This window comes from Corapipo altera, unplaced genomic scaffold (genome assembly GCF_003945725.1).
Source record: "Corapipo altera isolate COAL_440 unplaced genomic scaffold, ASM394572v1 44, whole genome shotgun sequence".
NCBI classification, from domain to species: domain Eukaryota; kingdom Metazoa; phylum Chordata; class Aves; order Passeriformes; family Pipridae; genus Corapipo; species Corapipo altera.
In genome coordinates this window covers 10,163,361-10,307,539 of record NW_020884880.1, presented here as the reverse complement: position 1 = coordinate 10,307,539, position 144,179 = coordinate 10,163,361, and the positions used below count along the sequence as shown (strand labels likewise).

General features: G+C 37.8%; 2 protein-coding genes across 3 annotated transcripts in view; one reads left to right on the top strand and one right to left on the bottom strand.

Moving 5' to 3' along the window:
• Window positions 1-13,532, top strand: part of CDCA7L (cell division cycle associated 7 like) — a 17,665-nt gene extending 4,133 nt beyond the window's left edge. The window contains exons 2-10 of one of the 2 annotated variants that reach the window (XM_027639328.1): window positions 1,695-1,841; window positions 5,027-5,158; window positions 5,621-5,965; window positions 7,043-7,117; window positions 8,581-8,763; window positions 9,892-10,023; window positions 10,841-10,990; window positions 12,079-12,215; window positions 12,569-13,532. In XM_027639328.1, coding sequence (XP_027495129.1) covers window positions 1,695-1,841; window positions 5,027-5,158; window positions 5,621-5,965; window positions 7,043-7,117; window positions 8,581-8,763; window positions 9,892-10,023; window positions 10,841-10,990; window positions 12,079-12,215; window positions 12,569-12,599 — 1,332 coding nt within the window. In that variant the 3' untranslated portion in view covers window positions 12,600-13,532. Of the gene's footprint in view, window positions 1-1,694; window positions 1,842-5,026; window positions 5,159-5,620; window positions 5,966-7,042; window positions 7,118-8,580; window positions 8,764-9,888; window positions 10,024-10,840; window positions 10,991-12,078; window positions 12,216-12,568 lie in introns of both variants that reach the window. The other variant, XM_027639327.1, reaches the window with a different exon arrangement.
• A 14,601-nt stretch (window positions 13,533-28,133) lies between these two features.
• DNAH11 (dynein axonemal heavy chain 11) lies at window positions 28,134-121,392 on the bottom strand (the record flags this gene model as incomplete). The annotated part of the gene is given in 46 exon segments (XM_027639470.1): window positions 28,134-28,242; window positions 29,318-29,399; window positions 29,402-29,468; window positions 30,362-30,386; window positions 30,389-30,557; window positions 31,107-31,162; window positions 31,165-31,230; window positions 31,664-31,814; window positions 34,466-34,652; window positions 35,404-35,413; window positions 42,284-42,414; window positions 42,594-42,610; window positions 43,647-43,868; window positions 45,314-45,316; window positions 46,118-46,195; window positions 46,198-46,264; window positions 48,815-48,834; window positions 50,403-50,513; window positions 58,435-58,545; window positions 59,321-59,472; window positions 69,168-69,272; window positions 71,913-72,101; window positions 73,039-73,222; window positions 73,601-73,620; window positions 79,654-79,718; window positions 79,720-79,774; window positions 80,584-80,707; window positions 82,236-82,392; window positions 84,892-84,951; window positions 85,170-85,213; window positions 86,343-86,399; window positions 86,849-86,951; window positions 89,238-89,352; window positions 98,643-98,760; window positions 99,427-99,504; window positions 100,816-101,010; window positions 101,142-101,234; window positions 104,117-104,255; window positions 108,399-108,426; window positions 116,844-116,931; window positions 120,254-120,462; window positions 120,778-120,793; window positions 120,874-120,909; window positions 120,912-120,997; window positions 121,000-121,045; window positions 121,129-121,392. Coding segments are annotated over 46 exon segments (4,437 nt in total), but the record flags the coding sequence as incomplete, so codon positions are not given.
• Window positions 121,393-144,179: the final 22,787 nt, after the last annotated feature.

Here is a 144,179-nt window from a genome sequence, read left to right as displayed (position 1 = left end):
GAAATGCCCATCACCTCTTTGCCTTCCTGCCTTTTTAAGGGATTTAATGGCAAAAATGTTCTGTGTCATCCAGGTGTTTAGAATAAATAAATATTTTGACATTTGTGTTTAGGCATATATGTATTTACTTTCTTTGTATATACTAATTTGTTGACAAAGTTAAAATCCTAGGCTCTGATGCTGATTGAAAAACAGTTTCAGAATGTAGTTGAAAAGTTATTTGTATACTGAAAGTTAAAAATGAAAATACCAGTGGCTTCCAGGACTACACAGTTAATGACAGCAAACAAACCCATCATGGCAGAGATGTTTGGTGCATGCTTGTCTTTGATGTCTGTCTGCTGATGGCAGTGGACTTCTGCTGGGAATAAACTTTACTTGTGATTTTGGGTGCAGAAATACAGGATTTCAGCTGTGGAAATAGTGTTGATGAGCAAGCTTCATGGTGAGGATGCTCTTTTTAGACTTCTGAAGTGTGCCCACCTTGTATGCATCGGGTTTGTCTATTATTACCTTAAACCCTTTTGGTAAAATGGGGACTCATCAATAGCTGAATGAGATTCTTTGTAGGCAGGCTATGGGGAGCAAGTCACAAACTAAAACTTTGAAGTTCTGCAGTAAGTTACTTAAATCAATACTAGTACCTTAGTACTTGGGAATGCATTAAAGATTAAAAAATAGTCTTCTACAGGGAAAGAGTTTTTTTTTTTTTGCATCAAAATCAGTAATTACACCCCCATAATGACTCCTCTGGTGCAGATGCAGAAGCAATAGATGAAGAAGAAGAAATTAGGTATACAGTAATCACAGCAGTGGCTAACTCACTCAGCTGTACATTAGCACAAGAACTAATGCAGTGGCTCCTGGAAGCAATTTATTCATAGCAGCGAGGCGCATAGCTCCTAGTATGTTTTTCCATTAAAATGCATAATGCTTCATTTTTAACACTTCTCTGTTCTGAGTGAATTCCATCACAGCAGCGGATTCTGGCTGTTGGCTGTAGGAGGCCGGGTTGAGGGAGTATCCAAAGGGGTTAAAGTATGGACAGCATGACTTCAGCAGAATAAAATTGGGCCCATGTTCCCACGTTACTGTAGCTTATTTCAGAGAGTGATACTTTGGTCAAGTTACTGCTTGTTCTTGTAATGGAGGTGGAACTTATTTCAGCAACATTATTTTTGGAGAATGAGCCTCCTTTGGGTCCTTCATCTTGGCACAACTAAATTTTAAAAAAGATAAGAGAATAATAAAAAATAATCATTATATGGGAGCCTGTATGAGCAACCTTCGTTGTCTGTGAGAGTGGAAAAGGGCAGACTGCTCTTGATTCTGAACTTCATCTCAGTGATGTTCTGTTGAACATTCAGGGCTGGAGAACAACTCCTTTAGATGAGGAACTGTCCTCTCACCATGTATTTTTATGTCTGAGAAGTACTTTCCCATGGAGTTAAACACCCTACCTATCACATCCCCTTTCTCACCCCAGATCTTGAGTTTCTACTTAGGGATTAAAACAGTCTATACAGAATTTTCCTGGAGTTTGGCTAAATGAGGTACAATTTACACATAGCATATTTTGTGATACAGATTTGTACTTGCACGGGAGTACAAAAATAAGTTGTACTTTTGCCAGTTTGAGTCTTCCTGTTAAGCTGGCACATCTGACTCTTATCTTCTGTCTTGTTTTGAATCAGAAACAGATACCCAAGGATGTGGCCAACATTTTTAATGTCCCCAGTGGCAATGAAGATTTTCCAGGGCTCCAAGATGATGCTTCCAGACAAAACTTGTTGTCAGAGAACAGCTATGCTAGTTTTGATTCCCTGGAGTCTGGAAAAAAGGTAGGAATGGATTGCCATGGTCCAGTTATGCCCTTTGGGTGCAGTAGTACTCTGAGCCTGTATCAAAACTGTGTGAACCCTAACTCACACAACAACTCAAAATTTGCAGTTCTCATATTAAAAATAAATGTAAACAAACTTACTGTCCTTTTTAGGATTTAATGATGGTTTTTGAAAACGTCATAATATGAAAAAGAAAATGGCTTTCATTAGAAGGTGAGTTTAAGTGAAATAGCTAAGTGTAGCAAACAGGAAAGATACTGTTGTGGGCTGGTGTACTCTGGATACCTAAGGCAGTGGAAATGCATGATACTGAATGGCCATTTGTGAGTATGCAGACTTCAAGGTATTTCTTCCAGAAATTTATCTCAGTGCTGTTTCTGTACTAAATCATGTTTTAATTGTGGTGACTGACAGAAACCATCAGCTTCTGCTGTGATAGTGTGATTTGCTGGTTCTCTGCTCTCTTGATGGTGAAGGAGCTTGGATCAGTGCAATGATTTGATATTTTTCCTTCTCTGATTTCGTAGCTGGATGTAGGAGCTGAATTCACAAGAAAGGAGTACAACTGATGTGCTGTCTTGGCTGCACAAAAATTTAGTTTTTAGGCTTTTAGGAGCCTATATTTCATAGACATGGGATTAATGTATTACAAGATAACCTTTGTCATTTGTACTCTCAGAGGAGCCTTTTCCTATTCCATCAGGTCAGTACTTGGTTAAGAGGTGCTGATGGCAAGGAAGATGATTAGTGTTAGCAAATGAAACAGACAGAACAGCTTGTGCTGTTTCTGGGCCTTTATAGGCAAATGATGTAAGGAGAGTGCAGAAACCTTTTGGGGGTAGAACCAGTGTCTTTGCGTACGGAGAAAGATGATGGCTAAAATGTAGTGCAATATACTGGGTCTAAATTGGTTTGTAATCTTGTTGCTAGACAGCAGTACTGATAACTTCATAAAACCAGGAGGTAGCTTACTCTTGTATTTGTGGCTTTGTGTGGAGCATCAAAAAGGATCACTGGGGAGAGGTGGTGGTGGAGGGGAAGCCTTCTGTGGGAGCCTGAGCTTCTGCTTCTGTTGCTTGCTTGGGGACTGCAGACAGCTTACTTTACTTCTCTCTCCTTTGGTTTCCCAACTTGTGAAATGAAGATTATGATAATGGTCTTTGCTGAAAAAGCATTTTAAAATCCTCTGATGAAAAATGCTACTGCTACTTTAGCATGTGTTACTGAGAATCCCACTGAGACTTGTTCCAAATTTCCAGCTGGCACTGCAACCTCCTTCTTCACCATGCCTGTGTTTCCCTTGGGCTGAGAATTACTTTAAATGTCCATCAGTGTTGAGTTTAACTCCTTTACCTCTAAATGCTATAATAAAAATATCCTGAGTTCCATCCAATTGCAACATAATCTGCAGTCCTTGTGCATCACGGCCCTTCATCAGGATGAGCATCATCTGGAGTTTATGATGCTAAACACCACTGTTGCTGCAAAAGACTATAGGTACCTGTGCAGGAAACGAAAAGCTTTTGGTGTGAGGGGCAAAATGATGGGAAGTTCAGAAAAATTCTGCCATTATTGGGAGAGGAGGCTGCCCTGCTGAGGTGATGAATGGAATGTCAGTGCATCAGGTGTTCTCTTGGATCTGATGCATAAATGAGTTAACAAGTAATGACCTCTGTGTGCCTGCTTTTCCTCAGAGCTTTCTGAAGTCCTACTCCCATAATCTCTGCATTTCTGCTGAGCTTCCACCATTTCTTCTATAGGTATCCCTGATAGGTGTATTTTACCTTGTTTAGACAGGTCTTCATAGATGCGACAGCATAGCTCTACATGTGTTATTTTTAGTTACTTTAGCTAACAGCATATTCCCCCCCCTGAAACTTCATTGTGGAATTTCATGAAAACACAGAATGCATAAAAACATCAGTTTCCCTTCAAGAAATGTAATTCAACTTTTAAGTAACTTCCCTATTGTGTTTGTTCCTTTCTCAAGCAGCTGCACTGCAGCTATCAACATCAAAAGAATGAAGTAATTTTGCTCAGAGAAAACTCATTCCAATTACCCATAATAATTTGTAGATGTTTTAAGTGTAAAGAAAGAGCATATGCAGTAGCACCCCACCCCCCTCCTGCCCAGTCCCCTTTAAGTTTTTCACTAGATATTAATGTAAAGAAGTGTGTAATTAAAGTCTGGGAAGGGAGGGAATTGAAAGGAAGAATAAACATATTTATTGAGTGCATTGTATTAAAGGTAATTTTTGTTTTTCATGTGGGAGGAAGAAATAGCAGAGGAAAATTGGGGAAACAAACTTATATGTTTCTGACTTTCAAGGGGCAGGTGTGGTGTGAACATGTGAACAGATCTTTTGGGAGACTAACAGAGAAGTTGACAAGATGGTCTTCTACTAGTTCTGACTGGAAGTATGGAAATACATTTCTGATTTAGTAAAAGTATTGTGTCTAACTGGTAAGAGTGTTTTAATGAGATCTTTTTACTTCCTGGTCTGTAGGCAGAAATTTAGGATCTATCTGCCCTAGAACATGTGTGAATAATAAAGTGCACCAAAACCAGAGAGTTGAGCAGTTGAAAGGTGGAGGGATGTTAGTCAGGCTGTTTGAAGCTCTGTGGATTTGTGTTGGTATCTGGCAGTTCAGTGATGGTGTAACAGTGTGAGGAGGAGCAGACTCCCATCTCCAGGAGCCTGTACTGCTGCAGCAAGCCTAGAGGAGGTAGTTGTTTTACTGAAATGTCAAAAAAGGAGGGCTCTTTCTTACTGTAATTGTGGTTTGTATCTTCTTTTATTCAAGGCCTGGTTTTTTACATGCAGAAGAAAACATGCCAAACAACATGATAATTTCCTCCTAAGACAACTGATAGTTTATTTTTTTTTGGGTAGTAACGAAGGGGAGGAAGAGATGAAGAAGAAAGTTTCCCCCACAAGAAGCAGCTCAGTTAAAACCCTGGGCTCAAAATGAGGGGAAAAAAAAATCTTTCTGGGTTAAAATAACTCAATGCAGAAACTGAATGTTGTCTTCTTTTTTAGTTTTGAGAGGCTTAGCCTGCTAAGTGCTTTCTCGGTATATGCCATTGAATTGGTACCGGCTTGAACCTCAGAACTGGTTTACTGTGGCTGTGTGACTACTCTGTATCTGTCTCTCACAGCTACTGGCTGGTATTTTTGCAGGGAGGCCGATTTCAGTCCAGATACCTCACTGAAGAACTGCGGAGGATTTTCACTGAAGACACAGACTCTGAAACAGAAGCATTTGAAGGCTTTGCTTCAAATGAGGTGCATGTGAACAAGAAAGAAGTTCTGGTAAAGGCAGTCACACCTACATGTCAATGTATACGTTGACTTCTTTGTTCCTGTCTCTTCTGTGTAAACCTCCTGTTCTAGTAGGAATTTTTCTGCTAACACTGTGATGTTCTTTCTTCATCCTGAATTTAAATGTGTTACCTTAAAAGAGATTTATTTAATGTAGCATCACATATTAGAAATGAGAACTTCTTCCCCTGCTTGCAGACTGACTGTGCTGGGCAAGATTCTTCCTCTGGAGACAGCCATGTCTGTGTCCCAGACTATATTAATATGTAGATTTTGTATTGATTTCTGCACAGGAAAAAGTCGTGTACGGTGAACTTTTAAAAATTTGTTGATTTAGGTGAATTTATGATGCTGTCTTTGGGTGCTGAGACTGCTGTCTAGAACTAGTAATTTAAAAATTACTTTTATTGTGTCACAGCTAGTAATATAACATGGGTTTCTTCCTGCCTCTAGACGGTGGAGTCAGACCTGAGTGATGAAGAATGCCCCAATTTATTGGGTAATGAGGAAGAAAAGGAGGAAGTTTCTCCCAAGAGAAGAAGCTTTGGCCTTCGTGTTGCTTTGCAGTTTCCCACCAGAAAGTCATCTGAGAAGAAAGTGCCTGAACAGTCTTTGTCTGACTTACCTGTAAAGGACAGTGAATCCCTCACACCTCTTTCAAGAGAAATAAACTGCAAGCGGTCAGACAAACTAGAGGGCTCCACTTCAGAGTCTGAAGAAGACATTAAAGAAACACAGGAGGAAAGTTCCAGTGCAATGATTAAGAGAGCCATAAATATAAAAGAAAATAAAGCCATGGTAAGACTTATGAGTGCTGTTTTGTTCTCTGGCGTTTACATGCAATTACTTAGCTTCAGCATATTTGATTTTTGGGGTCCCTGTTGGTGCTATGCTGGGAAAATCTTACAGTGAATTTTTCTACCTGGGAAAACCCTACACGTCTTTCAGCACTCAGACATTTACCTCTAAAATAGCCTCAAGTATGACTAGGCTGGTCAAGTTTAAAACCAGAGCTGAACCAAGCATTTTTAATGAGGATGTGAACAAAGTTACAGATGCCCAAGTTTTGTGGCCTTATATTCAGAACATGTCAGAAAAACAACTGATCCCCTCAAGTGTTTAATGGTGTCACTTGCACAATAGATTCTCTGCTTTTTGTTAGTGCATGACAGATCTGCTGCAGTTATTGATTGGAAAGGCAGGTAGAAACTGCTAAGGATCATAAATGTAATTTTCGCACTGCTTCTGTGGTAATGTACCTCCAGGACATCTACATAGTGCAAAAGATCATCCTGCTGAAGTGCTTCTGATGCTGCATGTGCTGTGGTTACAGCCCCAGTGGGGCTCGGTTGCTTTATGACAGAGAGTGTACCCATGTCTCTGGTTGTATCTGCACTGCTTAAGAGGACACTGAATTCTCTGACAAAAAGCACAGGTCTTTCAGCAGTTATTCAGTAAAACAGTCCACAGGGAACATCTTACTGTCTTCTGCCAAGGGCACCCTGTCTTTCTTCCCTCTCTCCTCTCATATGAACTGAATTTCTTGTTATTGGTCATGAGTGTCATTACCATGTTGTATTGTGCTCCCTTAATGCTATTTCAACAAGATTTTATGTAATTCTGTCTAATTCTAGTTCCTAGTAACAATTAGTGGGAGCTGTGAAGTTAGCACTGCTAGATTGCAGAATTTTGCTCATTCAGGAGTAAATGAACCCCTTTTGTGAGCTCCATTTAAATAAAGTGCCTCCACAAAGTTTCATGCACTGAAAGTTCATATGTTTAGATATAATTTGAAGTGCATGTGAAGAGTGGATGGTAGGTGTTGCTTGTTTGCAAGTTGCAGAGAGCTTTTAATGTGACATGACTTGATTTCAGCTTGCCCAGCTGCTGGCAGAATTGAATTCCATACCAGATCTGTTCCCAGTGAAAACGCCCACCTCAACTCCTTCGGTAAGTTTTCGGTACTGACTAGTGGTGACAATCGTTTTTGTTAGACTTGGGATTAAAGTGTTTAATCACAAACTTTGACCAAGTGTGTTCTGGTTTTCTTTAAGTTTGGGTACTTTATTCGTATAGATTTGCTATTGATCAGGAAGTACTAGAGATTATGTGAGGAAATGGAATTTTATAAGTTAATTTGTGAAGAAATAAGAAAACTGAGATGAGATGCTACTTTATATTTTTTGCCCTAGAAATACTATTGAGATGGTAGACATATGTCTGTGTATGTGGGAACAAAGAAAAATAGTTGCTTTCCTTTGGATTTAGATTCTGTTCATTTCCCTCTTGCAGGCTTTTCTTCTAAAATCCACACTTCCCAGTAGAGCAATGCTTATGAAATTGAAACATGTCAACACAAACTGGAACGATACTGCAGTTGTATTAACTGCCTTTTCTCGACTTTAAGCAGAGGATTGTCAATCCCTCCTAGCTCTCTTTAGTGTTTTTTCCACATGTATTATAAACAGAAGAGATGTGAGGAAAAACTGAAGAGCCATGTCTTTGGAAAACCCATTTAGAAATGCTGGTATGGTGGTTATTAAGTGAAAAGATGAAGCCAAGTTAAACAGAATTTAAAAGGCTGGATCACCTTGCTAGCTTTAGTTAAATGTTGTAGAGACTTAAACATACTTTAAATACATACATAAACCTGCTACTTTTATTTAGTACCTTTAATGGAGGAAAGGAGAGGGCACAAGAAGTATTCTAGTTACCTCATCTGCTTGATTTTTGACTTCCAGCCTGCCTCCTTGTAATGTGTCTTTCACTTCTTTGAAAGAAAATGTAAGTGTATGGTAGCAAGCAGACTTGCTTTCTATGTCTTCTTTATACAGTCAGATTTAGTAGTTGCCTTATGGTAGGTGCCCAGGCAGGACTTATGGTACGTGAATTCAGTCACGCAATAATTGGCAGGTGTGACAATATCAAGAGGATGTTTTTCACCTCTAAAGAATTTCCAAGTTTTAGGAATCATGAACCATGAGAAGCAGCTTAATAATGCCCTTTCAATTTAAAAAGTTTAAAAGAAAATAAACTAGAATTTGGATTGTTCCTCAAGGGTGTATTCAGATTGTGGGAAAATCTGAGCATTTAGCTATCAAAGAACAGTAAGAACTAGCTTCTACCTTAATATGACAATATGTTAAATTTTGGTGTAGTTCTATGACGTTAATTGGAATAGAATTTGACCTGAAAGTGTGGTGTTTTAAAAGGAGCAGAAGGTTATAGTCTGTAGGGAGAATACTTAAGAATGCTAGAAATTGGTGAGGTTTGGCTTAACGATTAAAGAGTAGGAGAACAACAGATTAATTTATGATACTGCAAGTGTGGGACAGACATTTTCAGATCGTTTCTAGTGTTTAATGCTACGAATAACTGAAAGGACAGTTACTGGAATTTTCTTCTCCTTATAGAAACAGAAGAAAACCCCAAGGAGGACATTTTCTGAAGGCCAGATAGCACGTCGAATGAACCCAACCAGAAATGCTCGTCCACCAGAAAAATTTGCCTTGGAAAAATTTACTGTGTCGGCTGTCAAATTTGCAGAACATATCCGTAGCTATAGGCAACAAAACCTCTTGAAGAGACTCAGTGTGGTATTTGCCAGACTTTGATATCTCCAGTAGTCAGGAATTAGGAAACATTTAAATTGTTGACCAGGACTTAGACCAGACATCACATCTTACAAAAAGTTATTGAGAATCTTTGGTTGGGATTAGCTACAGAAAAAGTTATCTCCAGGCCTTTCTGCCTCATCTGTCACCTGTTAAGTGGGCTCTACTTGTGACCTGTGTTGTCCAAGCGTAACAAAGCAGTTTACTTACAGTCTGTTATTTATTCATTATCTGAAAATTCCTAGCCCTTATGAGGAAGACTCTTTAAGTGTGCATCCACACAGACTGGATACCAGTTCTGCTTGTAGGAAGGAGTGCTGGGCATAGCTGAATCATTCTAGAGGGAACTTGGCTATTAGAAAAAGTGGAGTAGCAGGAATGAGAACCTGAGCAGGCAAATGACTGTTTTGGACAGAACAGAGCCAATCTTAGAGTGAAGGACAAATGAGATCTTAAGAGACAGGTATGGGGAAGGCTAAGAATCAGATAAGATTTATCCATGAATACGGGTCAAAGAGAAGGATATTTGGAATGAAAAAAGAGCACTTAATAGTGAGTAGAGTACTCTCTTCCAAATAACAAAGAGGATAGTAAGAAAGGGAGGCCTGGGTATGCAGGGCTAACCTAAAACTTCAGTAGAGGGTTTTTTGCAGGGCATTAGACATTGTCATTGGAGAAAGCAATCAGAGAGTATGCAAGGAGATCGAAGGAGGAAAGCACGGGAAGGCATATGATTATAGTTTCTTATTTTGAGAGGGAAGAAATGGAGTATGAAGGGTTACAGTGGAAGAGTGCAGGGAATGCAAAGAAAAAAAGTTAGCAGAAGTCATGTCAGGGATTTATGGAAGTAGAAGTAGTAATGATGGAAAGGAAGAACATTGAAACAGAATTAATAAAAAAATGTAGTAGAGAAAAAGTTAGGGAGGAGAGGGAGAGAAAGAGGCAGTGATAATTTGAAAACTATTACCTGTTCTTCCAGTGGTGCATGAGCCTGTAGTCTGCCCACTCTGGACTGCATACACATTGAAAATGAAAGAATTTGTTACCAAGTTTGGTGACAGAGTCTTCGTGACATCAGACAAAAGGTATTGAGATGAGTTTGTTTAGCAGGGGGATTGTGGAGTGCGCAAAAGAAGGAGATCATCAAAGTACTCGTCTCATCGTCCAGTAGAAGATATTACTGAAGAGGACTTGGACAACATTGCAGTCACTGTTAGAGACAAAATCTATGACAAAGTTCTAGTAAGTGGCTGCTGTATTCTTCAGTTTGTCTGTCTGCTTGAAATTAAAAGTCTCTCAGTAGTTCACTGGAGTTTGCTGAAAGGTGTGCTTTCCTGAGGTTCTGGAGAGAGTGCAGCTCATCATTATTATGTTATGCAAGCACAACCTTGAAAGCTTTGTCAGGCTTGACTGTGCTGGTTGATACACCCCACTAGCTTTTTGCCTCTGGAGAGAAGTGCTTTCTTGCCACAGAGCTATTAAATAATAGCTGTTGCTATAGCTATGACTCACCACTGATAAGAGCTGGCATCCTTTTTATCTCTCATTCTCAATATAAATGTTGTGTTGGTTGTACCATTAAATAATAGTGATCCCTGATGTTCCTTCTACCCCCTGGAAATTACATTTCTGTACAGGTTAGGTAGTTTCCAAAGTTCTTGATGGAACTTCTCCTTACCTTCTTTCACTGGATTTGGCTATTGATTGTCATAAAGATCAGCTTACTATGTATTTCATTGTATTGGCAGAGATGAGTCACAATGTCGTTTTCTGAATAGTTCTAGCTTTTTCTTAGGTAGAAGAAAGGATCAGAACTGCAACATGAGGTTCATGTAATTTGAGATTTCCAACGCAACTAAGTGAAGCTGGATGCTGTCTCTGTAAAATTCCTCCCATTGCTATATGATTTCTCATAATAATAGAACTTACTAAGATTTTCATTGCTGAATTTGACTTCAGTTTGAAATTTGTGCTTATTAAGATGTGCATTAAGCATTATTATTGTGCTTATTAAGCATTTAAGATGTCCTAGGATGTTTCTCCTCCTTTCCACTTTTAGGGTACTACTTGCCACCAGTGTCGACAAAAGACAACAGATACAAAGACAATCTGTCGCAACCAGGGCTGTGGAGGAGTAAGAGGGCAGTTTTGTGGACCGTGTCTTCGAAATCGATATGGTGAAGATGTGAAATCAGCTCTGCTTGATCCAGTAAGTATAATTTTTTGGGCCTGGAACAAAAGTATAATGAACAATATATGCGCATGGTAACATGATGTGTTTAAACTTCTTTGCCATGAGAAGATCTGTAGTACTGTTATGACTGATGCTGATTTTGTTTAGAACTCAAGTGGAAAGTGCTGGACCTGTGTTACCATCCACCTGTCTTTGTGCTTTGAAGCTCCACTTGCTTATCAGATGGTGGAGGGCAAGTGTGAGAGCTTTTAAGAAAAGGAATCTGTCCACTTTCAGAAAAATGCCAAAACAGACACATTTTTTAACGCTCTCAGTAACGTGGCATGCAAAGCAGGCTCCTTGTTTTAGATTCCAGTGTTTAAATATGAGAAAAAAAAGAGAGGGACCCTAAAAGTCTTAGGGTTGATTCCCTTTTCTGTGCTGTCCCCAAGACACTGAGCAAGGAGAGAGCACAGCCTGCTGCCAGAGAATGAGGCACATGGATACACAAAGAACCTCTTAGCAGAACAGAGTGCTTGGCTTGTTCTGAGACCTCCTCTCCTCCACCTCTGTTTTAGAGATGAGCTTCTGGGCTGTTCTGAAGGTCAGCAGAAAACTAATGGCTCTGAGGTGCTGGCAGTGGCTGCTGTATTAGCACGTGCGCTTCTGTGTGCAGTTGCTGAGCAGCTTGGAGATGCCTGACTCATGTAAGAGCTGGGTATTCAATTCCAGGGATCGAGCTATACCAGCAGGCAGAGCCAAAGAAACTTGTCACAATTGGGTACCCATCTTCTAGGGAGTTGACTACAGTCAGCCTAGCATAGAATGAATTATCATTAGGCATTACAGATGACTTCAGTCTATCTGAAAATCAATACTGAGCACATTAGAGAACCTGAGGCTTCAGAGTAAGCATTAAAGCATTTAATGATTTCTTTAATCATGCAGAATTTGGAAATTGTTAACAAGGTTGACTGCCTGGCTGATAGAGGCTTTTAAAACCTTGCCCTGAGCGGTCACATGGTAGGGAAGCCATACTTATGTTTGTCTGAGCAACGGGAAGGCCAACATAACCTTGCTCGTAACTTGCTTTTACCACCTGTCCCACATTCATGCCCTTGCAGGCCTGGATCTGTCCTCCTTGTCGTGGGGTGTGCAACTGCAGCTACTGCCGCCGGCGGGACGGGCGCTGTGCCACCGGCATGCTCATCCACCTGGCCAAGTTCTACGGTTACAACAATGTCAAGGAGTACCTGGAAAGGTGAGGGTCATGCTCCATAGTCATTCCTTATTAAGCTGTTGTAGCCCCTTAAATAACACTTGACTTCTTGCGCCCTGAGGCGGATCCCGCACCTATGCAAATGAAGTCTCTTAGACTTCAGAATATTTCCTAGGCTGAAATTGGCTTCTTTGAAGTGAGTCATACTGTCTGTGTAAACAACTGTTTTGCTTAAGAAATGGAAATGCTTTTGCCTATTTTGAAATCCCTACTGGTTCCTTGAAGCGTATAGAAATGCTGTTTTGGAAGTTGTCATCTTCAGTAATAGAAACTGTTGTTTATGGGGAACCTGAGTTTCCTAAAAAGCACTAACATAGTTTTCTCATGTCTTCTAGTTTACAAAAACAACTGGCGGATGACAATTGACAACACTGAGCTCAAGCTGTGCCTGCAACTGGTTAATATGTTGAAAAATTTTGACTTCAAAAGTTTATTACTCTGTTTTATATAAGATAGAATTGTTGTGTATAGTACATTCATTTCTGTGTTGGGAACTTTTTGATTGATATGGTCTTATGCAAAAGATCTCTCAGGAAAATGTTTTGGTAGAGAAATCTACATGCACAGACCTATAGGTTAAGTGAAATGGCACTCTTGAACCTTGAGTGGTTAATTTTTAATAGAGCCACCCAAGCACGTGATAGAGAACTTGATCAATTTGAGCAATATTTTTATTTATATAATTGTGCAAGTTTGCAGAAAGGATGTTTAACAACTACCTTCAAAGCATCCGTATCTTTAAAGAAACAAAACACCCTTGTCTACCAGCTTGACCTTAAAGATTCAGTTTTCCAACCCTTGCTTTCTGAACCTGTTAATCCACCTGTAGTTTATGGAACTTGTCCTTGCAAAGAAGGAAAGTGTACTTTCATTTGGTGCCATTATATTCCAACCAAAGCTGATGCAATCGATCAGTGGGAGGATGATTGTTTTTTTTATTTTATTTCAAAGTGCAATTATTCACCGAAACATGAAACTAGAAGAGTATTTCTTTAAAAATATAAAATAAACTTTTAAAAATTTTAAAAATCATCCCAGTAAAAACAGCAGTTTTTGTGTAGTGCATCTGCTGCCTGAACCATCTACCCAGTGGTTATAACTGGTCTAAATCAGAGTTCAGGATTAATTTTTTTTTGCTTACAGTTCATACTTAGAGGTTTTTTTCATTTGTACAACCAGGCTTTTGAACAACATTGTTTAAATGCAACATGCTTGTATTGCATGTTAAAATATGTTAAAATTCTTGTAAGATACATGTTTCATTTTATGTAGAGAGAATAAAGACTAATCTAAAGAGGAGTATTTTGTGAGTCAAACTACACCCAGATGCTAATGTTTCCCATTTACTTTCCTGTATCTGGTGTAATGGTGCTTGTAGATCAATAATCATTATGTGAAGAAACACATGAACGCAACACTGATGGATGAGGAAATAACAACATAGAGCACATAAGTGTTACACTAAGGATTGTGTTTTTGTGAGGCAAATCTCCTGCTCCAGCTGACTTTGAAAAATGTTTATCTTCTTTTACTTTTACTACAAGGCAGATTGAGAAAGCAGCATGTATTATTTAAAGGTTAGTACTAAACTGCCAAGAGTAAAGCTATTCCTGCCAGAACCCATTTACCTGACTTCTTGATTTTCAGATTGAAAGTCCAAACAAAAGCTGGCCCTCTGCTTTTGGTTTTATAAACTGAACATTCATAAACATTATCAGTTTCCCTTTGATCCACTGGAATTGCCCTTAAAAAAATGATTGGCATTGCTAAGTCAATTCCTTGAGCTGCACTTCAGGAATCGGCCCCAGCTGGATGTCCAGCCTGGTGCCTGCAGTAAACAGCACACGGTTTACAAGGTGTTCTGTAGTGCAAGACTGGAATAATTTGGGTTTTAACAGTGGCTAAACAGATAAACCTGCATTTGAACATGCAGATTTAGTGCGGACTGTTGTTGTCCAGTTGTGCATCGTCTCTTTGTATGAATGCAGAGATCAGTACGTAGCATCTGCCTGGACTGGACTTGTGGTTTCATCAACATGCCCTCTTATTGAAAGCAGGGACTGGAAACTATTTACAGTTGGGACTTAAAATATGAATATTCCTGCCAAAGTCAAATTCTCAGATTTTCCCCTAATCCTCCACTAGTTTATGGTGAATTCTCCACCAAAGGATGGAGAACTATGCTGGAGCACTTAGCATGTATTTGTACTGTGAGATATCAAACAGGTACTTTGGTGTAGTTAAAACAGATGAGTTCTGTGCTGCTGAAGGGCTGTGCACTTTCTGAAAGCTGCTGGATTTAAGTTTGTTGTGTGTTCTTCTAACATAAACTAGCATATGAAATGTTGCATATGCTTGTTGTGGATTTTAGGAGGATTTATGTGACAGGAAACTATATATGCAAATACCTTCACAAACACAAACTTCAGTCACAAGGTTCCATGATACTTCCCTCATATCTAGAGGAGGAATATACAGTATTACCCTTGGATTGACAAATGCTTTAAAAAAAATCCTCTGAAAAATTCATGTCACCATTTCAAAAAGCAACAGTCATGACATCTTTGTCATTGCTCCACTCTCCCACCCTGGCTTGCCCCTTGGGGCTTCTGTAGTAGGAACTCTCTTCCAAAAGTATTGCTTTCCTTTTATTATATGTGGGTCTGGTGAAGAGTACAAGTAACAATGATGTTTCTTTAATTGCCTCTGGGAGTCATTCACCTTTCCTCTAATGAGCTGTAACTTAGTTTACAGCTTTTCAAATTTAAAACTAAAATCTCATTTTGATGACGGGCCTGAATTGGCATTCCTAAATGAGATGCTTTAGTCTCAGGAAAACACAGATTCAAAAAAACAAGGTATGATGTTTATCCTCTGAAACTTGTTAAAAGAGGGGTTGCAGCTCAAAAGATGAACAGGATTTCCATTCAGGGACAGCCTACAACCATATTACACCTACTGCAATAACTGACTGCTTGAAAATCCAGATGAAAAAAAATTTCTTTTAATTCTTACACTTTGCCCACCTAGTTGTGTCATTATATGTCATGCTAATACAGGGATTTTCAAGTACTTCTTTGCTTCATGGTATGTCTCCCCAAAGGCTTATAAGTATTATGGCATAGCAAATAAAAAAATCAGAGTTCTTTAGATCTGTTTATTTACAATTACCAACTGTTTGCCAAGGTGGAAGAAAAAAACAGGAGAAAGACAATTTTTGTGGGTGGTTTTTTTTTTTAAATTATTATTTGTTTGGGGTCTTTATTTGTTTGGCTTTTTTGTTTGAGTAACGGCATACTCCAGCATACATTGCCATGAGGTATCAGAGGAATTTCCAAAAACACTGCCTGTTTTATCCATGTCTAGCACCTGCAAGCGGCTATTGCTGGTGGCAGGCTAGGGGAAAAGGAATCCTGCAAGATGCTGAACACCCCTACTACTTGGGACAAAGGGTGGTAATGGAGCCTTCAGCAAAGTGCTTGGCATTTCTACAAAACCCACTTAAAAGGAAAACTGACTTTCATTAGGAAAAATTTTGAAAAAAAAAGAACAAAGCTGCTGGAATAGCTGTGTGCTTAGTAGCTAAACCCTGTCACTGTAGGGTACTTACCAGTGGGTAAGGCATTATGTGGATGGAATATGCTAGTTTAGTCCATGTGTTTGGCAAAACATCACAGAAGAGTGTGGATTGCAGCACTTCCATGTGAGGAGAAAATACCAGCTCCCCCTTTGTCTGCAGAAAAATAAAAAGCATAGTGACACCATAAAGAATAGCTATTCTTTCATTTCCAAAAAAAGCCCCAAAATGCACAGAAGAGCAACAGTACTGTTAATAAAAAAGTCATTCGCCTTCATATTGAGGTCCAGCTACAGATCTCTGAAAGGACAAGGTTTCTTCCTCCTGTATTCTTGAAGGCAAACAAGGGCACAGGGGCTCCAGGCAGTAGTCTTCTGCATGACATTACTGAAGAAGTATCTCCAGAATATCATCAAAGACATTCTTTAACCTGTCCAGGACAATACGACAGTGCCATTAGAAATCCCAGCAGTCAACTCTTTTTGTCTCTTCTTCAACTCTGACTTCTTTTCCAGGAGAGTGTAAACATCTCATTTTCTTAGATAAAAACCAGTGGTGCTCCCTCCCTCACCTTTGCTGTCTTTTTGGCAACAGTACTGAGATAAATGACTGCGAAACAATTAACACTTAGCAGCTTCTATTTAGCTTTACATTTTCAAGTAATATTGACTCCTGAAGCCCACTAACACATTGTTCCCAGACTTGGGATGACTGCTGTTAGTAGGATGTACCCTGAAATCACACTTGATTTTCATCTGAGTGTGATTGGAAGTTTGTACTTCTCTAGTACCTAATAGCTTCCTTCACCGTCTCCACCACCCACAGTCCTTCCTGTCCCAGGCATTAGGCAAAATACAGTGCAGGCACAGGCACACATGTCTCAACTCCCAAAAGAGCCTCTCTCCCTCCCTGCAGGCCTGCTCTGTAACTGAGACAGAACATAAATGAAGAACAATTCATAACAGTACTAATGAGCAGGAATTGAAATCACAGCATTAATGCAGCTCAGCCTCTGTTTCAGTCCTAGCTTTGGCAGAATTAATGAATGCCATATATAATAGTCCAGACTCCCTAAAGTGGATGGGAACTGAATGTGAAAAGCACAAACTTCCCTCAGCAGATGAAGCACTGTTTGGCCGCTTGCAAGAAGAGCTGTCACACTCCCTTCTGCAAAACCTCCATGATCTGATACTGATAAGAGAAAAAAAAAGGAATGCCTAGAGGAAAAGAAGGGAGTAAAGAAAGGGACTGAGAAATGCAGAAGAGTGGGAGTCACAGGAGACTTTAATTAGCTCTGGTAAGGATGAGGAGCTCAAGGCACAGTCTCATCATATGGCAGGTTTTGAGGCTTCTGGACATAGTTTCTCAGACCTACACTCAGAAAGGAAGGTGCAGAAGACAGCAAGGTCTGAAACAGAACTAGCTGAGATTTCTGATTACATTTTCCTTCCCTGCTCATGTGTTATTCATTTAATCTCTTAAGTACAGCACCAGTGATGTTCCATGAACAGAACTACAGTGCCCCAGTTAACTCCATTTTAAGTGACAAAGCTTATCCTTTTATTAGGGTTGGTCCCTTTAACATAGCATCTGATAGCTTATAGATGTTAATGATATTGTTCTGCTAAACTCCAGGTTCTGTACAAGAGAGGTGCTAAGGCTAAGAGATGGTCAAACAGCCTCCTTAGCCAGATTTCACCTCTTCAGACTACCAGTAAACTAAAACTCCCTGAAAACCTCCTCGGCTACTGCTTACAAGGGAAGTCTCTTGGAGCAGCCACATGGCTCCTAATCAGATCAAGGGCCCAGAAAGGGAAGTGGTGGAAGAGCACTGACAGCACAGCCAAGCGGCGATGTGCACGGTCTCCATGTCAGGAAGGGCAGCCCAAGCACAATGTGGCAGAAGGAATCCAGGACTGCAGGCTGGGAGGGACTTCCTATGCTTGGTACAAGTGGGAAGGAGCAGGAAAGCTACTCAAAGGGGATTTATCATGCAGGAGATGAGAACAAAGGACAGAGGTGAAGACTAGACCCACCAATTCAACAAACCGTGCCTTTTTTTTAGTAAGTTATTGTTGCTGTACTTGTTTATAAAAGCATACAAAAAAAAAGTAAGATAGATCCATACCTTGTTTCCCACCCCACAATTAATTCAAAGTGAAAAAGAAATGAACTGCATAACAGGTTAGATGTTCCTCTAGTCCAAATATCTTTGGTCCAAATTTCCTTCCTAGTGCAGTACCTTGGCCAGGCTGGTGCATTATCATCACTAGTATTAACACTCATCTTTTCTAATTTGATGCATCATTTTTCCCCCAGAAATTAGGTCTCTTGCTGAAATTACAGTCAGATGTGTGTTCCACATGTCATTAAAGCACTGACATCACACCAGATTAAGAACTTCACATCTTTCTCTGCAGACTAGCCTGATCTCTCTCCTACAAATGTATCCATAGGTTGCATTTTTGAAAGAGTTTTGAAGAAATTATATGATATTGTTGTCAAGAATCTCATCTCAGCATTGGAGTGCAGTCCATATAGTACAGGACTTTCAGATGCAAGAATTTTATGTATTTATGGTATCCATCATAACCCAGATTTGGTGGGGCCAAGAAACCTAGTGCCGGTTCCCCTTCAAGCTGCAGAAAAGAATCAATAATGTTATTGATAATTCTGAGACCAGTTCTTGAAATATTGTGTATCTGCAAAATTTCTGAGATTTGCTTGGAGTCTGTGGACATGATGCCTGTATGTTCTGATACAATGGAACAGGGTTACCAAAGTATTTTTAGCATAGTTACTATTTGCATAATTTCCTGACAGTCCCATTTTCTGCAGTGTTAAAATACTGTTGCTTCTTCCTTCATGAGGATGCTCTGAGTTTATTTTAAGGACTGTCAATACACTAGTGAGGTGAGTGTATTTTAAGTACTGAATGTCTGCATCCCTGCAGCAGACAAGGAAGGATTATTGTGCCATTTTGCAGAGTCTGAGGTAGGAGAAAGTCACACAGGACACCTGTCGGAGAGGCAGGACTGGAGTCGCAACTCACCTCAACCCTGTTGTTTATTAACATGAGCCACAACATTAGTTCTGTTTAGTCTGTCATTAATTAGGGGCTTTGCACAAACACACTGCACTCATAATAACCTTAAAGTGGTCAAAGGGACAGACGGGTAGATGAGACACGTAAGTGGAGTGTGGAACTGGGATGGCACATGTCAGTATATGGGCAATCTTAACTTATCAGAAACAGTGATCCCATTCCACTTTCCACAGAAATGGCTGCCAGTCAGGACAGTGTTTATGTCCCTTCAATTCTCTTCTGCCTGGCTGAAGAGAATGTCCCTAGCAGCCAGGAGCTGGAACAGAAAATAAAATCTAGCTACACCATTGCATCTCTCCAAAGGCAGGAGTCTTACTTGGGGTTTTGTAATGCTGCTTTCGCCTCAGTGAGAAAGACAGTGGTGATGATTTTTGCAGGAGAAAAAAATTAAGGTCTCAATCAGCTCAATATTGAACTGAACACTATTAACTGCACTGTTCCTACAGAGCACTTAGGCCCTAACTCTGTCAGGATATTTAAGATAAGACTTGGGACTTTAGAGCAGATCAAGATTTAAGTAGGTAGGCAGGGCTTTGGTGAGATGTACTCTGGGTGTATAAAAGTACTCCTACAGATGACAGGACAGAATAAAAGCTGTAGCAATCACATTTCTTTTCCAGACTCCCCCAGCTCCCGTGCTGTAAGAACTTCACTGGATTCAAAGCATTTATCTGAACTTATTGTCATAGGGCTGTCTGGGATTTAAACTAGACTTGAAGTTGTTTTTGCTGAAAAATATTTCTAGCTTTAAGTGGTACTTTTCACAAGAGCTATTTCTTCCTAATGCAGGGTCCACTCCACAAAATCACAATAACATTTAACGGCTTTTGGCATTTAGAACAGTCAACAACAAGCTGTTGCTCAAAATAACATCACTAAGCACTTATTTCTGAAGTCATTTGGTTCTGCAACCAGCCATTTACCTGCACCTGAACTTGCACCACTAACCTCACCCACAATAGGCTATATCTTAAGACCACTTTGAAGTAGTGCTGAGGTTTTGAAAAAAGCCCTGTTATTTACCTTGAGTAGAAGATCAATTCTGTCAGACAGTTTGTACTTACCAGTCTCTCTGCTGGCACTTAAATCAGGTTTTACTGTATCCGTGGGAGTCATGTGCACAGAGGGAGGCTGTGGGTTACTGGGGTTCATAGCAGGAACTCGCCACCCTTCTGTCGTTATGGCAGATCCCAGGTGAGGTATATCAAAGCTCATGCATAGTGGCTTATTCTAATGCACCCTGTGAAATGAATTTATATCTAAAAGAACTCATCAGTAAGGCAAACAGGTAAAAAGAGAAGGTAATTGCCCCAGTGAACACAAAGCCCCACCAGTGATGAAAGGCCATCCTGTTTACATTCATTTGGTTGCCGATCAATAAATGATTTTCTGCTTTTGCTGGTAATTCTGAACTTTAGTATTTTCCAATTACAGCAAAAATCTTGGAAAGATCCACACCAGTGGATCCAAGCTCAGGGTTGGGTCCCTAAACTTTCCAAAGGCCATACAAATGGCAGTGATTCTGTTCAGGTTTCACCACCTATACTTATTTTGCAATTATTTGAATGAAAGTTCAGGCTTGTGAAGGTTAATGGACTACCTAAACTGGAAGCAGTAATTCTTCACTTATCCATAGGCTACAGGAAGACCTTGAACTGGCAGGATGAGCTTCCCAGCATGCCCCTGCGACCTCAGCTGTCATGTGGAGAAATCCGCCTCCTGCGAGGTCAGGAGTACAGTGGTGTTTAGCCTTTCCATCTCCATGGCAACTTACTCTTGGGCATCTTCTTCTGAGCAGTTACTTCCAATTACCTTCATCTGAGCGTGGCTCTTTGACATATGAAAACCTGCTTGTTAGGGACCGAGGAGATATCAGCCCGCTCATCTTGCTTGCAACTGCAAGGCAGGTTCAGCCCATTGCCAGGGCTGAAAGGTGCACTTCCCCCAAGTTAGCCAGGCTCCACAAATGGCCTGCTCACATGTAACATGCTAATTTCCATATTTTATTCTTCTCAAATAAGATTTTACCTTCGGAAAGTGAAAAATGAGAAGCCTGCAAAGGATACTTGAAAAATCTCTTGGCTGTTTCTAGAAAATTGTGTACAATCAGTTCTCTGAAGTAACTACTTCAGCAAACCCAGAAACTGACTGGGTTTTTTTAATATTTTTATCTATCTATCTATCTATCTATCTTATACACACACCCTCTGTATATACATCCACATAAATACATATAAATATATGTATATGGAAATAGCTTAAAGTAATTTCCAAGCAAGACTTCTTAGAACTAAAGTTAGAGCAACATTTTCTTTTTGTAGCCTCAAAAATTCTAACATTTGTTGCTGATTAGAAGCAACTCTGCCTACCTGGCACCTTGGACTCATGGATGCTCTACATACACTGCTGTCCAGGACAAAAACTCAACAGTGAAATTTGAATATTCAGTATATGTCAGCTGGTGATAACCTGACAAAACTGTAGGTGTGTGAGAGGGTAGTAGAAAATTAAAAACAGTCTTACAAACTATTTTCCCTATTTTGGAAATGGGAAAATGCAAGGAAATGTATAACATTTCCATTCTACTATTTTTCTGGAGAAGAAAATGTGCAAACAGTAAGTGCAAGTTTTGAGGATAGTGCCATTCTGGACTGCTGGAACTGGTGAATCTATCAGTTATGTTGGTTAAAGTAACCAGTTCCGTAAGAGATACTTTCCCATGCCAATCCAGACCTTTCTAAATTGAAGCACCTTAAAACAGTATTACTAGGAAAATGAAAACCTAAGTGTACCCAATGTCATTAAGATCACTATACAAGCAGTGTTACGAAACACTGAATTCACATTACCAAGTAAGGGTACTTGAAAAAGTAAACAAGCAGTATGCCAAGTTACAAACACTTTCAGATGAAATCTGCTCATGATGAACCATTGTAAAATTTATTCATCCACAGTCAGACAAGACCTAACTACAGGTGGAGCTGCATAGACGAGAAAGTTTGTGGTCTTCCATTTCCCTTAGGTTGAATATACTATATACACGTTCAGGAGCTTTAGGCATGTGTGAAAGTTCTTACCACAAGTGGTCTGATGAGTTCTTGCAGGTATACAGAGCAGAGCCTGTGGTCCCAGGCATTGGTGGCCACTCTGTATGATCTCACCAAAGAGGTAATGAAAGTTTTCCCAAAGGACCTACGTGGGGAATAGAATGCATCACTGAATAAAACAAGTCAGCTTTCTAAAGGAGAAACCAAAGCTGTTCAGAATAAATGCTGCTTGGAGAAACATAAGAAATTAAAGTGCCTCCTTTCAGAAAGCTTCATGGTTATATGTTTGCATTGCTGGGTTTGGTTTGTTCATCAGACTACACTGAGAAACATATTTCTTTTATTTCAATCCAGAGAGAGGTATCTGAGTAAAAAGAGCAAGTTTGTGACTAAAATCAATAACAGTGTAAAATGAATTATCTGAGACTTACATCATGTTTTCTACCTTATCCTTTATAAAAAACTTATAAGTGAAAAGCACATTTTCAAGACTCCACATGATATAAGAGAACATAACTTCATGAACAAGTGCATGTATTTTCTCATACAGATCTTTAAAAACATAATCTTCATGAGTGACAGGAAGGTAACCTACTGTGCCTTTCTTAAAGGAGAAATAAAAAACTCATATCTGATTGCAGTGTTTTATATCCTCTCACTAGGAAACACTTAGTAACTGAAATTCTACATTATTCGAATTTGGGAAGTATTCAAGAACTTCAGTGAAAATTGAACTAATATTAACCCCATGACTGCCGCATTACATAAGCATTAAGTTTATTGTAGAATTCTAGTCATAATGCCATTGTTATAGCATCTGATTAAGAGTGGAAAACCATTTTATTCAAGAAACTACTGTCTTTCTCTTTAATTTGGCTTCACAACATTTGAAGCTTCTTTTTGCTCCCCTTTGGTTTGCAAAATATGCCAGTTTGTGAGGAAACCTTTGCAGACAGGAACTGTTATTCCCTTAGGGGCAGTATTTGTCTCCCAACAGGTTCAAGTAAAAACTTAATTATAGGCTTAACATATTGCGTGATGTAACAGAACAGAACAAGTAAAATAGCTGCAGCTATTCCAGCCTGCTTACTACATAAACTTGTATGTAGCAGTTTGGATTATGTGAAACTCTAACCCATCTTTATTTTAAACTGGTTTAAAGAGAATGAAAAAAAAAAAAAAAAAAGCCACTGGAATATAACATGTAACGCTGCATGCTTGTGATGAGAAGACTGATCAGAGAATCCCTGTGAAAAATGTGAACAACTTGTATTTAGAACAAAGCATTCTTGGAGTTAGAACCTACTTTTCTCTTTGTTGGCAACAAAACTTTATTTAATGTTTTTCTAATTTCATGTATATTTATCTCAAGAAATTGCTCCTTCCTTTGTCTTTTACAAGAGTATATCAATATTCTAACTCAGTATGAGCTTATTCAGCTGCACATTTCTGGGGCATTGATTATACTGGGGTAATCAAAGCTGCTGATACAAAAGGGGAATTTTTGGTAGTGTAAGAAAACTGAAGAGTTTGAATTAGAAATATTTTGGGCTGTCAGATTCACATAATTGCCATTGTACTTAATAGAAAACTAGTCTGTTGTACCCCAAAAAACACAGAGCCATTGCTCAGTGGATGGATAACGGTGAAGACAGAATCCACATCCCCCTTACAACACTGAATGACAACTCCACAAGCACATGTGTAGGAATCAGAAGGTGGAGGGGAAGAGTGGGACAATGAGGCAGGATCAAGCATTCTGTACTTCACATAAGGAGGCCTTAATTATCAGATTTCGCATGTTGGAGTTTGTCTTAGCAGCAGGAAAATGGATTAAGTCAAACGGAATATCCAAACGGGATTGGATATTTACAGGAAAACACTATAAAACTGGTACAAGTGATGATCAAGTTATGGCAATTTCCACTAGCTGATGGGCTAGCTCAAGTTGCCTAGCTTATGCTTTCTGCTTTCTGATCAATCCATAATTGTCTTAAGAACGTTTTCCCCAAAAGATAATAAGTTGGGAGAGTTTATATAGATATATACACATATATATACATGTATACAAAGTTACATTTAAAAAAACCTATTATCTTATTTCTCTCTCCAAAATCTGTGTTAAAAAAATCCTTATAAATCCACAGGGTAATGAATCACTAACCAATACAATGAGAAGGGCCAATAAGCAATATTACCAAGAGAAGAAATAATTCTTGACCTTACAGTTCTTTCTAGTGCTCTCTGAGATCAGAACCCTCCCTCTCATTAATTAGCAAAATTAATGATCCAGCTTATGAATTGTGGTTTGAAAAGAACAGAGATTAAAGCAGCAATACTTATTAGCAAAGAAAACTAAGAGTTGGAATAAGCTGATTTTATAGACTTGTTTTCTAAATGGGAAACATTATTAAATCATCACTATAAAATTAACCAATTCACTATTATGACACCAAGTACCACAAAAAGGAAAAACAGTTTGATGTCCTATTAGCTAAATAAAGGTCAGTAGGGGTATGAAGACAAAAAGAAAATCAATTTGTAAGAGCAAATACAAGTTGGAAGATAAGGAGAAAACCATATAATCAAGGGGTTACACTTAACTTAAAGAAATTTCAGAGATAATCATAAAGAAAAAATATATTAAAATTGGAGGATCTATTTAGTAATATCCTATAACATTCAGTAATAAATAATTACTGCTTTTATTTAGGCATTTCACATTTTCACATACAGAATTTAGACAAGTGACCTCAACTTGGTATTTAAACTATACAAGTCTGAAATATGCTGTAGCTCAGAAATAAAATCACTCATCTACCCTTAACTTTGACTCAAGGGGAACATTACTGAGAAAGTCACAACAAGGTGGCATCCTTAATATATAATAATGACACATTCAGGAAATGCACCATTATTTATATATGTGACGTGCTGTAAATTGCTTCCATCATCAAAACTAATTGTAGTGATTATTAATGCAGTGTTATGAACTGTCAGAATTGCTGTTTGTAATTACATTTGTGCAAATGCTTCATTACCTGCCTAATGAATTTGGCATATATGCACATGTAAACCCCTGTTTTTGTTAACATAATGAAGGGCATTTTTTTCCCCTTTAGCTACTGATGTGGAACTGGTTTGACCTATATTACAAAGTTCAAGCATTCACTGCCAGAAAAAATCCCACGGCCCCCACCCCCTTTGATCTGGTTTATTTTCATACTCAACAAGAGCATCATATAATGCCAGCTATTTAAATAACAGTTCCAGAGAAAGGATTATGTCCCCTTTATTCAGTATAAACAGCTGATTGAGTTGAAATGACCTTGGCGTGTGGTTACCTGACCACTACTTCTTACCTTCACATGGGCCTCCAAATAGTTGTAGAGGACAGTGACACAGACGTGGAGATCTCTGGTGCTGAACTGCTACCTTCCATTCCAGCCCTGAGGGCCAAACTTCAGTCTCCCAACAACGCAACTGTGAAAATTGCACAGAAGATAAAGGATGCTTTTAAATTTCAGTTTTCTGGTACACAGCTCAAGGGTATCCTGTCAAAGAAAAAAGGAATAACATGCAGTAACAACTGGCAGTGTTATCGACAGCTGTGCCTGCCTCAGCAGCTGAAAGGGAGCACTCACAAGCCTGGGGTTGGAAGGAGAGTAAGAAACAGGTTTCTTAATGATCAGAGACTATTGGGCAGTATTTTTTGCAGTAATTTCCAGATGCACAAGTGTTGATAGTGACATTTTTATTTCCAAATCTCCCCTAGGAAAGAACTGTTGTGCTACTGAAACCAACAAAAATAGAGTCTTAACTAGAACTCTATAAATATTACTCAGACAACCACTAACTACAGTTTCATAGCATAAATCATCCATAGACTTTATCCCAAGCAGAAGATGTACCAGTTTAACACTTACTAAAAAAGCCTTCAAAGTCCTTCAAATTTTAGTTTCCCAAAAATCATGTTTGAAATTGAAGTTTAATATATTTTTTTTGCCTCCACTGCTTGTAGTGTTAGTAGAGAATTTTGGCAAGATAAGATTCAGCACAGGGTTTCAGCTGGTTTTTAAAATATTTGGCATTGCCTATAAAAACTGCAGAAAATAATCCTTAATTCTCTGACATATATTCTGTCTTTTACTTTAAGAAGTAATGGACATAAAATTACTTTTGATACCCGTGAAAACACAGATGTGTGGAATAAACTTCAGAAGGATAAACTCTTGGCTTTCAAAAGGAAATAAACAACTGAACTAAACAACAGGCAGCAGAGTCTGGGGAAAGGTGAAGGATTTTATGTCTGACAAAAAAAACCTCCTTAAGTCAGAATGCTGAGTTTAACCATGAAAAATGCAACACAAGTTTCTACCCTGAATAAAACCAGGAACCTTGATATAACAACAAAATAAACATTCAATATATCAGGTGTCTGAATTTGAGAAATTAAGACTGACAGAAGAGTTAAATACGATACCAAAAAAATTTAAGTCAGTCTCTATTCTGCTAGTTTACCAACCACTGTGCCAACTGCTTTTGCAGGACCTGAAGCCAAAGTAATTTTTAAAGTATTTCCCAGATCAGTCAGAATAGCAGATTGGTTTGGGTTTTTTGTTTGGTTTGGGTTTTGTTATTGTTGTTGGGTTTTGGTTTGATTTGGTTTTTTTTGTGTTTTGTTTTGGTTTTTTTTTTAATATCTAATTATACACTCCCTAGTCTACAATAAAATCCGTAGTAAAATATGTCATCTTTTGGTCCAGGATTTTTTTTGAAACATAAACTTACAGGGTTTCTGGGCCAAAACCCAGAAGACTAAAGATTGAGAAGCACTGAGTACACCCAAATCTCACTTCTCACTAGCTCTGGCTAGATTAGCACCATTTGAGATTTGGTCCAACATCTTTATGGAATGTCCTTTCAGACTTTCCCCAATCCTTCACTATCAAAAGTCTTTACAGCAAAATCCTTGCCCCTCTCCTCCCTCAGAAGCCAGGAATAATGGGCTGGAAAATGGAGCAGGTCTGTAACATCAGAAGCTTCTCAGATGTTCCCCATTAATTCCTGTGGCTTCAAACACACAACACTGCTTCTATCATTCTCCCATTTTCTTATCCTGTCCCCGTAGTGGTTGAGAACTCTGAAACTCCCCTGAAAACCAACTTGGCTCTTCTCTTCACAACAACATTTCTATGCTCACTAGCAGTAAAATAGGGTTATTTTTAGACTAGCATGATTAGCTTACTCACGTGAAATCTGGTTAAAGAGTTCTGGTTTCACTGATGCTAAAGAGGGCAGTTTGTGCATGCCCCCACAGTGCCTAGCATATCAGGGCCCCTCATTAATCCCATGGAGATTTCATCTAGCAGACAACACTGAGTCTAGTCCATCTCTTCCTTTGTTGCAGGCAACTTGGTTGACAGACAAACCAGGATGCTGAGGTTAAAACCAGAAGAGGAGGGAATCAGTCCATTCTCATGACCACCTTAATATCAAAGCCTGGAACATGCATTTTTTGTTTGGCTTGAGGGCAGAGGGGTTGTCACACATATACATTGGCTGTTTAGCATAAAAACGTTTGAAGGCAGCATCTTTTTTTTAGTAGCATTTACAGCTGCAGTGCTCCTGTTCGCTCTTTTACTGTGTTGGGAAACCATTGCTCACCAAGGGATTGCACGGATCTCTTTGTCCACTGCAGAGTGGGTTCTTGGTCCATACAACGCTGGCCAAAGCCGGGGCTGCTATCTCTGAAAAGCAGCACTCCAGGGCTAATTATACAGCTTCCCCAGGGGCAGTCAGACCCATTTCATTAAAGTCTCCATTATGGCCCACTGAATGGAACAGGAGCTCTTAATTAGGGGGGGGGGGAAGTGTGTGCCTGAGGGCAATCCTAGCTACCCACCAGGGGCCTTTTGCTTTATCTCTGCCATTCCTCCCGGGATGGTGACACTGTTCAGCAAAACATGACACACACCCTATTAATATGATGTTTATCCTGTTACAACCAAAAGCAAAAGCAAATGGAACAAGATTATTAGCTGTTTAAAACTTTTGCTGTAATCCATTGCATATTTTGTGTTCTGGAAATATCCCTCCAGCTGAGGAGGCATTCCCTTGTCAGAGGGACTGTTTGACACTCACTTGGGAAAGAACCCCATGGCCATGGCAGGCAGCCTTCTTGAGTGCCTCATTTGCAACCATCTCCTGCCTTTGTCCGAAAGAGATGTTATGAAATCTTCTAGAGTCTACAGTCTATAATGAACCCAAGCTTTTTGCCTGCAATAGAAATAATTGGGGAAGGGTGAGTGACAGAGGGGGAGGAGATAGGAAAATTAGCAGAGCAGAAAGGAAAAAGAATGATAGTGCCCCCATTAATTTCACTATCACTTGTGCAATGCATATTACTTCCTCTGAAGCACTTCACTAAACCCTTACAATTTCAACAAGCAAAATTGCGAGCTCTCAACAGTGGCCTTATTGCTGGTATTAGAAAAAGCCTGCAGAAATCTGTTCCCTTGGTTTTAAAATAATGAACCTTTTGACATTTTGATAGATGCTCGGCATTGTTACTGAGCTTTAGAAACTCTTACAGGGGGTACAGAGCAATTCCCTTATGAAAAAAGGAGCAACATGTGGTAGATATCACATCAGTTTTTTAACTGATTGGTTCAGTGGGTAAATGCACAAGCCTCTCACCTTGTGAGGCCTGAGCTTAAATTGAGCACAGTGAGGTCACAGATGTATTAACCTGGTATTCTCACTATTGTCTGTGGGGAATAGTAATCCTAAGTATAGAGCCACAGAGCCCTATACAATTGAATATAGTTTGTATAATGACCATTATTTAGTCACAGGGGGCACAAGATTACATGAGCATGGAGAAAATTGCCCTCTGGCCCTCATCTAGTCAAAAGGTAGAAAACAGCACAAAGGAAACCTGCATTATGCCAAGCAGAGGAATGCTCAATCTAGAAATTTCTTCATACTGTAGTGGTTATGGCCTTACACTTTTCATCCACCCCATTGCCATGCATCTGGTGGGGGTGGAAGAAACTTTAGAACTTGAATCTGCTACCAAAAATAAACTGCGCTCAACTTTCCCATAGTAGTGCATACTCCATTGTAGTGACAGATGACTCCAGAAGGCTTTGTTCTGTTTAGTAGAAAAAAAATACACCCCTACATGCTTGTGTGTATGAGAACATACACACAAGCATATAACCATACATCTATTTATCTTCATTTCTAGCCCTGCATGCTCCATTTCACTTTTGAGCTCAATTTTCCTTTCTTTGATGGGAGGACAGTTGCAAGTTGCTTCTGTTGCGAGTGAAGCAAGTAAGAGGCTTACCTAATGTCTCGGTATCTTCAGGTGGGTCTACTCTGGAAGTCAGAATGAAAAACACAGGACTGGTCGAGCTGGACTGCTCACTTAGCATTTTGCTAAATCCATCCTTGCGCTTTCCACATACCTTCAGCCAAGCTTTTCTTCCACAAAGTTCCTACGCATATGACAAAACATCCACTAAACATGTTCCTTGATGTTCCTTGATAAAAAATGTTCCTTGATAAATGCTTCAAGTCTGCACCATTGCAGACTTGAGCATCTGACAGTGATGGTCATTTCATCAGAGAAATCATGAGAAGACAGGAAGGGAAGCAGGTAATGAAACAAGAGAGAAGACAATCATTCCCATTTCCCTGTGGGATAGGGACCACATGACAGAAAACAGCAACTTCTGAATGAAAAAGGTCTGAATCGATGAAGTCATTATATGCAGGCAATACTGGCACATAAAGCCAGGGCAGCTGGGCAAAGTAAACACCCAGGACAAAAATTGCATTCTCAGAAGTCATATAAAAATGGGCAAAAACTGTGATGGTGTGGTGTGGAGGATTAGGTCTGTAAAACCATCACTTGGGATCAAAAATTAAAACAGTACAACTGGAAAACAACTGGGAGGAGATTGGTTGGTATCCACAGCTGAATCTTTCTTTGTATCACAGAATTTTCAAAAGGGAGAGCTGAAAAATCATCATCCTGTGGGGTTACTTACCTAATACTGCCCTAATACCATAATGAAAACTAACACTGAGAAATACACTTCTAGATATTAACAGGATAGCTTACTGCATGTCTATTTATGAGTAAGTACTCTCCTCTGGTACCTCTATGCAAAATAAAAGAAATCCAAATATGCTGTGACTTATGTCTCAACACACTACCTCTTCACAAACTCTGCACCAGCAGACCAGGCTAGGAAGGACCACAGCCATCGATCTCAAATTCTGTTTGACCACCCAGTTTTCTTTCCTCTTAAGATCTGAGTTTTGTCAGACAAGCCACCACCCTTACACACACTTATCCTGAAAGATGTACCCTCAGATTTCATACCTCAGAGTGTATGTCATTCTGTCCTAATGGACAACATTAATTGTTTCTCAAAAGAGGTTTGTTTTTTTTTTTTTTGTCTATTCCTGGGGAACTTTTCCTTTTCTGGACATTCTGAGTCCACCCACTTCTTCCATTTCTTGGTGGATCTTTCAATATCTTTATCTACCCCACTGAACACATCCATCACTGCCATGGCCTGGAAGTATGCCAAAGACATAAATACAGATGATGTACTTTCTGCATGATGACTGAAAAAGGATGACACTGATACTTTTTTAGGTATGTAAAAAACCCTAGTTTAACCAATTATAAGGGACTCAGGACTTGCCTTAAAATACTAAATTACATATCTATACCCAAAGCACAGATACATAAAAATAATATTATTTATAAAAGTTTACTGTGGTTGGTATTGCCATACTGTCTGCTTACTGTTAAACATCAAGACACAATGAACTGGAAACCCTGTATGGGACATTTACTACAGTAAGGAGTGGCATGAAATAAAATTGTATTTTTAGGGGCTGGAAAATTATGGTAAAATAGAATTTCCTCACAAAGTACAGTATGAGACGTCTAAGGAAAAATGCAGCCAAATAGCAAAGAAAACTCCTTTTTGAAAGCATCACTGGTTTTACTAAAAAAAACACAGTAGAATGTATGACTTTATTTGAAATTGTCTAGTTGAGGCATGTGTCCAGAAATAACACCAAAAAAGAACTGAAAAGCAATTTTCCCAAACTACTCTAATGACACTCCATCACTGAGTACTTAGGAAGTCAACAGGACTCACATGTGTTCAATTCTGAATCGAAGAAGGAAATCCAATTCCACAAATTCTATCTCTTTACTTCTTAGAAGAATCTTAACAGCACACAAAATTTAAAAAAGTCATCAGACTTGCTTCAGAGCCTTCCAGTACAACTGAGCCCTGATTTTTCCCAGGGCATACAGATACTAAAATTAAAAGGAAAAATAACAGCCTGAATGTAATATGGATATGTATTATTTACTTCTTACTTTACATACCAGATCAACCCTAATTATCCAAACATAAGCAGCTAAGTCATGGTATTTATCCTCAACATAGCTTCATGAAATCATTGCAGCATTTTAAATGAAAAGAATTACATGAAAGCATCTTTGGAATTTCTGCAATTATTGATACTGAAGCAGCAGTCACCCTGTGCCAGAAACTGCACAGCCACAGAGTTTGAGCACAGAGGCATCACTTTATAGTGAAGAAGGTGCAAACCAAATAAATGTCAGCATCACCAATCAGAGATTTTTCCTCATCTGAAAAGCTGTTTGGGTGAGAAAAAATGAGGTTATCTTTTTCAAAAAGTCCTTGGCTTGTGAAAAGAAAGGTTGAATATGTGGCAACTTTTCTCTCATTGAATATCCCCTGATATTTCAGCCTATTAAATTGCTTTGTGGAAAACACATTGAAGGCCTGAAAGTTAACACGATTATTTTTATTTATTTGAATTTTGCTTTTTTGATTTTCTACTCATAAGATAATTGGTTTCTTACAGTAGACTTCTAGGAAGAGGTGACCTGAGAAGTCTAAAATGCAAGGCACTTCTGCCAAGAGGCTTTTGAGGAAACTTTCAGCAAACCAGGGGTGAGGGTTGCAAACAGCAATACTCTTCTGCTTCCTTATTTAACTCAGCAAACAAAATTTCTCACTTAAGCAAGCTGGTAATTTTGTAGTGGGTGATCACAGCATTAGATCATTTGGTAGATTTATTGCAGTGATTTGTTTATACAGAATTTCTCCAAACTCTTCGTTCCTGACCCTGTGGGATGGCTTAACACAAGGGAAGGCGAACTTTGCAAGCCCAGTCAGAAAACACTGTCAGAATGGAAACAGCCAACAAAGAGACCCGTGGGAATGTACCGTGTTATGGACCAGCCGGAGACCACATCGTGGTCTTTCCTCAAACACACAGCTCTGAAAATGTAAACATCTGGTACAAGTAGTAACTAATGTATCAGGCATTGCTGGTTTTGTTCCTTGCATGAAATAAATTTGAAACCAATTATGCATAACTGGTAGATGGGGTTGATGCTGCCCAGGCTGATACGGACAGAGTAAGGAATGGATGCTCTTATTGCTGTTGGTCTGTAGTTCCCTCTTGTCATGTTAATCTGAGCTTCATTTTCTTTGGCTTCAGCTATTTATAGGATGACTGTTGTCTCATTTATTTTTTAGTGTGCTATAATTATCCCACACAATTACCATAACATTCCTATCCATACAGGAAAGAGTATGGATATACCCTAGAAAACTGACTTTATTTCAGACAGCAGTAAATACTTTAGGTAACCAAGCTTCTTATCTTAGACAAATATTAGGGAATGACTATTCTCTGCAGCAATATGCCTGTTTAACTCTGAAAACATGGAAATCATATATTAATACATTTGTTCAAATTTCATGCTATTTATTAATTTTATGATTACTAATTCAAGCACCTAAAAACCTCAAATATGTGACAACTACATACAGTAGATATGAAACCATGAATATGTGGGAGGATAGCCCTTTCTGGATAAACAGGAATTTGACTATTCCTTATTCTAGCTCATAGAAATGTTACAGTAAAAATTATTAATAATACACATTTTACAGTGACCTTAAGCTGTTAAAAATAGTTCAGTTATTACCTTGTGTTGTATTTCTGCTGAAGTTGACTTTGTTGATTTGATTTTCTTTACAAGTGCACTGTCATCTAAGAGATTGCCTCAGGCAGCTGACAGCCTGAGCAGCATGTTATCCTCCAGCTGCTGGAGCTCATTCGTGAAACCATTCTGCTGCTTGGCCAGAACTGATTAGCAGAGGGAATGAAAACACTGTATTTGAACAACCACAGCAAGAAATACTGTTTTATAGCATTTGTGAGCTACATTTTCAGTTTAATTACATCAGTTGATTTAATTTAATTTTTGAAAGAGACAGTTTATCTTCTGTCCCAGTATACTAGATCTAAGGTTCTGGACACTCATAGAGAGAAGGACAAGGTTGTCATGGACCAGAACTTTATCTCTCTGCTAGGGTCCTTCCTCCTGAGACTGCACAAAAGGACCAGAGATGGCAAGTGGTAATCTGTGTGGCGGCTGAGGAAACCATAGAATAGCACAAGGCTGGAGAACCTCACTTTGGCAGCAAACATAGTGGAAAACTTTTCTGCTGGATTGACCTTCTGACATTGAAAGAGCTTGACTAGTCTTATGGAGAACTCTCAATCAGATTCTGACCCTCACACCAAAATCCCAAGGTGATACAGATGTAAGCAAACAGTCCCAGATGCAGAGGAAAATGGACAGCTGTTTTCAGATTGTGTTCCCAAGTATACGGCTTTCATTCTTCTAGGGGTAATTAAACTCTCTGAGTTTGCCCTTGCATGAAGCAACAGTACCTCAAACAGGTGTAACAAATCTTTGCAGATGAAGTTAGTAAATTACATGAGATAACTGGAAAGACACAGTAGAGAAACAGGAAGTATTCTTGCTATTAATTTCACAGCTCTAAGTATTTTTTATTTCTTTTTTTATCTCATAGATGACAATCTGCCCGAAGTCCTTTCTATAAGCACCTATAAAAGCATTTCTCCTCATAGGTTACTTACATTGGTACGACTGCAGCAGCCACAGAACTGCATTCTTGCAGGGATAAATTGTGATCTATTAACCAAATATCTCAGGTCCTAACAGTGCCATCATATCCTCTTACAGACTGGCATGAAATTTTATTTACATTTATTGGCTTAAGATCACTGAAGCAGAAAGCACTGCAGAAGGCTTTAATCCTGCATTGTAAATTAAATGCAATGTACAGAGCAAACCAAGCAGTAGAGAGAAGTGTGGGAATAATATCACAATAAATTTTAATTTCTAGGAGAGCTTTAGGTCAAGATGAGCCCTCTGGGAGCATAAATTTGAGCAAATCAGTAGAAGTACTTTTTACACTTTGCAGAATCTGACCCTTAAATTTTTCTGATATATGGGCTACTAACAATTACTGTACAGCCAATTCAAACAGGCATATTAATTCTTTAAATCTTGGAACAGGCAACAGACAAATCAAAAGATAGCCTTTACCTTATGTTTTTCTAAGTCTTGCCTTTCAGGACTAACAACCTCAGCCAACAGGTGCTCTTCCAGCCTGTCCTCAATGACAGAGAAATTAATGAGGGTGGCCTGAGCCTGCAGTTCTCGCTTGTAGTGAGGGTTAGCCAGCTTAGTGTGAAGGATGAGACAGAAGTTCTTGTTGAATTCACATTTTTTTCTCTTGATATATCTGGGAAGGAATAAAATGCACAAGAATGGGCATCTCACTGAATTAAAACCCCGTAAGTATCTCAGATTGAAAAAGATGGGTACTGCATGATCTTGGCAGCATAGAAAATGGATACAAACCAAACTTTATGTGCCTGCAACTTAAGAAACAAAATGAGGATGATTGAACACACCAAAATTCTATGAAGAATACACAGAGTATTTCTTAACTGGCATAGTTTAGTTTGCATATACAGCAGACACAGGGAGATTATTCACTGCTGTCCTGAAGAGTCCATGGCTTAGGGATGTCTATCGTCATTACTTACCACAAACTTAGTTTAGTTTTCAAACAAACCCTAATGAGATAGTTGTTAGTTTTTACTACAATTTCCTTAAATATAGCTCACTTCTCCATGTTCTGAAATAGCTCAGCAGTAAATCCTAAGGAACTAAGCAGATACATATTTATAGCAAACTCATAGTGACCAGAGGAGAGAGAATGGCTGGTGACTGAAACAACAAAAATAATTTTTTTAAGGTAGTCTACTAAATGTTTTGTTCCAAATCAATTCTTTGCTGGGTGAAAGAATGAGTTATACTAAACTCATTTTTTACTCACTGAATAAAATCCCTTACCCAAGAGATGTCATTTCGTGATTCCTCGTCTTGAATGAAAGGTGCCAGTCTGTCCTATACAGCAACACTGTTACTGCTGAAGTACCATTTGGAGCCCAGCAGTCAGGCAACATAAAGTTCACCTTCCTACGTCTGTGGCACAGTACCAAAAAAAAAAATTGAAAGACTGCTTATAGACTGCAGTGTGTGCTCTGTGTCTGGTCTGGTGTGGGCCACTGACACAGCTTTTTATCATCTACTTGCACAGCGAGCAGTATGTCAATTTTTAGGATTCACCTGCCACACACGAGCACAAAACCAGTGTTTCTGTACAGCAATGGCTTTGAATGTTCTCTGACAAGAAAGAAGATTCAAATATTAGTAACAAAACTGTTAAATAAAAGATCAATAGAACTTCTATACCACGGAACATAGGTAGCCACAAACTTCACAGAATTCAAACATGCATTTGGTAACTCAATTTTCAAAGTGATTGCAATAGTATAGATACTAAACACTTTAAACACAACTCAGGAAAGTCATATCAGAACATGAATAAAATAAATACTTTCTGTAAAAATTTTAACACTGCGTTCTTTCAAGTCTATCACAGGGCATTGCTGGAGTCAGGGACATACATTTTAGCTCTTAACATCCTTGCCTGCTTCTGACATGCCCTTATCCAGAAGACAGTCTAAATGAACTGGTGTGCTGAGATCCTTCTGCATTTCACCAAGGATCAGGAAGAAATGACAGTTACTTATTATATACTGCAAGAGAATTCCTAAAAAAACCCCTAATATGTCTAGTGCTAGGAAACCCATGACTCTACAATACTCAATTTCAGACATGTGTATGGTGTAATACTGCCATGCCAACTGATGAAGATGGGTTTTCCAGGCTTATGTGTGTATAATAGTGAAATAATTTAGCCATACAGTCATGTCCTTCAGATTATACAACCTTTGTCAGGTGGACATGAATTCACTGTCCAGTTCTGCAACATGGTCTCCACAGCTTTCAAAACTGGCTACAGCTGGATGGAACACAAGAGTAGAGCTTGACACGGAGAAAGCAATTTTCCTTTGCTTTCATTACACACACATAGGGATGAGACAAGAAGAGATCTGACAAAAGACAAGTTCTTCAGTTTGTTTTGTCAGGAGAAAAACCTTTGCTAAGGGAGTCACACCACGTTTCAGAAGGTCTATACTAAGCTTTGGAGTTCTGGATTCAAATATGTCCTCTATGGGTTCTCAATTCACAGAAGCACTAAATTTCTAATTTCTGCGATTATCACCTATGAAAGGCAAAAACTACATAACGACTCAGTGGGTTTTATTACTGCAGCTGTTCTAGGATTTCTGTTAACTACAGATTTGGGAAAAAGAAATATTTTGTTATTGCTCTTGCATGGTTCAAGGAGTATATGCAACAATGACAAAGACAGAGGTAGGGTAACCCAGTAGGACGACTTCATTTTATTCAATTAAATGTTTCTGTTTAGAGGTTAATTCTGGATTATGAAGAAATGTAGCAATACAGGCACTAATAGTGGAAATCCATGATAGAAGGAATATTAAAATAGATGGTCACCAAAGAAATTTCTAAAAACAAATTCTACTTTAGGCAATGTTTTCTTCATAATCTCCTATTCCATCAGCAAAGGCAGATAGAATGGATGGAATTAATGCACCACTCTACCCAGGAATAGACAGAGAATCTTTCACATGAGTTCAATCTCCCTCTTATTTAAGAACATGTAAAGTAAATTAAAGAGAGATTGCTCTCCATTTTTTTTTTCTTGTAGATTTTGAAATAAAGTAGATTAAGGGATTCAAAAGGGATTCACAAAGCACTTTGAAAATTCTGTATACACCTTGAAGAATAAATTGTTTTTAGCAAAAGCAAATATAAAGCCAAATAAATTCCAGAATGTAACATGAGTACTACATTCTCAGCTATAAGAAGACTAGGAATAGTGCCACATCTGTTCTGATCTGTCAAAATTTGATTTATTGACACAAAGACATGCTATTCCCTTCCGCATGTCCTGCCTAAGGTAAAAATGCCTAGGTCTTTCAAAGAGAGGATCTCATGAAGGCGAAAAAATTTTGAGTATAAGAACCTGACTTCATATCATGAAACAGCTTAAGAGTACCTTCCAGGGCAGATGTTCTCCGAAACAAGCCATGACTGTAAATGGCAGAATGGTGTGATAGCTTCCTTTAGCGAGATGTTTTGGATCAGCTCAGTAAGAATAAAAAGAAGTGGTAAATTCTTGGACAGCAAAGGAAAGGGAAACAATATTTTTCAGTGGGAAGAAAGAGGTATAAACACATTTTCTGAAGGAGCCTTCTTTCAGTTCCTGCTGCTTAAAATTAAAAGCTTCTGGAACCAACTTGCAAACTCCAACAAGTAATTTAAAGAATGAAGTTGAATAAGTCAGGTGAAAAAAGTGCAGAACGGAGCTTTTACTAGGCAATCTCAGCAGGCAAACTGTGCAAGTTGGTCAAGCTAGTTCAGTGGGAAAAGCACTGCCTTGAAGTTGCACAGCCAGTGAGACATTCAAGGCAAGGAAAGCTTCTCCCTGTGGAGAAAGCGAGTGAATTGTCTTGCTGTTTCATGAATAATAGTCATGCCACATAAGAAGGGAAACTTGTTCATACAAGCTACATTTGCACATAAATCAAATTTCAAGACATCTTAAAGAGTTTTGTAATAACCTAATCTTGCAACCAAAGAGACATGACTACCTCTTCGTGACTGTGCAAAGGATTTGAGCAGGTGTAACAGCTCATGCTACAGCAAAAAGGAGCCTTAAGAACAATAAATTTATTCCTCTGTCTTCGCTCCTATGAGTCAAAATGACATTGATCTATTATAGTTAATAATCATATCCAGTGATCTCCAAAACAGTGGTGCTGCGGAGACAGGATAGGAAACCCATAGGTAAAATTCAAATATTAAAGGCCATCCATACCAAACCAATTTAATGGCATCATTCCTCTTATAGGAGGTGAGGGCTAAAATCATACACCATTGTAGAATTGGTACCTGATTACTTTTATGCCTTAACTTATCTGCTTCAAAAAATCTCTGTATTTGCATTTTGAATCATTGTTGCATATATTGCTAATACATCGGACCCAAATTTTACTTACTTTTTTCTTGTGCCCTTCATGCTTATATACAGCTATGTATTAAAACTGATTTTTTTTGAAATTATTTTATTTTTTTCCTTTTCTCCTGCTTCTTAAAGCAAACATCCTGAAATATCATTAAAATGATAATCTTATCATTTTAAAGCCATTTCAAACATAAGGCCCCAGTCTAAAGTGCATTGTTGCCTTTAAGAATTGCTTGGGAGCCAAAAAATTACTCACCAGGCACCAGCAGAGATAAGGTAGAGAGCAGTTTTAACAGAAGGTCTTCAAACCATGGGGGTACAGACACACGTGCACGCCATGTGTCCTGGGGGTTCCACAATTTAAGGTACAGTCCATCCAATCTATCCACCCCCCAGTTCTACCCCCGGCACGCTCCTCTGGAAATTGAGTCATGCTCCTCTGGAAATTGAGTCAGGGGCTGTGACAAATCTTCCTCTTTGTCACAGCACGTCCAGTCCTTGGAGCCCCTCCGAGGTTCCGGGTTTTGAAGGTTGCTTTGTCTGTTGGTGTATCTTGTTGTTCAAGTCAGGGTGCAAATGTTCTTCAACAGAATGAAGGCCTACCTTGAGGAAAGTCTAAACAAGCTATAGGAATTTAGAAAGATCAATATGAAATGGGGAAAAGGCTTTGGGTAAGTGGAAACTACTGTGCTAAAGTGTAAGGGATTATACAGTTACATTAAAATCTACACTTACTACACAACTACTTCTAAAATCTACAAAAAGCTAAAAATCAAAAAAATCCATAGGCATCACATTAAGAACAACGGAGCATCTTTGCAGCTCCAAAATTAAAATTAAAAATGTATTCAAATTTGAATACCTTTAACTTGTTAGGCTTTTAAATATATACTAAGGTGCTTAAGCATGAAGTCTGTTTTTCAGAGATAACAAGTACCTGCAGTTCACCCTGCAGTCACGTGGTTTCGAGGAAAATATAAATTATATCCATGTGAAGTTCTTCAAGGCTGAGAATTTCTTTTGCAGGCTTCATTCAGAAACAATACCAGGAGCTGATGTTACAGAATATCCAAGAGTCCAACATAAGAACCATCTTGGCAAACAAGAAAGGGGAAAAGTACTTTCATGAAGCTGCTTCACAGATCAGCAATAATAAGAAGGCTAGTAAATGTGCTTTGGAAGGAGTACAAGTTGATAAATCTCCCTTGCTATGCTTTCTGTCGATTAATATGATAAGATATATTTTACTTAAAATTAGGATTGTCTGAAGCTCAGTGGATTTAATTATTTGTAATTATCCAGTTGTTGTCAGTATGTGGCCATTTTATGACAGTGGTATCTACTGTGTGGGTCAGGTTCAACTGTACATCTTTTCAAACACAGAATTAATGTACTATTGATGAAACCATTACTAGAACCAAATTAAAGTCTGGGCTGATGTATTGGTCCATGGGGTGCTGTCAGACATGAAAGGAATAATTAGTATTCATTACTTCATACTCTGCAACATTCCAATTATTAATGAACTTCAACTGCTGGACTGCACCATATCTATCACAAATACCTTTCTAGTCTTTCTTTATTAGGAAAAAAAATTCAAAGTACCTGACACAACTACTAAAACAAACAAATGACAGAAATGAATCCAGAATGAGGAAAACTCTGCATATTTGGTAATAAAGGGGTATATATATTACTAGTATCCTGCAAAGGAGACCTGTGCATCTTCAGTGAGGCACAGAATGCTAGGTCATGTAATGCTGCCTAAAATATTCAGCAGAAGGACCTATTTTTAATGGCTTCATATATTTGCATTTGTATCTATGTGCACAGCTCTCTTGTGCTACACGGAAGGCTTTGCTAAGGCAAAACTATATTGCTGTGACCCTTGTCCTTTTCAATCCAATTTATTTCTATTTCTATTCCCTCTCTCTTGCCTTAAAGATCTTTTAGCCTGTGGAATTTCTGATCTCTCTTTTAGACCAGTATAATTCTAATTTTTGGTAGAGTTTCTTCGCTATGGATTATAAAGCAAGCTGTATGCTCTTACTCTGAAATATTTCAAATACCACTATAGAAAAATATAACAAAGAGGGATCATTTCAAGGTTTCACAGTGCAGAGCAAGAGTGCATCTTCCAGGAGTTTCATGTATGCAAGGAGATTTGAACTGTTTCATAATGCCTAGATTTTCTCTGCAGTCACCAATGCCTGAAATATGGGAGAAAGAAGGGAGAGAAAGCTTGGGCAGTTTGTCCAAAACTAGATACTGTTTTTATTTATCCTTTTTTACATATTTTCTCTTTTGACAATCTGAAACTATGCAAGCAGTCTAAAGACTCTGAGTAGCATTCGAGACCCATTCAGAAATGCTTCAGGAGTATCTTTGACTTTATATTAGAATAAACACCACATTTTTCAACACAAAAAATCTAGCTTGTTGATGTGTTGTTTGCAAACAAGACTAGAAGAGTCTTTCAGAAAAAAAATAAATTCATAAACAATAGCATAGCATTTCAGTTCATCAGATGAAACATTTGATGAGGTTTACCAAGTGTACTCTCATGCAACCACAAAGCAACATTATCATTTAGGTTGACAGCTGCATAGAAGACTCAAAAATCACATTGGAAGTTTTTGTGAAAAGTGACGGAAGACATTACAGACTGAAATTCTCTTGCACCAAGTACAAGCTTCTTTATTTTTCCTATTATCATCCTGAAAATGTGTATCTACAAGTATCTAAATTAGATCTTAGGAAATATTTTTGATGCGATTTTCTAAGTTTGACAATAATTTTTCAAAATCTAGGGGAAGAAAGGGGCATGTGAATGAAAAATGAGACTACAGACACTCCAAAAGGGTCAGAACACAAGGTTACCCTCCCTTGTACCATCTACCACTCCTGCCATGGCTATGTCAGACCAGAGAAAACAAACTAACTCAGCTTTGAATTTGAATTTCCTACTTGAATGCCCACCTACAAACCTCTGGGGTGGAGCTCACAAGGCTGGCAGAGCTGTAGCCCTTTCATTGGGAGGGGGAGATCAGAACAGTCCCTGAACTGGGGTATTTGGAGCACTCACATGAGAAAGGGGTATGTGAGTTTTGTTGCTAACAGCCTATGTTTCTAGGTAAAACTGAGGAGACATTAGCACCACCATGACATCTGCCTCAATGGATTTGTGAGCATGATCAACTGGACTGGTTTGATGCATGGAAGATTGGCAGTACCAACATAAACCATCTTTGGCTTATTCATTTCTGCCCTTCTGCCCTAGGTTCTACCATATTAGTTTTTCCTCAGTAGCTTTACTCGTTTGTTTTGGTTTGGGGTTTTTGTTTGTTTTTGGGTTTTTTTTCTTATTTTTTCATTTTAAACCAGTTCATTGATTTACTTCATGGGGTGGCCCAAAAAGCAGTTACGGCAATTCACTGCAAAGTAGAGGCATAGCTTTCTTAAGCTGATTTTGCAGCTGGAAACCCCTATATTGTTAAATCCAAATCTAGCCTGTAATTTCCAATATTTTCCCTTTTGCTACAGATGCCTAAGAAGAAAATTAAATACTTTCTTTTCTTTTGAGCCAAACTATAATATTTGCTTGTCCTTGTTTTAATCCTTTTTTGAAGTAAAAAAAAAGTAAAGATTTCCACTTCAGTTTGAGAAACACACATGCCTGTACTGTATTTTGAGTTCAATTTGCAAACTGAGAATTTTGCTATCTAATCTTATGCAGATATAAACATTTTAATATCCACTCATCACCAGTTTTTAGTCATTGCATTTTAAAAAGAAATAATTTATTTCATGAAGTGTTATGAAGCAGTAAGCAAAATGTGGCAATCAAAGCAATATAGATCCAGTTGCCATAGAAAAATTATGATTACTCAAACATACGTACCTTCCCTTTTTAACTATATGTCTTCCAAGCAGGGGATCAAGTATGGGATCAATAGATTCACCCATGTTTTCAATTAGTACAGTCTCACCAAAAGCCAAAGCTCTTTCAATGGTCTTCAGAAAACTTTACCTGAAAAATAAAATAAATAAAACTCTCAAATATTAGATAAATGCTGATTATCAAAAGATTTCATTTATATAATAAAAATGTAGAAGTTTTTCTAAAAGAGCATTATTAACCCATGCAAAACTGCTCACAAAGAATTTCCTAGTGGTTGAGAGTTTGGCAGTCTTAAGTTCAACATTTTTCTACCTATGCTCTTGCTAGTCCTCATATTAAACAAAAAATATATTGCCGAGGCTTTTCTTATAAGCACATATGAGGGTACAGCCCCACACTGAAGATACTGGAATTAACACAGAGATGTTGGGGGAGCACATATATATTTCATCTTTTGTTATTATTTTTACATTTTATGTTTTTGTGTTACAGCTTTTGGTATATCCTCATCTAAACAATAAATACTTTCTCGAAGGGTTAGAATCTGAATAGCTTGGGAGAACTCTGTTTCCACAGGCATGGAAAAAGGAGTAGATAAAAATGTAAGGATAAGTAAGCAGACAATACAGCTTCACATAGCAGGGTATTACAGGGTATAAATGGAAAAACCACAATTATTTGTATGGGTTGGAAAAGAATGAAAAACAAATCAAGGCAGGTGAGGGAAAAGAGTACATTCAAAGCAGATGGGTTAGATGATTAAGATGTATTTAAAAAATCAGGCATAACTATGAACATTTACTGTGTTGTGTAATTGTGTGTTATATCTGGAATTTAGTACAATAAACTTTGAAATGGAGCATTATCTCCCTAAATCTAAGTAAAGATAAGAAAATATATGAACAGATCAATTACATGCTAGTGTTATCAACTTGCATATAATTCAGTAATATTTTACCTTGGATGCTGCACAGTGGGTTGACTCTTTCCCCCTGTGAGGTGCACACGCTGTGTTCTGCTGACTAAAGTGTACAGGATAAGTAAGGTCATATCATCCGGCTTTACACCTTCAAAAAGCAATTTACTCTTCAAAAGAAGTGCACCTCAACTTCCACTTTCTTTCCAACCTCCACTTTATATCCTCCTTAACACTTGAAAATAGCAAGTTTCCTTTCAAGCAACTTTTTAAATGGAAAATGATGCTATGGATAAATAAGCAGAGTGTTGCAATATTTCAAGTCTTTAGGTAAGTGCATTCCAACAAACACTAATCCCTTACAAAAATTAGGGGAACTTGAGGGCAGTAAACATGAAAGCCAATTCTTCAGCATGCACATACTCTTTCTGTCCTAGACGTATGACTTAAGGTCAGCTCCGCATGTATTCTTTATCCATTTAATTCCCTGATGTTGGGGATCTATCATCAGAGGTCAGCACTTGCAGTTTCTTAGAGAAGTGGCATTTTCTGTTGGCATCCTATCACCAGGCAGTCTCTCGTTACTCCATGCTGCAATCATAGCATCGTCCGTCAATGTGGCAACTGGATCCAGGCCCTCCATCACAGGAAAAGGAACCTTCTTGAATCAGAGTGGAATATAATCATCCAGCAAGGTTACCAAGTAGTAAGATGTGACTCAGTGCAATGCACAAAAAAACTGGGCTGATATAAACTAAAGTAAGGCAGAAAAGTAAGGAGGATCCCTGTGGAGTTTCAAATGCAAAAGAATATTCTAGGAAATGTGATGAGAAGTAGTTTATCATATTTATAACAGATTCAAAAAAACGTGTTTTCTCTTAAGATATTTACTTCATAAAAATATTTATAGTTCAATAATATTAAAAAACCACTGTATATTATAAATTTCAGTGTATTCTGATAGTTAAAATTCAATACTTATGTATGCTCTCAAGCAGCTATTTCTGGAACATAAATCAGTATTTATCCACACAAAAATTATAAAAACAGGATTCCCAAGACATTTTATTAATATAGTTCAGCTATGCTCAAAAGCCAGAGAATGGGATGATCTCTGAGGGCAGAGGCAGCCCTGGAGCTCCCTGTGGGGTACCAGGTACAGCAATGCTCTTGTGTGAGTGCCTGTTCACTAAGAAGGAAGCTGTGATAGAGCAGCCATCAGACAGCTATGCTTGTTGGATGCTACACTGTCATAGGCATTTACAAGGAGATGAAATCAAAAAGAAATGGACCATCTGAAATCAGTGCTTACAGAACAGGTATGGGTGGGAAGGGAAATGCCTAATGCAGAATAAGAGAGAGTGAATAACTAAGTTGGAAAAAACAAAAGTGGCTGGTGAAAGCATAATAGAAGCTCTATACCAGGTGCCTGGAATTGATCTTTTACTTGCTGAAGCAAAGGGCAAACCACCACCAATTCCTTCATGGTGTTACCCTAGACTTCCTTATTTGTGGGTTTTGGATTGAATTCAAAACCTATAACTAAAGGAAAACATCATCAGTATTAAGCCTGAACAATCTTCTATCCCATTCAGAAGTGTCTTAAAAACTCTTCCATCAAAATTTTCCTCCTCCCTGGACACGCCTAGTCCTCAGACTAGAGCTCCAGACTAGATTGGAGCATCTTTTAAAAGTACACACTGAAACAAAATGACCCATGTATATGTGTGGTCATTTAAATTAAAAGCATTACATATATTTAATTTGAGCCAAAATTACATGATTATTAGTAATAAGAATGGCACCACACCTCTAGTGTAGTTTCTGTGGCACAATGTCATATTATTACAAAATGCATACCACCTTAAATTGCCTAATCCTTGATTCTATTCCCTGAGCCCAAAATAAACCTAACTTTTGATGAATTTACTGAAAATATAGGAACAAAAGTCCCAACAGGCATACACTGCCCTCTGCAAGCATGCAACGTATCTATCTTCCATGTGTAATACATTCATCTAAATATACCAAAAGACTGAAAACATGATTTGTTTTATCTGTGGACTGTAAGGCAAGTAATACAATAATTTCTATGAGCTGAAATACTTGCTTGTGAAAAACACTAGCACTGGGGTGTTATCAGGGTTTCTAATACTAATTTTCACACAGTGCAAGGAAAATATTTTAACATATAGATAAATCTATTGTCACTGTATCTGCACAAAGCTGATAGGTACTTCATGGCATAGAACAACTTGATGTTCCTTCTATACATGACTATTAATAAACAGTATGGAAATATAGGGAACACAGTGAATATAGGAAACAAGTAGGAAGAGGTAATGAGCATTTGCAGCAGCAAGGAAGAAAGGAATAGTCCAAAGCTTCACAAGTAAGGAGAAAGAAAGCTTTGCAAAGACAACTCTAAGGATTAGAACATCTATGCATTTACTGAGTACTATTAGTTTCCCCTGTGTACAGAAAAATGGGAATTATCATAACTACATGCTCCTTCTAGACCTGAAAAGTTAAGCAGAATAGGTCTCTCTGTACAGGTCTATCACTTTTTATAGCTTTCACTGTTACAAAGCTGTCATAAAGAACAGACTTCAGCATTGAGAATTGGAAAGGAAAGGGATTTTTTTTTGCCCAAGAGAACCTCTCTCTCTCTCATGCCCCTCAGAATATACTTGTAATCTAAAGAAAGCATGTGTGTGTGCATGCATATATATATGTATATATATACATATATACACACACACACACATATATATATATATTAGTGCATATATATACATATACTGGAAAACAAATACCAGATCTGTACTTCAAATTTTTGAAAGATATCAACTTTAACAAAGCAGGCTCCTGAGAGTCCCATTTTGTCCAGTAAATTTTACTTTTTTCTGCCTTTAGAAAAGGAATACAGAAATGCCCCATCAGTTCCTGATGATACTCTTTTGAGAAGGGTCCAAAATAAAAACACAAGTGCGGCTGGTAAGTAAGATACCACGACATAAAGTTTTCTTTTTTGCTTTGAGGTTTCCAACGGACAAGCTCAAATACATGTTCTTCAGACTTCAAAGTAAAATTAGAAAATATTATCTCCTGAGCAACATGGAAATGACAGAATGTTTAATGTTAATATCTCCACATTAAAAAGTAGAAGCACACAAAATACAGCAGGAGAAGTACTCTGTCAGCAAGAGATACACTTCCAAAGATTGTAAATGCTGGAAGCAATACATACTTTCTCGTGGTGATTTGAAACTTTTGAAGCTGAAAATAATAGGATAGAACTCTTCATCAAACATTCTATCAACAGACTTTTTTCAGTAATCAGTTTTGTCTAGATCAGATACAGCATGGTGGGCACACTGCAATATAGGCAGCATCTGGTATACTACTGCCAGTGCAAGCATTTCCAGCAACATTCAGAAAAGTCAAAAGAAAAAAAAAAAAAAAAAAAAGCTGTTTTGACCTCAATAAAGATGTAAATTCCACCTTTTTTTTCTCACACTTTTTTTTCCAAGGGAAGGAACAAGGCAGAAGAGTTGGCATCCCTGCCCATGGCAGGGGGGATGTAACTTAGATAATCTTTAGGATCCCTTCAAACCCAAATCATTCTATGAAGACTTGCAGGATTTTTTACTCTTATTTATCTGCCTTCTTTTACCTAATAGCTTCAGATGTTTTACTCAGTTAAGGCTGCAATGATTTGAAATTATAACAGGAGGACAGATGGGGTTGGCCAAACACACAGGTCGCCCAGAGAGGTTGTAGAATTTCCATGGTCCTGGACAACCTGGTTTAACAAATCCAGTTTGGGCAGTGGGAGTGGATTATCTCAGAAGGTTCCTTCCAGTTGCAATGATAGTTTTTTCCCTACAGAGAAACCCAATTTCCCTTGTGCACTCTGCAGAGGTTATCTTAACCACGCTTACCCTGGAATATTTTGTATGAATAGTCAGGAATGGTCTCAAATATTGATGATTTCTTATAAGTAGCTATGTGGAAAGCTGTTATTTTATTCCAGTTATGTTATAAAGACAGCCCGCCATCTATTTAAAATGTCAAAATGGTGGCTAAAGGATTTCAGAAAAATGAATGTATCTTCTTTAAAGAAAGTTAATGTTTAAGACATGAATCATCTCTTTTTCAACTGGGATGTGTGCCATGACATAAAACCCAAACTAGCAGTATTTGGCACATTAACCTTTGATTGTTCTGTGTATGCAATTCCCAGCAAAGGAATGAATGTATGCATGAATGCATGTTCAAATAGCTTCAGCATGGACAGGAAGGTAAAAATTGATCATCCATTAGAGTCATCTTCAAACTGATAAAATTCTAGATGTAAAATTTGAATAGACTGCCATAACATCTCTTCTTTGTTTGTCTTGTTTGAAATACTTCAAATAAAATAGTTTCATAATTTACTCACTTGCATCAGGGAAACCTCAGGAAATCATCCTCCAGTGAGTAGAGGAACTGAAGCAAAGCAAGGGCCAGGATGAAAGAAGGAAACCACTTTATAAGGACTGTTCTTTACCCATAAAGACATTTGTCTGTATGTCCATACAGATATTTGTTTTTCAGAGCAACAACAGTAATCAAATAATATTTTTCCAGTCCTTTATATGGTGCAATAAAATATCGATGAAAATCTCTGAATAGAATGTATCCTCCATGCTTCATATAGTTTTGTTTTAAATTCTTGCTTTTTGTTGGTGTCAGCTGCCTAAGAGCTTATAAAATCAAATAATAACTCTCTCATTTAAAATATAATTTTCTATGTGTATGCAAACAAAGTAACAAACTAATTGTTAAATTTTTTATTCACTATTTTCCATTTATATTTTTCAGAAAAATCAGAAATATTTACTGAAATGGTTAAACATCCTACCTTGTGAAGACAGACACAGAATTCTATGATCACAGAAGACTCAGACTCTTTTGTTATAAAAGAGGAATATAAAGTAGCCACTAAGAAAAAAGAAGTATCTTTAATCAAAGTATGTGGTTAAAAGAGCTATCATGTAAATGTTTCACAGTGTAAACATAGGAACTTGGTGTGTGAAGGCCTCTTAAACCTCAATTCCATTCATAAAAGATGCCCAACAAATTACATGTAAAGGACCATTCCTGTTGAAGGCTCTAACAGCAACCTTTGCAATATAGGAGTTTTGTTTTGAAGTGCTTTAGACATCCATTTTTGCCTACAGAAGTTATTGGATTTTTCTTTAAATCATTAACTGAAGGCAACAAGACAATAAATCCATTAATTTACAAGAGGGCTTTTTGATTTATCCATTCTCTCTTCTTGTTGTCACTAACTGGTAAGTCATAAACAATAAAGAGCACCCACCTCATTCTCCAAAATAGCTTTGAAATTTGAAGATTTACTAAACATAGAATGATTGTCTATTTAAATCTTCAGTAATTTTACCATACCAGCCAAGCACCATAAATCACTAGTGACATTGGCTAACAAGAGTTTAAGAGTTGGAACATGCAGTGTAATAAATTTCCAGACAGTTAAAAATCACTATAATTTTATTCTAATGCATTATAGATTGCCTGTAATGTCATCTTGGCCGGGGTGACCCATTTCTAATTTTGAACAGCTGTTCAGCTCGGGAGTTAGTTAATGATTAAATATAAATTGCCTGATTTATTAGTCTGAATGGCTGAGCTTCCAGGTCAATGCTATATAGACAAAATCATCAGTCTTGATGCTTTTCAGAAGTTAACTGTCTCCTCTTCTAGTCAAAAAGAATTTACTCTCAGAGGAAAAGGCTTGACATTCTCAATTAATCCTTCAAAATATTTTCCCCCTTAATTTACACAATAAAATCACTAATAAAACTTCAAATTTTGGAGATAAACTTCTTTTAACAATGTGTAAATCTTCAAATCCAGGACCTGGAGACTAGCTGTGGGCGAAGGTCATTGACTTCCACAGAGCTTCCAGAGGATTTGGAGGTCTGCAAGGTCAGACCAATAGGGACCGTCTCAGGTGTACTGGGGCAAACAAAAGTTTTCATGTGCAGATCATACATCACCTTCACTGTTTTTCTCCCAAAGAAAAGATTATTTACATATTTTACATTTCTAGCATATTAATTTCAAAATCAGGTAAAAAAATTGATCTGTTTTAATTGCATTAGGTTTTTTGGATAGCTTTATACTCTTACAATAATTTTTTTCCAAACTGATTTAATCTTGATTTCTAGCCTCTGCTGAGAGATTTGCAGAAACAAAGATATTCACACTCTGATCTTAGAAAGCAAGGTCACAAGGATTTTAAGAAATCCAACTTAAAATATTTGTTCAGACTGCCTTGGGAACTTACATAGTAGTGTGAATATTCTTTGTATTTTCTATTTCCTGTCATATACACTCATTTGTCAAAAAGGACATTAAAATTCTAGATGTTGAATTGAGACAGCACCATTTCTGTAAAGACCTAAGAGAGACTGCTCAGCAATGGTGGCAATGCTGAGGCTGACTTGAACGGTTACTGGCCGTTAAATAGGCACGTGTTAGCTTTAATGATGTTTGTCTGCAAATAAAGTTAATAACCACACTGAAATATATATAATTTTAACATAAATACATTTCATTCTTATTTCAAAATTAATAGTTTCTGTAAAAGAGGAAAAAACCAAAAGCAATCAGCAAATAATATCTGACTGGTGCCTTCCACTTATTTGCAATCTAAAGTGCAATAGGGGCAGATGCACGGCGACTCCATCCTGACCTAGAGGATTATTCAGTCTTTCTGCTCATTAACTAGAAGCTGCCCAGGCTGTCACAATGTGTTCACAGTTGTATATAAATGTAGTGACTTATTTACCAAGATTTCTCTCTAGCAATCATGCCAAAATCAGTTTCTCAGCAATACTTGATTTTTAGGAGATAAAATTATGGTACAGCCCATTTTACTTCTCAGGATTTTGTTGTGAGTTTATTTGTGGTTTGGGGTTGTTTGGTTGGGTCTTTTTTAAAAATTTAAATGATTTCTAATAAGGGTCACCTTGTCACCTTTGTCATCTCCCTCCCTGCCTTGCACTCCCCCAGCCTTTTTCCCCACACAGTCTTCAAAAATTTAAGTTCAACCTCATGCTCAACAGAACATTCCAACTATTTAAAAACTCCCACTAGGATGAACATTCAGGCAAAATCTTTTTACATCAAGTCAGTTGACCAACCTGCTGGCTAGCTCAGTAATTTTTTTTGTTCAGTTCACATCATCTTGACATTGGACTTTGTCTTCAACTGCTTTGTCGAGTGGAGATGTGAGCTTACGCAGAAAAGGGATGGGTAAATAGTATAGTCTAAATCTTGGGTTTTGGGGTTTTGCTTGTTTTTTAATTATTATTATTTTTATTTTAAATGACAATATTTTATTTTAATGACAATAGTTGTAGACAGTACCTTTAAGTCTGAAGGATGCAAACTTTAGAGGAAAGGTTTTGCTGTATTCTGTGTTCTTTCCGCAGCTCCTGGTACAATACTCTAACAACAATTTAGGTCAAAACAATGCAAGAACAGAATTATTTTTTTCATTTTGTATTTAGGCATGGTGACATAGGATGATTTAGCAATTTGTTCATGGGTAGACAGAATGGCTAGTGGCAGAAAACAGGCAGATCTCCTGCATGCTGATCTGCACCTTGGCCAGACCTTTTACAACACTTCTGTGCACCCCGCTCAGAAGGCAGCAACATGCCCCTGCTTTGCTTTCAGGGGTTTCATACTGCACATACCTCAATGCAAGTTGCCTCAAACTGTTTTATTTCTATAGAGTAACCACATAGCTAACAACAGGTAGTTCCACTTTAGGACAAAATTTTCCTGTTTCAGGTTTAATGAAAGAACTCCAACAGCAGTAAGGAGTGCATACCTCCACAAAAGCTGGGTGATTTTGCAGGATCAAAGATTTAGATCTCTTCTGCCATGTTTGGTGTTTGAATTGGTGGTGTGTAACCAGGAAATTAAAAAACTATTTATAAATTAAAAATAAGAAGTGAATTGGCAAAGGGGGAAAGCTGCACCTTACAAATTAATACAGAAGGCTGACTTGATTTCTTTAGGGATAATGAAGCAGCCAATCCACTTTTCAATGGTGATGGATCTCAAACTGAGAGACTAATGAGGACTTATACTCAATAAGGGCATCTCACAGAGTTGGGCTATAAGTAAAATTTCATCAGTCTAGCATAAAAGACATAAGAAGAATGAACACAGTAACAGCTCTCTACTCTTTTTTAAGAGAGACTTATTTCTAGGCATCTCAAGTTTGCCTGCGTGATAACATAGATCTGACTACTGTTCAAGTACATTCATCCATCAAAGGTTCAGGTAGTAAAGATGAGAAAGTAAGACAAACAGCAAGGAATGCCCCAACATCTCTGTGGGATTTGGTTTTTTGATATATAACAGTCTCCTTTATCAGAGTACTGCTTATCCTATGATTTTAGAATAGGAAAGTTGTCACTACAAAAGACACCATTCCCTTTTGTTACTTTTTCATATCATGTAACATAAATAAAGTCTTGCAATAGCGGAATTACATATTGCATTTTATATCCCAGCACTGCAAATTCTATGGGATAAATCACGTATTTCAAAAACGCTTGTCATTGAGAAAGTCAGTGTCAGGGAACTATACTCCACAAATCACAGCAGAGAGCCATTACTCTCCATAGCAAGTCTGCTGGACAGTACCCTTGTATAATCCTTTTCAGGTACAGTGTATGTTAAATTCTCTCATATATTAATATCAATGACTGTAATGATAAATAATACAAATTGCACCACATCCACAAAAAGGATGAACTTGACCCAGCTTTTTAGCCTTGACACTACTAAACTTTACTTCTCTTATTTTTTTTTTCATAGTCTAGGTATACTTATTGTAATACATATGTGAATATAAAATCATAATTCTCACAAATATTTTTATCAAATAACTAGTCTCATGAAGAATGGAAATCTGATTTATTTTCACTCAAAATCTTATAAAACAATTTTGAAGACATTATAAATTATAAAATAATTGTGAAGAAACAGTCTTTTTTCGTATTCCCTAACCATATTTTCATTCAATTTACTGTAAATATATAGCAATTGTTAGACTTTATGGTATATTAAAACTTTAACATGCGAGAAAAGATTAGTAGGTATGGTCTCCCACCGAGTATCTTTAATCATCTTTAATCATCTTTAAAACTTTTAAAATGTTTAAAATTACATACTGTACTGGTACCAGCCTGTGTATACTTGCCATTAAATAAAATTACTGTAACAATATTTATTATAATGTTGCCCATAGAACCATAGAATAATTTTGGTCAGAAAAGACCTTCAGATCATTGAGTTAACCCAGCACTGCCAAGCCCACCGCTAAACCATGTCCCTAAGTGCCACATCTACATGTCTTTTAAATATCTCCAGGGATGGTGATTCTTCCTGGGCATCCTGTTCCAGTTTTTCAGAACCCTTTTTGGTGAAGAAAGTTTTCCTAATATGCAGTCTAATCATTCTCTGACACAATATGAGGCCATTTGCTCTTGTCCTATTGTTTGTTACTTGGGAGAAGAGACCGACTCCCACCTCACTACACGCTCTGTTCAGATAGACAGCAAGAAGGTCCCTCGTGAGTTTCCTTTTCTCCAGGTTAAACACCCCCAGCTCCCTCAGCTGCTCCTCATATGACTTCTGATTCAGACCCTTCACCAGCTTTGTTGCCCTTCTCTGGACACTCTCCAGTACCTCAATGTCTTTTTTGTCGTGAGGAGCCCAAAACCAAATACAGGATGCGAGATGCAGCCTTACCAGTGCTGAGTACAGGGGGAGAATTGCTACTTTGATCCTGCTGGTCACACTATTTCTGATACAGGCCAGGATGCCATTGGCCTTCTTGGCCACCTGGGCACACTGCTGGCTCATGTTCAGACTGCTGTCAATCTGTATCCCCAGGTCCTTTTCCGTCAGGCAGATTTCCAGTCGTACTGCCCCAAGCCTGTAGTGTTGCATAAGTTTGTTGTGACCCAATAGGTTCTAAGTGCAGGGCCCAGCACCTGGCTTTTTTGAATCTCATACACTAGGCCACAGCCCATCGATCCAGCCTCTCCAGATCCCTCTGCAGAGGCTTCCTACTCTCCAGTAGGTCAACACTCCCTCCTGATTTGGTGTTGTCTGCAAACTGACTGAGGATGCACTCAATTCCCTCATCATTTCTCATTTAAGGATATATTCTGGAACCCATGAAAAGTGAAAGGAGATCAGTTTAACTGTGCTGCCTAGACTGAAGATTTATTATTTATTACTAACTGCTGGACCAATTAACATCACTGAGAATTGCTGGCCACAAAAACTTCCATATGAAAAATATGTACAACTCTCCTTCCCTCTCTCTCTTTGCCAACAGAAAGGAGCTGAATTATGAGTCAGGGAGCACAGAGAATCCATGAAAGCAGGACCAGAGGTCACTAATCTCTGATGCTCTGCCTTCAAGTTTATTCTTTAGAAAACTGATAGAGGAAGATAGAAAGAGAGAGGGAAATAAATGACTGGAAGGGAAAAGGGCAAGAAATGAACTGAAGGGGCAACTTCCCACAGACTGGATACAGTCAGCTGATAGCCCACATAGAGAGATACAGAAGAATGTCCATACAGCGAGAGTGACTTTCCTTTAATATTATGAGAATTCTTGTGTTTATGGACTATGTAAGCACACAGCTCAAATAAGGAAAAAGAGCTTTCTACAGGCTGATGGGGTACACAGGATTATCAGCAGCTAAGGTAAATAAAATCTAGTTAGTTGTTACTAAGAAGTGCCTGCATGTTTCTTTTTTTTTCCCAGAAAAAAATACAAGTTTGTCTTCCCTTTATACTAATTAAACAGACTTCCTTACACAGTGAATCTTACCTTTAAAAGTTGGCCTGACACAAGCCAGCTGGAACAGGTTGCATAGGGCAGGGGTGCACATTACCAAATACTGAATGAAGAATTAAATGAAGCAGATCAAGAAGTACCATGGTTGGAAAAATGGAGCTGTTGAACTTTGCTAGATGTGAAACTCTCTAGAAAAATCAAAGAATACGGATGGATATGTATATAGCATTTAATTCTAACTTAAAAAATGGATGATAGCAAAATGTCAATTTTTCATGATGAATTTGCATATTTTTATCAGTTCATTCTGGTTAATGCTACTGCTGTACATAACATTCCTCCCCGTGAAACATGTTGTACATCATGTTCTTTAGCATATGGATTAATACAAGTTTTCAGCTGAGGAAGTCAAGCTGATTTTAAATGTAAGGTTGAACAGTGCAGTTCAGGATAATCGAATAGGGATGAAAATCTACAGACAAATTTATTCACTGTTGACCATGTTGTGCATGTTTAGATGGAGAAAAAGGCAGAGCCCAGAAAGCAAATTGGAGACTGCGAAATGCCAGCTGTAACTATGTTTAAAACAAAAGTGTTTGCTTTCACAGAGTTAATGAGTGTCAACTCTGTTAAAAAGCAAAATGCAAAGACAGGAAAGGATACTGTTCTGTATTCATCAGCCACAGAGTCACAGAATATTCTGAGTTGGAAGGGACCCACAAGGATCATTGAGTCCAACTCCAAAATGAAGGGCCTGTACAGGGATCGGACCTGTGACCTTCCCGTCATTAGCACCATGCTCAAACCAACTGAGCTAACATTTAGGGCCATCACTGACACTTAGGACCATCAGTCTGCAGAGCTCATTCCATCTACTGAACCCTACTAATGAACTCAGCCTCTCATCATTCTCTAACATTTCACAGGTAGGAAACTGGGCACTAACCATCAGAGGAAACGCATCTGTCAGTCACAGAATACTCTATAGGTGAAGTGGGTATTACATCCCCAACTTGTTATAATTCTTCTATAATAAACTTTCTTCTAAGATTCATAGATTGTTTGAAGCTCTTGTTGCAAGCTCTGGCTTGCAAGCTAACCTGCAATTTATTTTTTTTCCTTCTTGCTGAGAGTCCTGTGGAAACTATCAATGGCTTTTATGAGCATGTACCTTCACGTTATGCACTACTTACAGATGCTTCGATCATTTCTAGTCTGCCATACAGCTATTGGATAAAATTAAACATGTAATTAAAATTAGCTTACTTCAATGACTTTCAAATATTTTCTTTAAATAACATTTTAAATTCTCTCAGCTAACAAGGAATTACATGGTTTTCATTCCATAAGTACAATAAATAAATAAATAAATCACTGTTAGTCCAAGTGTATGTAAGCTTATGCACAGCATACCCTATTTGGATATAACATATGTATAGGTAAGCAGCTCGTGGAAATTAGTAACTTCAGTCATCTCACAAATGGAAAAAAGTATGACACATTAGATGAGCATCCTATTCCTAGCTGGAACTTGCAAGACACTTGAATGAACAATATTTTGCATTGGCCTATGCAAAGAATTGCACTGTAACTGAGGCTTTCAAAGTGAAATAATTAGAGGCTGTATAGTAGAATACTTAAAAATGGTGACTGTATATTCTTCCTGAAAGATAACATGCAATATGTGGGCCCCAAGAAGCAAATATAGAAATGACCAAGAGGAATAATTTGCCCTAAAAAAAATAATTTTGTCAATAATCTTCAGTAAGGAAATGGTGGATTAAGACAAAATTACGTAAGTGCATAAATTTTTTAAGGGTTTTCATATATAAAAACTGAATCTCTTCTTGGCATCTTCAAAATTCTGGACTAAGTCACAACTCGGTTACAAAAAGCAAGTCAAAAGCAAGTTTTCCTGAATGACATGTATGCAGGAGTTTTTACTATAAAACACTCTCTTACCACTTGCCCTCTTTGGGATCACAAATACATTTTAGCATACATAATATACACACTGCACACACAAGTATTTCCTTTTTATTCTTCCACTGAAGTTCATCTTCTTGCAAAATATTACTTGACAAACTAAATTTCTGTTTTATTTTTGGAATCATAAGATGGTATAGGCTAGAAGGTACTCTCAGCTCAATACTGGCCTAACTTCAAAGTTTTCTTTGAATTCTTCACAATCAACTCCACATCTTCTCTAAGCCACTAATGAATGAACAGCAATCAAGAAGTAGTCATAAAAAGTTCAAATATATATTATTTTGCATTTATCACTACCAGTGAATTTGGTCAACTATAGAGTTATTCATTCAACAACATGAGCTCATAGCTCTGGAGTTTATTATTGTTATGAGTAACATCTACTGGAGAATTGAAAATTACAACCACAGTTCCTTTAAAAAGTTCATCAGGTGGATCAGCTAGGGTATGAATCAGTTATAAAAATAATATTTTTAATGGGATCCTCCCACCATGTAAACAGAATCCTGGTTGAACATGCAGTGACTAGGAAAAATATTCGTATTAAATGACAGCATGACAGCTGTTGGCCTAACACAGGAAACAGATTACTGCAAAGGAATTGCAACTTTGTCTGTGGTGCAGAATTCTTCCTACTAGGAACTAGGCATAGTGGAGAGAGAAATCGCTACTAACAACCTTCAGAAAAATTCATGAGGAGAGGAAAGGGGAAGTAAATAAATATAAAAACACAGGATGATTCAAAGTTGGAGGCTGACTGAACTGCAAGGTCAACTAAACCAGGAAAGGCTTCTTTGAGATACTGTCAGTCAAAGAAGAGAGATGTATTAGTGCTCTTCTCATAGGAATACATTAAAAGAATAAAACATTCCATAAGTTTCAGGGGTGACTGCTGTGAATTAAAAATAAGCAAAAAAAAAAAAAATCTCCCCAAAACACCACTAAAAGGCTATTTTTGTCTAAAAGTAAGTGTTTGCACTTAATAAACATACATCAGTAGAGTTTTGTGAAATAAAAAAACAAAAACCATGATTCTTCTGTAAAGCTGTCTTTTAGCATAGATACAAGCTTCCTTAGGGCAGATGCATTTTGACCTGAATGGGCAACTCCAAAGTCACACAGCTAAGGCTATTTCATATGGTAGCCAAATGTCTGCTATAGGTGATGACAGGATTTTTGGGATGGAGGTCAGAGGGGTCAGAAGAGGAAGTGAAATGGTAAAAGCTGTCTTTGCTTAGCCATTAAAACTGCATCAGTAACCTGTCAGAACAAGAAAAAAATGGATACTACAACAGCAGGAGAAAAACCAGGAAATTGCTCAAATAAAGAATGAAATTCTCAAATAACCATAACTCACAGGCTTCCAAGAATTTCCAAAGTGAATCTCAGTCATTCTTTTAAATTGTTAATTCAAGAGAAAACAGTAAGAATAATCCCCACACTACAGATTTGTTCAGCTTTCGTTTATTGCTTGATGTCTTAAATTGTGAGATTTCAGATCTAAATGTTACCAACAAAAAAAGTCTTAAGCCAAGTCAAAGTCTTTTAGAACTAAATTATGTCATAGCTTTTGAACTATTTGAAGTTTTCTTTGCTAAGTAACAGTAATTAGCTTGGAGCAGAAACTCCTTCCACCCACAGTCTCTCAAGATACCATGTCTTTGTATCAAGAGTGCTTTGTGTTGTGGTTGCTCCATTAAATGAATACTTAAACAACAAATAATCTCTCTCAAAAGTTCAAGAGCTACTTGATGGCAAGTGTGGTCTTCAATTCAATAATTACCTCACAAGACACCTGTCAGTAAAAGACTAATCAAAGTTTCCAATTCCATGTGCATGTGTGCGCCCATGTATATATGCATTTGTGGGCCTTTCAAAAAATCAAAGGAGATTTGGTGTTGTTTAATGACAAACATTAACACAAATAAGCATGAACTTCTAAAGCCATTTCTGGAAGTTATTCTCATACTCCACTAGGTCATTACTCATATAAACACTTGGTATTTATTTCTTGTAAAAATCACAGCCAGTTGCTTATATTAACTATCATTTCAGCTTACTAATCTATTGGTTATAGTGTGCCTAGGTGGCTTTGAGGAAATTCAATCATTTTGGATAAACAGTTCATGTGCTACTACCCAAACCATGGAATGTTCTTCAGTACATTTGGGGGAAAATAATGATAATCATAATGAGAGCACATCTTTAATGTTTTAACTATAAGGTAATAAAATCAATAAAATTAAAATACATTAACACAAACAAATAAATAAATAAAATAATGAAATTAGGTGTGCTCAAGATGTTAGAGAAGGAGACTTTTTAATCAAACAGTACTTAGAAGAAGCTTTTTAATGATGGCTTCCAGTTTTTCTGTAGCTGCTGCTAATTCAGTGTGAGCCTGAGCCAGTGCACAACATTTTGGTTCTGCCTCATGATACACCTTGAAAAAGGCATACAACACAGGTACATTAGACAAGAAATTGTCTCACTTTATTATTAAAATTATTAGTGACTTCTGATGAAAGACTTTCCGATAATCCTAGTAATCTTTCTTTACATATATTTGCTTTAGACTCCTCTGTCTAAACAACAGTGGGACACATAGAGATTTCATTTTTTATTGACTTAAAGACTACAGCAGATTTTATTATAGTTTATAGAAGAATATCTTAAGCAGAACTGAATACACCCTTAGTGGGTCTACTCTCCAACTAAAATTAATTTACATGTATCATTTTCATGGTTTTAGAATACAGGTGATAATCAGTCATTAAACTTGAGTAGATTTCAAATAAAATTGATAAGTTTTTTACTATTTTGAAATTAAATAATAGCATGCTTTAATACTAGGATGAATGGAGAAATCCTGCTGCCAGGTGCTCAAGGGAATCGCAAATGATAAGCTCTGTCTTACACTCCAGACAGCCAGACTCAGATGGATGTTTCAAGTGAAACATGTACATCTGGAGAATGTTTCCCAACTGTTGCATCATGATGACAATTGAAAAGCCCTAGACAGCTACATCTTTTTTCCCACTTTCTACTAAAAATATTGTGTACATACTGTTAAGCACTGAATACTTCCCACTTTATCAATGGTTGTTGTTACGTGCTCCCCAGAACACTAAGTTGAGCTTACTAAAATGATAAAAAAATTCAGTAAGACAACTTTCCCCATCAGGGCCAGTTCAAGAGAGGAGCTGATATATACACACCTCACTGAATTTTACTATATTGATGACCCTGGGACAGAGACCAGCTGCTGCAAAGGATTTTGTACGAACATGATTTGGGTTGAAATCTGGATCCTTCAAGTAATGTTTCTTGATGACTTTCAGACAATTCTGAGGAATATGCTCTGATCCTTCTAGAAGTTATCCTAAGGCACGTGGAGGACAGGGAGGTGATTTGAGATAGCCCATGTGGCTTCACCAAGGGCAAGTCTTGCCTGACCAAATTAGTGGCCTTCTGTGAAGGAGTGACTACATCAGTGGACAAAGGAAGAGCTGTGGATGTTGCCTATCTGGACTTCTGTAAGGCCTTGGATTCAGTTCTCCACATTCTTCTCTCTAATATGGAGATATGTGGGTTTGACAACTGGACTGTCCAGTGGTTAAGGAATTTGCGGGGAGGTCACATCCAGAGAGTTGTGGTCAATGGGCTCAATGTTTGGACAAGTGGTGTCCTTCAAGAGTTTCATATCTTCATCAGTGACAGATGGTGGGATTGATTGCACTCTCAGCAAATTTGCAGATGACACCAAGGTCAGTGGTGTGACTGATACGCCTGAGGAATAGGATGTTATTTAGTAATGCAGGATAGGAGACAAGGTAGGGTATCTGTACAAAAAAGCTGGGGAATATTAGGCCACTCCGTAGCCTATGCCATTGCAGTAGGTAAGCTGCAAGTGTTTCATGATCTATGTCCTAACTCCAAAGCTGGAAGTAAACAAGAAACATATGGCAGAAAGAGAGTGAAGATTTTTACTAAGATTTTGGGAGCCATGAACTTTTTTCCCTGCTTCTCCATTTTCCCCCTTTAAAGGGGATTTGCCTTTAGAAAATCAGAGGAAATACCCAGGAGCCAAAGGTCAGTTCAGTGATGCACTGGAGCTTTCCCTAAACAGTAAAACACTCACTCCAGTTTCTGGATATAAGCAAGTATATCAAATTTGTCAAACCATCCTCCATCTTTTGCCAAATTTGCCTCTTTCTTTTAATTCCTCAGTTTCAAGTCTGAAACCATAGGCCTCAACAAGGGAGAGAATGGGAGAAAAGAAAATATCTTATATGAAAACACTGTACTTCCTTAATTTCAGGTTTGGAAAGCAAAGAGACACCAGTTAAAAAAGCTTTATCAAAACACTTATTTTGACTTAACAGTGGCTTAGATCAGTGACTTTACATCAGTTATCTTCAGTTTTAAGTGAAACCTGAGTGTCTCCACAACTTTTTAAAACAATTTAATTATCTGTTTAAAAGCGGATTATGATTTCATTGGTACAAATTTATCTCAAAGAGTAACTCTGGAGGGTGTTCTGTATCATTGGCAATTATGTATTCAGAAGATTATCATATTCATTTTTAAAGACACATAGCCTGGGGCTGAAGTCAGTTATATTTGCTTGATTCTTATCCTAGTACCTCATGCTCATCTCACAGGCTCATTTCCTGTCACGTCTTGCTTAAACAAAGTCTAATTACAGAGAAAGAGGATATTACACTGATGAAGATGTTAATCCTTGGATCAAGCACTATACGTTGGCAGTAACAAGCCTCTGTAAGAAGTTAATATCCTTACAAAACATGTTTCTACAATTGTTGCAGGCATTTTCCATGTACACATTTATTAGATAGGACACACAGAGACACTGTCTGTGGAAATAACAAAGATTAAAAATCAATATGCATTACATTATAAATGACAAGTTACTAATCAAGTTAAATATTTCCTCCATCTCTTGTGATATAATTTTTAGGATGTAATTACCAATGTATCTTGGTTTGCATCTTAGCCACAACATATTTTTTTAATTAAATTGACAATACATAGTGCTTCTAATGTGCCATTTTTTTAAAAAATAAACATCTAACATAAGTCACACAAGTTGATTATATTTCTGTCTCTCTTTTTTCCTAATGCTTAGTTATGCTTTGCTTGCTGATGCCCAAAGAAAATATGCAACAAGATAATTGTTTTTTATGGGAAGAAAAATTAAACAGAACAGGTTGCAGATAAGCTTTAGGACAGTATTTCTCAAACCTACTACCCCTCGAAAAGGGAGGAAGGAGTTTGTCATCCCTCTTCCCAGAAATTTAGTCCCCTTCATATCAATATTGCTACAGTGTAGAGCTTTTGAATGATGGCTAAATTGTTAGAAAACAGACCATGAGTAGAGTGGCTTAAATATACCAAACAAATAAAGAATGCACTTCAGCTGAGGGAGGTAAACAAAAAAAAATTCAATCCATCTTTCTTCCTAGTCCTCGGCTAGTGTCACTGTCACATATATACCTGCTTTGCATGTTTTCTTCCTTTAAAGGAGTAGGTCCTATTTTAAAAGGCAATGGCATATGCAACTTCATCTGTAAACCACTCTGGCAACATTCAGAGTACAAAAATGGCTGGTAAAATGACAGTAGTGCTACTGCTGGCTATTTTAAAACCTAACCAACATCATGTTTATGGTAAGACCCTTGTTTATTGCTATAGGGGTATGTAACTCTGCCACATTTGTGGGGAATCCAGAGTAATCTCACTTTTCCTATGAGTCTGATCTAAACTGACTTCCATTCTTAAGTAATACTTCATTCCAAGTCAATACCTCCAAGGCACTTATTTGCCTAATGTTGTAAAACTCAAAAAAACTCTTGCAAACTCCAGTTTGAAATCTATAGAACAGGAAAGTAAAAATAATTTTTAATCAATTATGAAGAGTCTTTACAAATTACTTAGTTGGAAGATGTCTTCCATTTGCTGGGTTTTCTTTTTTTTTGTAACAAAATATTATAGAAGAGTAGTATTTAGAAACTATTGTCAGTCTTACGAAAGAGTTTTAGATTATCGTAGTGCAAAACGACACTTCAATTTCCAATGAAAACATTTCAGAAGTGCAATAAAGCAATGGACAGTGGAGTACAGTAATTAATAATGTCAGGTGCTGAACTTCATCCCAGAAACAAAGTAGCCCAAAGAAGTGATTATCTCACAATAATCACTCTATGTGTTTAACCTAGTTGCTTAATGAAGTAACTAGTTGTGGTAAGGGTGTATTTTGATCATCCAAATTCATCAGAAGCATATGGAACCATTACCGGAAAAGCATCACTGAAAAGCAGATGGTAGGATGTAGAGCTGTTGGATCCCCTTTGTGCAAGTTTAACTATTTGCACTATTTGTACTTTAAACTTCATGACAATTTTTAAGACCTATATAAGATATGGATCAGCAAAAGGATGAATTCCATAATTAGTATAATCCAGAGAAATAAAAAGGTCCTTATCCTCTCTTCATTTATGTCGGTAGAAAAAATCACTTTTCCCTCAATAAAATTAGAATCAGACACAAGGTCATTAGAAAGGTATTAAGCGTCATCTAAAGATAAATATTTAAGAAACAAAATAGAAGAAAATGAGAGACTATTTTGATTGCCAGACAATATAATCTTCCCTCCTGGTCAGTATCTGGAAACTGTTTACAAAATTCTTGGCAACTTGAAGTATCCACAGCTCAAAATCAGGCATTAAAAACTATTACGAATCAATTAGAACCTCTCTCTGCAGTTTTGATAAATGGCATAATGTACATCAGATTTTGTAGCAAAATGCCAGAGTTGAATGAGCCCTTCAGACTTTCAAGGTAGAGGAACTTCAGTTTATATCATTCCATATGCCTGGTGCTTTATTTCAAAACCATGCTTGTAACAGTAGGTGGAAATTTTAGAGTCTAGATGAAATTTCTATTCATTCTGTGATGAAGACTAACCCCTGTAAACCTCTGTGTTTCCGACATGGATGTTGATAACTGAACTGAGAGCAAAAAGACTGAAATGAGAGCAAAAAGGAGATTCAACACTGATGACATATATTAATAGGAAAGCTATCATAATCTTAAGATTCAAGGTTTGCACCTTGCAATATTGCGAGATGCTGGAATGAACTTCTGTATCAATTGAGTTGTTCAATTTACCTAGAGCCTCAAAGCCTTTAGAAATCTGAAGTGCTAAGAGATGACTCTCTGACCTTTACTGTATTACAAATAGGTCTGATTCTCAAGATCCACATCCATTAAATGCTTGAACGAGCTCAGTATTTATTGTTCTTTCATCTCATTAAAAGAGCTAAAAGGTTGGGAAAAGGCATAATGTAAAGAAAGGTCAAGTGGTAATCACGGTGTGAAATGCTGTTACATGTGTAGGTATAATAATTCTTTAGACTTTATGCTCCCTGGAGAGGAAGTTGTTCAAAACTGTTCCCCTAAAAAGGTTTATTTTGTGCTAAATATAGTTCAACACCAGTAAATAGGGGAATTAGACTGACCTTTAGCTCCTCTGCATCTGCAATGGCCTTTTCTTGGCTCACTTTCCCAGTCTGAAACCCTATCTTAGCAATCAAAGCTTCAGTATCTTGATTTTACAGTTGCAGTTCTGCCTCTTGAGAAGGAAGCTTGGATTTTTGATCTTCTACCTACAGGGCTAAAGGTAATGCTTTATTCAGGTCATTAGCCATGGTTCTGAGACCCAAAAGCTGAACTCAAAACAAAATTCATGTTTTGCGGGTCTCTATCAATAAAGTGTTGTCTTTTAATTTTTTAGTTTTTATTTATACCTGACAGAATTTTATTGACATAAAAAACTTAATAATGACAGCCTAACTGCTCCCATCAGGGACCCCATAGCTCCCCCGAGGTGCTTAGATGTCTGTCCTGCTGGTCAGGTTGTGGTTGTAACTAGGTGTCTCAGCGGTGCAAAAAAGGTACAGCTGCAGCACCTCGCAAAGGCACCAATGTAAAGGCAGAAGGACATTATCAAAAATGCTTACTATTCACTCTGGGCAGGTAATTCCAGCACAGGTTTGCTGAAAGGTTAAGAAAAACTCAGAGACTAATGAACAAAGACTATCTGTTAGTCTGCTGAAATAGCAATTTATTGCCTGCCAGTCGAGAAACCCGTACCAAAATATCCACTGACAATATCTTTTCACATATAAAAGAATTCTTACAAGTAACTGTGGGCTGGGCTTGTTTTTTGTTTTTCTGCTATCTCTCCAAGCATTTTATCTGGCAGTTATTCATGATAACAGCCTATATTTTAACCAAAGGGGTTTTATTAACCTGATCTGGATAGAGATGATAAGACAAAGTAAAAGAGGAATGTTAGAGGGCTTACACTTCAATAATGTGGAAGGTCTTGCAGGCTCTTCTGATTTGGTGGCCTCCTGAAATCCTACAAAACCTTCAAAATTACCCTTTTCAAAATCTGACCATTTTGAAATGAGAAGACAAAGCTGTAATACTGAATTGTAACAGATCCCAAATCTCTCCACTCATTTTATTTATCAATTTATTTGAGCTGACTTTATGTCTTTTTCTCTATGAAAAATACTAAACAGTGCTGTACTTGATATTCTTGTGTAGAGCTCCTCAGTGCAGGGTGAAAAAGGCTCACTGTTCAAGTGCTTGGCTAGATGGGAGCTCTGGGTCTGTCAACCAGCATAGCATGCAGCACTTGAAATTGTCAAATTGCCATTTGATCATCATCAAATTAAAAATCAGAGAAAAAGAGCATTTTAATAATTTACTATCATGGGATACCCTTATTAAAAACAGACTTAAAAAACCCAGCCACTCTTTTCTGTTGACTATTTTTTTGCAGGTCTTCAGTTGACCAGGTGGGAATAAGCCAGCCAGCTCCAATTATTAACTTCATGCAGTAGCATCAAGATGCAATGTTATGCAAAGACTGCAAATGAGAATTTCATTTGCATAGAAACACACAGATTTTTTATTTTAATTACAAAATCACTGGATTATTGCTTATCTTCAGCATTGGCAAAAGGGGTTATGAACATGTGAGTGGGTGGCGTGGGGGAAAGGCTTCTAAGCAGTTTCCCCTTCCTTCTGTCTTTGTGGACTGACCAACCACAAATGAACTGTAAGCAGAAGCACTAACTGGGGACTAAGTGGCACTAGCCTTACAAGGACGTGACAACAGCTGAGGGAGAGGCTTCATACTTGTTCCTCCTGCTTTCATTACCCCTCATTTTGTCACTGGCCATGCACAAAACCCCCACAAATGGCATCTTCTCTCTCCGTGGGCTTAACTTTTACTGTGGCACTTGCTTCCCCTCCCACCTTTTTAGTGTAGTCCCACTATACTATCCCTCCCTCCAGACTTTGTCCTTGCTTAAATGGATGGTATCCTCTTTCCAGAGACAGCTAAACACCTCAAAGAGCTTCTCCGCAAAGGAAAAAACTACAAAGCCCAGTTTCAAAAACCAGGTAGTTTCAATGAAACACAAAAATGCCACCCTATATCTAATCAGTTTAATGAAAAGGTGGTGTGACAACGTCGCTTTATGTGCAATAAAACTATGATTATTTATAAAGAATAAAAGAAAAGGTTGCGACTTTCACAGTTTACCTGGAAAGCTGCTGCCTTCCTTTCGCATCCTTTTGCCTTCCTTCCTAATTCTGAAAGTTTCTGCATGCCCTTTAGCTCCATGTGTCGGGACATCTTGCTTTTCTTCTCTAGGAGGATCTTATCAAGCATGATTTGCTCCGGAAAACTATTTGGAGTGGTGTAATTGTATTGCCTCTTGCTATGACTGTATTTACACTGAATGCATTCACACTGGTGTGGGCATAATGGAGTCCTGGATGAGCGGCTGCACATATCCAAGGAACAAGAACAAATGTAAACACAGGAGCAAAGAAATATTTCCAAAATTCAGTGTATCTATATAGGTTAAGTATATCCATATAAGTTTCTAAGGATGGCTTTTTCACAAAACTCTTCTTCAGTTTACCCTAAATATAATGCTGTCAGCATGCAAAAAACATTACAGCAAAATAAGCAAAATAAGCCTTCTCCAACCATTTTGCATCCAATTAATTAATTTTGCACTGGCATTCATTAAGTCTTCACAGAATCACAGAATATGATGAGTTGGAAGGGAACCATAAAGATCACTGAGTCCAACTCCCAGACCTGTGCAGGACACCCCAACAATCCCACCACATGTCTGAGGGCATTGTCCAAACGCCTCTTGAGCTGTGTCAGGCTTGGGGCCCATGACCATTTACCTGGGTAGCCTGTTCCAGTGCCTAACCTCTCTCTGGGTGAAGAACCTTTCCCATCACCACAGAAGCTCAGTGCTTCAACATACTTATGTATTTTTTGATATATACTTCTAAAAGCTAAAACCAAGGATTAAGTCAGTCACTATACTGCTATATGCAGATATAATAACTCATGAATTTTCTATTTCACCTCTGGAAATCCTGTCTAAGAGAAATCCTACATAAGTTAAAGAAACACAATAGAGTGGTTGCTGTAATCACACTGGTTCCCACATACTTCATATATCATCAAATTCCTCTCTGGAGTGAACTGTATTTTTGCCATTAACTTCAGATTGAACAGAACTGGACACCATGATTTTGATTTTTGAAGTTGTACAAGTCCCTGCTTATCTGTGCTTGTCAAAGTCAGTGATAAACTAACAAACTGTTATGAGGGCAGGATTTAGACCACTGTGGAGTGCTTCTGAATGTCAAAAAATCAGCAACATTTCTGTGCTGAAGTGACCTCTCAGTTTCAAGAGGTATTTGACCAGAAAAGTAGTTATAACTTAATGGAGTTCAGATTCACTCTGAGCTGTGACAGTTGACACTTCCTCATGTGCCAGACAGGCATCCAAACACCAAATATAACTCCAGCTCCAAGCTTAGCACGCTGCAGAAAGGACCCTAGAGCATTACTGTGGCCCTGGGGGGGGGGCTGTGCTGGGTGCCATACAGCTCCACATGGAGTTTCTCTCTCATCACAGAGACCAAAATGCAGCTGTGAGACTGGAAATTTCTTTTGACACACTATGAAAATCAAAACAGGCTAGACACATTTAAAACAGCTCCAGATGGTCATTTAGGCATGTGTTTCTGAGCAAAATGCAGACATAAAATGTGTGTCTTTATTTACCTCTGACAGCAAGAAGAGAGGTAGTTCTAGGATTATAGTTCAAAGGTCCTTCTTCTAAATTTTTTGAATTGAACTAGCAAATACAAGATACCATTACAATTAGAGTATACTTCTCCAGAATAAACATGAAATAAGAAAGCCCCAACATTAATTTTTTTTTGTTTTAAAGGACCTTATTCACGTATATAACTACAATATATCATGTATATTACTACAATATATGCATACACATGTCTTAGCAAGAGTACTGTAAGCAAAATTAACAGGGAAATACTTAGAAAACCCTTTTAACTCCAGCACTGTAACTAACTTTCATTTTGTCCTCTATGACTTCCAGCATATTTAAACTTTATAATTTGTGGAGTCACATCTCCCTCATTTTAATGATTATTTATTGCATTCTGTACAAGATGAACACAGTTCAATTAATCAAGGGAAGCCTAAAAATCAATTAATATGAATTAAATGAGCTACACCAACTCTTAGGAAAGTCACACATAATTTACCAAAGCATTGTCAATAATGCTTAGGGAACTTCGGGAAAATTGCTCACGAGTGGCTGTTGATGCAGTTAGATGTTTTAAGCCTACATCATTAATATTACAGTCAGGTTGATGCAGAAAGACTTGCCATTTTTCTCAGTAAGAAAACTCATTATTTTCTTGTGACTTTTAAGAGCTAGTTTAGAAGAATACTTATTTCACCTATGATTACAAAAACAGAAATTAAAACAAGAAATAAATAAAGAATGATTTGCATTTAGGGAAAACAAATAAATTGCTTTACAAACAAAAAAAATCAGAACATCATTAGTTGAAGTAAAGTAGCATAAATTCATCCTTAAAAAATTGTTTGTAAAAGCAAGGCTAGTCAGCAGGAATAGATACTTTATGCAGATTTGAGCAGTGTTTAGCTTCCAACTAAATGTGTTGGAAAGGCTGAAATGTGTTTCAGCCTTTTTCTGCTTTTTTTATTGTTTGTGACATATACGCACCCTGCAGTACAGCTCTTCCCAGTCAAAGACAACCTCCTTACACATGATCCTTATGAGAGGTCTCTACTCAGCAGCCCTGAAAAGCCCTCTAACAACAGTCTCATTTGTAAATCAGTGAGGGACGAAGTGGGTTCCGGTAGAGCTGGAAGTGGCCCGAGACAACTTGTCTCAATGGGGCAAAATAACTATTGTTATCGAGCTTAACAAAATGGCACAGCATGGGAGACACGCTGAGCCAGAGAGCAGCTGGTTGTAATTCACACTGGTTTTCAGAAAACACTAATCGTTCCCGAACAGACCTCTTTGAGGATTGGTCTTCCCTGCATTTTCAATTTGTCACCTTCTCTTATGATAAGGTCAGCGGTGACAGCACTTCCTGACATTAACAGCTGTGGCTTTTAAAAGGGTCATTGTGGAACTACTAATTGCAGTAATTTCATTAGCATAAATTATTTATTCTGCCATTCATTTATCCCCAGGATTTTTTTTTTTAATACTACATTGTACTTTTCAATATATGCCCATTCAGGGTTGTAGGCAAAGGAAATTATTATTGTTAATTTAGTTTTCTTTATTGAAAAAAAAAGCAAACAAAAAAGAGTTGATACAGTAACAAAATCTGATTCAACTGCAGTTCTCTAGAAAACATAAAGCAGCTTGAAGCCAGTAATGAAGACTGGTACAAATCAAAACCATTCATTAGTCCAAAAGACAACTGAGTATTAAATCTATATACACTCTGAAAGAAAATATAACAGGTGAAGTTTGTTCATCCTTATACAATCTTTCTACTCTAGGCCTTGGCTGACTGACTCTAAGCATGTGAAAAAAACCCAAGGCAAGTTATGAGTAGTTTAAACAGGAATTTTGCCTGCATCCTCCCTATATCTTTTCTCAGAATGTATAATAGTGATCACTATCACATATATAAATCTTAAGTCTTTGCGGTTAAGTTGAGCTAGCTGAAACATGCCAACTAAAGAGCAAAAAAGACCAACGTCACTGAAAATGAACACATCTCATGGGCAGTTATCAAAGTTGAGAAAAAAAGCCAAGCCAGAAGAAAAGGTAAGGGGTGTGGGTGGGTGGGCAGGGGGGAGTTTGAGGCAAGGGGAGAAGGCAAAAGTATTGCTCCAGGCTGTTTCTTTGCCACACCACATGTTGTAAAGTATTTTGGAATATGATAAACTAAGAGCATAATTAATTTATTCTTGGTACGCTTAACAGTGTGTGCTGTTTGGTGCTAAGCAGCAGAGAGGTAGCATAAAACACAGCAACAGTAAAATAGATGTACATGACTGTTATTTTCAGAGGTGGATTAAACAATCCTAATTCTTTTATTCTGGACTCAGTGCTGATATGTGAAACCAGATGAAAGTAAGAAAGGGAGGTTGCCTGTCATGTTGAATTTGGACACAGATTATTTTAAAATACTGTAGATCACATTGTGTATCAAATGAGGTAAAAAGGCATCTTTGTAGATTTATTAAGCTCAGTACACAGATTTCAAAACTGCTACACTCTGTTCTTTTCTTGTGCTCTTTTAAAATTAGGTTCAGCAATTTGAGTACTGAAACAGAAGAGGGCTCTTTTCCTCTCTTCTCTCCCAAGAAATCAAAGACATCAGAATTGATTAAATTTCTGATACTCTCTATTTCCCTTCAAATACCTCTGAATTCACTGTTTCTTTTCCTTAACCCACACATTGACCAATGTCCCTCCAGGTGAAAAGGATCTCACAATGCCTACTTTCAACAGGCACCATAATTAGGGAGGATCACTTGTTCTTCCTGTTTAGATACTTTCACACAGGGCAAAAGGGATGTTCACAACACCCTTCATAGAGTATACTGACACTGAAGTTCACCATCTCCCTGCTAAACTCAGTCTACCCCACTTCTTTTCCTGGCTAAACTGTATCTTCCAGAAAAGTAATAGGTTTGAAGATAAAGAGATAGAGAAAAAAACCCAAAACTTAAAAACCAAAACCTTCCTTCTCAATTCCCACAGTCACTGTGAGTTTTTTATGGCTTTTCCTCACCATTTAAACCCAGAAACATTCCAGTTTTTGTCAAAGCAATTTACATATGATATCATATTTGTATTGAACTCTCAAGGGAAAAAAATCATTAGCTTAACTTCAAGGTACCTTAATTAAAAACAATCTGTAATATTGTTAAACATCAATAAACAAAAAGTCCCCTATCAATTACTATTGCTCTATTTTTCTGAAACTGTGAAAAAGGACAATTAGGATCTAATTGTCAATGATGCCAAAATAGTCAGTAATAGACCTCACCCTGCTGATCAATCATACAGTATGTTACAGAAGCCCAGGCACATGTGAACCCTAACTAACAAGATTTCTCTACTAAGAACAAAGGCTTTCCTGAAGTATCTAAAAAGAAGCAAGCAAAATGACATATTAACACACCAGCACTAGAGAGGATAGGAGACCACTTCCCATAAATCTTTGATGGAGAGGAGATGGCAGACTTCAGTAAGATTCCCTCTTCTTCAGGGTGGTCTTTTTCCACCCAGCCTCTCTCATTCTTTTGATATTCTAATACATCTCTGCAACTGTCCTGTTGCCGCTCTCTTTACTAACTTTTTTCTGTGGTCCTTCTCCCTTCACCTTCCTTTTACTCCTCCCCAGACTCCCTGCTGTACACCTCTCCTACTGTTCTGCTTCAGTTTTGCTTTTTTTTCCTGTCTCTCACGGCTTAGTTCCCCGTCTCTCTCCACCATATTTCATATGACTATGAAATGTTGTCATAGTTTCTCCGTTATTACAATGCCTCTGTTCTGAGTTCCCTTTTCCCACCACTTTCAAATCTTTCCCTTGCCTCATCCTAATATTTTTTTAATTCTGCTGTCTTGTCTGTTGGTCTTCTCATAGGTTGCACATGCAGACATGATTCAGGCACCCAATACTGCTTTACGCATATTGATGGCACAGAAACCTTAACTCACTTTCAATAAAGTGTCATGTTATTTAGTTAGTCGACATTCATTTGACTTGCTGGGAATCAAACAGGAAAGGTATTTACCAGGAGCAGCTAACAACAATGTGAAAAAAGAAACTCATCAGCAGTTGCTAGGATCAGTGAAATATTTCCTAAGTACTTAAAAAAATGAATTCTAGAGGAACATAGTGATTAATTATTTTATAAAAGTTTAAAAATAACCCCCCAGAGTTTATCAATATATTATACATTAAATATAATACATTATGAACTGCTATATATGATATATGATAATTATATATTTATATGTAATAATATTAAAAGACTGAATTCTGATGAGCAGATGTATTTTCACAGAAGAAAAATACAGTCCTTTCAGTTAAGGATCTGAAAAACCAATATATTTAAACCAAAATAAATTCTATCTTCTTTTCTCCATGCAATCCCATCCATTTCTTTCAAATAAGAAGTTAGTATCACATTAAAAATTAATGCAATTAATACCCTCTCCCCCCCTTCCAGCTCACCAGACAATAAATAATTATCCTGATGACACTGTAAGTCTACGTTAAAATAAAGCAGAAGGAGCTGATGGAACACACAAATGCCTGGTTTATTTGCAAACATCTCTCTCTCCCCCGCAGTCCTACAGGAGGCATCCGTGTGCCGCCGCAGCGCTGCAGGGTCGGCAGCCAGGGAACCTGTATCGGATTCCACAGCCCGGCTCTCCACACGGCCCCGGGGAGGGAAAACGCCCGGGGGTTTCCTGGAAGCAGCCTCAGACATCCCTTCCCCCTTCCTTCTCAATTTCACGACGACTCCAAGTATTTTGTATGGGTCTGAATGGAAAATAAATGTTGTCAATGCAGGTGACAATGTTGTCAATGCATTTGCCTGGTGTCACCCTCGACTAAAACCAGATGGCTATTCCTTGGGCATTCCTGAAATCCCTGGCCTACTATGATTAAAAATCCCTTATACAAATAAACAATCTCAAATATAACAATGAAACGTCGCAATTGCAGTCACTGAAAGAAATTAAATCTTTTCTAGATCTACGTGAATAACTCCACCAGTCTCACTGCCAGCACGACAGTGTTGTCCCACGCTGGAAGGGACAACAGAGGCAGCTTGGTAAAATTCTTAGAATAATATGAGTATATTCCTTTACCCCATAAGGAAACTCACTAACACGTGGGGTTTTATTTTATTTTTCTGAAAACAAACAAGTGACACTCTATCAGGAACATGTCAATCGGGAACAAAGGGAGAATAATTGTCTAGATATTAAAACTCTAAATGTATTTGCCACGTGGTGCCATGGATTGCCCTTACAGGGGAAATTTTCACCTGTCTAATGGCTGAATAGAGGGAAAACTCTTCTTTAGTTTCCCTGGACTGTGCACTGCAATATTTCAACCTCACGTGCTACAGCACTACTGAATATCTTTAACTTCACTGGAAAGGGTTAAATAAACTCTGTATCTGTAAGATGCTAAATTGCCTAGAATTGAAGGATTCTGCAAAGACAGTCTTCTGCAAAGACCAATTATATGCCTCTTTTCCCCTCACTTCTCTGCCTGTGCTAGACAGATCTCTAAACTCTGCTGAAGGAAGCAGGCAGTGGCATACCATAAAAATTCAGCTTTTAGCAGGGGTGAGCTTGAACAACACCAAAGGCAATAAATATGCAAGAAGGAGTAAAAAGAGCATTGTTTTTTTCCAGCTTATTCAGTTATTGATCTTTCAATGATCTCCGTTGCTTTCTTAGAAAACCGATGAGCTTGAAACTCTGTACCTCGACCCCCTCAGCTTCCTCAATGAACCTCCTGCTGCCAGAGCAAAGGGCCTCCTGTGGCCACTCCTGAAACCAGTCAATAGCAGGGCGCTTAACCATGGCTGGGAACTTCCGAGCTCACTTTCATAGGGCGGCACTGGCTGGAAAGAAACACAGAACAATCTGCGGAGAGGAGGGAGGAAAAAGGGAGAGAAAAGAATCACAGGCCCTCAAAGAGAGGTATACAATTAACCATAGGCCAGCAACAGCCACTAAACAGCTAAAGCTCCAAACCAAATTTGGGGCTAATAAACTTCATCAGTGACCTTGGCAAATAGGTTTTGCTCCTGTTCCATTGTACAAACATAGCATACTTAGTTTCCTTCCCCTCTATCCTCTATCTAAACATGGCAACAGTTATTCAGTTTGATAGCTATAGATGACAATGCAGGCATAGGAATGGCTGGCCTGCAGACAGCCAGAAGGTGCACATTCAGCTGGTCATGGTGACAGAAACCCACTTCTTAAGTTTCTAAATCTATTCAAGCCTCTTCCTGACACTTTAATACACAGTGCAACCCCTCTAAAAGAGCAGGAAGAAAAGGAGATCTGGATTTTAGTTTGCATGGGAATTTTTAGGGACAAGTCTTTACAAAAGTGGAAAGAGATGTCCCAAAAGGGTAGGCTAAAATATTCAAAGGAAAATAAAGCTGTGATTGGTTCTTAATATCACCAAGCCTACCCAAAGAAACTCACATCTGGGAAGGAAGGGTTATTGTAGTCCTCAGTTGTATCACACGGTTTGTCCTTTCTCCTCCATATCCAAGAACTTAGACGGAAATGTAGACATCCATGCAAAACCACAGCGGAGTCCAGGTTGTTCAGATATGTTACAAAGACAGGTTAATCTGCAAGTTGGTTTAAGGTACATAAGAAAACATCACCTACTTTGAATGTGTTCAGCATGAAGAGGCAAATGGCAGAAATATCCACATAGAATCCTAGCCAAGTAGTGAAAATTACACTAAAGTTGTATAAAGAAACAGAAAGATCTTGGAATTTACTGCAAAATTTTATCAGCCTGATGAGAAAGAAGGGCAACACAGAAGAAACAGTCAAAAAGATACAAGAATAAATGTTCTCTACACCAAAATTCTGAATCAGAGAAAAAGAAGACATGTACAGAAAGAATCTGTTAGGTCTGTTTCATGATTCTCAAAGACCTTGAACACTTTTCTGAATTTGTTTCTTGGTTACACCATGTATGTTTCAGTTAGACACTGTTTCTTCCTCATGTCATCTCACTTTCTGAAAAAAAATCTATGTTCAGTTGTAACACCAAGACACATGGTAAGCAATGTTGAAGCCTAGGGCACTTAATTTTCTCTTCTTCTATTCCACTAGTAGCCACTTTCTAAGATCTGCTCTTGTAGCAGCAGTAATGGAGAGCCTGGAGATCTGTCTCTGCTTTGATGTGCTTCCTACAAGTGCCCTTGCTATAGCAGTGGTGCCAAACTGAATCTATCACACCTCCAAAGGTGAAACCATACACAGTCTTGCTTGAAGTTTCATCTTCTACACCCTCCTACACTGCTCACATTGCTCATATGTGGAAAATTACTTCTTGGAATAGTCAGTCCTAGAGCTCAAACTTAAACATACGATTTATAATTTCCATTACTTTTCCCAAAAACACAAAGTTACAACTGAGACATTTTTACTATACTGTATTGTTAGGCAGGAAATTTCAGCACAGGCCTAGATCTAATGTAACACCCTGATCAGATAACTATCTCTTTGTTAATTATTTTTGTATGGACAATAAAAATATAGGGTACAGAATACACTTCAAAAGTTAGTCGTAAAAAGACTAACCTCACCACAGTATAACTTTTCTTTCTCCTTTAGTGAAGTTTGGTAAATTCACATCAGGCACAGATTTGATATGGCATATTTTTGGGGAATTCATTTGCATTCCCCCCAGTGAATTCCCTATACTATAAAGGACCTTGTGCACTGCTTGCTTTGCACACAGAATGATGAAGATTCCGTGTGGTCTGATAGTAAGAGAGTTATGACGAAATTTGAGTAAGTACTACCAGCTACATTTTGAACAATTTCTGCATAAGCAGGAAGGCCTTATCTTAAAAACATTTATCTTCTGTCCAGGCCATACATTACTGTTTAATTTGACAGAGGAGAAAAAAAATTAATAGGAAATTCTCCTTGTAAGAAATGGAGAGTGTCTTTCAAGACAACTGGGATATAAATACTACAGAGAAGGTATTTCATATAGTAATGGAAAACTTTCTCCAAGATGGACTCATTGTTTTCTTTGAAAGAAATGTGGATTGAGAGGGATTATGTATGAATCTTTCATCTGAAATTTTTTAGATTTAAATTCGCATAACTGAGTAATGAAGACAATCGTTGTGGAAGAAAGAACTGTTATCATGTGAAATTAATATCAACGTCCATGTAGCATCCACCTCTCCTAAGAACACAACCCCCCTATTTTCTCAGCTGTCCTGTTTGAGCTTCACACTCACATGTCACTCTCACTACAGATGTCTCTTACACTATATTTTTTGGCTCAACCTCCTCCTGCTTATCTTAGATATGCAAGGTCTCTAGGCTTATTAAGTGCTTCAAACAGAGTAAGACAGACAACTAAAGAGTGCCTTGGCACATGCTTGACCACTGCTCTGATGGGGCCCATCCCATTTAAGTGTTAGTGCACTCACTTGCATGGTTTTCCCATATGAAACTAAGCAGTGCTGCAGCAGGAGTGAGGAGCTATACAGACCAGGAATCAGTCCTGACCAGCTCTATGCCACTACCAGCATTTTGCAAGCACAGTACAGGTAAAGCTAAGCCATATGGATGCCAGCCATGTCATGCTACTAATCCTCAGGATCACAAAATGCCCTTCATAAATTTACTAATACAAATGTACCCTTAAAAGTCAGCTCTCTGAGTACTCAAGAAGAGATGGCTGACATCCAAATAGAAAAGCCTGGAGGTTTTCATAGAGAAACAGGAACTCTTACTGTAAGAGCCTGCCAACTGCAGAAACAGATGTTTTATGTGCTGCAGAAAATCTTCGATAGTTACTCCTCACTGAATGAAACAAAATGAAAAAAAAACCCAAAACCCAAACAAACAAACAAAAACAACCCTAAAAATGAAAAAAAATCTGGGTTCACTATTAGTTTAACACAGAATCAGAAACCCTAAAAACATAGGTTTTTTTGTCTGGGATTAAAGCAGTCAAGCTGATAGACATGTGCATTTATGCCCTCAAAAGAAAAAACCATGAGAGCTGGCCAAAAGCTGATCTCTGATGGGGCTTCACAAGTTCCTCTCAGATTCACAGACAAAAATAGATGTTCTATCAGTGGTGAAGCAGACTGCAAGGAAAAGGCTAATGTGTCCTAATAAAAGAGGATGTGGAAATGAAAGACAATAATTTAAAAGAAAAGTAATAGTAAAAATATGGACAAGATTGTCTGTGGTAATGTAGGACACCCACTCTGCCTATGTTTGACATTAATTTGGACTAAAGCATGAAACTACTGTACTGCTAAATGCCATAGAAAATGGGGAGCCAGCTAAATCCTGACAGGACTACAGAAAGAGAAGACCATTATAAAGATGTGATGACTAAATCAGTCATGCCAAGTTGGAAGGAAATGGGAGAAATGGCCTTCCCCTGAAACTAGCAAATTTAGTTCTTAATGCTGGGACTTCACAACAGTCACTGAGGGACTGTAAACTTTGAAACATGAGGAAAATACACAATGAAGAAACTTGCACAAGGAAGGAGGAGTGAGTATTTGTAGTAGACCAGCAGCTCATGAAGAAAACTGGCTGCACTCAGACTGAATAACAGAGATTCAGTTTAAAAAAAAACCAATTTAACATGTCTGGCTTTAGAATATACAGTAATATTTAAGAGCACTGAGGAAACTGAGATGAGAAGTTTAAAAACATGCAAATATGAAATGACGCAAAGAGTATGCTTGCTGGAAAGAGTATGCTTGAGAGCATGTTTATGTAGGGCATGAGGGCTGCAAGGCATTTAGGCATGATGTTCACATTTCTGGGGAAAAGTTGAAGGGTTACCATGACCAAAAGAATGAAATAAAATCAGATGGATCTCAATAGACAGCATGACTGACTGATCTCATATCCATGCTTTCAAGAAATAATTGCTTCTTCTGGCCCTTACTTTTTCAAGAGATTTTGTTAATGTGCAGAGTATTTAAGAGTGATTACTGCATACAGGTTTGAGATATTGAAAACCTTCTGGAGTTCCAGTAAATTACTGAGCCTTAGAAACTTCTTATCTTATGTGTGCCTTAGCACTGTCAGCACATGAACTTTTACAGTGTTTGACCATCAAATTTCTTTTCTTGAGCAGCATTCTTTCTTTATAATTTATTTCATGATTCATCATGAAAGTTTTTGAAATTCTCAGGTGTATGTATGTCCTCACATACCCTTCAGTTATGGACCTATATTTTATAAAAGTGCAACCCACTGTCTTCACCTGACATACTTTCAATTTAAATTTGCACCTACGTACATGACATGTTCTCAGTACATTAACAGCAGAATGGATTGCAAGGTCCAGGTTGAAAACAGTCAAAACAAAATCAACACAAATCAAAAGAGCTATGGTGATTCAAAGAATAGCACTGGGTAGTATTGGTTCCTGAGTGACAGATTCCTCACCATAAACAGAACTGCAGTATGTAAGACTGTAAGTGGGCACAAGGGAATTGTGGCTTCATGTAGGAATCATGTATTTTCCTAAAATACAATTGAAAAATGAGACTATATCACTTCACTGAGCTTTAACATTATAAAACGGTCTAAATTGTCCCTTCTGCTCTCTTTCACATTATATTAGTCTTTTATTCCTCAAATATAGGAAAAGGAGGAGGTGATAGGTCACCCAGCACTAACTAAAAGTTCATATAGGTATTAGCCAGTGTGTTAACTCATAAAATTTATGTCTCCTTCAGTACTACAATGTCTCTACTTTCCTTCTCTGCAACATGAATAGATATCTCCTGTTCTTGTCTCCAGTAGTGCTAATTTGCACAGTGGGGGACTGGTGAAATGGTTGCAAGGTAAAAGGCATTTGAAAGCTACCTTTCAAAAGGCCCTTAAAATGAAAAAAGAAAAAGAAAATAAATGAAGAAATTACTGTAGGAACAAGAAAAACAAAAAAAGGAAAAAATGTGAAAAGAGAAAATTGAGAGAGATATTAGAAATAATTTTTCCTCTGTCCTTTCTTAAAAAAACATACACAGACACAATAGTCATGAAACAGAGACAAATAGCACTTTCAGAAAGAGATATGCAGAAGGTAAGCACCACTATTGACCATGTTATTTAAGTCTGTAAGAGTGAAAGCAATACAGAATACATTACACTAGATTCCATACAGGTCTCCACCAACCTTTAACTTACAGAATAGATCTGTGGAGGGACAGAAGTAATGGCAGCAGAGCTAGTGATAGGACAGAACATCAGCAAAACTAAAGCAGAACTGGAAAAAGTATAGATGAGGGGGAAAAAAGAGAAAGTGGTATGTTATAAAGTGTAAGAACTCGACATAAAACTCATAATCGAAGTGTAAGAACTTGATAAAAAACTCATAATCAAATCAGAATGGTCTTTAGATCAGTGGTGGTTAAACATTTCAGATAATTAAGAAAAAAGCCTGCACAGAAGACCACTGTAGAGTAATCTGCTATGGGAAGGCTTTTCTCATCCCAAATCAAATAGATCATTTTAATGCACAAAGTATGGGGCATATATCCCTTTCAAAACATTTTCTTTTTAGAGGGTTAATGGTTTTTAGACTTCTCATTTTCTTATAAGCTACACATATGTTTCAGATGATGTGTGAAATGGAAGCCTACATAAACTGAAAGTTCCTAAAGATGCCACTCCAAAACCAGTTTTTCCCACTTCTGCTTTCAGGACAGAATTACAGTCTTCCTCAACAACATTGTCTCTTAAACAGAGTTGCAATTGTGGTATCAGATTAATGTGAATCACTAAACAGTTTTAAACCTGAAAACTACAGGTTTAAAAGCTACACGGGTATTTTTATTTTTCCAGTTTTAAATGGTGTAGAAAAAGCAGAAGGAATTAACATTTTCTGTGAAATTTCAATTGTTTGTGCGACTGTTTAAGAGTTGAGCACACATACAGAATTACTGCATGTGTAATTAGGGAACATATTTATAATTGCGTTAACAGCAGCACTAACTCCTCATCAGCACCTCACTTCTCTCTGAAGTGCATCATTATGTTCAAGACATAAGACCATGAAACTAAGACACAGAGCAGCTATGTGACTTTCCTATGAAAGGCAGGATGTCAATGGCCAGATCTAGGAGTAAAACTCACAGGGAGGCAAATTACAGGGGTAACGTGAGAGAGGCAAATTCAGTGCCACACGTCAGTGAGCAAGCTTTCAAGAGAAGTATGCCACCATATGCTGGGTTGTGAGATAACTAAAGTATGTTGCTATTTTGATCAGCTCATGACTGTTTCTTGCCCCTGAAACATGCCTTACTTTCAACTGCAGCCACTACTCAAGACGAACCTGCAGCAGTGCTCTCTGGTATCCATCAGGCCCAGGGCTCAGACTTTTTCTAACTCATGCAACTATGAGCTTCAAGCCTTCATCACTGAACAGATCTGGAAGCTCTCCTGTGAAAAGATAAAGGAGTAGGTAAGAGAAGCCTTACACAACACATGACAAATAATCTACATGGTATTTAGCCCGATGGGGTTTAAGCACATAACTAGAGCTATGCTGATACCAGACAGATCCAGTCACAGAAGAGTCTTCTCCTGTTTCCTATGCCTTTTTGTCTAAAAAGAAATTTTTCTATTTCTTTAAGGGAAAGGAAATGACATTTTTTTGAAATGACAAAAGTATTTGCCCTGATAGGAAGTTCACTCATAAATTATGTATGCCTCAGAATAGTGGTTCCTTTTTTTCAGGCTGTCAGTGAATTGTTTATAAGTCTGGTTGCAAAAGTAAATAGTAACTTTTTAAAAAATCTTTCAAGATGCACTCCAATTCTGCTGAATATTATTCTCATTTTTTCTTCCATTCTATCCCTAGATCCCCACATTCAGAATCCAGTTTCTCTAATCTTCAAAACATGGGCAAAACTGCATTGCTGCATGTTACACTTGTGCAGCCATGAAGACAGTGCTTGAAGTTAGTGAAATCACACCAAAGTAAACATAGCATTAAGTCAAAGAGGGATTTCCATTTCCCCCCAAACCAATGTACTTAGGCATGATTAGCTTCAGTAATTTGTCTCTCAGTGGGCAATTCTTTCTTAAGCAAGTTAGATTCAATGCTCAAGTTGTATGGGTTGACTTGGCCTCTCTAAAAGCTCTCCCTACAAATACCTAAGAGAGAAATAATCTCTTTAAAGTTCAATGAAAACACAGATCATTTGTCATTGGAAAAGATCTTTCAAGAAATGTGCTGGTTTAATCACCTGATGCCAACAAGTCATTAATCAGCACAAAAAAGCGTTCATCTGGAACTTGGGCATCTGTCAGCAAAAACACTGTTGGCATGTTCTTGGCACCAGTCTTGATGTACAAACTGGCAAGATCTACCTGTAAGGAAAGGAGGTAATCACTCATAATCTGCTAAAATGTTGATACAGGAAAAGTGTGGAATGCATGTTAGCAGATGGCAGCACACCGCTGACCTCTCTTTACTTTTCTCGCTTTATTTACATGTCGCTAATTTGCTACATAATATCCAAAGGGAGATGCAGTTTGTGTTTTTCTTCCATATCAAACACGGACATTTTGACATGACCTAGCGGTTAAGATCAAAGAAATCCTCTCATCAATGTAACAGAAAGGGATATTGCAGCCATGAAAGTCCCCATCAAGAACAGCCATGACTATACCAATAATGTCTGGGAATTGCATTGAAGATCCAGATTAATTTTAAATTTTGTTGTTTCTGAAAACTTGTTTTTTTCTTTAGTGAATTTATTTAGGAAGGCTTTCTCATGTGAAAAAAACCCCAAACCAATAAAACTGAGGTGTGCTCTGGTGCACTATTACTTTGGCTATGGCCCAGATGGAGACATGGTTGGGACCATTGTGCTAATAGTGGTACAAATATGGAATGATTTTTGGCTTGGGTTTCCGGAAAGAAAACAACCCACATCAGTTGCATTTGAGTGTAGTCACATTTGAAATACAGGATAAGGTTAATGCTGGCTGTTATGAACAAGCTGCCACACAACCTAGCAAAGCAAATCCTCAGGCTTGTTAACAGAGGCTTAGAAGTTTCCCTGCTTGGAAACAGCATGGGGGAAATGACCACTTAAGCCCACATTTTACATTGCACCTCATTTGATGAGGGAAAGAGGGCACAAGAAGTTAAACACCATGAGGACACTAAAAAACACACAGCATTTTTCAAAGCAGAACATCATGTACCTCCCTCTGAAAGTCAAAGGTTTAAAAAGCCTTAGTCTACACACACTGTGGTGGTTTGGCCATGGCCCAAAGCTAACAGAAGGGCTTTTTGGGGACAGCCATCCACCAAATCTGGCCATAATTGGATTGTTATTTGGCCAAGTCTGAGATTCAGAACTATTGTTTGTTGTCCACACGGAGTAAAGACGAAGAAAATGTTCCTTTCTTCACTGTTTGCTCACATAGATAGGGCACAGGTAGAGAGTAAGGCTGATAAGAGCACTTCACTCAACTACAGTCCTTGCCTTTGCATATGGACAGTTTAAGTGACTAAATGACAACATACAACAAGGAGAACATTTCTTCTTGTGTTCGCTCACTTCAATTTTATATCTCTAAATCAGTAAGTGTTTAATGATGCGCAAAAATTTGTAACAAACGAACTTCAACCACATCTTTGTAACCTGTGAAGCAGCCACCTTGGAGAAACTACCAAAATTCTGTGAAACGTTTAAACAGACACTAAAATACATTTTGCCCACCCATTTTTCAAAAATAAAGAAAACAAGAGGTCCAGCTGGAAACCAAAGGGGTTGTTACTGTAAATTCTACTGTTTCGCCTGTGATTTTATCAAGCCTGTGCAACAACAAAACACATTCTTGAAGCAGTGAACTCCAAAGGTTCAAATAATATCTATCAGTTTACCCTGAGGTCCTGCATCCCGTAATCTTTCTTCTGTGTGATTTGGAAAAACTCTAGGGAGCAGATGTATGCTGCCAGCCTTGACAAGCTCAGTTTACCACCTACTCCAATCAGAAGTGCACAACCCCTAGGGAATTCTAGGAAATGAGTGATTTGGCACCTGATGACAGAACACCAATAAAGTATTGTAGACTTCAACAACATCCTTTGTCAAGTTTCTAAGTTTCTTTTTATTGCATCACACTTGCTTTTTTCCCTTTTTCCTTCTTTTTTTTTTGTCTATTTTTGAGGTAATGTTCTCCTGACACTTAAAGGTACATTACCTTCATGCCAGCATTTTGTTTCTTTCCAATATTCGAGTAAGAGGAAAGAAAAGTTCTTTTCCTTTGTCAAATATTGAAGGTCTGCACTAACCTCTACATCGACCAGAACTGTCTGATTGCTTGTTCTTTACATTGAGTTGCTTCAAAGCATCACCCCAAAATCCTGATGGGCCCTGACTGGACTCAGAACAGAGACCTAGCTAATTTGAAGGGAGGTTGGCTGGACCCTAGAAGCACATGAGAATTTCATGTCTGGCAGTTTGCACCACAAAGGCTGAAGGACAAGAAAACACCTAATGAAAAATTTGCATCAGACTTCAATTTACTTTTGGAATATCTAGCCCAGACTATTTAAAGTATGTTTTTATTTGCTGATCATGGAATACTATAGGATGAATGAGGCCAGATAAGAATTTTCCCCCAAATTAGACAAGATTTAATTTCTAAAATTTTTAAATGTGTGTATTGAGGTAATTCTTCCCCCAAAAAACTATATTTTAGACATTGAAAGAATTCTCAGGCAATTGATATTTTAATAATTCATAAAAGCATCTAAAAATATTCACAAATTTTTATTTTTTTTAAAATCAGATACAGATTCTAAGGCATGAAAGTCTAATTCAGCAGATTAGAGCTCAGAGGCAGCAAGTTGGACTTTATGCTTAATTTTTTTCCATGTATAAATAAAACAAACCAAAAAGCATCCCCTTCATTCTCTGTGTCTCATGCCACTGAAAAAAGTAACCCTGAAAAAACATTGATAAGAACCTTCTTAAATAAAAGGGATAATATGTCTAATCTGGTTGCATCTAATAAAGAGGTAGAAACGTGTTCAACCAAAACATTACTGGAAGCCAATTCTCTTTGACTTCACTGTAGAACTTTATCAGCCTTATTCATGATTTCACAATGGATCCATAAAAAACCCCTCATAAAAGGTGAGGAAAAAATTTACAGGTTTAAATTTCACAATCGCTTTTCCAGGACTGCCAAATTGTATGGCTAAGACACCCTGCCACTTTATTTGGCAAACAGATACTACTCTCGGTCACTAGACTTCAGAGAGAAGATAATGGCTTACCACCATTTTCAAGCAAAACTAGTGATACCTGAGAAGGCTTCTGTCTGCAGTTCTGATGATTATCACATCAACCTCTAAATCGGCCTAACAAAATCTACAGTCCCTATGAAAGATCCATATGATTATCTTTGTAATTTAAGTGTTTCTTTAATCCTCTTGGAGAGAAATTTCTACAATAGACTGCTTAGTCAAGAGTGTCTTCTCTTACATAGCTCCTGCCTGATTATGTGCAAAGTGAAAAATGATGACACTGAAATCCTAGTCCAACTCAATGAGAAGAAAAGTTTGTGTGTTAAACCGTTTGACACTGCAAATAATAGAAACTGCTTTAATAAAACTAATCTCTGCCAGCATGGGCCTCTGTCTCTTTCTGGAAATGACTGATATTACGCTTGACTAGAATGACTGCATATGTTCAAGAAAGATTACAAATAATGACAAGGAGCAACAATGAACTCTGTGCCTCACTTATTCAGTAAAATCTTCACTTTGTCTTCTGAAAACTGGCTGTTTTTTTTCCATGAAGGAAAACAAAGCAAATGCAGTTAATCAGATTTCAGAAACAGGAGATTTTGGGCCATAATGGGTGCTAAGATATATCCTGACATAAGAAAAACAAATTACATTAAACTGAGATAAGGTCAACCTACCTATGAAAAAAAGCTACAGATAAATAAAATAAATCTATGATGACACTTAGAAGTCTTGCTTGGTTTAAATTTAAAAAAAATACAAGGCTGGGTAGCAAAGCAACTTCAAGTCTGCCATGCAGGGGCATAATTTAGTATATGCTTAAGGTATTACTTGTCCTTGTTTTGAATTAATCTCATTTTAAAAGCATTTTCCCTTTCTTGGAAACAAAAGGTAAATACTGGTTTTCTTATAAAGGCCTGTTACATCATTAACTACTTAAAAGACAAGGCAGACTTAGTCTACAGCTTTATAGACTGTCTTCCCAACCTCAGAAAATAAGTGTTGTAAATTTCTATAGAGTCCAAAAAAGGGTGAACATCTGTTTAAATAAACAAAATGGAGGTTAGTTTTAACACTGAGCCACAATCTACTCTTCTCTAACATCATCAATAAAGTGTATTTATCAGCACTATTGCTGCATAGTGCCCTGCATAAGCCTTCCAGTAAGAGCATTATGAGTCTGCACTGCAACAACTTCTGAATAGTAAAAAGCAACTTCACGCAAACATTGGTAGCATCATGATGAATTACTTGCTCCCTTTATAGATGACATTCTGCTTACACATGCTGCATGACACCCTCAAATAAGACTAGGTGCATAGAGGCATTCAGTTTATTGTAGCTTCAGGAGTTCCTAGGAAGCATAGTACTCAGCAGTTTGGGTGCTTTCACTGGCTCGCAACAAGGGTCTGCTCTGTGTTTGAAAAATGGCAATAGGCGAGCCAAGGCTGCAGCTACACTTGGTCTTCCACATTCTACCACATAGTTAGAGAGAAAAATAATGATTAAAAAACTCCCCAAAAAGAGTACATGAAAAATGTTCTCAAGAAAAAACATTACAATAATGTAGTGATTGATGTAGCCACACACTCCGCACTGAAAGACTAAAAGTAGGTGCAAGTAAGGGCTCAAAGCATTTGCACAGTACATCCAAACAGGCAGGCTCCAAACAAACTACTAGCAAAGCTGTTTATATCTGTATCTGTTTATGTTTAAACTACTTGAAACTAACGAGCAATAATTTCTTTGTGATAGGAAGTCATTGCTTAACCTAGATTCAAATTGACCATATTATAACCATATTCAAACTGACCTTTCCTTATTTTTCTCTTTAATCTCTCCTCTGGTGTCTGGCTAATGGTTTCAGCCCCTGCTTCATGGAAAGGATTGTCAAGCACTGGAACAGTCTGCCCAGGAATGTGGCTGAGTTGCCAGTGCTGGAGGTATTTAAAAGATGTGTAGATGTGGCACTTAGGGACATGGATTAGTACTGGATGTGGCAGTGCTGGGCTAATGGTTGGAGTCGTTGATCTTAAAGGTCTTTTCCAACCTAAATGATTCTGTGATACTATGATTATTCATTCGGAGCTTCTTCAGTCTCTGTTTTGTCCCACCTAGTCTTCAGGAAGTTGTTCTTCCCTCTGAAACATTGACCTTCTCTTCTCAAAAAAAATAAGTATATCAAACTTTGCAAACCATTGCTCTATTTCTCTTAAATACCTTTTCTTTCTCACCTTTCTACACATCTCATCTACCTGACCATAGTCACCTTAGGGCAGGGTCTGTCTTGTACTTTGTATAAAAGGCATCTTTTCTTCATTAGTCCACAATCCAATGTATGTCATTAGATAATAAAGAGCAACAATAATAGAGTGCTGTTAGGTAGATCAATGCATTGATTAGACCTGTGAGCCATTGGAGAGACCTCTCATATTAAAGATACAGTGGAACTTCATGGCAGTTGGTGGGAAGTTTTGAACTACCACCTATATAGATATATGACTGCTTTTACTACAGCTGGAGTAGTCTTGATTATTGGTGGAGGCTTGTTGATGGAAGTTGAAGCAAACTATATTGCTATAGATGATAACTGGGGAATGATTCACAGAATCACAGAAAATTCTGAGTTGGAATGGACCCCATGAGGAACATCAAGTCTGACTCTGAAGTGAATGGCCTATACAAGGATTGAACCCCAAACCTTGGCATCATTTTCACCAGGCTCTAACCAACTGAGCTAGTCTTAGAGTCAATAAGAAAGGAAGTTGAAGCACATATTGTAAAATGTCTCTGGAAATAAAAAGGGAAAAAGAGATGAAGATTCTCCAGCATCATACAGCAAATAAGAGTCAACAAAGTGTTAAATAACAATACAACCTGGTGAACATAAATCTGCTTGTGTATCACAGAAAAGACTTAAATTCTAGTTTCATCCTTCATGCAGTTCCACAGCAGTTGCATGTCTGGCTATGAGCCCCAAGGACACATCTGCCAGGTGAAGGACCACATGAGACTGCAATTGCTAAGAAATTCAGGGGACTCTCAATACCATAATAAATATGGTGTGTCTCTTTCTGTTTAGTTATAGGAAAAGCATGATTTTGAATCTGTATTAAATTTCAAACACTGCATTTTCTCCTATTCCCTTTCATCTCCTACCTATTGTAGTGAAAAACTAAATAGTAATTATTTCATGTATTAAATACAGGATTGCTATAATATGACACTTCAAAACATACCTGGAGCCTAGGTTTGATAGTGAAGTTGTCAGCAGTTGGATTCATATGAGCAACATATTGACAACTATGAATTTCTCTAATAGTTAGCTTCTGCCTATCATACCTGAGAAAGAAAATAATTAATATTAGTGACAAAACACTGAAATGCTGTACATTTCCAGGCTTAAACTCAGTTCAAGAATAATTTCTGTACTGTGAGAAATCTGAGATACAAACAGCCATGGAAGTATCAAAATAGGATTGACATTTTAAAATTAAGAATAATCCCAAAAATTTCTATCACATAATATTTTGTTCAAAATTTATGTTGTAATTAAGATACTACTTTCTCACAAAACATTCTGATGATAAAGATTTTTTTTTAAATAAAACTGGCTCCAAACACACTTGGATGAGTCAAAGGAAGTACAAATCAGTTTGAGAATGCACACAATCATCACAGACAAGAGCAGACAAAGTTTACAGATCTCAATAATTAAAAAACCATCAAAGATCATCATAGAGTATGAGGTGGTATGCTCCTTTATTTGCAGAATCATCCAATAGATACTGTTTCTGGCTCTTCAGATGACACAGCTCCAGGTGAATTAAAAGGAAGTCACTCAAAAAGTAAAATTAAAAAAAAAAGGCTTTGAATTGCTGGCAATTTGTGTTCCAATTATCTAAATATGAAGAGTCTTGTTTCTTTAGAAGTTGGTATACATCTGAACTAGGCCAAGCAGGTAAAAAAACACTGTAAAAGGAAAGTTGTAAATAGCCATTCCCTGCTTAAATCGACAAATTCTTCCTAGAACTTCATAGTATAATGCATTCTCTTTCCTCCCATCCAACAAATTTTACTCTATTTTAGAATTCTCAAAGGGTTAAGTTCATTTTCCTCAATGGTATGGTCAGCTTTTTTTCCTAATTTGATTTGTTTTGTAAAATTGAGTTTTTTGATTTTTGGTTTGGTTTTGTTTCAAAAGAATTTAAAACAATTCAAAAGAAAGAAGCATCATATCTTTTAAGCAGCAGGAATTTTGAGATCTGACTCTGAAATCTTTGCGAGAAAACCAAAGGTTTTTGAAGTTCTTTTTTGTTTGAGACTTCAAAAAATGCTCAAATAGCATCTAGCTCTGGGAATAAAACAGAAGAGCATTGAGACATTAGCTTTGCATGTCTCTGAATTAGACCAGATTGATTTCTCCAAGCTAAAGTTGTTTCAGATTTGAGCAGTCACTTCCTTTTTTTTGTCTTTACGCCTTGTGCCTTAACAAGATATTCAGCTGACACCTGGTGTCATTCCTTCATGGGATGAAGTATGATCTACAGAAAAAGCTTATATAATTCATTTGCACTAAAAGATGCAAGAACAGTACAGACGTTATTGCCTCACTATGTCACAACTACAGTCAGATCACAGTGTACCTGCCAGTGAAAAAAAGAACATTCCATGAAACAGAAGTTTTAAGGGTGCGGGTAAAACCCTTGAATACATGGTGAAGAAGCAGAGAACTGAGTACTCAGAGAACTCAACACACAGCCTCCTAATGGAGTGGAATGCCTGCCTATTTGTCTGTGCACCTCCTTTGGCAATACACAGAAAGACAGCTATGTGTATTTAACTCGCTTTTTTAATGTCTGAAAACTTCTTTACTTACCAGATCATTCACCAAATCATATCTTTGTTAGTCACATATTTTCTTCATGTTACATAAAAATGGTGTACTTGTAAATAAACAAGAATCTAATATGTATTTATGACAGCAATGAATTATTTACAGAAAATATTGGTCCCTCTGTAACAGAATGAAATAAAATACTAATAAGTTGATTTTAAACTTAAAACTCTATTTTTACACAGATCTGGTGAAAGGATGCTAATATATTTGAAATACTAAAAAACTGTCATTTGGAAACTAAGAAGGGAATTACCTTATTTGCCCAAATAAACTTCATTATACTTCAATGGCCATCTTCTGTGTTTTTCTTCTCATGGCAGAGAAAGTCCATTCATTTGGACCAGTATCATTAAGTTTTTATGGATTTTGTCTGTTGCCTTTACACAGCGAACAAAAGATAGAGGGTGGTATAGGCTAAACATGTGGCAAACTGGAATTCAGTGAATCAATTTCTGTACCTCAGATATCCCTGTTCTCAGTGGGTCAATCAATGAGGTCAACATCCAGCAGCTCCATCAAGAGCAGCTGAAAGATACTTTCCTTCCAAGACTCTCCATAGCCCCTCTACTTTCTGCTTCTCTGTTCTAAAACTGTTTATAACTTCCAGGGAGCATATGTTTTCTCTTTAATCAATTCATCGTGAAGCTTTCTGTTTCTGTGTGGCTTAGGGATTCTATCATGGACCACAACACAAAAATTATAACAGTAAGTAAGAAGTAAATGCTCACCAGTGTCCATAACCTATATGCTGCCGAATCAGTGCAGGAGATCGAACTGTTCCATATCTATCCACTTCAGCCATATTCAAATCATAAACAAAATAGATAACTTTCTCATTTCTTACTGGACGATAGTAGGATCAGCTTTTTCTCCAGCTTTTTTCCAAACAACTCTGAAATCTAACACAACATGCATAAAAATTATTACCATATGAAGCAATACTGAAACTAAACAAAATCAAGAATTCCAAATCATGCTGGCTAAAATTTGTGAAACATTTCATCACCTACAAGTGGTTTTTATAACCACTGAAGTCCTTGGTAATCAGTGAAACTCAGAGATTGTCTTCAAGAAAGCATCACCATGGGGTTCTGAATTCCAGAAGAGTTGATTCAGCTGATTGACTACTTAGCAGCTTTTGAAAATGTCATTGCATATCCATCTGCATGCTTTGAAACTGAAATGCTTTGAATGTGAAATCCCTTGGTATCCTGACACTCAGAGAGTTCATCAGTGAGTAGATTATTTTCTCCTCCTTGGAAGGATTAAACAAGGACTTTGTCAAAATATATAAAGCGTAAAAATATGAATTATAAATCGCATTTGATCAGGACATTTAATCGGGAATCTGGTGCGGTATCTCCCATACTAAGGAAAATTAAGCTGATTGTATTAAATTTCAGCCTATTACTCCAGATTAGTTACTTACATGATGCTGAATGCAGACCATCAGGTTACAAACTTATTACAACACTCAACAAATTAATTTAAAGACCCTTACATATTCATCAGAACTGTAAAATCTTGAGACAAATTTTGAGTTCATAAAGTTTTTATCAATTGCATTGCTTCCCTTAGATGTGTAAGGGAAAGAATAACTACAGAAAGCTGATAAGTCATCTTGAGAACACAGAAGAAAACAACTTCTATTAATCATTAGTATATTACTCATCTTCAGTATGAGGCGTTCCTCAACTTTTGCCACTTTCCACAGAAACCTATGAAGGGATTCATCATCCATGAAAGTTTGATTTCCAATTGCTCTGTTTCTACTTTGTACATGGAAAAAAGCACCTGCAGAAATCACTAGCAATTTATTAAAGCAAGACTGGAAAACTAAGACTCTTCCGAGGTCATATATTTTTGTAGTTTAAATGATCACATAAATGTTTTTTCAAAATAAAACCACTGTAATTGGTGGACGTCAAGGAAAACTTTTCAGCATGTCCCAGTGACTGGGCTCTCATCTTCAGTGAGTACACTAAATTCCAAGGTTTTGTCTGTCTCATTCAGAGCTGGGATTTGAAGCAAAGGGGGTTATGAATAATTTAGGGAGTACAGTGGTTCAAATTGTTACAGCACAGGAGAGATTTTCATGCAGACTCAATACTGCTTGGTAAGAGGAAAAAGATTTCTCAAAAGTTCTGGGCATCTAACCCAGATTTTTATTTTGTCTAATCAATAATATCATGATTTTGGGATACACCTGATATCGATTTTGAGATGATCAAAGCCACATTTTTTAAGACTTTAATATTTTTCAATAAGAAAGGAGTGTGAGGAAGAAAAAGAAAAAAAGGATTAACAGTAGAATAGGATAAAACAGACATTTCTTTTTTTTCCATTGTATTGGGCTGTATGTTAAATACTTTGGGTTAGGCAAAAAAAAAAAAAAAAGAAAAAAAAGAAAAAGAGCAAAATATAAGTGTATGGTTTTGAACTTGTCTTGTTTCTTTAAAAACTGGGCAACATGGTCACCAGAGCTTGTAGGAAATGGAAACTGCACTTGCACAGGGGCAGCTGAAGGCTGTATATCACAGCACTGCCACAGTTCTGACTTGCAGCAGACTTTTTGGTTTCTTAGGCAAAGCAGTATAAACAAATACATAACTGCAAGCAGTTTCCATTAGGACTACAGAAGTATTGAGTTGTCATCTTAGATTTTTCAGTGAAATTAATCATCTGCAAACCTCAACAGTGATTTTGACTGGCCAATTCAACCAAAGTAAAAAATGCATCCAAGGATACTTCTGTCTAGTCACAGTCACCTTAAAACATGGTCACTGACTGGAGGAGTAAAGTAAGCAGATAAAGAAAGAAAGTGTGATGGAGGACAGGACAGAAATGAAGAACCTCAACATATTTGCAACTGGATGACCATAAATTTTTTGGGGAAAAGGCCGTGACTGCACTTACCCTGCCTTTCTACCACAGAAGAGAAAAAACTTTTTGCAGAAGCTATGGTAGGTTTAAAGTCTCTTAATTCCCTTAAAATCTTAGGTAAAAGACAATTTTGTTCTTTTAGCTTGGTATATACCTGTACTTTTAACCCCCAAATTAGGAATTCTCATTTTTGATCCTTAACCTTATCTAAATTTTATATAGCGTCCACAATTACAATCTATAAACATTTACACATTTTTGTTCTCTGTGGCAGTGTTCCAGACTGTAGTTTTATTGAAGACTCCCGACCTAATGTACTAATATTAGTTTGCATCAGAACGTTCCTCCATCAAGTAACATTTTGAAATTTTCTGCTGTACTAGAGGCAGAGCGGGTGAGTCATATGCCTTCGGGAAATGCTAAATAAAACCCTACACTACATGCTAATCTCACCCACTCTAGCAGACACCTCAAAAAAATTTATGTGGATACAGATAAGATGGGAACTGACAGAAAAGACTGCACATTAAAAGTGATATGATCTGCAAGAAAAATCTTTTAACCTCTAAACTATGGAAAGAACATGGCAATGTAGTGAATAACTGCACTTCAAGTTCAGCTCTTAATCTCTTATTTATGAACTGAGACTTAATTTAAAGTGCTCATTTGTGTAATTTGCTGTGAATGACTCTTTCTACTAAAAAAATTCCCAATTCCCAATTTGACTGTTCCAAAGAATTGCTTGGAGTGATAGCCTAAGACATATGGAGGCATTTCGGTGTATCACTTGAATGCATTTTACAGGAAGGAGCATTTGTACACACAAACATAAAAATAACATAAGAGGCATTCATTTTGAGCTATACATGAGAGTACAAAATTGTTCCATCACAGCTCACAGAAAAAAATGTGGTAAACACAACAGAAAGCGAACACAATATACTTGTTTCTGGATTGTCATTCAGTTCTTCACCCACTGTGATTAGTGGAGGGACTTGCTAGCAGAGCATTTAACGAGAGGGGCTTGGCTGAAGAGCAGCAGACAGAAGGAAGAGCTGCAGACAACTAGATGAGTCCACTTCTTTGTTCGTGTCTTGAATTTTCTTAGAAGGAACAGGTGGAAGTTTTACAACACTGCCTTAAAATATGAAGGAATACTACTAACATTTCAAAGCAAATCCTTAAAGGTTCATAAATTGGTTTATGTCACAAGACAGTTGATGGGTGTGATACACTTGCAGAGTAAGCCCCTGTGATGCTGACTTCATATCTTTGGTTTATTTAAGAAGTTTCTTGCAAGAAGAATACACAACATTTGGTGCCCAGGACCTCCTTTTATCAGCTTCTGCTTGCAATGGAAAGTATGCTTTTGTACTCTAGTGCCATGGTCATGGTTGCTACTGAAATGGAATCATTAGCTGAAAAAAACCTCTCTGATTAGAGGAATTTCTGAAAGCCTTTTAAGGCTGATTCCCCATTAAAGGAGCTATGACAGTTTACAACAGCTCATGATCTCACTCTGACACACAGCAGATTTCTCCTAATCTCTCCTTCATTTTGAGGGGCAAAAGGGTGATTACGTTTTATTAATGCAGGTTTCTATGTTAATGTGAATTTGGAAACACTTCGAAGAATAAACTAAGGTACAGGGTAGACTGAAAATGGTCTTTGCTTATCTGATCTGAATGCAGAAGAAATTAACACAAGACTTGAAAGAAAAAACAGGGTAAAAACTTATTCAATTAAAATTTTTGGATTTATACTTTTTTTTAAGACTGGTGAAAATTTGATCTATTAGCAGCAATGTAGGTTGGCTAAAAATTAGCCAATTGATTGAAAAATCAGTTAAATTACACATCAAGCAAACACAAATGTTTCTAAAGATTTTATCTGAAGATTTCTAAAATTTTGGAAAGTTTATAGAAGTGAAAAATTGTTTTCAGAATATTCTCCCAGACATATGAGAGGACAAACCAGTGTGTTAACTTATTTCTCTAGTACTTTTAATGGTATAAAAAGGAAGACAAAGAGTGCATATCCACTGACAGCTGGGCTCTCCCTTGATTATTCTGTTCAGGAAGAGCAAAAGAGACACAGAGCTTTCATAAGCCTATTTTGCTTTGACTGTCTGACTCCTCCTGTTCCAAAATCTACCAACATACAGCCTCCTCCACTGGTGCATTCTATTAACGTTTACTTTGATCTGCATCCATCTCACCTATGGAGACTCCAAAGGTCACCAGTCAGACATTGACTCTCCTTGGGTGTTGTATGGTGCCTAGCAAAGCAAGCCCAGCTCCTGACTGTCCTTTTTGGTACGTCTACAGGCACCATGCAGAGACACCCAGGCTAAACAAAGCTGGCTCAAGGTTTCTTGTGAACATAGACAAAGCCAAATGTTCTCAATGAGCAAGCAACTTGTGGGAGCACAGTGTCATTTCCAGTTTGCTCCAAACAGTTTCATCCTCCTCCTGCCCTCTTGCCTGCCACATATTTCAAAGTTTTCCAGTTTTCAAAGCAATGAACTTGCCAATGCCCAGACAACAGCAGTAGCCAGCGGCTGTGATGAGACCATAATAACTGTGGAATGTTTTTTATCTTTGTTGTTGAGGGAAGATAAGTTTCTGGCATCCATATGGAACTTACTCTGGAGCACTTCTGATGTCGTGGTGGTAGCTGAAAGGGATGTTGGTCTTCAGAGAGAGCACCAACTCTATTGCCTACAAACTCTGTTTTTCCTACTCCAGCACTTCCAACAAGCAAGACTGGTTTGCCTTTTCTTATGAGTAAATCAATACAGTATTGGAGATGTGCAGTCTCAGATGTGTGAACAAAGATTGCCTAAAACTGAAAAGGAAAAAAAACCCCATCAAACACTTACACATCACAGTTTTGTTTTAAAAGCAAACAGTAAATTCTGTTTCTCTCTCTGGCTAGGACTGAATTCTAAAATGTGATGAAACAGAATACACCATTCTCTAATTCTCAAACACAATTACTACAAAAAAATTGTTTTACTGGATTACTTTTACATAGTATTTCTACTTAAAATTTTTTATTCAATTTCTTCTATGAAGAAGCTTTTGAAATCCAGTTGTAGCTGAAATGCATTGGTTCCATCTCAGCCTTTACAGAACGCCAGTCTCCCTATAACTGGTAGAGAAGCAAAGGCTGGTACAGGAAGTAGTTGGTTTAATTTCTCGATTATTTTCATTTAATGTTTGCCCTGGCTTTCACCATACATAGAATTGTTTGGGCAAATAGTTGGCAATAAATAGCTTTACCTACTGTGAGTGCCTAAAAGCTTCATTGGCTGATAAATCTTTCTTTTCCAAGCTCTGTATTTTCCTATCAAATATTAACCCTCAAAGAGAACTTGTTACAGAGGAGTTGATAATGGATAATGTCTTCTGATCATCAGCTCCATGTTTCTATGTCCATAGACTTCTAATCCCCACCAGGAAAATTTCTATTCATCCAAGCATTAAAAAGACCTACAGGTTAATGTAATCAAAACACCATGAAACACTTGAGAACACACAGAACACAGAACACTTGCTCTGCATATCCTATGCAGAACACACTGACAAAAGAGCAAAAATAACCAAAACTCCAAATTGAAGCAATTACAACTAATAGCTCATGCTTCCTATATCTCCACTGACGGGTATATTTCATACTATCATAACTCCTACAATGTGTATTCCACAGAAATAACTCCAACTTTGTAAGTTGTTCAAGAGCATAGTGGAAAGGTGATAAAGTGATTTGCTTGCCCCAGATCTCATACACTTCTTAGTGTGAAGCTAATTTAGCTGGTAAAAAATTACCTGTGCATAAATCTGAAATAGAAAAATATTAAGATCTCAATATGTGGTGTACAGTTGCTGTGGGCATTATTTTCAATGGTTAAATGGATTTGGAGCCTGAATTTTTCTGACTGTGGGAAAAAGTATAAACTAGTAAGAAGTTCAACATGATATGTCTTCAGGAGTGCTTAAAAAAACCAATAAAAGCATCACTTTATTGTTAATTCTCATCATTCAGCTAAAGGCATGTGGCTCAAATAATAGGGATTTATCCAAACACATATAGTGAGCACTACTTTCAGGACATCTAAGTTGATGTCAGAAAGGGTGACAAGACTCTCAAACATTTCTGCATCTAGCAGTGTTCATTGCATGGTACCTGCAGCGGTGCATCTGGATACACATCGGGACTCAGGACCTTATGCACCCAGGGCAGGAACTTCCTCATCTCCGGACCAAGGTAATAATCAAACACTGTGCCCTGGGACAGAAACGTCACTGCTTTCATCTCCTTAAGCTACCAGCAGCTGAATTCAGCTTGGTGGTTTGAAAGCATTTATTGTTACACGACATTTTCCATGCCTAGTCGTTCATGTGAAGCACATATGAAAAACAGACTTACAAAAAAAATCTTATTTGTAAATAAGTATACATGTAGACTGTGATTAAATAACCAAGAATATCAAAGCAATATCATAGTGTTACTGTTTTTTAAGGGGCTAAAGACAGGTCACTTTGTGATGACATCCTGGATTGAGTTCAGGTGCCAAGGTGTTGGAGGTGGGTGGCTGCAGGGTGGCCACTGTCAGGAGACAATGGGTCCCTGTGCTGGACATGGCTAGTTCCACCCAGCTCAAACACAACCCCTGCAGGACACTGCTGGTCACCCGAGAGAAAATATATTCAAGAAGGCAGAAAGACTGAGAAACAGCAGAACACCAAAGTCACATGTGGAGGAGGAAGAGGAGAAGGAGGTCCATGCTGCTGGAATGATCACCCACAATGCAGCCCCTTAAGGACCCCATGCTGCAGCAGGTGAGTATGTCCTGAAGGACTGTAGCCCACAGAGAGCCCATGCCAGCACAAGGGTAAATTAAAGTGTGAGAAGTAAGGAATGGCAAACAATAACCCCAGTGCATAGACCATAATCCCGCATCCACCTGCGCCGCTTAGAGTAGGGGGGGTAAAAGAGTCAGCAGTAAAGTAGTGAGGCTGAGACTAGGGGAATAGGTTTTGTTTTAATGTTTGCCTTTTCTCTCATTACCTGAATGCACTTTAATTGGCAATAAAATAAATTAATGTTCCCCAATTCAAGTCTGTTTTGCCCATGAGAGCTACTGCTCAGCAATTTCACTGTCTTCATCTTGACCCACAAGCTTTTTCACCCTATTTCGTCCCTACCCTGCTGAGGAGGGAGAGAGAGTAAGTGGCTGAGGTGGTGTTTGGCTGTTCATAAAGGCTAACTCTCCACACACCAGCCTAAATATTTTATTTCCTAAAACTTCTAAATTTCGTTTAAATGTACATGTATGTACACATGCGAGATCACAGAGATGACTTGCTTCAGACAAGACCCTCCTGAGTATGGCCACAGAACAGCAAGTCTCTGAAGACTGGTAGGAAAGCAGATATTAATATGACCAAAAAGATCTTCCCATTCTCCCAGAATATGTTGCTTCTGATTCATCAGCTTATGCAAGGTGCTCCATTACCTATGGATGATGCATACATCAATTTGTTCCTTCACATGGGCTTCATCTACTTTAAATAGCAGTAAAGACATCTGTATTTTTTTAGTCTTTAACAGGCAAGTTTGACTAGATATTTCTCAAGAAACCAAGTAAGCAAAACACTGACAAGTAATTTTCAGAGTTTTAGAACTTTCCTTCTCAAACTTTTGTAGCATTACAACAAAAAAATCTCACTAAGGGGTATGTACTTTAATGCTTTGTTTATATCTACATTTCTCATTATAAATCAGCTAAAAGCAGAGGAGGCAAAATCTCTCTCAGTGTCAATGGAAATAATCAGAAAGTGATCCAGAGCAGGACCCTAAACTTAGGGTCCAAAATTTCTCTTGAAAAAGCCACTCTGTTCCTTGGCTAAAGTTAGGTTATGTGGCTCACCCCAACAGACACCTTGCTGAGTGACTGAGTAACCACAGACCATGTCACTAGAGTTAAGTTCCTAAGACAGGAAAGCTTAAGAGAATGGACTAAACTCCAATCACTTTCCTAAGGTTATGGTCAGATTTTAGATTCAGATTTCATTATGTTTCAGACAGCCCACAAAACTGGTTTAGCTGTATAATTAATAAGAAGGGAATAAAGACTCTAGATGCTATTGTTCTTAAACTGACTTATTTATATTTCCTAACACTAACCTTCTGTAGTATAGTGATGCAAGGACTTCAGTTATGGAATCTTAAATATATTTTACTGAGAGGTTTTCCAAATACCAGTTTCAATAATCTTATGATTGACATCTTGAATTACACCAATTCATACTCTAGGAGGCACAATTACCCTTAAAGTGTATATATAGGCTCCTTTAAGTCTTTTTGTTGTACCAAATAGGCAAGACATATCGTTAATTAGGTGCTAAAATATTACTTAGCAATAATGAAAAACAAAGAAATCATGAGAACTAAAGAAAAGAATTGCGAATTACCTCCAGAAAAATAAAGGAAGAAGAAAATGGGAAAACAGGTAGAGGGGAAGCCACTGTAATTGTTTCTCAACTGCTCACCTTATTAACATCCATAACACTGTTGAGTGACTCAGTCCACACAGGATCTTTATTCTCTATTTAAAACTGACCTTTTTGGCCCCTCATGGGTAATATTGGCTCACTCTCTCAGAAGGGATGACAGATTCTATTTCAATAGAATCTTATCACTTCTGTGCTTAAGTAACAACACGGTACTGCAATTAAAACTTCAGAAGACTTGATGCATCACTGAAACATGAAGCTTTTGTGGAGTCAAAACCATGCTTTTTCCTTTGCTTGTTTATTAAATGGTTATTCAATGAAAAAAAAAAATCAGTGAACACTTCATATAACAAAATGACTGCATTTTATGCAATAATGACCCATTTCTTAATTCCAGAAGAGTCTGTCATTAGTCTTAATGAGATGGGTGAGATATGGGAGGTTTCCTGGGTCTGTGGAGAAAATAACTCACTCTTTAAGACAGCAGAATCAGCATTTTTCAGGCTAATACCTTTCTGTCTACTAGCATCTTGCTCTGCCTTCCAGTCTTTCCAGAACCACCTGTGCTCTGCACCCACATTTCATTGCATCAAAACTCAGAAAAATGCAAGAATTCTCTCGCTAACACCTTCTCTGAATTCTGGCATTGTCCATTTTGGATGGATAATGATGCCTCCAGGAACAGGTCCTAGCAAGAACACATGTGCTACTTGCTATCTTTCTCTTATCAGGTTTCATGGTGTATAAAGCCAAACAGTTCATCAGTTGTCAGGACTTTTGAGTAAAGATCATTCCAAGCAGGTATTTCTTTCATGCTCACATACATGTGGAGCAGAAATTTTAGCACCTGAAGAAGAGAAACAAGATGCATGTTAGTGACACCATTTTGATACAATAGGAATTTTTTACTTTTTCCTGAACCAGATTCCTGACCACAAATCCCTGCACTCATCCATTTATTCACCTTGATTTACTCTTGCCTCTGTGCTGATTTAGTCCCAAATTTCCATCAGGTCTAAGGATAAGAAAGGATATTCCCATTCTGAAATGGCTGTACTCTGTAGTCAATTCTAATAGAGAGTGTTAAATGGAGAAGAAAATCTATGCAGTTGCCAACAGTTAGTAGCAGAAATAGGCAAGCATTATGATTAGAATTATTTGCCTAGTGTTTTGGCAATAAATTCATTGATGTCTGTCTAGAAACCTAATTAAAACATCCTGCTTCTTCTTCCAGAACAAAGTATTACTTAGTCTATCTGTCCAATTGAATACTCATTACTTTGTGCCATGATTGACTGTCCTTTGGGACATGCGAACAACATGTAAAATGTAGAATTTGCTTGTAACATTTGAGCTTTCTATTGCGCATCATGTGACTGACTGAACGGCCTGAACAGCACATTATTACACTGCAGCCTAAAGCAAAGGTAACATGGAGAACGTTTTCCGCAAGAACCACAGCAATTGCTTTACAATGTGAGATACAAAACACGCTGCATAGGTAGGCAGGTACTCAACTCTTTCCAATTCCTGCATTTCCAACGTCAAACACAGAGTGATGCACTGCCAGCAGCTCCTCCAGCTGAACCGCCTACCACCCAGAAGGGACACACAGTGAGTGCCTTTCCTAACTTGTACTTCTTATCACGGAGACACAATTATTCACAAAAATTATCTCCCCCTCTACATTCCTATTCCCTTCAATAGGAAAAAATGAACGTGCACCATCTTGGCAGATTTGCCTCAGATGAGCTGATGTTGCATCAAGCAAAACTGTCTCCCAGAAAATGGTAAGAGAATTGATGCAAGGTAATGAAAACAGTTATCGCAACAAGTGAGAACAAATCCTATTCTGCCAGACACCCACACAGTCCAGTAAGACTGTGCCCACCCAGAGATACAGAACAGTTATTCACAATATTACAATTCTGCCATTGCTTTAGCAGAGTGAATTCTACACTCAGAACAGTTGTATAGCTATAATTCAGCAAAATACAAGGTCAGTCTACTAAAGTAATACATTGCTTCCAAAGAAATAGTTCTATGAGTCACAGAATGGAAATATGTTGGGTGCTTGTGGATTTCTGCCTTAGTGAAGAACATTTACACTGATTTTCTAAAGTCTAACAGGAACAAGACCATGTTCCTCAGCAGTTAGCTTCTGTTTCACCCAGCTAGTGGGAAACAAAATACTCTATAGAAGGCTGACAGTAAAGTTCACAGTACCCCAAAGTACAGGTTTTTGTCTTTCACCCTTGTGTCAGGATAATGGAAAAAGATAGACAAGAGCATAAAATCCTTTATAAATCCTGAGATCAGCCACATTTAACCAGCCTGGTTACTTCTGTTTCCAACATACCCTAATAAAGGTAAATCGTGTGCTGTCACATACAGTAGATGTGGATGTTCCTTGAAGAAAGATGGGAATATATGCTTATAGTAGTCCAGTAATGTGTGCAGCACAATGTGCATTACATTATACATAAATACCTGAGCACACAAAAGTCACATGCAGCCATGCACATTCCAAATCCACACCCTCTTATTTATATGTTTTTTGCTCCCTCACTCTTCTTATCTCACTATAAATAATTAACCAACAATGAATTTTCTACCAAGTACAAAGTCTTGGTACTGAGCACAAACAAACGTATTTGTCACTCTAGATTGTAACTATACACAGCTTTTTTGAACAGGATATATTTTCTTACTGGCACATTTATCATACTGAGGAGCATTACTACCATGACAAAATGCCTTTGAAATACCAAGTCATTGAGGGACACCTTATCAATACTGCAATATATTCAAAAATAACCTTCATTTGCAATTGCAAACCCATTTGCAATTATTTTGATTGAAACTCTTAAGGGGAGTAATTAAAGGCAATGAATTATTTTACTTTGAGACTAAAGCTCTCTTCAGGCTTCAAATGAAGCTTCAGGGTAGATTGTTTACCCATCTGTTCAAACTGTAGGTTCCTCTTCCTAGTAACATCCAGAGCTGGAAACAGGTCACTGATTAGGCCTGTGAAAATTGGGATATCATCTGTTACTATTTTAGGGAAACTAAAGTCTCTTTAGATTCCCATAAGCACCTGGAAAAGGACAGTAAATAACATATCGCAGGAGCATTAAATCATTCTCTTTATAGGATTCTGTTTTTATTCAAAGGCAAAACATCAGAAATAGCCTCTACTCTTAGATGCTTTTAAGTAAAGATTTTAGCTGATCCTCAGGACTATTTCTTGTCTCCCTGTTTCAAGGGCCCAGCAATTACCAAAACTGACTTGATAGCCCAAAGTCACCAGTCATAACAGTGCTGTGAAAATATTTTAACTAGTCATGTTAGCACAGGAAATAAAACGAAGTGGTTTTTATGAAGAAAACAATCGATTTACACACAGAGGAAAATCACACATTTTTAATCACTTGTAGCCTTGTAGGCTTTATGCCAGTGTCAGAGTTCTACTAAACAAAAAAAAAGACAAAAAATAAGGTGAAATGTATATCTATTTAATCTTCAGTATTCCACCACTTTGTTCCTTATTCTTAAATGGTAATATTTGCATCATCAAGTATTATTGAATTCATTGCAATTTTATCTTCATGATGAAATAAGGAAAGCAAAAAATGGCTTCCAAACTTCTACTAATTTGCCCTGATGTTAGCAATGCTTTTTTGTTTCTGAAAGGTAAGATTGGACACATTTGCACCAGCTCCACCACCAAAGTTAAAGATAAACAGATAGATACACAGTCTAGAGAGTGAGTGTAAAAACATTGGGTAAGTGAAGGGCAGAGAACAAGCCTGTATCCTCTTCTAAGCCCTACCAGTGGGAAGGTAGACACCCAGTGCAGAAGGTACAACTTTTTCCATGATACATATACATTGCAGTCCCTCTTTCTCAATTTTTTCAGGACTATGTAATACTTACCTCTCTCCCTCTCCTTCCAAGGTAACGTAGAAATAGAAAGAGAAGGACTTTCAAACAATTTGAACAGCACCTTGACTGACTGGAGTACCGTAATATCCAATTTTGAAGAGGATTACCATGAAGTTACAGGTCTCTAAATTTAAGACTACAGTAACATCTAAAGGAGTTCTTACAGCTCATGCAGAGATCCCAGATGGCTAATTTTGGTATAGCCAGCAGTGGGACCAGCTACCATAAGAGTAGCAGGCTAAGTATGTGGACAATCAGCTCCTCTGACCTCTGTGCTGCCGTGGCTAGTATCTCCTTATGTCAGCATGTACCACAATATTCATGTTGGTCCACAGTTTCCTTAGTGTGTGCATACTATCCCTCCCTCAATCTGAAAAATCTGTCTGGGGTTGCAACCATCCTGCTGTCAGCACCCAAACTGGCTACCAGTTGGGTAAGGTTTGAGAATATATGCTGCAAACCACACCTAGGAATTCAATATAAATACAGCCTAGTTAGTATTATTACACATAAATACAATTAAAAAAAAAAAAGGAAAAAAATAACCAAAAAATCAAACCAATCCAAAAACTCAAACCAAAACCAAAACCAGAAACAAATTCACAACTTAAAAATATACCATTTTTTAAGTTGACAGATGTCTCTATCCTCTTCTATGACAGTGTGAATCAAATGCACTAAATATGTCACAAATGATAAAAAATAAAAAGTAATTTTCAAATTCAGGACAGTTCACAATCAGTAAGAAATTTTTTTTTTCTAAAGTAATAAAGATGCCAATTATCTGCATTGAAAATGAGTCTCCACATTTTAGAAATGGTACACCTAGGCAAAGAATAGAGCTGATAATGAAACTAGGAAATTTAGGAATATACTGTGCTTAATAAGCTTCTGGTTAGATCAAGGTAATTTTTTTGTTGTTGGTTTGCTGTCTCGTGGGTTATTGAAGTGCAGGCTGTGCATCTTAACAGCAGTCTGGTGTGTGGATTGTCCAGTGTACAAAGACTTTAGGACATCCAGGCTATTTGCCATGGACTAGAAGTCCCTTCCTTCACTGCATATGCACTAAAAGCCCTGATAACCCTGTTCGGCAGCAATTTTCATATGCTAGGATCTTAGTGCCCCAAAGGTATATTTTAAATTCTAGAAGTCCCCACACTGGGCCAATATTCTCAGAACTCTCTGAACTGCTGTATATTTTTTCTGGCAGCCCAGAATTTTTGTCAAAGGGATTTGATTTCTCCCATTTCCATTAAAAGTAAAACAAATAAGATTTAAAAGTAAACAAACAAGAACATTCTAGCTTTTGCTTCAAACATTAATGTTAATACTATTATTAATACTATGATTAATACTGAACTGGCAAAGAGTGGAATAAATTACTTTTCCCAATTCAGAAACTGCCTCCAAGACAAAGTAATCATTAGACTTGAGGCATCCTTGTTCTGCTGAAGCAAACAATATTAATTATCTTAAGATATGCATGGTTTAATTTCATTATCTCTAGAAAATGGCAAGAATGTGTCAGGAAATCTTCAGGATATTTAGAGATAATTTCAAATTATGCAGGCATGAAATAAAGTTGCTTTTGATTTCATCATGGCCTTGCCTGCCATTTGCGTTTATAGCTTAATGTTTAAGGATCTTATTACACTGACAAAACTGCATATTAAGAATGTCTTGGGAAAAATTATACAGTTCAAAATGACTAAAACAGCATACATACCTGGAAGAAATTATATAATTTCTAGATTTTTAGGTTTTAAGATAATATCTCTGAATATGAATTCTTTCTATTATAATAATTAAATTATTTAGAAATGTTACCCCCCCCCCATTTTTCAAACAGTCTTCCACTGTATTTACTGGGAAAAGTTTAAAGAAGTGTTCGTCCAACTAGAATATGCTATCTGTTTTTCAGGATAATTCCTACTCTGCTATTCTCTTCTGCAAATGATAAAGTTGTCTTTCTAATACAGATACTACACAGCAGCACAGTGTAGTCAGTCATCCCAGGTATGAAATGGCGATATACAATTTTTTAATGCACAATTAATACATTACAAACATAGTAAGGACACTTTCTTTCAAATTCATATCTGACAATTTATTAAGGATGGACATGTGATTTAAAGTGTCTTCAAAATAAAAGATAAGACTATATACATAAATCCCTCCTATTATTATACAGTATCCACCTGCATTGGTATGGAGTATGTGTTGACATGTATCCAACCCAGAAGCCCAGAGACCCTCACCTGTTCAGGGAGCAGCTCCCTGCAGAGTGGTTACAAGGTGATAAACTTCCTGGCTAACAGACACGCATCAATAAACCCTTCAGCAACCAACATAATTTCAGAGATCAGCTCAATGTCAGGGACAGCCATGCCACAGGTTCTAGGAAAGAAAACAAACCTCATAATCCAAATACACAGATTAGTATTTAAACATAGTGAGAATAAGTAATTTAAATCAAATGTCTGATGTGTGCAAACATTTTTAAAAGCAGAGCTCAAAAGAGCCACAATTAAGAGTGTCAGCCAAAGCTAACAAGAACCTCACTTCAAAGCAAGAGAAGATAATTAGGCATTGTTGATTGTTAATATCCAATAACATTGCTGCACACAAAGGAGGCAGTTGAGAAACACAGAGACAGGTACTGCTGAAACTTAGAGCAGTCACAGTCTGCAGTGGTGTCATTTGCCACCGGCAACTGGAGGTCACAACCAGCAGCTGTAGAGGGTCTGGAAGTGCAACACCCTACCATTACTAAAAATGCCATAATTTTTTAAAGCACTTTGATTTTTTTTGGAGGGCTTTAATGCTTTTATGTGAAGTCTCAGTTGCCTTTAGAGGTTCCACTGTTTCTTTTTTAAATATAACCTCCAGTTCAAACTTTTAGAACAAAATCACAGACATATTAATGATACAAATGAGAAAAATCTCATTAAATCTAATTTAAAAAGTATCACAAAGTAATATTGTTATTGCTAAACAATATCCTCATTTAAAAAATCACTACTTAGATTATATAATAGCAAAGAAGAAATCTTGAATTTTTTGTTCAGGTCAGCTACAAACCAGCAACTTTTTCCCTCAGAGCACTTCCTCACTCCTGCAAAACAAATATTTTGTTGTTCCCTATTCATATTTGAATATGACGAAATTAAGACCAGTAATTTAAGTCAGCAGTATATTTCTGACAAATCAATAATATAGTCTAGAAAAAGAGTAAGAACCCCTCTGTTAAACAACTTTCAAACAAACTATGCTATAAGAGGTATTTCTTCATAAGCCCAAACAAGGGCTGCTATATGCATTGCAGTCAATTATAAAAAAGGACTTGCTCTTCTACCTACCATAATTATTACACTTCTTGCAAATAGAGTAACTGTTTATACAAGAAATATCAGGCTAGTAGAATTTATTATGTCTTCTCTCTCTTGGGGGATTTTATTAAGTGGCAAATACGTGGAGCTAATGCTTTAGCAGTTACCTCCTGTCTCTCCCATGTGCTGCAAAATAGATAGGAGCTGTTACAGACATCAGCTACAGGGCTGGATTCCTGAGTCTCAAATGCTCCAGTTCATATTATAATTCCAAAGACTTTTTATTTGGTTTATTTTTTTGTGAAAACCAAGCAAATGTAAGACTTCTGCTTTATGCAGCAAGTAGATTTTGAAAATTAAAAAAAACCCAACCAAAACACAAAAAAACCCCAAATCCAAAACCCCAACCAAAGCCAAAGAAAACCATAGTAGAAAGTAATGATTTATCTTTCAGCAGAGATCTTGTTAATTAATATTATTGCATGTCCCTTATCCTTTTCTTCCCAAACAAAAAAAAAAAGGAACAACAAAAATAAGACAACAAAACCAAATCACACGCATTTTCCATTCTCTGGTAGTCCACTGAGAGATGAAACACCTGGTAGTGACAGGGAATGAACTCTCCTGCTTTCTTGTCTATACCACACTCAGCTGAATGTGGAAGATGTGGCCACCAAGACAGCTGACTGAATGTAGGAGGGGTGGTAGCCACATGGCACAGACACAAGGGTCCCTGTCCCCTTCTACCTTTTGTGCAATGGTCTGAATTGAGGGGCTGTCTATTATTGTTCTCTTGGTGCAAATCAATTCTGCTTGGCCTTGAGGGGTTCCTAGATGGCAATTAATGAGAAGGCTTGGTAATGCTACAGTCAAGTTGTGAAATATTAACACCCCTCCTCCCCCCATTTATAAGGAAGCACGATATATCTCTCAGGGTCTCCCTCCAACCTTTGCTAACTATAGCATCTTACTTAGACACATTCTTTGCAGAGGCATATGAATTCAAATCCTAAACTCCCCCTTGTAAGCAGATATTACTTAACTGCTTGTTACAAATGAGTGTAATTTGGGCTTAAGGAACATGAAAACTAATTGCTGCTGCTGCTCCCCAGTCCTGCCATCTGAAGCAGGATGTTTGGCTGGCAAGAGGATGAGATGTGCCTGAGCAAACAGTTTTCTAACTTTAGCAGACTTTGTGTCTTTCTGCAGTGAAAGCATGCAGGTCTATGGTATCAAGAATTCCATGGTTAAGGCAGAAAAAATAAAACACACCAAGATCTGGACGTACTTTTAATACAGAAGAAAATACTACCTGCATTTGAACTTGCTCACAAAAGCAACAGTGATGCCTGGTTCTAACCTATCTTTCACAAATCCAAGACCTTTACTGTGCAGATAGCATGTGCATACTTGTGCCTCCCCAGACAGCCTGACAATGCCTTGCAGCTTGCCTCACCGAAGTTCTATATGTTAAGAAATGAAATCACAGAATGATTTCTTTCTCAAGTCTTGATTAAATCACTGAAAGTGTCAATGCAAGAGTCAGGTGACAAGTTTTGCACAAGCACGTGAGGGATGACTCCTTTTTAAGCAAGTCCTGCACCATGTAGTTCAAAGGACAGCTCGAAAAGTTTGTTGGAAGAAATTGGCAGTTTTACTGCCCATCAGGCTCAGTGAGTTTATATTCAAATGTTGTTTCTGAGAATGAATTAATTCCACAAACAATTGCTCCAGCCTGATGGAGTTAGAGTAATATAACACCTTAACATAAGAAAAGTAATTGTTCGCATTGCAATGAACTTCTGCAATATCAGGAGGTTTTGTTTTTTTTTTTTCAAACCTTATGTTTCATGGGTGATTTATTCCAAGACTTTCTCATTAAAATTTAATGTCCTAAGCCACAAATGTACCTCTTCCATGTTCATGTAAAATCACAGTGTGATACTACTTGGAAAATGCTTATTTTAGAAAACTAAACATATCAGTATTTTTTAGCAAGAAGGAACATCCTATCAGTGGTCACACAGGACAGGAAACAGGAGACTGTAGTTTCTGCTTTGCCTATTTCAAAGACTTAAGCCCCAAAATTGGCCCCCCCAACTGCAGGTCGTAAGCACTAAACCAGTCAGGGTGTCTGGGTGCACCTTTTTGGACCACTTATTTTAACAAGAAATTCTATACTGGAGTGGAAACATTTCCAGAAAAAAAATAAATTCATTGTGTGTGGTGTGAAAAAAACTAACAAACTGGTTTGGACTTTAATATACAAACGAAAAAAATTGCTGACAAGTCCTGATTAACCTTGGTAAAGATCCACTCATATTCCCCTTCAGACTAGACACTGAATACTTACATATGCAAAGAATATTTCAGTAATTTTAAATGTAACAGCCATTAAAATCATACCATTACATAAGTATGCATACCTACATGCACACACATGCTCAAAGATATTGTGTCTTAATAACTATATACATATGAGTTAGGAAAGAACACTGAACTTCTAAGAAACATTTAACTTCTTATTCACAGAAACAGGTAAGGCAGACTGTTGTAAGTAGCAGTCATTACCTGTCAGTCAAAAGTGTAAAAACTAGGCAAGGGGTATTTCCCAAGTACTCAAAAATGTACTGAAACTGAGCATCACTAATGCTGGCAAAACAGTGTTTCTGGACATCATCCCATCTATGGCGTAGCTATGACAACCAAGCAAAAGCTCTGAAACTGGTGACCTAAAAAGCCATTGTCGAGTCATGATGCCAGGTAGGAGCTATTCAGATGGAAGAAATGTCACCCATCAGAATGCTGTCACACATTCCTAGCCACTTAGGACCAATAACTACTACAACCAACCACAAAGGATTAGATGCACCCTGAGGCATTTGTGCTTTTATATAGATGCAAGTGTAATAGGAGATCATTTTAATAGAGCTATTACAGCAGTACACATTGTCACTTACTAAGTCAAGATCTCTCCTTACAAAAAATGCAGTCTTTGCCTGGTAGCAGACATTACTTTGACCAGAATGAGTTTCATTTTACTCCTCAAGCCTTGTTTCTTCTTATCTTAATGCTGTCTTAGAAAAGCATTTTATTTCTGAAGTTCAGGAGGTCAGAAGGAAAATGAGAATTCTTTCCTATTTCAATTCCCATCCAGTGAAACGTTTTGTTCATTCAAACCAACAGCATATGCCAGTCACCCTAGGTTTACCTGAACAAAGTTACACATAGAGTGAGCACTTTGGTTTAAATAAACACTGAAAGTTTCAACTATATGCACTTATAAAGAGTCACCATAGGAGAGGAGTGACTTGCTCTAGAGATGCATGTGTGCCTTTAAAAGGAGAGCAAAACACACTGTGAATTACTGAAGGTAGAATAAACTGTGCATGCAAAATATAGATGATTAAAATACACATCTTCTGAGCTCAAAGGCTTGCTAATATATCTCTGGCATGAATGTCTACATTGCAAATGGGTATGATTTTTTGATGATCATCCAAGGAAAGTTCTCAAAGCAGCATGGTAATAACAGCATTTCTCCACGTGACCTGAAAGATTTAGATAACCATCTAAAACCTCAGACGGACCTCAGCAACATCTACCATTATTGCTACTAGAAATTAGTTCTGCCTACATCATGAACTAGATCACCACGAAAACTGGCTCATATGTACAAATTTGTTGGTATTAAACCTGAGATGCCAGAAGAAATCCTGGTTAAAACAGACATTTGAACCACCCCTAAAACAATGACAATCCAGGTGAGCACAAATACTGCAAATGGTCAGCTAGGTAAGGTAGGAGGAATGGATGGATAAGATGATGTGCATGAAGTTGAATTGTAAATTCTGTGGTTATAATCTCCATAGACATATGCACTAGACTCTGCAAAAATTGTACTAATTGCATGAGAACATTTATTGGCAAACTAAAAATAGCTTTTAGGAAAGATCAGTGACTTACATTTTAAAATAGGCAATGCAATAAGGGGATGATCACAAAATATGACATAAATTACTATACAGGATTACATAGCAGGAAGTGACTATGGAATTATTCAGGTTTCATATTAATAAGAGAAAAAACACATACACAGCTACTGCATATAATTCTAAGGAGGAAAATATAACTAACTTCAATAGAAAGATATAGTATCTTTGCTATTATAGGGAAACTTTAGTCAACTCTGTCAGATATCTATCACCCTTTTAAAGTCTCTTTCTTATTTTGCATTTCCCTTCAGCAGATATTCTACGTTGAAAAGCAAAACCAAAACTACTGAAAGTTTTTGCAAAGAGAAAGTGTACTCACAGCAGGACAGAAACATTCAGGAGAAGTTGGAGTTAAACAAGAGCAAAGCAAAAATCAAACGGCAGAAGGCACCCTTCTGAAATGGGACTAAAACTAATCTTAGAAGTTAACTGGTTGGTTTGACAAAAATAAACCCAACAGCTTTGGCTTCTTTACACAAATATATGGGCTTAATATTTGTATGCATAATGGCTGCATACTCTGTTCTTAGCACAATATAATGGTTGATGTTGGGCAGTATCCTTGCTTACCTTTCATCTCATTTTGGAATAATACCGCAAAAGATCTGGGATAATTAATTAAAATGTGATAAAAATGATCGTGAGGTAGCAAAAATGGAAGTAAATGCTATGTGTCTTTTTCCAGTAGGTGCTAATAGCAGTTTATTTACTATGGTATTAAAATTATCCAATATGCCACTCATATCTTTTCATGGGACCATTTTCGCACTGTACTTATTTTCTCTGAATTAAAGAAAAAGAAGATATCCCTTCTTGCTTCTTGTGGCAATCCTTGGGGGCTGAAGCTAAGCCCTCGTCCACCCTACCAAATGCCACTTCTGCATCTGAAACCTAACAGATTTATAAAGCAGTGAGTTCAGTCTGGTCTGAGTAGTAAAAACTTACTGTTCTCTCTGCTTCTCTTCATAGGCCAGTGTTGCCTCCATGATGCAGAGACTTTCTGGTTTGTGTGCAGTTTTCTCAAGGTGTTGCAACCAAGACTCTACTTTTGAAGTAAAAAACCCAAGCATGCATAAATTTATGCACATAACATAAATGGTACATTTGACACTAAAAATAAAGGAAGAAAATCTCATTAATCTTTACAAAGGATTTTCTTTACATTAAAAGTTTTTACTAACTTGAAACAAAAGTGGACTTTTCCCCTCCATTTTCTGTGTTATTGCCTCTGCATTAGGATTTAGATGAAATGATAGACACTGCTTTGTTTTACATATCCACTTGACTGGAACACCCAGACATAATGTCTTAGAGCTCCAAATATGAAAGTCTGAAGTTTTTGTGTTCACAGACACAGAGTAAGCCCAGACAATACAGTCTTTCCTATGTCTCTATGTACTCAAATGTAGCTGTATCTTGGAGAAACTATCTCTAAGAGGCAAGCTGCATATATTTGTCCATTCAGTCTGAGGCCTCCCTGCTGAGACAATCAATCATTAGAACCACAAGCAACATTGATTTTATGCAATGTGAATGCTTATGCATTCAGCACTGTTCTGAGAACAATAAGTTATTGTCTCAGAAGTTGCTGATCTGTTCTCTCTGACCTACCACTACACAGTTAGCACAAATACTGGCTGGCCAATTAGCAAATATAAGGCTCAAAACCAGCTGAAACCCTGTTCAGATGATAGGGGACGTGTGAGAGCACTGGAGGTCTGCAGAGGTGTGTGCTAAAGGATAAGACAGGAGGGTATCTGAAACTATATAAAAAAAGATGAAATAAAAAGGGCAGAAGAGAGGAAGTATGAGAAATGCAACATTTAACCATAATCTTGATCAGTTCTGTGACTTTTAGTACCTTTTTTTTCTTTTTCATTGCATCAAAACAGTAAGCTCTCTACACTTTTAAAAAACACCTTATGTACAAGAGGCAGATAGACAATGTATTAAATTATTAGTAAATCACACAGCTTTGGGTAACAAAATGTTCTGGTTTTATTATTATTTGTTTATTTATCATTATTTTTTCAAAATTTACGTTTTTAAAAGTAGCATTCCAAAGAGGGCAAAATCCATGAAGGAGGTTCACATAATTCAGCATACCTGACTACTGGCTCCACATTTGTCATGAAACAGAATACACTCCTTTTATGTGCCCAAGGGCAGCATTTGTAGATTCCTCTGTATTCTCTTGAAATATATGATCAGCAACTCTGCCAGAAAGTATGGTAACATGATGGGCTACCCACACCCAAAAATAGCAGATGTATAAGGAAACAATTTACCTTAGGTTTGTGTCAATCATACTAATGCATACTTCTGTTAAACTGGATGACTATCTGAGTGTTGCATGATTACTACACACAAGGTTTTTATGGGAAAAACTGGAGCAAAATGGTCACAGATAAATCAGTGAATGGAGTAAATGGAGTTAATCTCTTCTGACTTTCAGTTGTCAGAACAGTCTGAAGGACAAAGATATCTCAATATAAAACCGAGAAGTCTTGAAATTGTTATTAATTATGGCTAGTGCTTATATCACAAATTACCTATTGAGGTCGAAATGCCTTGTGCAACTAGATATCTCCCCAAAGATCGTGGAATTTGAAGATCACTGTCTATACACCAGCATACTCTATGCCTGACAACTAGAACAGAAGGTTTGTTTGGTTGCTTTTATATGTGGACGAAACAAATCACTGAGATTTAGTTACATGAAGAATCTATGAGAGTCTGCCATCATGTTTGAAAAGGCTCCGTGTTTGAGCCTCACAAGTCCTTCATCCTCTTGGAAAGTATCAGTTCTTCTGTTATATGTCACAGCCCTTCAAAAAAAGGCTTAGCCCGAGGCACACTAAAAACTGTAGCATTGAGAATTGATGGCTGTGGCTGGATAGTAACTGAGGCCAGGAGTATCACCTGGCATGTAGATAACATAGTATGAAGCTCCTGAAATACATCAAAGTGCCTGTGCTTTTATATAAATTGTTCTCAAAGCGTCACAAAACCCAGCAGATTGTTGTTCACAGGAGGAACACAGAAGGATGGTTACAAAAACATTCCTCGTACAATAGTCAACAGCCTAACAGATACCATAGATCTTTCAGTCTTACTTATCATCACTACACATAGCATGCCTGAAATTTGATCAATCTATGCTAGAAGGAGAACAGATTTGATGATCTCACTGACCTTTTCCATTTCTAATTCCTGCAAACCTACAATCCAAAAATCCAAATAAATGCAACTTTTACTGGATAAATTTCCAGCAAAGACAGCCCAGGACCTGTAACACGTCTCTCATTTCTCTTTGCTGAATACCTTCTACTTGTCCTAGCTGGGAGAAAAAATGTTTACTACCTTCCTTAGGCAAAGTGTTCCTGTTTGCAAAGTAAATTAATGCTCAGAAACAAAGGTGCAGTTCTATGATACTGTCACCTCATGCAGTTAGCTGGACAACTTGCCTTTCTGTAGACAAAATGAAGTAAATTCATACACAAAGAGGCTCACCTGTTTTGACTGTGTTCCTTTTGAAAGGATGTCTAGCAAGTCTGCTGAAAAAACAAAACATAAGAAAGGAAATGACACACTTGGTTTCTTCATAGGCAGACAAAGCTTTTTCACAAAGAGAAAGTCTGAAAATATGACAGAGATTTTAACCACACATTCCTTTTATCATCCTAAAGCTAAAAATTCCCTCCCAGTTAGGGTAAAAATCAGACCAAACGGTATAACAGAACAACACATTCCATTTTTAATTTAAAGTTACAACAACGAACACAGCTATAAGGAACAGAGAAGGTGGCAAACCTTATATGTTTCCTTTCCAGAAAATGAAAGGGAACATCATCTTGTAATAATTAAGACCAAGGAAGCCAAGAGAGGGGAATTTTGCCAGAAAAGTTCCTAAAAAGGTAAGTCTAGCTAGGGGCAAAATCCTCTTTGACCTTCCGAAGAGTCCAGCCTCAGCAAGTAAGGAACAAGAAAAAATGTTCCTACTCAACAGGGCAGTTAGGTGCAGATAAATGAAAAAAAAACCCAGACCCAACAAAACAAAACAACAAAGAAAGCAGCAGAAAAGAACCAGTTGAATGTGAGTGCAAAGTAACCATTTTTTTCAGGATGCACATTTTATCTTTGATGTATGCATACATGTTCGTATTGACACAAAAAGTGAATAAATATACTTTTACAGTAAGACATGCTGCTGTCCACATCTTTAAACTGCAGATTTAAGTGACTAGAAATACATTTAAAATTTCAAACATAGAGCTTCCCTATAGAACATTGCCCACGATGAGAACTTTCCCTGGCATATGTGGATTGAATTACAGGTATATTGACAAAGCAAAATCTTTACTATTGAAGGGTTCAGTGACTTTTTTTGGTCAGAATGAACACTTAAGGTACAATGTTTTGTGTCAAGTTCAAATGTTAAGGTTGATTCCTGTACTTAACTTTGCCAACATTAAATAACAGACCATAAACTTGTATTTTAATCATCACTGTCCTAAATGACATGGAGTTCAGCAGAAGAGATTTCTGCAACTCAGAAGTATTATATCTCTATGTGATTCCAAGAGGTTAAAAAACTAATGAGTAAATAAAAGAAGATATTAAAGACATGCGAAGGAATGACCTCCAGAACTTTGTCTCAAATCATGTCACCAGCAACTGCCAGTCCATGCAAAAAGGAAAATAAGGCAAGTAATTACTTTGTTTTTAATAATAAAAATGCAAAATCCACTTCTGATATTCTCTCAAGTAAGCCTGAGACTCTCATAATAATGTTAATTCAGTGGGTTAGAAACAAGTCTTTGAAAGAAATACTCAAATTAACAGTCAATATGGTATTATTTAGGAAATATTCTAAAGAATTCAAATGCAAGATATAAATTAATAGAAACTAATAACTCTACTAACTTTGAAGTCTCTGTTGATCTCATCAAATTTGTTTGCATCTTCAAGGCAGATAGCTTCTGATGTTTTCAGAGCCAGTGAATATACTTTCTAGAAAAGATCATGTGCGTTGAACTTCCATCCAAATGAAAATGACAGAATCTGCCATGTTTACTTTGCCAACCTTTCACTTGTTCAGTGAAATATACCACATATTTACTTTTCAGAATTATTTGCAGCTGAAACTAGAAAAATAAAAAAAAAACCCAGAAAAAACTGCACAAATCAAAATAATTTATCGAACAGAAGAACTAGAGATAGCAAGAGCTTAACAAATTCTCCAGTAACTGTTATTGTATATCACAGCATAAGACATCTTCAAAAAATGAAAATGCACAGCATATTATTAAAGGATTAAAAAAAAAATAGAAGAAAATACAAGCTTAGAAAGCTGTGATTTTGTTTAACTCCTACATGGAGACAGTAATTTTTTTTTAACACATGCAGTTACATAGTATATATGTAAATTCTCACTACTAACACCTGAAGAAAATATAACTCTCTGCAATAATGATTCAGGAAAAAAGTTTTAAATAAAAGTATAAAGAAGGGAGTGAGTAATATTGATACACTAATGGTATTGCTATTAATTGAATTCTTGATTGTTATCTAAATTTTCAAGTAGCTGTTCATCTGACTTCAATAAAGGAGTTTATTTCCTCTGATGCTCTTCATAAGAAAATTCAACGGCTGTCCATGTTTGGCAGATTTCTGCCAAAATCTGGGAATAAGAAAAGTAATAATAACATCTGTCTCTCTCTATACATATCACATTTCATATTTTGAGTTGGTAACTTTAATTAAATTATATTTAATTCACAGTGATGGTAAACTACACCAGACAAGAAGTTCATTTCTTTAGGCTGTGAATTTTGATCCCTAGGTAAGTCATATGAAAATATTCACTTCTATCATTAACTGCTTGGAAAAAACCTAATCAGACAAATAGTTTGTTACATACTATTCTGCAAATAATAGAAGGAAAAAATGGGATTCTTTTTGAGAAACTGAAATAACTTTTTTTTTTTGGTTCATAGAACCTTCTTTGGTTTTCCATCTATGTGATCAACAACTGGGTTAAATGTATACATTGCTTCCCTTCTGGCACCCCTCATTTTTTTCTTTTTCTTTTTTTCTTTTCTATCTGCTGTCAGGTCAACAGGCTCCCTGTGAACTCATTCTATGCACCATGTCCTGGACTGCAGCAAAAGCAGAGTGGCCAGCAGGTCGAGAAGTGATTCTCCACCTCTCCTCTGCTCTTGTGAAACTCTTCCTGGAATTATGTGTCCTGCTCTGGTGGCCCCAACATAAGAATGATGTGCACTTTTTGGAGTGAGTCCAGAGACGAGCCATGAAGATGATCAGAGGGCGAGAGAGTTGGAGTTGTTCTGGCTCAAGAGAAGGCTCCAAGAACACCTCATAGCACCTTCCAGTGCCTAAAAAGGGCCTAGAAAAAGAAAGCATGTGCAGATATGTGTGAAAGTTGTAGTTAGCACAAGACTAAGGAAGATTTTATTTGGCTTATCGGTTTATGTGGCAGGTAAGTCAAAGAACAGAAATATACTTTCCAGTATGTCATTTAAAGTAATGGAACTGTATTTACACCATATTTACATAGTGATTTTATTATTCCAGTTGGATCAGAGCCTTTTAGTTTAACATAGCCCTGATAATTTAAGTATAGTTTTCTTATTAATTATTTAGCTGCAGATAAAATTATACATAAATTAATACATTTCAAACCACTGCTCAGAGGAGTAAGGGAGACTCATATACCCACTGGAGCATGATGAGCATGACATAAGTGATCAGCTCACAGGCAGTGAACAGCATCTTTTGTGTTCCAAGACCTGGCATATGTGCCACAGGGAATGATGCAAAAGCAGAAGGAGAATGCAGTTATCTCAATCCTCTCCTTGCTTTTACCACACCTATCACAGCATGACAACCCCCAGTATCAGAACTGGCTAGGCAGAGTCCACAATTCTGAAGCAATAAAAGCCAAGACATCTACCATGAAGCCTGATTTTTCTCTTAAAGCACTAATAATTGGGCATGTAATTAAGCTTATTCATTCCTAAATGAAACAAATGTGTAAAGAAGAAACTTTATACCCATTAGGTTCAAGACTTTATACTCAACTACTATACTGTCTGTGAACCACAGTTATTCCTCTAGTGTCCTGCAAATAGTCTGGGGGGCCTTTGTTGTTATTTTTGCTTCATACTTCCCTTGTCCCATGAGAACTGTCTTCTGCAGGGCTGCTGTCAACAAAGCATTGCAAATACTTAAAGCAAAGAAAGTGTCCTCCCTTTAAAAATTAGTACCTTTCCTGCAGCTCCCAAGACTCTGGAGCTATGTCTGTGAGCTGAGCAGATAAATCTCTGCAAATTCCACTTGTCTCTAAAAATGACTGTCAACAGGTGAGGTCTGTCATAAACCCCCAACCTCTTTATTCTTTCACGTACTACCTCAGCTCAGAGAAGTGACAGTGTGGTTTTATCATGTACCTCCACAGGAAGTGGAAACTCATTCAGAAGAACAAAGTTTTAGAGGAAAACCCCCAAAACAAAGCATGTTCCAGAAAATTCAGTTTTGGACATGAGTAATAAATCCATTGCAACATCAAAGTGGGTGGGAAGAATGAGAAAGGAGTGGCACTGAGACAGATAAATTGTTGAAATAGACAGCTATGGAACCTGCCTTGGCAAACCTTCTGAGCTGCACATCCATCTGTTCCACATTAATCTCTCTCCACTGAGTTTTAGTCCAATCATCAATGCTGCTCTGAAACAGAAAGTACAGATAACAGCGTCAACAACATTTGGTAAAGAAGAGCTTCTGGTACATAACAGATAAAACTGATGCAGGGGAAAGCCCATCACACAGCAATAGCTCCTGGACCTTAATTTTTTTCCAAACCTATACCATCACTACCTAGAAAGCACATATAATAATCCATCTTCTGAAAATTCAAACCAAAAGCCAAGTATTTTACCAGTTTCACGCTTTCCTCAGTATCTGATACTATATTTTTAACCTTGTCTATGAAAAGCAATTTGTTGAGGGAAACAGAACTTTATAGACTGATTTCCCATACAGTTTTGTACACTGAATTTTCTGGACTCCTGCTTCTAACTTTGTAGGGCTTTCCAATGTACAGTCCTCAGTTCTGAAGTGGAATTTTCTGGATTTCTGAATTTTTACTCAGTTGTTTTAATCATGCAAGCAAGTTATTGGTATTAAGGAATCTCTAAATGAAAATACAAAGTTTGTTTTGTTTTAGGAATATCTTGAAATTGATTGACTTGAGAACAGATACTTTTACTCTGGATATCCTAAAACATAGTAACTATTATTTCAAAACAAAAGGAATATTAAAATCGTCTGCATTTTAAACTTGTTTTTTTAATCAAAACTGTAACACTTCTAAGATCAAATTAAAAGTATAATATTAGAATATATTCTAAATTTGTAAATAATTTGAAGAAAAATATTAATATCAACACAAAAATCTTCTATTAATATCATCGTGAATATCTCAAACTTTCTTGAGTGACTGCACTTTTCAACATGGTTTCATGTGCTTGTAGCCTGGAATAGTTACTTCAAATAGTTTTGCAGGTAGATTCCTGCATTAGTAACATTTCTCTTTCCAGTATCTCAAGCTCTTGATTTGCCTCAAAGAGGCAAAGAGCTCTCAAAATACAGTTGTAGAGTACATTGAGTTTAGGTAAACCTGTCAGTGAAATCTATAGATCCTGTATATATGATTCAATAAGAAAAGCTGAGAGAATTATTGCATAGAGGTTATAAAAAGCTGTATTTGCACTGCCTCTGAAAGCTCCCAAAAACATACAAAGGACTTTGTATTTGAAGCATAAAAGAAAAACTGCATAGAAAGCAGTTAATTTATACTCTTGTAATAAATCTCTGAACTTATTAAACTACTTCTTAAAGTTGTATAAATGTTTACAAAGTCCCTTCATGCTGTTTTAAAAAAGATCCACTAAATAGTTGACTTTAGGCTACTGTATTCAAGAGTACATTATGCTGACTGTTTAAAGGAACATGAGAAAGTATTCTGACTCTTTAAAATTTTAGGAAGCACATGGAATATGAGAAGAGAAACAAGAAACCTGAATTTGGTGGCATTAGAATTATACCAGTTTCTTGAAAAAAATCCCCAAACCAACCAACCAACAAACAAAAAACCCCCATAAAACAGTAAACCAAAAAACCCCTCCAAAACAAACAACTCCCCGAATCCCTGCTATCCCCCCAAAAAAACCCACACAAACCACAAATATTTTAATGTGTACATTGAAATATCATTAAATATCATACCGAAAGATTACAAGCAAATATGTTTTTCTGAGATTACTCATCACCTTATTGAGATGAGCATACGGATTTTCTACATCAAACTCAAAGGGAACTTCCATTTTAAATCTTTCTCTGAATTCCATCTGCTTCCTCGATGAAGCACAGATAATGACACTTGTCACTAAACATGTTCTTATTTAAAAAAAATGAGATAAAAAAGACTGATCGCACAATTCAATGTACATCAAGTAAAGTGCATTTTCTTCTGATTAACTGCAACATCAGGTGCCTGAAGAGGAGTTACTTTCTACTTGGCCGACACAGCTCTCTTCCGAAGGATATTCAATTCTTCAGGTAATTCCTATTTAACAGAGTAACATTTTCTTAAAGCAAAAAATACCACACATGACAGAAATATATCAGTAAAATCTGTATATTAACAGTAAGGATAGTCCAATACGTGTTTATGAATAAGAAATGACAGTGGATAAATTATTTAACCGCAAGTATACTCTATGCCATAGCTTGTACCATAGCTTTGTCAACTGTAAGAGAATTGATTTTATGGATCATTGGTAATTATAAACTACTTGAACTTGATGAACATAGTTATTTTATGTATAACCACATAAAATTTCATTTAAATTATCTTCCACACTGTAAAACAGAGAGCTCTACTCCTTCTGCTTTGACACATTTTCAAGTATATAAAGATGACCTGGAAATACCTTTCTCATTCTCCCCAGGATGTCTTGAAAAAACATTCAGTAAGCCATGTGAAAAAAATTCCAATAGGATGAAAAAAATACCTTGACAGGTGGTTTTTGTTCATATGAAAAATACAAGAAAGAGAAGCTGGAATCTAAATCACTTCAGATTAAGTAGAAAACCAGTTTAACGAACATGTCAAAAATCCTACCAAAAAATACTAGACCAGATCAACTCAGAAACAGAAATTCCACTGTGGACAGGAAGCTCACTGAAACTGGGGAGGAGTTATAATTTTGACTAATTAAATTATTTGATGAAAAACATTAATTTAATTGCTATCCAATTGATTCTACCCAATTCTATTTAACAGTATTTACAGTGTAGTGTATCTCCCAAAACAGACCAAATAAGGGTCTCTCATATGCAGGTGCTACTCTGGAAGCCATAGCTTAAAAAGCTCTTCTTTTAGTGCCAGTAGAAACCACTACAGCTATAGCTCTTTCCCACCTATTCTTACCACTGAGTTTTGCTTAATTCATGTAATTCCCTCAAATTTTGCTTGGCAGTCAAAATAATTATAACTGGAATGGGTGTGGGACAGAATATATAGAGAAACAAGTGACTAAGGATGTCTGTAAGAGCACCACATGACAACGATCAAATCCTACCTTTTGTATTTATATATGAACAGAGTCCCAAACTACTGATAACCGTGTTATGGATGGCAAAGCAACATAGGAAATACACTCACTGGAGTTCCTCCTATATGGTTCAGGTTCTAGAAGGACGCTTATCAATGTGAACATGATTTGGTCATTATTAAGAAAAGAAAATAGCAAAAAATAACTGTGGACCTCATCCGAACAAAATGTAGCATCTCTTTTTGAACTGATTTTCCATCATTCACATAAAACAAGTTTTTAAAAAACAAAAGAAAAACTACCTGGTTTTATTGCTGGCAGTTGAGAGGAAACAAGGAGAATGGAATTATTTACCTCCCTGAGAATAAATGCTGCTATTACAGGATCATATACACATAGGTAAATATGAAATACTATTTTTGCTACAGTACCTCCAACTGGGCACAAATGTCACCTGTCATCTTCTGTCCACAGCTTTCTAGTAGTGCAGCCATCTCTTTTAAAGGTTCAAAGAGTTTGTCAGCAGTTGTCTGACTCTCTTTCATAGCCAGGAGATGGCCCATGATTGCTACCAGCACACAATAATCTCTCTTGGTCACCTCTCTTTGGAGTCCAGCATCTGTCACTTTTATAAATTCTTCTAATTCAGTTAGATTACCAAAGAGAGACAGGTAAGATGACAGAGAAAACTTTCCTTACTGTGGTGAATAAGAAGGTAGTAAGCCCTACTTACACTGTTATACAAAATAAAAATAGTTATTTATAAAATAAAACAAATATAGTTTTACTAAATCATTTTAAGACTGTCTGGGTCCGATTTCCAGAGGTGGCAAGTGCTACAATGGAGAATTAACCCTACAGGATATGCACGTACAATATCTGGAAAACAGAAAAAAAAAACAACCCAAAAGACTGAAAAAAACCCCACTAAAAATAAAATTTAAAATCTGCAAACCCAGCTCATTAAGGGACTACATGTAAAAAGTCCCCAAGCTTATAGTTAGTCCTTTTGTGCATTTAAAGATGCATGCACATACACACTCCATTTTACCCAACTGAAAAATCTCAGCAGATGCTCCTTAAACCACCCACCCAGCTCCATTTCTTAATAATGTTTAGCAAGCTTGTTTTGAAAGGCTTTGTATCCACTTTAAACTAACTGTCAAAAATTTTGAGTCCGCAGAGTTAGTTATCTGAAAATAAAGGTTTTCACAGGTGTCAATCTAGAGCAGAAGAGAGAGAAATAAATACCTATACTTCTCCATCCCTGCCCCCGACCCCCCACTAAATAGCCAGTTACTAAGACTAATTGCTTTATCGTCTACTCTTTAAAAACTTTAATAGTGTGAGGCTGCTGAGAGACTTTGTCAGCAAGAGGTACCTTTGTGGATGCTAAACCATGACCACAGAGAAGGAATTGCTTCATGAACTCAGACCGGTTCTCCAGCCAGAGAGATGCATGGCCAACAAGAGATCTTCTGTATCCCAGGACTTTGTTGGTAACATTTGCCACTCTATCCATTATTGCCTGCCTGATTTCAGACAGATCAAACATGTTGTCCATATCATTTTAGGCATCGAACAAAAATTTCGTTATTTCAGTGAGACAGTAATACCAATTGGTCAAATTTACATGCAGATGAAAGACCGGAATTCCATCCCTTTTCCCCAGAGATCTATTAACAGAAGAACTGTCGTTCACTCGTCTGTTCCTATTTTGGGTTTATATTTCGTTACATGAACATAAAGTTAACTGAATCCTTTGCAAGTTATTCAAACCTGAACTTTACATGGACTACATATAATTCTCACTGCCAGTTTAATGGATGGTCCCTTACTTGTCTAAGAGATTAGGTTTCCACTATGTGCAGATTTAGACACTTGGCCCCAAGGTGGAAGCACAGGAACCAAGAGATAAATATTCAGCTAATCTCAAATAGCATTAGAATTAGAACCAAGCACTGAAACAGGCTGCCCAGGGAAGTGGTGGAGTCACCATCTCTGGAGGTATTTAAAAGGTGTGTAGATGTGGTACTTGGGGACATGGCTTAGTGGTGGACTTGGCAGTGCAGGGTTAGTCCTTGGACTTGATGGTCTTTTCCAAGCTAAATGATTCTACAGTTCTCTGTTGGACTTCATGGTCTTAGAGGTCTTTTCCAACCTGAATGATTGTATGAGTCTACGAAAATAACTAAGAACTTGAGCTATTAAGATTTATTCATACCCTAGAACATTACTGTCATTTTTTGAATATGAAGTCAAAGACAAACATCAGCTACAGATTTAGTTGCAATTTTAAGTACATAACTTTGGATCAAAATTCACAGTCAGGAGGCTGTTTTGAGGATTAGGCTTAATTAGATTTTGGTCTAAATTAAACCAACACATTTCATCCACCTCAACAGTCTGTTTACAGTAGGTCTGATCTTTGTATTGGTCAAGGGATTTCAACTCCTCCATATATTTCTGTGAAATAAAGGTTTCTGGACTTTCTAAGAATCAGCAAGGAAAAAAACCCATACCTAATCATTTTTTTTCTTTTACTGATAGCAACTTATGAACAAATTCTTGTGAAAAGTTTTAGCTGCCCATATTTTTCATTTTTAGATGAAGTTCTGTGTATGCTGTCCATTTTTAAGCTATCCATAGCTTTACATAGTTGAAACAGAGTGCAAAAGATGCATAAAGCAAGAAGTGAGAACACTAGACAAAATTAAAACTTGGGGGAAAAAGATGGTCATGTCCCCCTTGCATGTTATTAGCTATGTCAGTTTTCAACAGTTGGAACTGTTATTACTCAATAATTTAATTTACGTGTGTCTAAACCTCTCACAGGAATTTCCATCCTTTGTGCTCCCACCTAAAAGCATGTTTGCTGAAGGATCAGGACAAGAGGAAGGGACGGGGCATAATTTTCAAATAACTTGGATGACGAGGTCCCCCATAAGTATCTTTGAAGGTCTTGACCCTATAGAGCAATAATACTGTTTATGTAGTCCCATGAAAAGTCGGACCAAAACGCCTGTATTCGTTCCTCCAGTTCTTTAGACCTTTTAAGGTTTCCCATAGTAAATGGTATACTTTTGTTAATTATTTAATTCTCTCCCCCCACTTATTAGAATAGAAATTAAGCCATGATGAACCTACAAGAAAATAATATTTTAATTTTGCAATGTTCAATATCTTTTTAATGTGTTCATCATATACACATCTGCAGTTATCCAGTTTTTCACCAAATATTTTCAGTGAAATACTGCAATTTGGGCTAAATATCTCCACAATGACAGGTTTTTTTAGAAAGCTTCCAAGACGGTTAAAAGTTTGAAAAGAAAATAAAAAAACACCCAAACAGCAAAGTAAGCATTGGAGTTCTCTTTCTGTAACTCTTAACTTGAAATCTCATCCAAAATGTTTCTGAAGTACAAGGATTGGAACCATACCAAGCTATACTGTTGGCATGTGTCACGTGCTAATCAACAGACCACATATTTTCAAATACGCTCTTAAATTGTGCACAACAGATGAATTTTAGAATGCTAAAGAATGACAGATTAGCTCAGATACTAGGAAGTATGGAACGAGGCTTTCCAGATCCAGGCATATACCCCACACTCTAGATACTTTCGAAATCACAGAATAGTTTAAGTTGGAAGGGACCCACAAGGATCAGAGTCCAATTCTTATGTGAAATCCTATCCTGCATTTTTCTAACTTGTGTGTTTTCTCACTTTTTTCCCAGATATATCCTCTCTCATAAGTCACTATCTTCTTCCCCTTTAAGCCTCATACAAATTCAAAGTCTTAAGTGTAAGTTAATGTTTTCTGGAGGAAGAAAAAGCCTACTGCTGTAAAAGATTACAAAAATAGTGGCAAGTAGAAATTATTTCTCTAAGGATAAGTTGCCTTCCATTCTCACTGTCATGTTTAAAGTTAAGATAAGTTGTCTGCCTTTTGAAAGAGTAGATGTAATCAATGAGAAAATAAGTTTGGAAAGAAACAGGGTAAACATGAAATGCAAGACACTCATTTGATTGCTAACAATGCCAAAAGTGGCAACCTAAGGAAAATTAATTTACTCAAAATTAGTAGCTAAATATTCATTATTACTACCACAATTAATTTGCAATACTTTACCACAGTTAGAGTGTGATGTATACACTGTCTTAAAAATGTGTGTCTAAAAGGGAATTCAAGTGTAATTATTTCACCTCCTTGCCCCAAGATGAGGTTTGCTATACCTATGCCGTCTGCAAGAGAGGTTTTTCTAGCCCTCCCTGAAAGGGATTTTTCAGTAATGAAGTGCCTGTCACCTCCCTTAGAAATCTGTTCCAGCAATTCATTATGCTTGGCATAAAGTGGTTTTCCCAGTCACCAGACTTGAACTTTATGCACTTTAAATTAAGTTCATTATGTTCTGGATGTAGAGAATAGACTATTTCCTTCCTGTATGCAGAAGTCTTTCATGTATTTGAAGATTTATGCCTGTTCTCTCTTTTCCTCTTCAACCCCAATGACTATCAACAGATCCTCTTTCCTGAAGTGCAATGTTTATACTCAGCACAATACTCCACTAGAGGCCTCATCAAGGGTGACTGAAATGTGAGATTTCTCCTTATGCCTTTCAGGACAACCACTCATTTGAACATTTACATACTTACCTCTTTCTGAAAAGCACGACTTCATTTACTCATGGTCTACATATGACAACTCCTAAATCATATTTTGAAGAACTGTTTTTAATAAGTTATTTCCTATCTTACATTTTAATTATTCCTCTTTTAGAATAAAACATACCATTGTAGAAAAATGTTTCAACTACCCAGGCTAACTATATGCTACACTGGATGAGAGTCTGGACATATCCGACATCCATGGGTACTTTGTGCCTCATGCAGACAAGAGTTGAAAATCTCTGTTTCTTTGAATTACATTTTAGATCTGGCCTCAGTTATGAGTTAACTTCTGGAAAGAACCTGTATTGTTCAGATCATCATTAAAGCGAGCATAGAATCACAGAACAGTTTGATTCCCAGCTGAAATACTGTAAATCAGTATTCCAAGGCATTCAATTCACAAATAGCTTAACTAAAGTATAATTTAAGCAATGCATAAAACTGTTCTCCTAATAATAAATTAACAGTTTCAAGTGTATGTGTGCTGACTTTGAACATGAATTCTAAACTAGAACAGTTAAGAAATCCTACACAAAGAACCAAGGCAAAACATCTGCCAAGATCCAGGATTTTGACTTTAAATTCAGTATAACTTTCCAAACTCCTGTAATGTTAGGGAAAAAAAAAAAGTATAAAATGCATGTCTTTACAATGGGAGGAAAATCTATTAGGTGGCACATGTTAGTGCTATACACATAGCTCACCTCTGCCACTGAACAAACTTCTGAGATTTTTCAGTACTATTTTAACCAATGAGCAATGATCAATGTTATTAAAAGTGATACTCGGGTTTTGGAGTATCACTCGGGAACTGAAGTCTTGGTTTAGCAATACAGATTAATTTTAAATAACAGTGTAAGATATATATGTGTGTATTAGTGACACCTTTTGCGTGCTGCGCTCAGATGGCAGCTGTGCCATGCCGCGCTAGAGTTCAAGACTCAGCAATTCAATACATTACACAGCAACTGGTGAAGAATGAATTGAATATTGCCCCTACTTTGGGAGAAACTCTTAAGGCCATACAGCAGGTATGGTAGCTGGGGTTGATGGAATTCCACCTGAAATCTGGAAATATGGGGGCCAAGCACTCCATGCTAAATTTCACGAGTTTGTGGTGTGCTGTTGGGAACTAGGTGAACTCCCATCAGATCTACATGGTGCAGACATCATCACCTTCTATAAGAAGAAAGGAGATAAATCAGACTGTTCAAATTACTGAGGTATTACTTTGCTCTCCATTGCTGGCAAAATCCTGGTAAGAATACTTTTGAACAGACTAATACCCGCTATAGCAGAAGGAATTCTACCTGAAAGCCAATGTGGTTTCAGAGCCAACAGGAGCACCACAGACATGGTATTCGTTCTCAGACAACTGCAAGAGAAGTGTAGGGCACAGAACAAAGGACTCTATGTAACCTTTGTTGAGGACTCTATGTAACCTTTGTTGATCTCACCAAGGTTTTCGATACTGTGAGCAGAAAAGGTCTGTGGCAGATTTTGGAATGTTTAGGATGTCCCCCCAAGTTCCTTAAAATGATCATCTTACTTCATGAGGATCAGCACGGCCAAGTCAGATTATGTGACTAATATGTCTGTTCTAGAACAAGCAGCAATCACAAATATTGAGGCCATGTTGCTGAGAACACAGCTGCGCTGGGCAGGGCACGTTTCCAGGATGAAGGACCACTGCCTCCCTAAGATCTTGCTGTATGGTGAACTTGCCACTGGCTGCCGCAAGAGAGGAGCCCCGAAGAGGAGATACAAGGACTCCCTGAAACAACATCTCAGCCTTGGCCATACTGATCTTCATCACTGGTCTACTCTGGTCTCCAATCGGGAGGTCTGGAGACACACTATCTATAACGCTGCTGATGCCTTTGAGAACACACTCAGGATCACTCTTGAGGAGAAAAGACAACGCAGAAAGAATCGTGTCTTGCCAATACCATCCAAGGAGTCTTTCTGCTGTGCCTTTTGCAACTGGACTCGTCTATCTCCCATTGGCCTCTTTAGCCACCAGTGCACTTGTAGCAAATGCAGGTAGAGCCCTTCCCAAATCTTCATTTGTGAAGCCTAGCCATGATGAGTGACACCTTTGTTTAGGAAGCTTTGTAAGAGGGATAGCCATCTATATTACTCCTTACTTTTATGCTGTTTCATCCTGCTAAACCTCCTGTGAAATAAAGAACTTCTCAACAAGTTTTTAGAAGCCCAGATTATCTCCATGTATTATCATTAGGCAGGTTATTACAAGCATCAAACTTCATCTATTTAAATACTTGAAGTCAACTCACTAAATAAACTATCTTTTGACTCTGAATCATTGTTACATTTAATTATATTATCTTAATCCACAACTACTACATGTATCAGGCAACAGAACAACAGTCATTTTCTATAGCACTTTCTTAATACTTAAGGTAATTAACCATGTTCACAGATGAGGATTTAGGAAAAATAATACCAGAGCAGCGAATAGAGGTGCATATTAATGCAAGCTCATGCTGGTTCTAGAGGGAAAGTTCCAACAACTCCTGCTTTATTCCATGAGCAACACAAACAGCAACATGTAACATGTACATGTAAAGCTACACTTGTTACTTTGCTAAGTATGTTAATCATATCTGAGATTTTTTTTCTTTGCAGCTTGTCTGCATCTCTTTTCTGTTGCAAGACAATTAATTGAAAAATAAGTAAATAAACAAACAGAAGTACCAGTAGCCAAGGTGGACACTTAAACAAAATCCAGCATCTCTGGATAGGCATATCAAATTAACTTGTTTATTTAAGAATCTTCTCCCTTTCTAACCCTTCCACCCCCCAACTAATATGCATTTTGTTTGTTTGTTTGTTTCAAACATGCTGTAAGCCCACACATATATACATGAAATCTAAGACAGGATGAACTTCCGAAGACAGGATTGCCCTTCTTGGAGAAATTTAGATTTAGTTCTGTGACTGTGATACCCTTTTAAAAATACATATATTTAACTCATCAAGAATCCAGTTAAGACAGTAAGTCTGAGAAGCCCACATCTGTGCCCTGAAAGCTAAGCATCTTTTGATCCTCTTTGGGACCAGATTCCCCCCAGTCACACCACAAACCAGATCATTGTTCTGTTCTGGTTTCTGGGCAATTCCATTCACATTTTAACCAAACACATACCCGCCTATCCAGAAGCATGTAAAACTTGTTTCTTGGAAATATGTGGACATTATTCATATATCATACACTTAACAGCATGAACCTTGAAGCTTCTGAAAAATAAATTAGCTGGAAGATGACAGTTATTGTTTGATAAAACTCCTGATTAATATGGTCAAACCCAAAGGCAAATAGTTTCTGAAGAACCTGGAAAATAAATGTTTTAGCGATGACAGTAAAACCAGCACAGTAATGGGTGCTTGGTATTTCACCTGCACTTCTGCTGTCAACACTAAGACTGCATGCATGAGAGAGAGTAGCTCAAACTTGAAAAATAGTTCTCACCGACTGTGCTTTATTCAGAAATAAGGTGCTACATAAGCAAATTTACAACGCAGAATGCTCATTCAGAAGCGTGCTAGAAAGGTTGCTTTTGTCCTAAGTCAGTCAAGTCACTAAGGAAGGACTTCTCCCCTCAAAAAATGCATCAGTTCAAACCTTCTCACAGTCTACATCTGACCAAATATGGTAATTGCCGTACTTTACCTAGCAGCTTAAAACTGTTATTCATGTATCTCACCAACATTTATGTTTATATACTGAGTATGCGGGAAATCCTCCACAGAGATAACAGCAAAACCAGGCAAACTATACACACGCACCAGAGAAGGCGTGTCTTGAAACTACATCTCCCACAGACAAAAGATACTTCAGAGCATCCTACTGCCTCAGGAGGGAGTAAAAAGGCAGCAATAGGTCACTGCTGCCACTCACTTTTCCTTTCTGCGGTAGCTTTGTAGCTTTGTGCAGGGATTAGCAGGAATTTACCATGACTTGTAAGGGATTCTATCAGGAATGATGAAATTTAGAAGTACAGTATAATGAGTCCTGACCTGAAGAGATGGGAATCTTTGCTATGGATTTGAAAGCAGTACCAGGATTTTAGTCCAAAGACATAAAAAACTTTCCAAGGCTTCCACACGAAATAAACATGTGCCATTCATTTAGTTTAGATCTGGTTTATGACCATGCCTCTGGGTTTTTAATTATGTAGATTAAGGCCTATATTTGCAAGAAAAATTAGTATGTGTATACAAAGAATATAATTCCTACCCCATCTAATGGAACAGTAAATCTCTATACTCTGCTAATAATTTGCTAATAAGTATTATTATAAGTTTATTGTTTTGATATTATTTATTTATATTTATTATTATTAATTATTTGTTATTTATTATTTCAACAACTTTAATATTTGGGTCTGTTTCAGAAAATTCTCCTGTTTAAATAACACTGTATCCAAAATATGTGTACCTCACATGCAGCACTCTCTTTCCTTAACACACTGCCAAAATTGTGACACAGCAGGTCCATGCTCCTAAAGGCCAGCAAAGCTTATACCCACAGGAAGGCTGAGCCTATCTGCTAATTGTCTGCATCTGGATAAATCCAGAAAGCTTGTGGGTACACAGGTGCCAGGAGCACAGGGAAATGGCAGGGATACAGCTAGGAGAATCCCTTTCTGGATCAGGATAGCAAAGAACAGTCATCACAGGGCATCCATTACATCTGCACCTGGGGCTGGGGCACACACCTGCAACGCTTCACCAGACTCCTCACTTCAAAAGGAATTTAATCAATATCTCCCTGCTCCCAAAGATGGTACCCTGCTCGATAAAGCTGCAGGGTAAAAAGGAAGGAGAAGAGACAGAATTTGGCTGCCCTCCTGCCAGCCAAGTGCTCTAACCAGCCAACTACATAATACTTCTTCATTTGAATTTATGTTAAAAGTGGATTAAATCCTTCAGAAAACATAATTTTCCAAGTTCACAGATACTTACAGCCGTGAATTAACACCAAGATTTTGAAAATAAAAAAAAAAAGTGTCTACAAAAAGAACAGTAATAAATATTTTTTTTTATCAGGGAGACATACCATGACTATTGGTGAGCACACTGTTAGGAATTATTTTACCTATTCATAGAATCATAGAATCAAACAGGTTTGAAAAGACCTCTGAGATCATCAAGCCCAACCTTTGATCCAACACTGCCATGGCTACTAGACCATGGCACTAAGTGCCACATCCAGTCTCATCTTAAAAACTTCCAAGGACGGAGAATCCACCATTTCCCTAGGTAGCCCTTTCCAATATCTGATTGCTCTCTCTGTAAAAAATTTCTTCCTAATATTCAACCTAAACCTCCCTTGGTAGAGCTTAAGACCATGCCCGCTTGTCCTACTGCTGGCTGCCTGGGAGAAGAGACCGACATCCACCTGGCTGCAACCTCCTTTCAGGTAGTTGTAGGGAGTGATGAGGTCTCCCCGAGCCTCCTCTTCTCCAGGCTGAACAACCCCAGTTCCCTCAGCCTCTCCTCACAGGACTTGTGCTCGAGTCCCTTCACCAGCCTTGTTGCTCCTCTCTGGACCTGCTCCAGCACCTCAATATCCTTCCTGAACTGAGGGACCCAGAACTGGACACAGTACTCCAGGTGTGGCCTCAGCACTGCTGAGTACAGGGGAAGAATCATTTCCCTGGTCCTGCTGGCCTGTGCTGGTTTAAAAGTTAACCAGCAGGGGAAATGAACTCAACTCAAGAGAGATTGCAAGTCAGAATAACAATTTAATAAAATAATACAATAAGCACGACTACACAGACAAACAATTGGTCTCAACCCACAAAACCCAAATGTACAACCTGGCACCCCAGGGCACAAACAAAACAGTGCTCCCTGGGCCCCCCCCGAGTCCAAAGCAAAGGGAGAGGGGGAAAAAAAACCTGCTGGTGGGAGAGCTGCTGCAGTCCGGCCAAAGTGGTGATTGCAGTTCAGTTGAGGGTGGTGGTCTCAGTCTGGCTGAGAGTGGTGAGCTGCAGTCCTCCTCCAGGTTTATATATTCTCCAGCTCAGGCAGCAATGCTTAGCCCCTCCCCCAGAGCAGGGAATTCCATAAAAGGATGCTCAATCCTTCCCTCAGAGTGGGGAATTCCATAAAAGGGTGTGAGGGTGCTCAGTCAGGGAATTCCACAAAAGGGCATGAGGACAGGAGCATGGGGTGGGGGGGCACCTCGCAGGCCTCTACTGACAACAGTTTCTGGGAAATGGCATGGAGGGCTATAGAATACACAGTTTTGGGCTACACCCATCCAATGATGAATCGGTCCCAGCTGTTCTAACTAGGACATGGCCATACTGTTCCTGATCCAGGCCAGGATGCTATTGGCCCTCTTGGCCACCTGGACACAGTGCTGGCTCATGTTCAGCTTCCTGTCAATCCAAACTCCCAGGTCCCTTTCTGCCTGGCTGCTCTCCAGCCACTCTGTCCCCAGCCTGTAGCACTGCCAGGGGTTGTTGTGGCCAAAGTGGAGGACCCGGCACTTGGCCTTGTTGGACCTCATCCTGTTGGAATCAGACCATCTCTCCAGCTTGTCCAGATCCCTCTGAAGGGCCCTCCTGCCTTTCAACAGATCAACATGCCCCCCCAACTTGGTGTCATCTGCAAATTTGCTAATGGTACACTCAATCCCCTCATCCAGATCATCAGTAAAGATATTAAACAGAACTGGGCCCAACACGGATCCCTGGGGGACACCACTAGTGACCAGCCACCAACTGGATGCAGCACTGTTCAACAACACTCTCTGGGCCCAGCCCTCCAGCCAGTTCCTAACCCAGCACAGAGTGCTCCTGTCCAAGCCATGGGCTTCCAGCTTTTTCTGGAGTATGCTGTGGGAGATGGTGTCAAAGACTTTGCTGAAGTCCAGGTAGACACATCCACAGCCTTCCCCTCATCCACCAGGCAGGTCACCTGATCATAAAAGCAGATCAGGTTGGTCAGACAGGACCCACCCTTCCTAAACCCGTGCTGGCTGGGTCTGATCCCTTGTCCATCCTGTAGCTGTTGTGTGATTGCACTTAGGATGATCTGCTTCACAACCTTGCCAGGCAGGGAGGTCAGGCTGATGGGCTTGTAGTTTCCTGGGTCCTCCTTGAAGCCCTTTATGTGGATCGATGTGACATTCACCGACTTCCAATCATCTGCGACCTCCCCAGGGAGCCAGGACTGTTGGTAAATGATGGAGAGTGGCTTGGCAAGCTCTCCCACCAGCTCCCTCATCATCCTAGCATAGATCTCATCTGGTCCCATAGACTTGTGAGGATTTATTGCAAGACATTGCTATAAAGCAACATTTTAAAAACCTTCTCTCTCTTTTAAATGGAATCAACTTATTTTGCGTTTACACTGGAACTGCATATAAATTACATCCTAACACTCAGGAAAAAAATGTTACAGAACTATCAGTTCTGTATATTATATGGGGATAATACATTTTTTTAAAGAAATTTTGGGCAATATTGGTGGAGTATTTTGTTTCACTTTATCTAAAATCATTTTACTCACTTAAATTTGTTTATTCACTCAAATTCTTTGCAGTATTGTCATGTTACTGTAATTTGAAGGATTGTATACTCTCTTGCTGAAGAGCTTTCTAGAAACTATTCATTCATTCTGCAGACTTGTTCACTTTAAATTTTCCCCTTGAGCTCTGTCACTGTCACTATATGCTAACTAAAGGCATCCAAGGAAATATAGAAGTTTCAATCCTTTCTTCTAGTCATACATCAACACAAAACCTGTTTCACTGTATTTCAATTCACCAATACAAAATTAAAACCAAAATTCTAACACTGGGATTAAAATAAATAAATAAATAAAGAGATTGGAAATGTAAATGTGTGAGTACTTTAAGGTTTTATTACACTTTATCAGTGATCTTTAACCATGACTAAAATAGGTAAGAAAATACTTGTAAGTGTAAGCTTTTTGCAGAGCTAGTATCTCCTAAACTGAGTAACATTATAGAAGGAGCTAGTATTTTATTATATTATAATAAAGTTTTTATTATATTTTATATGTTTTATATATTTCATACATATTTATATATTACTTATTATAATAAAGTTTATTATATTATAAGAAAGTTTAATTTTGCATACAAAGTATTTTATCAGCTAAATATTTATTGATAACTGCTTTATTTAATTTCTTTTAGCAGTAGAATTTATCTATCTACAGATTTACTGCACCTAAAGAATCAAAAATTATGCTGAAAAAATGCACATACTAATTGATTTTGCTACTGCTCTCTCAACTATTTCTATGACAGGAAAACTATCCACATAAAGTTTAAAAAAGCAAACACAAACAAACAAACAATGAGCCATCTCAGCACACAAAGGAGCTTGTTTTAATGTGTATGCTCCTGCACCTCTGATACAATTTAGTACCACAACCTACACTGTCATGTTAAGGCACATTATAGATTATTTTGTCACACACACAGAGAAACACAAACAATATATACATCTCATTCACTCTACCCTTACCACCTTCTACTTCCTTGAAAAGAAGGATAATATCTGTTTTCTTTGGCTTTTAAGATCTTAATGTTTTGAACTAGACTCTGAAACTATAATTTCACCAAGGAGAAAGAAAACAATTAAAGATCGTGACTGCCTGTCAAAAGTGTAGAATTTATGAGTGCACTCAGAGAATTAATAAATAAATATGTCTCAAGCCTCCAAGCAGATGAAAGCTGATCCATCCTGGGTGAAACCCTTGGGAAGACCCAAAAGTGGGGAATGAACTGGACTCTTCGTAATATTCACTCACCTAGCATCACAACATTGCAACATTGCTAATAACAAGCAGAGAACAGGCAGAGGATTAAACACAGGTCCCAACAACATTTCCCATTTGGAAAGTTAATAATCTTGCATATAACTTTTTCAATTAAAAAGAGCTATTTCATTTGTACCTATGATTATTATCAGGTCATTAAACAACAGAGTCTGTTTCATTGCCAAATTTAGCAATAATTTCCTATATATAAGGTTTTTTTTCAAACTCATTTTCTCCAGAATTTGAAAACTGTCATGGGAAGAAATTTAGAAAAGATGGACAAGAACAACAGAATCCCTTACAGCTACCTAGTTCCTAATCATTAAATTTCAGTGCCTTCTAATGTTTAACTCTCTATTTCTTTGGTAATTTATACAAAGTCTGATTACTTTGGGAAACCACCATAAGCTATTTGCAAAAACAAACAACAAAAAGTCATTTTGGTGCCTCATTTTTCCAAATGCAAGGAGAAAGGCAATGCAAAAGTCCTCCTTGATATTTACCTGAAATCTCTTTCTTGCTTATTTTTATATAAAAGATCATCTTTTCTTGCTTTCCCGAAATTCAGCTCAGTTTGGGAGCCTGGATGAAGACTATGCAGAAGAGGTTCAGCACAATCCCTACTCGCATTGCCATGAATGTCATGTGACCACCTAATAACCATGGATTCGACTGTCCTGCAATTAGGATCTCGCCTGCAAAATACAAAAACAGCTCCTAAACTTCAAAGTAAGTACTGCCTTGTGATAGTATAGTGCTGTTCACCCTCCATTCCTGTTTGCACTTTAAGGATGAACAATACTGAAATTTGGAATTTAGTTCTGACTAGAAGAAAATCGTAAGAAAAAATCCTGAAGACAGAGCTAAAAAGACTGTTTATGAAAACACAGATCACATTCCAGATGTACTTACTAATCAACACCATTCTGAAACACTCTCTCAGAAATTACTGGCCACAGATCCTTTGAACGGCTCCTTACAATTATTCCAGAAATAAAAAATCTGCATTTTACTGTTTAATTTTCTAATAAATTACATGATAATTTATTTTTTGAATAAACACTGATAGACAATATAAATATTAAGTAGGTTTTATTTAATATATTTTTATTACACTTTGACAGTGTTTACAAAAAGAGAAACTAATGATATACAGCAAAGCATTTTAATAAAATATTAATGGAACATTAAAGCTTACATTCTGCTTCACACTTCATTTTTTTCCCACTCAATCCTTTTATTTAAGCCAATCCAACAGTTCTACCTCAGTTTTAGCTGAGTTTTTAGTATTTACACTATTCTGCCTGGCACACTTGCTTCACCACCGTGACATACAGCAAGGAGCTGATCCTGACTAGGGCCTTCAGATCATTTGTTATTGACAGGATTATAAATCTTCACCTATCCAACAACTGGTTATCAATCATCTCTATACACAGTCAATCCCAAACTGAAATCAAGACCTTGGTTTACTTGAGTTGTGAGCATTCTGGGACACAGCTCATATTGTTGCCCTCTCTACAGACGCACACCTGAGTGATTAGTGATGCTCCTTTTTGATGCCATCCTTTTGCTAATCTCATAAAAAAATAATAAGATGCCTTTTATGATATTTACTCTAGTTCCTATTAAACACTCAAGGAAATAAGGAAGTGCAATCTATTGAAAACATGTTTAAAAGGTAATTCAATAGAATAACCCTGTTTTGTACTCTGGAAGCATTAGCTTCACCTGATTCCAAATTCTGATGACTCTACAAACAGCTTAAGTCTTGCCTTTGAAATAAATAAACCCAAAACATAAATTCCTGGAAATTTGTGTTTTAATATAGCAGAAAAATTAAAGTATTTAAAATACACTTATTGTTGCAAAAATACTTTAAAACATCTTACGATGCTTAGGAAAAATCCCAGAGTAATAAAAATAATACATTTGGAACACTAAGTATTTAAATACTTTCTTGTTAATACATTTTACTACCAGTTTATGTCTGTGATTAAAAGTCACCAAAAGCAACACATTTCTTTTGCCCTATTTTCCCCCTTCTGCGTTTCACAACAGTCTTTCCTTATTTATTTTCAGCATATATTTGATGCTTTGCTGTAACTGTGGGAATGTGAAAATGAGTTCTTTCTCACACCAGTCCTTTCATAATTTGTATTTTATTTCTCATGATTTCCACATGACACTCCATATCTTGGGAAAAGCAACATGGCTAGATTGTATGGTTTTACTTATTGCCTAGAATAGGTGCTAACACCTGAGGATGAAGTGGAAGAATAACATTACAAACTAGTCATAACAGTAACTTGGCTATTGGGGACACACTGCAAACTGCTGCTTTAAATCTGAGAAGAACATGCTAACCCAAGCCACAGACTCATGCCTATTTGAATCAAAATCATCTTTCTACATCACATTTCACTGCTTAAACATTTCCTAACTTTTCTCCACATTGTTTCTTCAACTGTGTCAGTACAGAGTTCTGCTCGGGGAAGCCGGTAGGACCTTCAAGTATGTTCCTATTTGTCATGATAAAATTAAGTGTATGCTCAAATCAAAGTACTCTGATAAATAAGGTCCAAGCCACAGACAGAGTAATTAAAACTTCACAGCATCCCAAGTAAGCTTCTTGGAAGAATCCAGTCACTTCAGCCCCTCGTAAGCTCAAAGTATTTTAATGCCAAACATCAAAACTGACAAGTAACATTAGAGTTACAGAATTCAGGGAGATGAAGCCTTGCTATGAACTCAGTTCAAGGCCCTGTGCAGCTAAAGATGTGCTGCTGCATCCATACTGTGTCCCATTGATTCCTCTCTGTGCCAGTGACTTACAAACATGAAACTGAAAAACAACATAAAAGGAAGCAGTAAGGAAAACAGTGATGCAAGTCTGCTCCTGCACAAGTACTTACAAACTCATGGTGCAATTTAGCTTGTTTTGACAGTGAAGACAAACGGCACAAGAGCAGCCTGAGTATACACATAATTGAGTAATAATTGCAAAGCAATAGGTAAGCAAGTGGGCAAAAATATGAGCTAGAGAAGCTAGGATGAGCACCATAGTGCCTCTGTTTATCTGTTTTAGCCATCATCTCTCTCCCAAGTTCTAATTTGTAGGCCTTAATAGAGTAACAAACAGTTTCTCCAGCACTCTGAAGATCACATTCCATCCTAGTCTGCCCCCGAGCATCACCAGCTGCTCCAGGGCAGCAGATCTCTGCTCTCACAGCACCCCATCCTCTCCTCCTAAAAGCCTCCTGAGGTCTTTCACTGTTCAGTTCCCATCTCATCCATGAGGAGGGCATGCCTTACACTGCCTGTATGCTCTCTAGAGACTCATAAGGCAGACATTAATTTAATGGGTTCATTTGTGGCTTTATGAAGTAATTTATGCTCCCTTAACATAATAAACCTCACGGACGTCATAAATCTGATAGAGTTTGCATTCGCTCCAATATAGAAAAAGAAGAGCAAAATGGACATTGTGAGGGGTTATTTTTCTGGTTTTGAACACCGAAGTCAGGGTATGAGATGTCACTGGAGTTTAGGGACTAGATTTAAGTACCAAAGCCATAGGCAAAACTCCCTCTGTATATACTGGGTGAGCAGTAAATTCAGGTCAAATGTCTAAACCTTTATATATCTTTCAATATCTCCTTTGCTAAAGGTTTTAAAATATTTTAAAATAAAATTTTTAAGCACTTTGTGATGACAACTGTTTTGTTGTTTTGGGTTTTTTTCTTTATAACACAAACACATAGAAATTGAAAGTTACAAGTTATTTAAGCTAAAAACTTTAGCAGGTGCTTCCTCTGGGAAATTTTGTCTTCTCTTTGCAGAATATGTTAGTGAAGTAAACAGCCACAGTAGGGCTACACATACCATGTGGGACAACCAAATCTTATATATTTGTTTCCATAACATCAAACCAAGGAAAAAAACAACCCCATTCTCATTTTAAGCAGAAACACCTAAGCCAGCTGAATGCCTGTATCAGTTTTCACAAAAATCAGCTTCCTTAACAAATACAGATTTAGCAATGAACTGTGAACTTAGTTGTCAACTTCCTCTTCTCTTTATACTAGTCACGATTTCCTCTCAGTCTTTTTCTCTTCCCTACTAATCTTTGAAAAAAAACTTTGACCTTTCCAAACTGCCCAACAGTGGATTTCAGATGCATTCAGAATGCTGTGCTTGGAATCTTTCTCCTTTGAAGTCGATGGGAGTTTTGTCACAGGCTTCAATCAGGAAGAGATTTCCGTCTCGGTGGGAGAGTTGCAGTTCTATCCCTGCCCCTATTCATAACCGCTGTCTCTCAAGATCAAATAATGACCAAAATAATGACCTGCCTGAAATCTGAACACTGCTAACAAAGTCCTAACAGACAAAAAGAATAGTTTTCATCTTCCTGTCATTGCCATTGGTATTTATACATAGTATCTGTAGTAACTGCAGAATGGCACATATTTATTCCCTCCTTGAAACATCATTTTTTCATAGAAATGCAGGAGTAATAACTAAAAACTGTCCTGCGAAGCCTGTTTCGCTGTCCTGATCTTAAATCTGCGTTTCCCCGAGTCTCAGCTATGGACCTGAACCACTGCATTGTTCTCCCTCAACCCAAAATTTGATTCTGCATCTGTAACCATAAAAAATTTCCTCAGAACTAGAGTATTTCCATTTAAAACCATATTATTTTGATGAACCAATGTTTCTCAAAATTTTGGAAAGGAGTCATAGATAGTCAGGGTCAGGACCAGAGGCAAGATCAGGAGCTGCAAGGAACAGTACAACACTGTTACATCTATGATGTTGCCTTTTTTATCAAGTGTAGATCCACCATTGCTTTAATGCAGAGTTTCAAAAGCAATTTTAAGGGAATTTTTATTGCAAAAGTAGGAGTCTGGTCTGGATTGCAGTCTCCCTCTCCTTTCTCTTTAAGATATTCACGTAGATTCATTTGGACTTGAAAATTAAATATTTCATGTTATTCCCAGAACTAAAACAAAAAAATACCCCAAACATTTTGTACCCAGCCCTAATTCTTAGTGTCTACTAAAAAGTGTAATAAAGCAAGAGATTTCTAAGCAGCTTTACGGCATGGACACTAAAAGAAAGTGCACATATATGAATTTAAATATCTGTGCTTTATTCTGTAAGAAAATCTTGTGTGAGTACTTGTTTTTATAGCTTAATCCTAATAGGTCTTATAAGACTCATTTTGAAACCTTGTACACAAATCTCTTATGATTTACATGTCAGAAGGAGCACAATTTTAGGAAGACTGGTGAAAAATTAAATATTTCTTCTCTTATTACCTTCTTATGAGCTTTCCTCCTTTATGAGCTGTAAAAGCCTTTAATCATACAACTTATTTAACGGTTTTTGCTTCATATAGTCATCAGAGGGCTGATTTGAGGTGATGATTCCCTGTGTGCCCAACTGCTGGTGTGGCAGCTTCATCGCATCACTGCTCCCGGAGGAGAGGTGGGTAGTCATCACTGCCCACAAGGGAAGTGACTCATCCCTCATCTTTCACACTGACATACACTGGACAAGAAATACATCACCTTGCACTGTACTGAGGATGGCCCTGGAAATCTGAGCACAGGGAAGAATATATCTTTGATGCTGTAAACAATTCAGATGACAGCAGTCGCATCCATTATACAAAAGGCAATAAAAGAAAGCAAGAACAGCATGCTACACAGAACTAAGCCTCCAGCAACAAGCCATCTCTAATGATTATATAGAGAGTGAGATAGCTACTTTTTTAAAGAGCACTTTTTTATAAGAGTTATTTTGCATCAGTTATCTCTGGTGCCAGTTAAAATATCTTTTTCTTTTCTTCTTTTTTTTTTTCTGCTTTATTGCAAGTATTTGACTATAAAAAGCTCTTCTGTGAAAGCAACTGAATGCTGGAGCAGGGTTTGAGACAGCTCCCCAAACTGAAGGTCCTTTCTGTTGTTCTCCATTCCAAGGCATTCTGTGATCTTCCTCATAGCACAGACAGCTTTCTGCACCACCTCAGGTGGCACCTGAAGCAAGTGAGACACAGGTGATTGGTTTGACAATATCACTGTTGCATTACCATTTAGACAGACTATAGATGAGAAGAGCCTCAGCTGCCCATCAGAGCTCTGCATCCTAGAAGTCAAAATCTCAGTATGTTTCGTTTGGACTGAGCAGAGAAAGCATGACGTGCAAATAGGCAAATTGCAAATCCAAGGAATGTTTTCCAGAACACCTATACTACACAGACATACATATATGCCTTGTTCTTCCTCCTAAACTTGCTTTTCCAGCTTCCCTATAAATATTTACTGACCTTTTCCAAGCCTCTGGGCTTGGAAACATTATCATACACATCATCTTTCAAAAACCATCCCTGGATACGCCACACCACCTTTCATCACTGCTGTATTTCAATATACATAATTGCAACTAGTGATCTCTCCTCTGCTCTGCCAACAATCCATATAGTCTCATCTTCCAGAGGGCCTGATTGGTAACTAACAGATACAGAATCAGGGTCATCCTTCCAGATACAAGCAAGATTGTGTTTTAGACATGAGATGAGACAGTGACAGACTCTGTTTAACTCTACATACATGACTCCTTAAGGTAGTGGGAACCAGAATAATATTTCTGACAGCATAATTTCATTGTAAATTATGTCTTCATGTCCAAAAATAAACTAACTTTTCAAAATCTTCTTTGATAGGGCTCTGTATTTCATGACTTGGTAGCTCTGCAAGTTACTGTGAATTTCACTGTTTGGTCAAAAATACAGAATTGGAATTTTCATTGAAGCAAAATACTTTCAGCCTACCTGAAAAAGTTAAAAGCCATAACTGAGTACAGGCTAAAGTGGGTGCAGTCTGAGACCATATCAGCAAGAGATGCGTTTGCTCCGTCACACCAACAAGCACATACAGCATTAAGTGACCCCTGTGATGAGGTTGTAGCCCATTGAATGGTATCAGGCAGAGAGCTAAGAGGGACAGAGGCAGCTCCTCAGCAAAGGAATAATCCTCTCAGAGAAGGTCAGCATTCCTCAACAACTCAAAGTAAGAAATATCAGGAGTCCCAGTCATAACACAAGCATGACTCCACCAGTAGAAGGACAGGGGGAAGAAGAGGAGCTATGCTATGCACAACTGAAGTTTTCACAGATTTTCCCACTGGACACTACATTCATGAAAACAACTAATTTGCCACAAAGCTTTTTAACTGGGACCAAGTTTTACATAGTTCTCATATTTCTAGTTCTCAACAAAGATGTTGCAGAGTCAATATAGCACAGGAGAAATCGACCTTTGTCAAAGTAAATGGCACAGAAGATCTTCAAAACCACAAAAAATCAAGGGGAGGAGAAGGGAAGAGAGGTCAGGAAGAAGACCTGATGTAAAGCATCAGTATTTCTACTTCTCAGTTTCTATCAGAGTTAAAGTATTCTTAAAATGCATGCAGCTTATTTGATAAGAGATACAAGTGAAGCCTCATGATGATGCAAAGAAGAGTTACAGGAACAGTTAATTTCTGAGTCTGCTTTGCTGGTCAGATCAAGGCTGTGGAGTCAGTCTGAGCTTTTGCCCATCTCCCCTGCCCCCTCAAAAACAACCAAACAACAACTTTTTTGTTTCAGGCTGACACTGAATTTCATTAAGAGACGACATTCTCACTGACTTCACTGCTGGTCGCTATGCTCTTCAGGTTTTCAAAATAACAAAACCCTCGGAACTGAAAATAAGAAACACGAACCCGCCGCATTTTCCCACTATCTACCCCAGGAGAGTGGGAAAGAACAACCTTCCTAAACTCCCCGGGAAAAGGCCCCCACGGACCGGCAGGAGGCACCCGCGGCGACTGCCGGCGCCGCTCGACCTCTGCCTCCCGCGGGACGGCGGCGCCGGGGAAAGGGGGCTCCGCCGGGGGAAAGGGGGCTCCGCCGGGGGAAAGGGGGCTCCGCCGGGGGCCCCGCTCACCTCCCGGGGCCGCGCTGGGGGCTCCAGACGCGGCTCCGACGCCTCCGGCGCGGCCACTTATTCCCGCACAGCGCGCACCTCTTCCTTTCCCTTTCCTTTCCTTTCCCTTCCCTTCCCGTCCCGTCCCGTCCCTCCGCTCACCGCGTCCCGTCTCCCTGGGGATGGCCGTCCCCGGCCCCCTCCTGCTGCCAGTACCCGCGCCGCCGAGGCTGGAGCTGGAAGCGGCGCTGTCCTGCCAGCGGGGGAAGGAACGGGGGGAGGCAGCGGAGCCCGAGCGGGAGGGGCCGGGAGCGGAGGACACGACAGCGCGGTGGGATTTGTGGGAATTCGCGACCGTTTCCAGCATCGAGTCCTCATGGAGCAAAACTGACGCATCCTCCCCGGCACCGCCGGGTACATGTGATTCACGAATCCCTGCCTCAACGTCCCCCTCCGCAAATGTGTACAAAAGTGCCACAAATTAACTGTTTGTTGCCTGCCCATAACTGCTCCCCAGCGTGCCCCGGGGATGCCGGGACAGCCCGTCAGGTGAAAGCTGTTAGACACAAGGCAGACCTTAAATGTCCGGCTCCCCCTTGGGGCTCAGCGCAGCCGCCCCGCCGGGACAGATCCCGCCGGGTCCCGCTCCCGCTCCTGCGGGGACACACAAGGACAGGGGCTCGGGAGGGAGCACTGCGGCGACCGTGGTTTTATTTGGTCAGCTCTTAGTTAAACTGCAGGCCATAAGAAAAGTAAATGCGGCAGTGTTAGGATAACTGATTTCTGAAGTTACGCTCATTGCGTAATAAACATTTCCTACCAGAATTTAAAACTGCTCCTCGGTTCGTTTTTTGCAGGAAAAAAAAAAAAGAAGAGATCACTAGTGTTTGCCTTTCCAATTTCACTGCTGGTAAAGCTGCCTAATCGTATCTGATTAAACACAGATAAAACACAGATATTTGCAGAATATATGTTTTCAACCCAGTGAAAGCAAAATATCTGTGGATGTTTAAGAAAAACATCCTTTACGTCAGCTGCAAGGAAAGCCAGCTTCATTTGATGTGTGATGGGTTTCCCTGTGAGGTTTGTGCAGTTTGGCTGCCCGTTTCTCTGTTGACCTGTGGTGGTCAGCCAGACTGTAGAGCATCTCTGTAGCCAGCCATTCATCTCAGAAAACACTGGTTTCTGCCATGTGATTAAAGCAACAACACCCTTATAAAATACATGCATGCTCCTGGCATGGGCATCTGGAGACCTTTGTTATCATGGAGCTGTTTTTCAGAAAAACAGCTTGTACCTAGGATGGAACTATGAGTTCAGTTCTACTACCAAAGTACCTTAGAAACCAATACCTCTAGGTGGGTAAATCTCTGACTGTACAGAGCCCCGTACTGCTGCGTGTACAGCTCTCTCAGAAACTGAGCACAAATAGTAAGGCAATGCCCAGCAACAACAATCCACCACATGCCAGGCTTTTGCCCCACAGAGCTTTGGAGCTGGCATGCCCTCTCAATTTGTGCAAGAAGTTGTAGTTAGTGCTCCTTGATTAATTTTACTCTCGTTATTTTGCCACACATGGGACATTAAATTTCTTTGCCTGGTTTCTTTTCTGTGAGCACCTTTGTTCTTGTATTCTAAGAGAAAGGAATTACTTCTGCCTCTGCAGGGGTCAGTCAGAATTCAGCAGTGTTGCTAGGGCTTGGAGTTTGGCTGTCTTGCCAGTGTCATCTGTTTGCTTTTCATGCTTCATTTGGTCAACAGTTAGCATGTAAGGAACTTTTAGAGCACTTTCCACCTTTCTCAAGGAAACAGAAAGCAAACTCTTTTCTTTTGATTTCTCTTGCTCTTTGGAGACATCAATCCGTGCAATATAGCTCCTCACTGCCAAGCTTGATCTACATGTTTTTTTTCTGGGATCACAGAGCAGCAGAGAAAGTAGCTGTCTTGGTGTAAGTGCAGGGGTTTTTCAAGGCTTCCCCACAGACAGATCTGCCTCTTGGGTCACATGCAGAGGAGTCTACAAACTTAAATGGGCACTGGTGAAAGAATCTCATCTATCTATCTATCTATTGCAAGTAATTTCTCCATGTCCTTGTGGGGAAATCAAGTGCAATATGCTTTAAAGCAAACTAAAAAATCTATAATTAAACAAGGACTAAAAATCCTAAAGGTTGACCCAAAGTATCTTCCTGACTTCTGTAACTTCAGTGAATGACACAATTTGCCCTCAAGTTTTATTTGCCTTTTTCTTTTATGATAATCCCTTTGTTTCTTTAAATCTTATCTCAAATATTCAGCAGAAGCTCTGCTAGCAGTGCACTTCAGCAAATCTGGGTGAAAGCTTCAATGTAAATTCTGTAGTTAGCTGTTGCAGTTGTGGCACAATGAATAGACATATTCTACACAATATGTAGAGTGGATATTTGAATCTCTTAATTGCCCAGACAGAAGGACAACTAACAGATGATTAACAGACAAATTCAATAGTAATTTGAAATCATAATATTAAATCTTTACAGATGTAAAGTGACAGTTGATGTACAAGAAAAAGATATTGATCTCTAAGATCTCAGTGAAGTAGTAGAACAGAAGCTTTTCTTCCCTGAAATGAAAAAGGTCTGGTCCTTATTAAAAACTGCTTGTAGTATCTTTCTGGAGAGCTTTGTCTAGTTAGAGATCACACAGTACATTCTGTCAAGTCATTCAAGTGAAGGGATTCATACAGATCATTGTGGCACATGAATATTTATTTCTTCAATATGACAAAAAGGTACCCCGCTCCTCCGAATTCTTTCTCTGAACCTGTGACACATTTGAAATCTGTTATCATCTTCCAGAAAAACTTTCACATTTTATTTTCCTCCATATGTCATTGCTGTCTGACT